The 140,423-nt window shown below is 37.9% G+C and overlaps 13 protein-coding genes, 1 long non-coding RNA gene and 1 other non-coding gene across 35 annotated transcripts in view; 10 read left to right on the forward strand and 5 right to left on the reverse strand.

Moving 5' to 3' along the window:
* Positions 1 to 3,997: 3,997 nt before the first annotated feature.
* Positions 3,998 to 6,952, forward strand: LOC108269657 (B2 bradykinin receptor). The gene is made up of 2 exons (XM_017475620.3): positions 3,998 to 4,151; positions 4,781 to 6,952. The coding sequence occupies exons 1-2, from the start codon at positions 4,006 to 4,008 to the stop codon at positions 5,775 to 5,777; spliced, it is 1,143 nt and encodes a 380-aa protein (XP_017331109.2). The 5' UTR covers positions 3,998 to 4,005; the 3' UTR covers positions 5,778 to 6,952.
* Positions 6,953 to 7,248: 296 nt separating this feature from the next.
* On the forward strand, positions 7,249 to 9,021 carry LOC108269666 (B2 bradykinin receptor). Its single transcript, XM_017475629.3, has one exon. The coding sequence runs from the start codon at positions 7,598 to 7,600 to the stop codon at positions 8,642 to 8,644; it is 1,047 nt and encodes a 348-aa protein (XP_017331118.2). The 5' UTR covers positions 7,249 to 7,597; the 3' UTR covers positions 8,645 to 9,021.
* A 410-nt stretch (positions 9,022 to 9,431) lies between these two features.
* On the forward strand, positions 9,432 to 11,291 carry bdkrb1 (bradykinin receptor B1). The gene is made up of 2 exons (XM_017475549.3): positions 9,432 to 9,599; positions 9,689 to 11,291. The coding sequence occupies exon 2, from the start codon at positions 9,691 to 9,693 to the stop codon at positions 10,753 to 10,755; it is 1,065 nt and encodes a 354-aa protein (XP_017331038.1). The 5' UTR covers positions 9,432 to 9,599; positions 9,689 to 9,690; the 3' UTR covers positions 10,756 to 11,291.
* A 7,442-nt stretch (positions 11,292 to 18,733) lies between these two features.
* Positions 18,734 to 34,629, reverse strand: kcnk10b (potassium channel, subfamily K, member 10b). Its single transcript, XM_017475621.3, has 7 exons — positions 33,820 to 34,629; positions 31,392 to 31,801; positions 24,219 to 24,336; positions 22,545 to 22,705; positions 22,139 to 22,331; positions 20,790 to 20,932; positions 18,734 to 20,389 (listed from the first exon to the last, which is right to left on the reverse strand). Exons 1-7 carry the CDS (start codon positions 33,872 to 33,874, stop codon positions 19,757 to 19,759), a joined length of 1,713 nt encoding a protein of 570 aa, XP_017331110.1. The 5' UTR covers positions 33,875 to 34,629; the 3' UTR covers positions 18,734 to 19,756.
* A 1,302-nt stretch (positions 34,630 to 35,931) lies between these two features.
* Positions 35,932 to 40,839, forward strand: spata7 (spermatogenesis associated 7). Of its 2 annotated transcripts, XM_017475344.3 has the most exons (12): positions 35,932 to 36,009; positions 36,125 to 36,207; positions 36,732 to 36,824; positions 36,955 to 37,002; positions 37,109 to 37,230; positions 37,333 to 37,796; positions 38,366 to 38,402; positions 38,518 to 38,624; positions 38,728 to 38,778; positions 39,017 to 39,094; positions 39,168 to 39,225; positions 39,444 to 40,839. In XM_017475344.3, the coding sequence occupies exons 2-12, from the start codon at positions 36,165 to 36,167 to the stop codon at positions 39,966 to 39,968; spliced, it is 1,626 nt and encodes a 541-aa protein (XP_017330833.1). In that variant the 5' UTR covers positions 35,932 to 36,009; positions 36,125 to 36,164; the 3' UTR covers positions 39,969 to 40,839. The 2 variants fall into 2 exon arrangements, with proteins under 2 accessions (XP_017330833.1, XP_017330834.1); XM_017475345.3 differs by having other exon boundaries at positions 35,970 to 36,207; positions 37,333 to 37,403.
* Positions 40,840 to 44,651: 3,812 nt separating this feature from the next.
* On the forward strand, positions 44,652 to 59,666 carry ptpn21 (protein tyrosine phosphatase non-receptor type 21). Of its 3 annotated transcripts, XM_017475918.3 has the most exons (20): positions 44,652 to 44,847; positions 46,097 to 46,395; positions 47,331 to 47,500; positions 47,666 to 47,763; positions 48,698 to 48,765; positions 48,853 to 48,923; positions 49,398 to 49,485; positions 49,685 to 49,773; positions 50,464 to 50,551; positions 50,835 to 50,914; positions 51,007 to 51,114; positions 51,590 to 51,650; positions 51,826 to 51,907; positions 52,005 to 53,464; positions 54,435 to 54,575; positions 54,895 to 55,113; positions 55,310 to 55,438; positions 55,527 to 55,761; positions 56,069 to 56,229; positions 56,401 to 59,666. In XM_017475918.3, the coding sequence occupies exons 2-20, from the start codon at positions 46,216 to 46,218 to the stop codon at positions 56,527 to 56,529; spliced, it is 3,657 nt and encodes a 1,218-aa protein (XP_017331407.1). In that variant the 5' UTR covers positions 44,652 to 44,847; positions 46,097 to 46,215; the 3' UTR covers positions 56,530 to 59,666. The 3 variants fall into 3 exon arrangements, with proteins under 3 accessions (XP_017331407.1, XP_017331408.1, XP_053538886.1); XM_017475919.3 differs by lacking the exon at positions 51,007 to 51,114 and having other exon boundaries at positions 44,653 to 44,847; XM_053682911.1 differs by lacking the exons at positions 44,652 to 44,847; positions 46,097 to 46,395; positions 47,331 to 47,500 and having other exon boundaries at positions 48,642 to 48,765.
* A 2,047-nt stretch (positions 59,667 to 61,713) lies between these two features.
* LOC108269845 (akirin-2) lies at positions 61,714 to 66,866 on the forward strand. Its single transcript, XM_017475924.3, has 5 exons — positions 61,714 to 62,341; positions 62,581 to 62,724; positions 65,218 to 65,367; positions 65,881 to 65,952; positions 66,063 to 66,866. Exons 1-5 carry the CDS (start codon positions 62,173 to 62,175, stop codon positions 66,071 to 66,073), a joined length of 546 nt encoding a protein of 181 aa, XP_017331413.1. The 5' UTR covers positions 61,714 to 62,172; the 3' UTR covers positions 66,074 to 66,866.
* Positions 66,867 to 67,155: 289 nt separating this feature from the next.
* Positions 67,156 to 81,842, reverse strand: orc3 (origin recognition complex, subunit 3). 3 transcript variants are annotated; one of them, XM_017475921.3, is made up of 21 exons: positions 81,659 to 81,841; positions 81,354 to 81,473; positions 80,714 to 80,768; positions 80,466 to 80,563; positions 80,202 to 80,346; positions 79,998 to 80,102; positions 79,747 to 79,901; positions 79,467 to 79,603; positions 77,807 to 77,966; positions 77,614 to 77,727; positions 77,372 to 77,505; positions 75,209 to 75,272; positions 74,838 to 74,954; positions 74,643 to 74,722; positions 74,098 to 74,231; positions 72,486 to 72,574; positions 72,292 to 72,389; positions 70,393 to 70,534; positions 70,164 to 70,280; positions 69,987 to 70,066; positions 67,156 to 68,862 (listed from the first exon to the last, which is right to left on the reverse strand). In XM_017475921.3, the coding sequence occupies exons 2-21, from the start codon at positions 81,378 to 81,380 to the stop codon at positions 68,757 to 68,759; spliced, it is 2,157 nt and encodes a 718-aa protein (XP_017331410.1). In that variant the 5' UTR covers positions 81,381 to 81,473; positions 81,659 to 81,841; the 3' UTR covers positions 67,156 to 68,756. The 3 variants fall into 3 exon arrangements, with proteins under 3 accessions (XP_017331410.1, XP_047013717.1, XP_047013716.1); XM_047157761.2 differs by having other exon boundaries at positions 69,987 to 70,077; positions 81,354 to 81,842; XM_047157760.2 differs by having other exon boundaries at positions 81,354 to 81,841.
* Positions 74,238 to 77,907, forward strand: LOC124628508 (uncharacterized). Its single transcript, XR_006983071.2, has 2 exons — positions 74,238 to 74,915; positions 77,351 to 77,907. It is a non-coding gene; the product is annotated as an uncharacterized LOC124628508 (long non-coding RNA).
* A 4,142-nt stretch (positions 81,843 to 85,984) lies between the features above and the next one.
* znf292a (zinc finger protein 292a) lies at positions 85,985 to 98,348 on the reverse strand. Its single transcript, XM_017475925.3, has 8 exons — positions 98,154 to 98,348; positions 95,072 to 95,226; positions 94,901 to 94,979; positions 94,416 to 94,551; positions 94,070 to 94,272; positions 93,599 to 93,735; positions 93,011 to 93,149; positions 85,985 to 92,895 (listed from the first exon to the last, which is right to left on the reverse strand). The coding sequence occupies exons 1-8, from the start codon at positions 98,301 to 98,303 to the stop codon at positions 86,416 to 86,418; spliced, it is 7,479 nt and encodes a 2,492-aa protein (XP_017331414.2). The 5' UTR covers positions 98,304 to 98,348; the 3' UTR covers positions 85,985 to 86,415.
* A 727-nt stretch (positions 98,349 to 99,075) lies between these two features.
* On the reverse strand, positions 99,076 to 100,058 carry cga (glycoprotein hormones, alpha polypeptide). Its single transcript, NM_001200078.1, is given in 4 exon segments — positions 99,076 to 99,415; positions 99,512 to 99,699; positions 99,835 to 99,938; positions 100,047 to 100,058. Coding segments are annotated over 3 exon segments (351 nt in total). The 5' UTR covers positions 99,923 to 99,938; positions 100,047 to 100,058; the 3' UTR covers positions 99,076 to 99,340.
* Positions 100,059 to 102,085: 2,027 nt separating this feature from the next.
* Positions 102,086 to 110,767, forward strand: syncripl (synaptotagmin binding, cytoplasmic RNA interacting protein, like). 7 transcript variants are annotated; one of them, XM_053682482.1, is made up of 13 exons: positions 102,095 to 102,183; positions 104,664 to 104,822; positions 105,064 to 105,238; positions 105,464 to 105,582; positions 106,375 to 106,482; positions 106,564 to 106,677; positions 106,945 to 107,121; positions 107,440 to 107,575; positions 107,723 to 107,928; positions 108,023 to 108,172; positions 108,260 to 108,381; positions 108,490 to 108,871; positions 109,368 to 110,767. In XM_053682482.1, exons 3-13 carry the CDS (start codon positions 105,211 to 105,213, stop codon positions 109,401 to 109,403), a joined length of 1,578 nt encoding a protein of 525 aa, XP_053538457.1. In that variant the 5' UTR covers positions 102,095 to 102,183; positions 104,664 to 104,822; positions 105,064 to 105,210; the 3' UTR covers positions 109,404 to 110,767. The 7 variants fall into 7 exon arrangements, with proteins under 7 accessions (XP_017331820.2, XP_017331819.2, XP_017331818.2 ...); XM_017476331.3 differs by lacking the exon at positions 105,064 to 105,238 and having other exon boundaries at positions 102,086 to 102,183; positions 108,508 to 108,871; positions 109,371 to 110,767; XM_017476330.3 differs by lacking the exon at positions 105,064 to 105,238 and having other exon boundaries at positions 102,088 to 102,183; positions 108,508 to 108,871.
* Positions 110,768 to 111,005: 238 nt separating this feature from the next.
* LOC108270053 (sorting nexin-14) lies at positions 111,006 to 127,603 on the forward strand. Of its 10 annotated transcripts, none has more exons than XM_017476321.3 (31): positions 111,009 to 111,152; positions 111,418 to 111,557; positions 112,240 to 112,360; positions 114,489 to 114,562; positions 114,650 to 114,728; positions 114,813 to 114,856; positions 114,928 to 115,015; positions 115,150 to 115,234; positions 115,745 to 115,901; positions 115,987 to 116,062; positions 116,144 to 116,188; positions 117,394 to 117,474; positions 117,666 to 117,780; positions 118,132 to 118,287; positions 118,454 to 118,578; positions 119,523 to 119,581; positions 120,358 to 120,384; positions 120,942 to 121,067; positions 121,724 to 121,856; positions 122,461 to 122,647; positions 122,794 to 122,877; positions 124,300 to 124,400; positions 124,491 to 124,602; positions 124,682 to 124,722; positions 124,817 to 124,936; positions 125,069 to 125,192; positions 125,379 to 125,543; positions 125,744 to 125,839; positions 126,660 to 126,751; positions 126,835 to 126,891; positions 126,979 to 127,603. In XM_017476321.3, exons 2-31 carry the CDS (start codon positions 111,427 to 111,429, stop codon positions 127,015 to 127,017), a joined length of 2,940 nt encoding a protein of 979 aa, XP_017331810.1. In that variant the 5' UTR covers positions 111,009 to 111,152; positions 111,418 to 111,426; the 3' UTR covers positions 127,018 to 127,603. The 10 variants fall into 10 exon arrangements, 9 of the variants coding, with proteins under 9 accessions (XP_017331810.1, XP_017331809.1, XP_017331811.1 ...); XM_017476320.3 differs by having other exon boundaries at positions 111,011 to 111,284; XM_017476322.3 differs by having other exon boundaries at positions 111,011 to 111,146.
* A 1,706-nt stretch (positions 127,604 to 129,309) lies between these two features.
* On the forward strand, positions 129,310 to 129,398 carry trnay-gua (transfer RNA tyrosine (anticodon GUA)). The gene is given in 2 exon segments: positions 129,310 to 129,346; positions 129,363 to 129,398. It is a non-coding gene; the product is annotated as a tRNA-Tyr (tRNA).
* A 3,549-nt stretch (positions 129,399 to 132,947) lies between these two features.
* LOC108269528 (otoferlin) overlaps positions 132,948 to 140,423 on the reverse strand; it is a 15,881-nt gene continuing 8,405 nt past the window's right edge. The window contains exons 29-41 of the mRNA XM_017475472.3: positions 140,100 to 140,224; positions 139,782 to 139,919; positions 139,529 to 139,660; positions 139,312 to 139,439; positions 138,988 to 139,158; positions 138,666 to 138,826; positions 136,636 to 136,778; positions 136,357 to 136,445; positions 136,144 to 136,242; positions 135,806 to 136,047; positions 135,524 to 135,702; positions 135,335 to 135,435; positions 132,948 to 134,170 (exon numbers count right to left, since the gene is read on the reverse strand). Coding sequence (XP_017330961.1) covers positions 133,990 to 134,170; positions 135,335 to 135,435; positions 135,524 to 135,702; positions 135,806 to 136,047; positions 136,144 to 136,242; positions 136,357 to 136,445; positions 136,636 to 136,778; positions 138,666 to 138,826; positions 138,988 to 139,158; positions 139,312 to 139,439; positions 139,529 to 139,660; positions 139,782 to 139,919; positions 140,100 to 140,224 — 1,889 coding nt within the window. The 3' untranslated portion in view covers positions 132,948 to 133,989. The remainder of the gene's footprint in view (positions 134,171 to 135,334; positions 135,436 to 135,523; positions 135,703 to 135,805; positions 136,048 to 136,143; positions 136,243 to 136,356; positions 136,446 to 136,635; positions 136,779 to 138,665; positions 138,827 to 138,987; positions 139,159 to 139,311; positions 139,440 to 139,528; positions 139,661 to 139,781; positions 139,920 to 140,099; positions 140,225 to 140,423) is intronic.

Below are 140,423 nucleotides of genomic sequence, written 5' to 3' on the forward strand. Positions count from 1 at the left end.
TCAACACTGTGTTCAAATACATGGAAGGATATACTGTACTGTACATACCAAATATTCTTAGTCACACTTTCTATTTATCTAAAATTAAAATATTCATGTAATCATGATTTTTCATATGTAGATAACATGCTGGTGCTATTACACTACCTCATATCAAAAACATATTTATATTATTGGCCAGTAGCTCATATAGTACTAGGATACTTTGTTCTACAGAGCTGGTCTGCTTCTGTATGTTGCTAAATCCATTTTGTTGATTTTTGTTCTGTCTACACTTGTGGCAGCAGTCAGCAGAGCCCCATAACTCACCCCAGTGGTGGCACCTAGAAAGCTGAGAGACATAATAGTCCGGTTCAGTGGCAACAAAATTTGTGTTAGGAAACACAATAACACAGAACATCAGTAACAACCATCTAACTACAGACAGAAATAAAGCCTTTCTGTCATACCTTTTACAAGAAACATTTGAATTAATTGGAACATTGAATAGATATCCATGGAAAGTTGTAGTTATCTACCATTTGGGCTTTAAATGCAGATTTATGCAGATTCAGTGCAGAATTATAATTGATTTTCACCTTACATTTTTTCTAGTTTGTTTTTTCAGGGTTGTGTTATGTAGCCATACTTAGGTGCCATGCGTCACCATGTTTGGAAAGTGCACCCATCTGAGGTTTCCTGTGTAAACATGGGGACAGTTCACTGTTTGGAATGGAAAGTTATGGTGTCCCTCAAGTCTTGCCAGAGCTAACTACCCATTATTTGCTAGACCTAGATTTTAAAAATATATACTTACAGCATGTAAGTATATATACAGACAGCATGTCTGCTGAGTAGATTCAGAATGGGCTAATTTCTGTCTTTTGAGTGGTATGGAAACCTTCTGAGTTCCACAGCAAATATCCAGATGTATCAGAAAACACACACGCTGTGTGCATTTCCTTCATTTAAAAAAGGGAAAAAGTGCTTTCATTGTTTGAATAGTATTGTTGTTTTATATTTGTCTTCCTATGACTAAGAGTCACTGTGTCAAGTGTTTACTTCCCACCTGACACTAAAATAAAAGCATATGTCACCATATGCAAACAAAACTCATTAACCTGTTAATGGTTGCTACATCACTAGTCTAAAAAGGTTTATATTCTCTTCTGTACTACACATAAACACCATATGGCAATTGGCAAAACATAAAATGCACACAAAATAAATTAATACATGCAAAGCTAATAACCAGTGAGTGCATACCATTTCCTTGGTAAGAGAGAATTCTAATTATCATTACTACTGTTTATGCTTTCACAAAGTAACTGTATAGTATAACTGTTATGATAATGGGCATCACAGTGGTGCAGTGGGTAGCCTCACAGCTCCAGGGTTGGGGAATCGATCCTGAGCTGTAGTTACTAGTTTTGTGGAGTTTTGCATTCTCTCTTTTTCGGTGTGGGTTTTCTCTTTGTATACTGGTTCCCTCCAACATGTGTTTTATGCCCTGGATTGGACTGGTATCCCATTCATGGTTGATTCCTACCTTGTACCAAGTGTTTCCAAGACAGTTCTCACTGTGCTGCCACACTGATCAGTGTAAGGTGGCTACTGAATGTGAATGAATGAATTTTCATTCACTAATTCAATTAAGCTCATTTTAGCAAATAAAGCAATCATCCAATGATATATCACTCACAACTTCCAAAAGAAAAGCCACATAATACCCTTAGGAGCTTCAGTGGTGCCACTGAAGGGCATGTGCTTAAGCAGTAATGTTTGCATGAATATGTACATAGCAAAGTAACATTTGTCTATTATGTTATCTAGTCAGTTTCAAAGTAAAAGTTGATGCAAGAGCTAAAACCATAAGCTAGTCAAAGAAATGTGCCAAAGAAAGTTCTGTGCGAGCCCATTCTTCTGGACATTCTACATGGCTTCTGCCATTTGACAATTAGACTGGGGGTGGTATTCTGAGATCAAATGAAAACCTCCAACATGTCCATAAACATCATTCAGACCTAAGATGTGAACTATGTCCTCAAGTATGCCAAAATATCTAAATACTTGTAATAATAACTCCGTAGTGCTGGAAGAGGGATTAGTTGCAGGGATTTGGAGAACTAATCTAAACAGATAGACTATTATTATTATTGGTGGAACAGGGTGTCAACTTTGATGTTCTTAGAATCCAGGGAGTAGGCCATGGCAAAATTTAAGCAGGAGAAAAACTCATCTGGCTTTTCTGAGCATAATTAAGTTATAAGTAACGTTAAAGAATAAGTAACTGTAATCATTATAGATGATGAAAAGTTAGTTGGCTTCCTCGAACCAGCGACGACACTGTGGTCACTGACAATGACCACTTACACTATGGATTCATACCTGAGAACCCCTTCTTGGCATAAGAGAAAGGTATTCGGGGAAATGAAAAAAGTGGGCACACATTTTCATTTTTACATTTATTTTTTTAGAATTCTCTGGAGACTTTTTTTAACATACTGAATTCATCAAAGGAATTTGAATAGCCTAGAATGCTGTCAATGTAGGAAATCACAAATTCCATGCATGTCTCTGTGTACATCATTTACAAATTCTTGGAAAATGTAGGGAGTATTGAACAATCTATATGGCATAATCAAATATTCAAACAATATAGAACAATGGGCAAGGTTTCAGGTTTTGAGCAAATAGACCTAGCTAGACTAATCCAAAGAGAAGAAAACAAGATCAAACCAAAATAATAGTCAGACCAACACTCAGACACCTAGGTTTTGCAACATTGCATACAGTAAATGCTGTTTGTACTGAGACTTAGGGCAGAGTGTTTGAGCATTGAAGAATTTATAGAGGTACTCTGTTGGTGAGACACATTCATTGTGGATCATAGGATATGGATATATGGTTATTCAATTGCTGAGTGCTCAAGAAAACAACTGTAAACATATTTAAATTAGAAGTTAATTGCCTTTTTCTAAGTAGAAACTCTAGAGAGAAGCCTAATGAGGGAAAATCTGAGAGAATGCTTTTATCCAAATATACAGACCATGAGTACTAAGATATAATAACTGTTCGACAATGGCAATTAGCTGGATACACAAAACATGAGTACATCTCAAAGACAGTTAAGTGGTCACACAAGGACTTTGTGGTCAATAATGACACTAATGAGCATTCTGTGGAAGTGGAAATCCAGGCGAGTCAATTCACAAAATAAATAAATAATCAATTCTTTATTAAAATAAAAAAAATATATATATTATAATAATAATTTTTTAAAAACTGTTCACAATGATGAGTAGTACATGCTGCCATTAAACTACATTGTAACAAAATTGTATATTTAAAAATATATACAATATATACAATATAAAATTGTATATATAAGTAGCAATGCAGGTTGGTCATGTAATATATTGCATTAGTCATCCTTTCAGAATTAAATATTTGTTTTATTCAACCTGTATGGGGGACACTTATTTTTGTACATGCCAGAATCTGTAGAAAAACATCATAAATCAATAAAATCTAGTTTAAATGTGAGATGTGAGAATTCTTCAGGCTTACTACCTGTTCCTAACAGATCCTTACAGATCCAAGCAGATACATTTTTAATCTTTTTTATCTGTCTCCACACTTTTCCCATTCAGTTTTGGTCAAGGTTTCTCATTCTAATGCCATAGCAAAGTCAGTGGTGCTCATTGTGTATACAGGTGATTTCCTTCACTATATTGTCATTGATTTGTACAAAGCAGTTAATCTCAACAACTTCTTTTTCATCTCACAAATATTTATGATTGCAAGAGTTGGAGCGTTGGTGGATATCTAAACATTTAATTCATCCATGAATTAAAATACAGTCCTAAGCCATTATACAATTAATCTTACAAGGGAAGCAGAAAGAGTAAAAAAACACAGACATTGAATAAAAAATGCTGACTATATTTGTCTTCGGGGGGGGTTCTTTTTCTACTTTGGTCCAGGAAACTGTGAAAAAAGGGAAGAGGAGGGAAATGATTCGGAATGACGACTTTAAGATCCAGCTCACTGTATTTTAAAGCAGTCAGACATGTGGTATGCATAGTAGAGCAGGAGGGAAAGTGGCAGCAAATTGGCAGAGGAAAACAGCACATCTGGATTGATTTTCGGAGCGATCCCACTCGGACGAGGTGCGTACAGATTTTGTGTGTCCCATAGCCAACTACAAATGTTGAAGAAGTAGCCTACTAAATAGGGAATGTTTCTGATCTCTGGACTTTAATAGCTTTTTGTTTAGATCTTCAACACTGATGCTGATATTATGTTAAACAAGTATTAAATAATTCTATACTGCAATTTTTTCATGATGCTGACACTGTTGCATTGGTAACAATAACACAAAATTCTATTTTTAAAAAAAATAGTAAACCAAAAATTGACCATCAAGCTCTGGCCATTCCAGGACATAAAAATTACATTTAGCAGAGCAGGTGATGTCTACTGCTTATATAGGGCTAAAACTATTATTACACTATTGTGTGTGCATGTAGTTTGGCAATTCTCATTTTGCTTCCTTTGCATATTCCTTTTTTTTTAATCATTTCCTCTCCAGAGACTGTTAATTTGTTTACTTCAACTTGAAACAGAATTGTGGTTGTGATGTTTCTGAACACGATATGATAGAATTGGTGTTTATACTGTAAGTGCAGAACCACAATTAAGAACAATGCCTGAGTTAAACAGTTATATTAATGTGTTCTAAGAGGCTAGCTAAATTTAACCAAAAAAAGTTCACAAAAGAAACAATCTCTCTTGACAGCTACCAAATGGAGCCAGAAATCCCAGGAACAACACCCTCAGCTTTTCCCACCAGTCTCGCAAATCATAGCCTGTGTCCTGAATCAGAGGCATGGGATTGGTTGTACACCATGCAGCCAGTATACATGTTTGTCATCTGTGTGCTAGGAATCCTGGGAAATGTCTTTGTCCTGCTAGTATTTTGCCTGCACAAGAAAGCCTGCTCTGTGGCAGAGATATACCTGGGTAACCTGGCTGCAGCTGACCTTCTTCTATCATCTTGCCTACCTTTCTGGGCCATCAATGTGGCCAGTGGTTTCAACTGGCAGTTTGGCTCACTGATGTGTGGTTTGGTAAACACTGGCATCAAAATGAGCATGTACTGCAGCGTCTACTTCCTGGTAATGGTGAGCATTGACCGCTATCTGGCTCTGGTGTTTGCCCTGACTTATGGCAGAATGCGGCGGCCCTGGTATGCTAAGCTGAGCTGCTTGGCTGTGTGGATTCTGGGAATCATCCTGAGTGTCCCGACACTTACCTTCAGGAAGGTAAAGTTAATCTCAGAGTACTCGGTAACTGCTTGCATTCTGAGCTACCCCAGCTACACGGTGGAACTGGCCTGTGACATTCTGCTTGTCCTGCTGGGCTTCATCATACCTGTCACTGTCATTTCCTACTGCACATGCAAGATCATACAAGCATTACACTGGCAAGTAATGGAAAGGTTCAATTCAGTAAATAAAGAGAGGAAAGCTACAGTGTTAGTGCTGGCTGTTCTTCTGGCATTTCTGCTGTGTTGGGTTCCTTTTCACCTGGTAACCATTTTAGATATCCTGATGAGAACTGAGGTATTAAGTGGGTGTGCACTAGAAAATGCTCTGGATATCTGTAACCAAATATTCACATATTTGGCACTGAGCAACAGCGTACTCAATCCAATCCTCTATGTGATAGTTGGCAAAAACTTCAGAAAGAAAGTAAAGGAGCTCCATTCATCAACACGGAAAACATTTGCATGATAAAAAAGCAAACAATTTAAGTCACTGAACAGATGAAATAAGCTTTTGTTATAAAATATATAACCAAAGCCTGTGACCAATGTCATTTATATTTCTCAAAGAAATATCCTGATGTTCAACAGCTTTTGTATTTGTATGTGTTATCAAAAATGTGTATTATTATGTATCAAATGCAGTAGCAGCAATACTACATAATATATAAGGATCCATACTAATATACTTACTATCACGCTAGTTAAAACATGACAGTAATTAACACTGAGTGTTAGGGCAATATTCAGATATATTTCAGTTTCATATGAGGATTTCTTTAATAGTTAAAAATAATTGTGTCAGTTCTATAATGTTTTCTGAAACAATACATATACACTGAATAAATGTTTTGTTAATTGATTAATATAGTAGTTATTGATAGCTTGCTTATGGATTTAACTGTATAATAATAATAATAATAATAATGAAGAAATTGTTTATATCTTATTTATCTTTACTCTGTAAATGAGGAGTGTCATAAATAAATTATATATTATGTGATGTCTAGTGTGCTTAAATATGTATTATATGTGGCAGGATGTAATCATACACAACAAAGAGGTGACAAATTGCAGTCCCTTGTTACTGTCACTGTTACCAAGGGATGGGGGGGATAATAACTGTAATATATTAACAATAAATAATTACAGATTACAACTGTTTTCAGAATATTATATTTTCAAAATATTTCGGTAATGGTGTCCTATGTAACCTACAGTGGCAAAATCACACTGGTGTCTGAAACAGTTCCTAAGTGCCCTGGAGTGAAAAGTCTTCAAAGTGATTTTCCAGAAAATAAAGGGTGGGATAAACTGAATAATGTGTCACAGTCTCGCCACTTCTGGAAAGAGTGGTGTGGCTTATGTTTTTCCTAAGGCTGTTGCTGGTGAGACATGCTGTCAAAGCAGATGCCGGTGAGTAGATCACCCACACATAACCACAAGGACCATGCTTAGCAATAAACAAAGACTTTATCATCAGTTTGTGTGGGTGTGTACTGGTAGTCTAGAAGCAGCCTGGAATATGTTTCTTTGGTTTCAGTAAAGTGTATGATTTCTAAACACTGATCTCAGTCTTGTAATTATAATTTGAAATAATATGCTACAGTTTTATGCCTAGAAATGCCAGTAGCAATTTAAAAAAAAAAAAAAAAAGGCTATGAAGAATTAGACATATTCCAGCACTGGAATAGCTTAAGCTGCATAGTTTAAGGCCATGGTAGTTAATAGTAGACCTCAAGGATCAGAAATACTTTGGACAAACAGCTACCAAATTATACAAATTTGCACAAATACTGTAGTATTCACAGTTTTACTTGATTCATAACAGTGGCTGGCTGAGTGCTAAATTCCCAGGTAGTCATCGCATTTAGAAAAATGGCCAGAACACTGATATGTTACAAATGAGACATACAAGACAAAGTAAGACAGATCACATGATCCTTGATATATCATTTAATGCTCTTTTGTCATGCCACAAGTAAAAGGTGCATGGCACTCTGAGCAGGGCAGTTATCCCAGTGTGAAATCAAGCAGATAAGATCAGCCATCTGTTGCCTCCATTTGATGTTCATCACAGCATCATTTATTTAAAGAGTTCATTAGCTCCATTAGCAACCAAGCATAGTCTTTGTCCTCTCTCTAATAAAGGGGAGTGCTTCACTCTGCTCCAAAGACTTTTTGGCTTCAATTCTCACTACACCATCATTTATTACTATCTACACCTGAATAGCATTCATAACACAACACTTTTTCTCGGTCTATCCATTCCCTGGAGCAGCCATTTTGATGACTTTTAACATGACGACAGTTCCGTCGCTGACACTTTCAGACTGGGAGCTGTTGGAATGTAACCGCACAGAGGCTTGGGATTGGGTCTATTCCATACAACCGGCCTACATGTCTATCATCTGTGTGCTGGGTGCATTTGGCAACGCCTTTGTCCTTGCTGTGTTCTGCATTCAGAAAGGCCACGGCTCTGTGGCGGACATCTATCTGGGAAACCTTGCTGCTGCTGATCTCCTCATGGTGTGCTGCCTTCCCTTCTGGGTCATCACTATAATTCACAAGTTTAACTGGTACTTTGGACAGCCCATGTGCCAAGTGGTCAGCCTCATAATTGGTATGAACTACTACTGCAGCGTGCTGTTTCTCACACTCGTCAGTCTGGACCGGTACCTAGTTCTGACAAGACCCATGTCTGTGGGGAGAAGGAAAGGCACCAGCCATGCCAAGGCTATCTGTGTGGCTATTTGGCTTGCAGGCTTTTTGCTCAGTCTACCAGCCTTGTTGTTTCGCTCAGTGCAGTTTTTCCCTGACCTTGAGACAGAGGCATGCTACATGGCTTACCCTCATGACGGGTGGAGGCTGCGTTACAACTTGACAGTCAATGTGTTGGGTTTCCTGGTTCCTGTACCCCTTATTTCTTACTGCAGTTACCATATCATTACAATTCTGAGTTACAAAGAGGTGAGGAGGTGTTCGGCTGTAAAAACAGAGAGGAAGGCTACAGTCTTGGTGCTTGTTGTCCTGTCAGTTTTTATTCTCTGCTGGCTGCCTTTTCAAATTTTCATGTTCCTGGACACACTTTATTATTTTAATGTTATCTCTGGTTGTCTGTGGATACATGGTCTGGACATAGGTATACAGCTCTCTACTTACCTTGGTTATAGCAACAGCTCGCTCAACCCTTTTCTCTATGTGATAGTAGGAAAACACTTCAGGCAAAAGGTTAAAGGAGTATTTGTACAGATTCTGAACTGGGGGGGCTGGAGAGTCTCTCCAGCTCACAAAATCAACTCCAGTGTAAGATATACAGAGTGCACAAGAGTGTAATCTGAAGTTCATACATGAGATGCATCTACAGTGACCCCTACTGTTATGTGAATGTTAGATAGTTGACAGACTAACTGAGCTGCTCTTTGATTAATGTTTGTGCATCTACCACTGTTAGGTTAATTACGCTTTGTAAATACAGGCACAATTTGTTTGATTTATGTCTGTTCTGTGTCGCAATCTTTATCCAAAATATAGTTTTCTTTTTTCAAATTTGGCACCACTGTATTATTATCTTGCATTACCATTACAGCTGTCAAGCTTATGCTCTTTTTAGATTTTTTCTCCCAGGAAAAGATATGCTGTTATAAATGACTGTAATGTATATTCAGTTAACCTTCTTATTGCTGAGATGTCAATAAAACTTTTCAAAAATGTTTTCATGTGTGACATACTTCATATATTTTATTTTAAATAGTATAGTATAGTGTGTATATATATATATATATATATATATATATATATATATATATATATATATATATATATAGATAGATAGATAGATAGATAGATAGATAGATAGATAGATAGATAGATAGATAGTGTTTTAGTGAGGTGTTGGGCCACTACAAGCTGCCAGAATAGCTTCAATGCACTATGGCAAAGATTCTACAAGTATCTGAAACCGTATCTGTTTTGATGATGGTGGTGGAAAGTACAGTGTAACACACTGATCCAATCCACAATTTGTGTGTGTGGTTTTTGTTCAATTTGGATTGCATTTTCTGTGTGAAAATCCTGAAGTACAAACAAGATTATTCACTCAAGACTTGTGGGAGGTAAGGAATGCTGTTATGTATACCGTGACGCTTGCTCCCTGCTCAGTCATTCAGGAAGAGCACTGAGTGAAATCAAGAAAATCCTACCCACTACACTCCAACTCTGCAGTGTGGATTACAGTACATTAGTAGTTTGTTAAGTATTAGTTTAAAAAGGACAAAAACTGATTTGTAAGGTAGGTCTTTTTCACTTTATATGAATACTAGGTTCAATATAATGCTGCTTAATGGTGTTCTCTTTAAAATTTGCATTTTTGTATTTAAGGAATGGATCAAGAAATATCTTTAGCAACAATCCAGCTTCAAAATTCCACACTTTCCCCTCCTGCAATTTTCAACTCATCAGACTGGCATCTTGTTCATGCTATTGTACCTCCATACATATTTATTGTGTGTTTGGCCGGGATTCTGGCCAATGTTTTTGTACTGTTGGTGTTCTTCTTCCAGAGGGGAAAGTGGAGTGTGCCTGAGATCTACCTGGGCAACCTGGCACTAGCTGACCTGATCATGCTGGTCTGTTTACCATTTTGGGCCATGAACATCCTCAATTACTTCTACTGGCCATACGGAGAGTTTCTATGTAAGGTTGTCAACCTCTCCATTATTATCAACATGTACGCTAGCATTTATATGCTGGTGATGGTGAACATAGATCGCTACCTTGCACTAGTGCTGATTATGAAAGCAAGATGGCTGAGGAGGAGACGAAATGCAAAGGTCATTTGCTTTTGTGTCTGGCTCTTTGGAGTTTCCATGGGCATACCCACTGCAACTTTCAGGACAGTGCAGTACAGCCCATATTTACAGACAGCAGCCTGCATTATTCATTACCCTTCTGACTCCTGGAAACTTGCCCACCATCTTCAAATGGACCTGTTGGGCTTTGCCCTTCCTCTCCTGACAATTGTCTTCTGTAGTAGTAATATTTTGTGGGTCCTTCATAAAAGAAGGAATGGTGTTTTCCCACAAGACAGAAACGATAGGAAGGCCACAGTGCTGGTGTCTGCTGTGACCCTGTTTTTCTTCATTTGTTGGGCTCCATTTCATATTTTCACTTTCCTGGATGTACTTTGTGACCTTAACGTCCTGGATTTGGATAGCTGGGCTCATACCTTAGATATCGGAACCCAGTTCACCGCATACTTAGCATTTCTGAACAGCTGTCTTAATCCAGTGCTTTATATATGCAGTGGCCGCTACTTCAAGAGGAAAGTCCGGGATATCTATAAAAGAAGAGAGAGCTCCACTGGGTCTATGGCCACCACAATACAACGCTTAGTTATATCAAAATATGTCCAAAGGAGTGATCAAATAACACCAGTTGTATTGTAGGTCCCGAACTAACATATGTGCATGAGTGTGTGTGTGTGTGTGTGTGTGTGTGTGTGTGTGTGCGTGTTTACATCAGCCAATTAACAATTGTAGTGGTAGAAATGAGCACTGCAAATATATGTAACAGATTTTTTTTGTGAGTGTCCTGGATATACTCAAGCATTTACATGTATCCACAACAGCACTTGAAATACTTGTAAACTGTATCTAAACATTTACCCTACTCGGCAGTCCCTGAAGTTTGTTTCTAACAGAGTTGCTGTTTTGTGTCAACCTTGGGTTGACCCATGCACCCCCTATTTAACATGCTGTGCATTACTGTCTGTAGAAGGTTCCTTTTCAAGGAACATTAAGTCATACTGTTACATGTTCTCCTAAATATAATTTTTAGCCATTTGTAAATTTGTTTCTAAATTTGTTTCATTTGTTTACTAATTAAATCTCATTTATTTGTCTTATTATGGAGCACGTTGGGAAAAGAGCTGTACATGAATAACCTCTTTGTGTTTTGAAAATAATAAAAGTCACTTCCACAACGTCTGTAAGGAATTTATGTTTGTTACCAGTTTGCCTTAAAGAGTTTCATAGCAGAAAAATAAATCGATAAATTAATAAATTATAATAAGCAGACAAAGATAATAATGCAATATTTTAATCATTTAAAATATATATATATTTTTAAGTTTTAATAATAACTTTTGTTAGTCACTTTTAAAGCTGACATTCTTTTCCGAATGAATACAACCTTGTGATCTGATGCAATACAAGCAACATTATTTACTGTAAATTTGCAAACCACTATGATTTTTTTACTGTTTTGAACACAATTTTGCTTATTCTAGATATGTTGACTCTTGATATTGACAATCCAATGTTGAATATGGATCAAATAAAACTAATTGCCATACTACAGTAAGTTATCACCGCAATTAATAATTAATTGGTTTAAAGCCATAGCAATTTGTTTGATGCGATGACCACAAAGATGAATGGAAAATAGGTGTAGTTCTTTTGCTGTGTGCTAAACCACAAATGTTTTTATTATATCTCAAATTCTGCATTTCCACTGAAATTGTTTCACTGTATAAAGCAAATAAAATAGCTAACCAATTCCAAGTGTATAGCAAAAACGTACAAGCTGCAAGCAGAGTAGTTATTTCTGTTAAAATACAGATTCACAACACAAAATTCACACTGTAATATATATAATTCAATCATTATTCAAGTGCTAAAAAAAATAATAATAATCTAAATAAGATGCAATGAAAGATTGCAAACACATTGATATTGACCTCTACAAAACAGTGTATTAGCATTTATTAGCAAATGTGTAAAACATTTTGTATGATGCACTTACATTTACATTAGCTTTCCTTTACTAATGACTCTTTTGCAAACTGTGCTGTGTTTACTGAGTTTAGACACTTTGATAAAAAAAAAAGTTTTATCATTTGCATTTGTGTTTCAGTAGAGAAAAGAAAGAGAGAACCATCTGTACTTGGCTGTCATCTGCTTATCAACACAGAATCATTAATTAAATCAATTAATTAATTTGTATACTAAAAATCACATTCAGTTATGTTTTTATGGTCTGGCTAGTAAATGTTGGAAAACAACCAGTGTATAATACTCTAATTACTCATGAGGCACTAAAAACTGTGAAAGAACTATGAATAAACAAAGTATTTTCCATCCACAGTGGCGTCATTACTTGTGGCAACACTTCTACTCCCCCTTGAGTCTGTGGTCACTATAAGACCAGAAAAAAAGAAAGAAAAAAAAAAAGGTGGTTAAGCTTTAGTCATTTATTTTCACAGAAAGAAGGTTGACAGACATTTTGTTTATATACTGGAAGATGTTTTTAACCTCCTTTTTCACTAATGTTTTTCTATTTATTGTAAGATGTCTGTATTTTGAGGTTTTGATATCTATACATGCTATGGATCTTTCATTTGTAATTAATTTACTGTGGTCATATTTGCTCTAAGCCCATTAACATTCAAATTGATTGGAGTGTACTTTGCAAACAGTTCTGATAGTTATATCAAATTCTGGCTTTTGACAGTAGATATCTACAAATGAGTCTGTATATCTGAGTCTGTGTATATGCAAAGTTGTTTAAAGAGGTGGGGCTCTCACTGAGAGGAAAATTAAGGCCATTGTTTAGTAAAGTGGTTCTAAAACTTTTTCAACATGAGGCCCTCCTTGTGTTGGGTGCATCCCATTGTGCCCTCCCAAAGAAAATTCATGACTGTTTTGACAGTTGAAAAGAGTACTGTGTTGAAACTGATCCATCCATTTTCTATACCGCTTATCCTTCAGGGTTGTGGGGAATCTGAAGCCAATCCCAGGAAGTATGGGGAACAAGGTAGGGTACACCTTGGACAGGGTGACAATCCATCGCAAGGCACAATCACATACATATTCATACACTATGGACACTTTGGACATGCCAATCAGCCTACCATACATGTGTTTTGGTGATGTTTCAGCTTAGAGTGCTGTGTATAATTTATTTCATTTATTAATGTTTCTCATTTTTATGTACATCATAGTTCAAAGGTTGACAATCCCTACTTACATATAGGTAATAAATAAATAAATAAATAAATAAATAAATAAATAAATAATTTAAAAATATATATTTTTAAATAATAACGTTCTAGTATTTATATGCGGCCCCCTGGCGCCATCTGGCGGCCCCTAGTTTGAGAGCCACTGGTTTAGTAGACTAGACTTGCTCAATGGGCTGATTAATTGTGCTTTTTCACAATTTGAACTCTAGATGAAGACAAACAGAAATGTAGTCCCTGCTGGAAATTTTGGTTCCTAGTTTAAACTACGGGTGCTTTTAAAATGGTAGCCTTTTCTAAGAGAAAACACTTGTTAATATTAATTTAAATTAAGCAAATTAATTTAAATATCTATTGTTTCAGAGTAAGTCTTTAAGCAATGGCGTACACTAGCAGCCATTAGGTCATTTTCTTCAGGAGTCAGTGACAGATTATCTATAAACATTCATTCAAATATAAAATTAACTGAGATATATAAATAGGTTCATTAGAACCTGTAAATAAGCTGTTTTCATACATACTAGAGATACAGTTAGCACTTACAGTATAGATATATAGATTCTATAATAATATATTTGGGTTTCACCTCCTACAACCTCAGAAGCACTTTTGCTTGCACAGCTTTTATCAGAAAACTCTTGTTTCTCTGGAAACATTGTGTACTATGTGTGTGTACTCTATATGTGTTGTGTATTACAGACAACAAATTAAAGGAAAACCTGCTCTCTCTGTTATGCTGCTGGGGCATTTTGCTCTTCTGGTTTGGCTCCACTTGTCCCTTTAGAGGGAAAGCTCGCTGCAGATCAACACAAAGTTAATCTGTTTGATCAACTTTATCCTCCCTCTAGATAAACGTTTCTATCTAGATGGGAGTGGTCTGTTCCAGAATGAAAATGCCCGAATCTACAGGACACTGAATGAAACTTTTGTAAACTATATGCTATATGGTATTTACTGTAGGTTTTATATTCAGGAACCCCTTTGACAACACAGCACAATAGATAACTGTACCATACAGTGTAGTCTAAAATATCTTTAGCACTGACACTCCAGTTGAAAACCTGGCCAGGATAACTTGGAACAGCTTCTTTGGAATTTAAAGGCATAAATTGGATGAGTAATATAAGTGATAACTTTTTGTTTATTCAGTATTTGCTGAACACATACAGATTCCAAGATGTCTATTATTTTCCCTAATTTTCTTAATAGCCACTTAATTATATTTTGTTTATATTTCTAAACCTTTTATGCATGATTGTTATACAATATAATCCTCTCAAAAATTATTTGTATTATATTATGTGTCTCAACCCAGCAGAAATTCAAACTTGCAATGTTATATCTGTAAATGTGAAGCTATCCAGTTTATTTTCAGAGGGCCTCCTTAAAACATCTCCCAAAATGTTTTTTTTTATTTATTTCTTTCATACAAACCACACACAGGATGATTTGGATTTGGATCATTCTGCTGGAGATGTATGCTGGTTGTATATGGGCTTCAAAGTGATATAAATGTTCTGTGTATGTCTTCTATAAATGTTAAATGTCACTGCTTTTGCAATGTTCTTTGCATTTCATCTGGCATTCTAATATCCTCCACCCTGCCCTTGAAGTTATCGTGTTGCTGATCTCAATTTGTGGATTAGGCTACTTCATCTTTGTCCTTAATGTATGGGGACATTGCAGGGCTGCTCGCTGCCAGAGAAGCTTTTAGAAATTAGATGAGAAGTGTTGAAAGCTTTCTCTTTTATTGAAGCAGTAGACAGAACGTGATTTACTTCTCTTAATCTTTCTATTTTCACTCTGCTTGATTGCTTTCTCTAATGTAACAGAACCATTACTATTGTTGTAGTTGTTGTTAGCAGTAGTAGTAGTTGATTTAGTTAGGCGTTATTTATGCAGCTTAGGCCAACTAATTTGCCCTTGCCTGTATAGTCACAAAGAGCAAAAGGATGAAAAAAATAGTGAATGTTTTTCAGGCTACATACAAGAATTTCTGAGTAATGGATTTATTGCATCAGTACACGGTCAGTTACCTAGTTGTATTTCATAAAGATATTCATCAGCCATACCCAGTTATCTGTCCTCCTAAATCAACTCTAACCCTACCTTTCTTTTAGCACTAAACATCTGCCCTTTCCTTCTATGCTATTTGCTATTAGAATTGTTCAAAACAGATGAAGTACTGTTCCCATGGCCACATTTAGGAGCTGGTGTTTGTCACCAAAGCATTTAATTTGCATTTACATTTACATTATTCATTTAGCAGACACTTTTTTCCAAGGCGATTCACAAATGAGGAAATACATATATAGAAGGATACATCAATTTCCTTCTCTCTCTATTCCCCTCTCACTGTCATGGAGTATGTAGTGTAGGATGCTTGTAACAGGAAACTCACAATCCATGTGCCTCTGCTTTCTGCTGTACTGCACTACAGTTCTGTCCAGACTGACAGGGAAATGTAATAGTGCTGTTGTAATTTAATGCAGAACTGAACATGTAAAGCCATGTACCAATCTATTTTTCATCCATTTATTACAAGTGGAGCTAGGGGAAGGCCTCCCCAACCACATAAACTTCTGTTTTTCATGTTACATGATAGAATTTATATCTTTGGTCATGGTCACACTTGGCTGTGTCAGCTGAGCTCTGTATAAGAGAACTACCAGACTTTAAATCCTACAGTATAGTCACACATACACAGGCAGCACATGATCCAGGGATCATCATCTTATTTGTCAGCAAGTTGTACTCGTATTATGACCGTCGTTGTCTTAAGATAATCAAAAAGCATCTTTTTCAAAAGCAAATTTCCAAAAAGCAAAAAATTTCCTTGACACTTTCTTTGCGCTCTTAGCTCTATTCTTACCACTTTTGCCTTCATATTTGCAGAGTAGGACTACAGGTGTGTACTGTAGTGTGTAAACATGTATAATGTTAGAACACCAGTTCCCATAATGCACTGCAACTCTGGCAACTCTAATTAAATGAATAATGCACACAGTGAACCTTTGAGCTTCATTGTTTCTTTATTTTCTATAACTGAAAAAGACATTTGAATTAATTGTTTTACCATTCAACAATAATTGACAGAATAATAATACTCAGTAGGCAAATACTTTGTCCACCTTTAACCCGTGCTTCAGGAATTCACTTTCAAGCCTGGCCTTTTTTATGTTCACCTTTTCCCCCTCCAGTTGAAGTTGTAGAAGGTTAATTTCCAGGTCACTTGTTCTAATTTGCCTTTGAAGATGGACCTTATATAGCTCCTTTGCAGGGAGACAGCATGTTAATTCAATATAATTGATATTATAAATGTCTGTAATACATAAACAGATGGAATATTTAATCAGGACAACTGCAAACAATTTTTTACACTGCCAAGATTATGTGTGGAGGTAGATGGACCCTCCTCTGTACAGGGATTGCCTTACTCTTTAAGGGGACATGGACAAAGTTTTAATATTCACATATTTATGATAAAAAATAAATAAATATATGAATTTTAAAAAGGGAATGCATTATATGTCAAACTTCTGTGGGCCTTCCAGCATCTTCATTTTTTCCTCGGTCACAGCAGAGGTGGTCTCTTCATCTTCATCCTACAGTGCAAATTACTAATGATGTTTGGTCTAGCAAACAGAAACAATACCTAAAGACAATAATCACTTTCAACTGTGGCTGGATGTGCCCGTTGCAGGAGGGTCAGTTAATACAATGTGTCCATCAGTAACTGTAAGAAAATGAAATCATGTACATTCTCAAACAAATACAACTAATATACAAGAACATAAGGATCATCTAGTAGTGGCACTACAATTAAGATTACACTACACACCATATGCAGTAAAATAAAATAAACATGCATAACACACAAGTGAAACATTGCCAATAAAGTGTTATTTAAAAATTACTTTTTTAGACCGTGTCAGTGTTTATTGTCATCTTGATTGTTTAAGGCTAAATCACTTAAAGAACTGGAAACTTAAAAAAAAAAAAAAAAAAAAAAGGCCTAAGTACTAATATGTTATACATTTTACCAAGCCACTTATATCATGGGAGGTAGCCAACTCTGATGAACTGCCCCCAGGAACTGCCCCCTGACAGTGGCAGCTCCTCAGCTGGAGTGAGTGAAATGCTGGTGGTCCCCCATCCATTTTATGGGCCTCTGCCTTCTTTCTGTGGCTATATAGAATATAGAGAAAAGTTGTTATAGAAGGTTGGGCCAATTAGTTAGGTTACAATTTAGTAAGTTTACGAAATATTATCTTTTTTGTGTTTTTCATTTTGACTTGGCTCCAAGTTCTTCTGGGTCCAGAAGGATTACACCTCATAAAATATAAAGCCTATTATATTATTAGTACTATGTACAATGTTAAGAAATTTAAGGAGGGCTAAAAGTAAAGGCATATCTATTAAATGTTATGGTACAGGTCTAATAGGATCATTGTTGGATTTAGCATCCTAATGAAAGGAAACTTTTCAGATTTACTCTGATCCGTTTTCCAAGCCAACTCTCTGTCCACTGCAGCAGTTACTTATTTGGTGAATGGCTTATATTCCTCATAAGCATGCATTAAACCTCTAACCCTGTTTCCTTGAAGTATGCAGCTCGCTTTTTTTTTTTTTTTGCCATGGTTTTCCATGGTGACTCCTGAAATCAGCAATCCTTTGATAATGTCTTTATACTCACCGTGCATGTGCATTAATTCTGAGTTACCAGTTGAAGGTTGATTGAACTAACACCTAACCAGTGTCTGGAACTGCCATACTCAGAATAAGCAAGGTTTGGGTTAATCAACCGAGAATTCAGGGTTTATGTGATGGTAACTAACTGAGACCAGACCATTATTTCAAACCTCTAATAATATATGCTTCACTTCAGGACTGAAAGACATACACTGGAATGTACTATGATATTGAGTGATCCAATTTTGTACTCACCATGATAACTGAGTGGTTATACTGTCATTGATAAAATCTTGTGCCACTGAGCATATGCAGTATCATGTTTATTATCAAACTAATGCTTATTAGGCTTTTTTTTTAGCTGCTTGCCATTACATAGTTACTTGGTATTATATGTGCCAAAAATATTAAAACACACATTCACTAAAACATCTGTTACATATTTTTACTCTTTATCTCTTAATGCAATTGTTACAATATAGCTAACTATCCCTAGTGTTTCTGCTTTTTTGCTAATGTAGTAATGAATGTTGGATGAATGGTTTAACTACATTTATATTAAGTGGAGGTTCTAGCACTAAATCTGTTATTCAGTTTCAGGGATGCAATAGTCTATATTCATATAATGAGGCCCGTATCAGGTATAAGGATGGTTAAATGATTCAACAGCTAAGGACAGTGGAAAACCCACAGATGAATTTTAATATGTTGGGCTCCATACACACTGAAGTTGGCAACGCCGATTATATGCTGATTGTTCTGAAATAAACCTGAGTAAATGATGAATGTTCTGAAAATGACTGCAAAAAGATAAAAAATTTGTTTCACACATTTTGAGCTAGTCACATATGATAATGTTTCTAACACGGTAAAGCTAATTTTATAGGCTAATTAAAACAATGCTGATTCTGTCCTAAATGGACAGAATATTTGTGTAAACAGCTCTGGATAAGGGTACCCACCAAATGCTGTAGATCAAAATAGAAATGTAGAAGATTCTTTAGTCAAACAGGTCCTTGAGTCAAACAGGTGGGTGGATGTTTCATGCTAACTAGTTTTGCATTTAAATATAACACATCATGTTAGCACTTGAACATTCTGACAGACATGGATCATTCATTCACAGATATTAATTCTATATCTTCATCTGTAATCTTGTTTATTGTTGGCATATTGGCATATTTCAACAAGAAACATCAAATTGTTTATATCAAAGTTTCACTCTTCAGAATTTTAAGTCAAGGTGTTATTGAACCAGTTTGCAATTTTATATTTCTGAAATGGGCTTAAAGCCAAACGTGTATTAAAGTCTGTGACATGCTCTCTGTAAACTTACATCTCAGATACAACTGAACACAAAGCAACTGAGTGCTACAGCAGCAGTTTCTCTTCATGTAAATGGCTCCTGGAAAGCCATGGTCACAGCCCCTCTTTGAAACACAGATAAATGTTGCTATATCACAGTCTCTGGCACTGTAAATAGCAGTAAATAATTCTGAAATTGTAAAAACAAAAAACAAAACAAAAAACAGCATAATTCATAGTTGATAAGATTTCACTGACAATTGTATGACCCCTGATAACTCACGTTTTTGGCAACCAAGATGTAAAACTTGTTTGAGAATAAGAGACACTGACTAAGATTCATCTTCATGAGTTGAGCCATTGTTTATAAAACAGAAAGGCACATTCTGTGGCATTCATGAATCGCTTGTCGCCCATTTCAATTGGTTTGCCTATGGCTGATGCTCTCTCTCTACCAACATTTTCTCTGTCTCTCTCTCTTTGGCTTGTGCAGGCACAAAACCATTCAGCTGCTCATGCTGTTCAGTGTATTGTGACAGATCGGTGAGCATGGTGTTGTTCTCTTTCTCTGTCACCTCCTCCTCCTGCTCCTCGTCTTCATGAGCCTCCTGTCTCTCCTCAGCCAGCGTGTTGTTGCTGCTGTTGCTGCTGAGTCGCATTGCGTCCTCTGCAATATTTGGCGGCATGTCTTTGTTTCTGTTGCGCTTGGCCAGCTTGCTCAGAGAGCCAAAGCGGTTGAAGATGTTTTCCTCTGAGGCTGTATGCTTGTTGTATTGCTCTGCCTTCATTCGGAGATTGCTCAGCTTTATTTCAATGCTCTCTTGTGAGGATGTGGTGAAGCGACCCCTGTCAAAGCTAGAGAAAATGGCTCTTTTCTCTGGAGAGAGCATGTCAAGAGATTGTGCGCGCTGCTCCAAACCCAGGCGTCGGCGTTCCATACTGCGAATTGTGGCAGCACGTTGCAGCTTGTCATGGAGCTCTACGCTGAGGCGCCTCCGGGTTTCCCGCAGCTCAGCACGCACGTTTGCCTTCCATTCAGCCGCATGGGCCTTAAACTCCCCGACCTGACATACAAACAATCAGTCATTATGGTCATCCAAATATGCAGGACAAAAAACAATATCTTAATATTTCTCATCCTCTGGGATTCTACTGAATGGCAAAACATTTCCAAGGTTTATAACACAAGTCCAGTTGCTTCATCTTTCTACTAATAGACACACAATCATTACCCTGGTTATGAACATTTTATTCACTATCCATTAAAACAACTAAAAGTTACCAATCTACTACTGTATATCTTTATTCAGCAGAATGTTTTCTAATCATTATGTATTTTGGATTTAAATAATTAATGAAAAAACAATTGTTATTGCTAAATAACTAATCCATTATTCTCAGGAAAGACTGTATGATGATTCCATAAATGAGAAGGAAAATAATGCAGTGCTCCTCATATCATACCTCCTCTTTAGTCTTCTTGGAAAGGACTCTTAACCAGTCTCCTATCATGCTGAGAACTGCTGCAAAATACGCCAAACCCACTAAGATCCAGAACCAAACTAGTGGCTTATACCACCTCTTATATTCAATCACTCTGTCCCCACCTGAAAACAAACAGCCAAATTTTAATACCTAACACAACTAAGAATTAGCTATGTGCTTGCAATGTGAGTCTGTGTAGTTATTTAATAATTAATAAATAATTAGCACTTAAGTGTTTGGGCACTGAAGACACCGGTTGGTTAAGTTTAGCAAGCGGAATTTTCCCCATTCATGCATTCTTCAGCTGAGCAACTGTACGGGGCCATCATTGCCTTATTTTGAGCTTCATAATGCACCACACATTCTCAATCAGAGACAGGTCAGGACTGCAGGCAGGCCATGCTAGCACCAGCACTGTCTGCTTACGCAACCATGCAGTTGTAATCCGGGCAGAATGTGGTTTGGCATTGTCCTGCTCTGGATGGCAGCATATGTTGCTCCAAAAAGTGTACATATCTTTCTGTATTAATGATGCCCTCACAGATGTGCAAGTTACCCATGCCATGGGCACTGACACACCCCCATACCATGACATAGATGCTGGCTTTTGGACCTGACGCTGATAACAGCTTGGATGGTCCTTTTCCTCTTAGACCCAGAGAACACGACGGCTGTTTTTTCCAAAAACTATTTGAAATTTTGACTTGTCAGACCACAAAACATGATTCCACTGTGCTACTGTCCATCTCAGATGAGACCGAGCCTAGAGAAGTCTGCGGCACCCCGATTATATCTCTTTGCCTGCCAATTTTGATTGTTTGTGTGTTTCAACAATCTTCCTGTACATGGATCCTAACACTGTCTCCATGGTTAGTTTATCACATGTTCTCAAAGTGTTGGATTATTCACTGACACATCTGTTGGCAGATTGCCGAGCATCGATCCATCCTTGCTCTTGAAGGACTAGGTCTTTTTTGGCAGCTATTTATATACTATGGTTACATGATTGCCCCACCTGTTTCACATCACCCTCTTACTTGTCACATCGCTATGAGTCCTAAATTGCCACGTCCCAACTTTTTTGGAATGTGTTACATGCATCAATTTCAAAATAAACGTTTATCTTCAAAAAACTATGCAGTTGATTAGGTAAAACATCAAATACCCTGTCTTTATACATTTTTTTGTTTAAATTCAAAGTAAATTTACAAATCACTCCTCTTTGTTTTTATTAGCCTTTTCCATACTGTCCCAACTTTTTCAGAACTGGGGTTGTACACCCCTGATGTATAATACCGATAAAACTAGACAAAAAAAGTCAACTCTACCTGCTACATAATCCCCAATACCAACAGTTGTGAGAGTAATGATGACAAAGTAGATGGCCTCAAGTGTAGTCCAGCCTTCAATATGTTTGAAGATGACAGCTGGGATGGTGACAAAGACAATGCACCCGGCCAGGATGAAGAGAATGGTGGAGGTGACACGGATTTTAGTCTGACTAATCTGCCTATGTCTCTGCTGAAAACAGAAACAGGCCAAATATAGCTAAGAAAAAAATATATACAAAATCCATAGCATTATAGTATTACTGTATATTAAATTAGAAGAAAAGTCATATCACACTGAAGATACTGTGAATCCAACAACAGCAATACATAATATAATAATAATAATAATAATAATAATAATAATTATAATAATAATAATAATAATAATAATAATAAAGCTTACCCGGAAAATTCCTTCCACCTTTAAAATGCTCTTAACAAACATGGTCCCTAGTTGATCCCCAATGCCAGCCAGTAGGAACCCAAACAGAGGAATTCCAAATATGGCATACAGGATGCAAAAAATTTTGCCACCCTCAGTGCTGGGAGCAATGTTCCCATAGCCTGCATACATAAGTGTAGAAGCAAAACAAGTGGTTATTTTAATATTGTCTTCTGATAAGCAATGTCAGCTACAGATCTACTATTTTAAGATAATGACGTCACAAGAAGGAAAATTGTTAGGTTATACCATGGCAGTAATTACAGATTGCTGAAGAGAAAAGAATGCAAGACATGATCATGGAAGCACAGCTACACTACCAGTCAAAAGTTTGGAGACACTTGGCTGAAATATTTCTCATGATCTCAAAAATCTTTTGATCTGAATGTATATGATTAAATGTTTGAAATCTGTGTTGTAGACCAGGGGTTCCCAAACTTTTCCAGGGCAAGGCCCCCCAAATGACATTAACATTTGACCGAGGCCCCCCTTTTGCAAGATGTCTTTAAAACACATTAATAATACAGACTTCTGAATATATCTCCCTTTTTTTATATTAATAATTACATCTTACATCTTTAAATTACATTGTGTGTGTGTGTGTGTGTGTGTGTGTGTGTGGTTCTCTGAGAATGAGAAAGAGAAAACATAATAGTAGAAGGGATGGGCACACCAAATAGTTGAGGCCCGCCGGGCGCCCCCTGGCAGCCCCCAAGGGGGCCCCGGCCCCCACTTTGAAAACCACTGTTGTAGACAATTATATAATTGTGGCAACGCATTCATTTATTTCATTAGAAAAGTAACATTTTATTTACAAAAAAATATTGTATAAATGGATGACTTACAGCAAAATATTCTGAAAAGCAGCCAATAAGTGTCCAGCATAGGTGGGAGCGTTATGTAAATAATGGGAAAAGGTAAAAACTATGATTCCCATCAGCCACTGCACCTAGTCACATGTCTGGTTCACATGATTCACGTTTGTCTCATTACAAATATCTATAAATAGTCAAGTTCCGCACAGCACTATTTATCCTGCGTTGTTTTGGTTTTCCCATCTGTCTCACGTTATCCAAGTCCTGGTTCTTGTAAGTCTTATTTTATGTTTTGTTTGCACCTATATTAAAACGTTTGTACTTATATTCTGCACCTGCATCCCCATCCTTACCTCCGTGACATGACGGGGAATTCCTTTAATAATGTTTAAAAAGCATCTCAGGGGGGTTCCTCAAGAAATCGGTTGAGAAAATGCCAATAATAAATTTCTGGAAATTCTAGCCAAAAAGGGCGTGTACTTTGACGATGCTAAAATACTCAATTATTTTGATTTATTTTGGATTTTTTTATCACAACATAATTCCCATAGTTCCATTTTTGTTACTCCAGAGTTTTGATGACTTTATTATTATTCTAAAATGTCAAAAATAAAAAATAATGAATGAGTGTGTCTAAACTTTGGCAGAAGCAAACTGACATGCTCTCGGTTACATTTTCTTTTTCATTAATGACTCAGATAAATCAGACTAGGATAGACTCTTAAAATAGCAGAGTAAAAGAAGAGAAGGAGCAAATAGTGGTACAAATTGTGAGTTTTCCATTATAAGTAAACATTTAATGAAAGTAACAAAGTGTTACCTATGGTTGTGATGACGGTCCCAGCAAAGAAAAAGGCACTGCCGAGGTCCCAATGGCTGGAGTTATAGGACGTGTCTCCGATAGGACTAACCCCGGCACTGACTGCATCTATTGAATGCTTAAGATGACAAAATGCACAGATATTTTAAGACAACATTAATGGATGCAACTAACTAATGTAGAAAAGAAGAAACATCTAACTTGGTACATATATACCAAGTCTGTCATGTTTGGCCATTTTATATTTATTACATCAAACAATTACCCTAAGGGCACTCAGGTCTGTCATCATTCTACTGTGAAACAATAAAACCAACAGTAAACCAATCAAAACAGGTATGATTCTATAATGGAAATCACTGCATGGGCTCAGAAACACCTCCAGAACTCATTGTCTGTGAACACAGTTTGCTGTGCCAACCACAAATGCTGATTAATGCTCTATCATGCAAAGAAGAAGCCATATGTGAACGTGATCCAGAAACACTGCAGTCTTCTCTGGGCCAAAGCTCATTTAAAATGAACTGAGGCAAAGTGGAAAACTGTTCTCTGGTCAGACGAATCAAAATTTGAAATTCTTTTAGGAAACCATAGACACCGCATCCTCTAAACTAAAGAGGACTAAAGAGGAGAGGGACCATCCGGCTTTTTATCAGTTCAAATTAATGAAATCAAATGAATTCGTTTCCAAGAGACGACCTCCCCCGGAAGCCCCACATGTCGCCCCCAAGCTGTCCTCTAGATGGCGCCATTGTATCACAAATGGACGAACCGGGTGCATACGCATTTGAGTGATTCTTCGGCTCAGGTGCCAACACTTGCGAGTCACGTAACAGCTTGGAAGTGTGTGTCGGCCCCCGAGTGGGTGATTCGAATTGTAACCAAGGGGTACAGACTCCAGTTTGCGAAGAAACCCACACGTTTCAGTGGAGTTCTCTCTTCTCATACAGAGGACAGCTCTGCTCACTTTATCAAAGACGAAATCTCCTCCCTCCTCCAGAAGGGGGTGGTTCGAGTGGTTTCCCCACACCTACGTCATCAGGGATTTTACTCCCGCTATTTCCTGGTTCCAAAAATGGACGGCTCACTCTGCCCAATTCTGGATCTCAGTGTGTTGAACACTTGAGGAAATAAGCTTTCAGAATGCTGACACACAGCACTCTTTCTCGTTTAATAATGAATGGTTCATGTCAGTTTATGTGAAAGAGGCTTTTTTCCAGCATTTATCCCCTGCACAGGAAATTCCTTCGTTTTGCCTACCAAGGCATACATTACAAATTCACAGTTCTTCCTTTCGGTCTCTCATTGAGTCCGAGAGTGTTTTGTCTGTGTACGAATGCAGGTTTAGCCCAATGACGCGTCTCAGGATGCTAACTTATATATAGATGATTGGCTTACCACAGCCGATTCCAGAGAGAAAGTAGTGCAAGACACTTATCATGTGCACATGTGACACATCACATAACTCACTTTCAGAGTGAATGAGAGCAAAAGCAATTTCACTCCCACTGAAAATGTTATATTCCTGGGTTTGGAGCAGAATTCAATAACCATACGCGTGTGTCTATTGCGAAAGCACATTCTCTCCCTAATGAATTGCTTCTCACAGTTCAGGGAGTGTGCAAGGTTGCAATATCACATGTCTCAGACTACAGGGCCTTATGTCATCAGCCATTCGAGTTTTGCTTCTGGACTTACTGAGAATGAGGGCATTCATAAAATAGGTTTTATCACTCCACCTCAGCCCTTTACATGACCTCGGCCACTCCATCACAGTGACACACTCGTGCTCAGCAGCCCTGCGCAACTGGAGGAACACAGGGTTTTTACGCTCCTGTCACTCCCCTCGGGGCGGTCATTTTGCGAAAAGTAGTGACGACAGATGCACCCTTGACGGGGTGCGGAGCCACCCAGGAGGACAGAACAGTGAATGGCATGTGGGCAAACGAACTCCGCTCAACCCACTTAGACTATTTGGAGCTCATTACAGTATGGAAGGCTCTGAAACATTTTCTGCCCCACCTCCATCATGTGCTGGTATGCTACCATGGCTGTAGCACACATCAATTGACAAGGAGAGATGCGCTCCCCCAAGCTTCATGCTCTAGCTCACAGGCTTTTAGTGTGGTGCAGGCAGCACGTTCTGTCGTTATGTGTGACCCATGTCCCCACCATAGCCAGGGTGAGAGTTCAGAGCCTGACCCTCATTATGGTGGCACCCAGGTGGCCCAAGGCGCCATGGCTGGTGGAGATAATTCCCCTACTGTATGCCCAGCCGTGGCCCCTAACATTAAGCACAGATTTCCTGTCTCAGGTGAACGGAGAAATCTATCACCCCCAACCAAGACCAGGTGGCCCTCAGGGCTTGACCTGTGAGAAGGCAAACCTGAAAACAACGGTGCTCTCTCCATGTGTAGTCATTACCATGCAAAGTGCTAGGGGAGGAGTTCAAGAAGTGATGTGATGGGCGCCGCCTGATATCGTATCATTTTCGGTTTTGGACATTTTTTTTTTTTTTGCAAGACCTTATGGTTGGTCACAAATCCTTTTCCACTTCAAGGTTTACCTAGCAGTTAATGCTGCATGCCGTGTTAGGTTCAATGGTACAACAGTGGGTCAACACCCCCTCGTTCGCTGGCTCATGAAGGGCCCTCATCGCTAACTTCCAGTAACTAGAAGACCTGTTTGGGAGTGGGACCTCTCCATGGTGCTGGAGGCTCTGTCCCAACAGCCTTTTGAGCCCCTGGGGTACATTTCCCCTAAGCTTCTGTCCTTGAAGACAGCTTTACTCCTAGCCCTGGCTTGAGCCAAACATGTCAGTGATTTATATGCACGCTCTGTTCATTCCTCGTGCACTAAATTCTCTCTTAATGGAGATAAGTTGTTTCTTAGGCCCAACCTGACTTTTATGCCTAAATTCTTCCCAGCATTCACCTGTGAGGTGATTTAGCTTTCTGCATTTCATCCTACTCCCTTCTCCTCTGCAGAGGATCAGAGGTTGAATGCTCTGTGTCCTGTGCATGTCCTTCAGGCCTACATGGATAGGATTAGCTTTCTCAGGAGGAGTGACCAGCTCTTAATTTCTTGTCCCAAAAAACTTGTCCCCGTCCCGTGCACAAGGGTAACCCCATTTCTAAGCAACCGCTATCCCATTGGCTTGTGGAAGCTATCACTTTGGCATATGAATTGAAGGGAGTACAGCCTCCAGAGGGCCTCACAGCACACCCTACTAGGGGCATGGCCACCTCGTGGGCTCTGTTTTGGGGAGGCTCATTGCAAGACATGTGTTCTGCTGCAAACTGGGCCTCTCCCCATACATTTGCCAGATACTACCAGCTCGATGTCACTAGGACCCTGGTAGCTCACTCTGTCCTAGGAGTGGGATTGTCATAGCCTTCTTCCCTTGAGCCCTCTTCTCCATCTTAAAGCTTGGGCTGTCAGGCTTCACTTCTTCATGTCACCAGCATGTCCTCCATGTTCTGCCAGTGTACCACTATCACCCTTGTGCATGGTGTTACCAGGCATATCTTTATGGGATGTGTCAAGCACCACCTTTCAAGGTGAATATCCCTTGGCTTACAGGGCCTCACTGTGACTGTATTTTAGCAACCGGAGAGTTGTCCATTTCTCCCATAGGTGGATCTCGAACACGAGATGATGAAAGAGAACAATAGGTTACTGTCCGTAACCCCAGTTGTCTGAAACATCAAGTGCAGAGATCCACTAAGCTCGCCCCGCTTGCCACACGAGAAGCGAATTTACTCACTGAGGAAGAGGAGCATGTCCTTCCCTTAGGTGGATCTCTCCACTTGATGTTTCAGAGAACAGGGGTTATGGACAGTAACCTATGGTTTTCTGACACAGGAAAGTATGCAGGACATAGAACTTTGTGGTTTCTTGGTAACATGACAAGCTGCATTTTTTGTCTTATTACCTGGCTGCTGAGTGAACAAAGTTTTATACAGTGCCCTCCACTAATATTGGCACCCTTGATAAATATGAGTAAAGAAGGCTGTGAAAAATTGTCTTTATTGTTTAACCGTTTGATATTTTGTTTTTAAAAAATCATTTAAAAAAAAACTCTGCTCTCATGGATATCAAACAATTGCAAACACAACACAGGTTTATACAAAAAATATCTTTGTTAAATTTAGGTGTTCAACAATTACTGCCACCCCTATGAATTCATATGAGAAAAAATATTTGAAGTGTATTCCTATTGATATTTTACATTTTTTAGTACACTTGGGTGAATAGGAAAAGGAAATTTTTCAACCATAACTTCCTGTTTCACAGGGGTATAAATATGAGATAACACGTAGGCCAAATTCTCTTAGTCATTCATAACAATGGGTACGACCAAGGAATATAGCTGTGATGTGCAGCAAAATGTTGTTGAGCTTCACAAAATGGAAAGTGGCTATAAGAAAATAGCACAAGCATTGACAATGCCCATTTCCACCATCAGGGCAATAATTAAGAAGGTCCAGTCAACTGGAAATGTCATGAATCAACCTGGATTTGGACATGAGTCTACATTGTCTCAGTGTACAGTGAGGAGGATGGTTCAAGTGCCCAAAAAATCTCCAAGGATCACAGCTGGAAAATTGCAGAAGTTAATTGCATCTTGAGGTCAGAAAGTATCCAAAACTACAGTCTGATGTCACCTACATCACCACAAGTTGTTTGGAAGGGTTTCAAGAAAAAAGCCTCTCCTCTCATCCAAAAAAAAATTCAAGCGTCTTCAGTTTGCCAGACAATACTGGAACATCAAATGGGATCGGGTTCTATGGTCAGATGAAACCAAAATAGAGCTTTTTGACAATAAACACCATGTGGTTTTGGCACACACAGGGAGGTAGCCATGTGAAAAAGTACCTGGACATTTTATTAGGATACTTGGCATCATGGACTCCATCAAATATCAACAGATATTAAATGAAAGCCTGACTGCCTCTGCCAGAAAGCTTCAAATGGGCCATTGTTAGATCTTCAAGCAGGACAATGATACAAAACATACATCAAAATCAACACAAAAAATGGTTTACTGACCACCAAATCAAGGTCCTGGCATGGCCATCCCAGTAGCCCCTGACAGGAAACCCATAGAAAACCTGTGGGGTGAACTGAAGAGGAGAGTCCACCAGCGTTTGAAGGCTCTTGAGAGATTCTGTATGGAGGAATGGTCTCAGATCCCTTGCCATGTATTCTCCAACCTCACCAGGCATTATAGGAGAAGGTTAAACAATAAAGATAATTTTTCACAGCCTTCTTTGATCATATTTACCAAGAGTGCCAATATTAGTGGAGGGCACTGTATCTGTTATAACAAAAGTGATCATAGGAACTAACATCCATCCATCCATTTTTGATACCACTCACCGTGTCAAGAGGGACCCTGGAGCCTAACCCAGGGAACTCGAGGCACAAGGCAGAGGACAAACTGAACGGTGTGCCAACCCATCGCAGGGCACAAGCACACACACATTCACACACCACAAACAATTTGGAAATGTCATTCAGCCTACAATGCATGTCTTTGGACTGGGGGAGGAAACCGAAGTATCCGGAATAAACCCCTGATGCACGGGGAACTTGTTATGTATAACTATAAATGAATGAAAAGTATAATGTGTTGTTTTTAGGACACATTTTTGGAAAATAATCTTCATGTTGGGACACATCACACCATGTTATCATTGTTTAATTTTCTATAACAGCATTCCCCATTGTGTTTTATTCCTTACTTAATACAGTATGCTATTCTACACACTGATACTAACACTGCTTGTATTTTATGATTGTACTGTAATTAAGCCGAGTAAAATTGGCAAGAGCAATCAATCAAATAAAGGCTTCAGCCAATAATAAACAGCGAGGGGGATGTTAATTAATATGTTGTTACTTGTTACTACAGTAAGGCAAAGAGTTTAAAGTAGCCCAGAACTAGAGGCATCTAATACAGCATGTAATTAAGACTGCTTTGTCTTCTCTGAGTCATCTCTCTACCCAGGTTTTTTTTTTTTTAAACTACAAAAAAAAAACCAACATTCTGGCAAGATGACGTCATGACAGTGGATATACGGGGCATTCTGAGTCAGTACTGCTCAGCCCCTTTAAAAAGTTTTTTTTCCCTTTTTTTAACTGCATCCATTGAGCAGAATCACAGCACTGCTCCAGCTGGTCTGACACACCAGGATGGGAAGAACACACCATGACAAACGTGACAAGGCATCAAATTCAGGAGATTCAGCTTGCACATGCTGGAAAATCGTCAATCTTATTTTTCAGGCACCTCTGTGGGCTTCTTTCATTAACATTTAGATACTTAACATCCACTCTTGCTGTTGTTGACAAAAACATAAAGGCTTTTTTTTTTTAAACCAGGTCACAGGCTGTGTGTGACGTTGTGGAACAGTAATGGGGGATTTTAATATGATTTGAAATGATTAATGCTATTGAAATATCCTGTGATGAATCAGGTAAGTGCACTCTTGCTGTGTCTAAGGATGTTCAGAAGGAGAGTTATCTCAGCAGACCATAAATATAGACAATGGCCTGATCATATATGTGTGGGATTAGGGAACACACTTTCAGGAATGAAAGAGCATGGGATGACTGAAAGGGACAGAGAAAAAGGATTGTATGTTATTCTACTGAGACGTCTGCACACACCAATGTGAAAACTATGGGAGTTTCTATAGTGAGTGCATGAGTATGACTGACAAATGCTGACAAATTGGATCATTGAGGAAAATTATCTAATATTACATACAGTGGGGGAAATAAGTATTGGACACGTCAACATTTTGTTTCAGTAAATATATTTCCAATGAGGCTATTCACATGAAATCTTCACCAGACATCAGTATTAACTCAAGAAATCTGGAAATAAAGAATTCACAACATTAAAGCCCCCCCAAAAAAATTATGTGTAATAAAGTGGAATGACACAGGAAAAACGTATTGAACAAGCTAACTGAAATTTATTTAAAACTTATTGGAGAAGTCTTTGTTTGTAATGACATCTTCAAGACGCTTCCTGTATGAAGAAATTAATCGGCTGCAGTATTCAGGTGGGATTTTGGCCCATTCTTCTAAACATATTGTCTTTAAATGTGGTTCAGTTGGATTCAAGTCAGGTTATTCACTGGGTCATTAAAATGCTCTTACCTTGATTAAAGCTTCCAGCTCGGCAGCGGACACACACGGGTTCCCCTGGAGGAACAGAGCTTTCTCCTGTGTGATGGTATTTTTCTGGTCACTCTCAAAGGGCTGCTCTAGTGCCTGAAACACTAATCCACCTCCCACCAGGTAGAGCACTACCACCACGAACACAGCCAGCACCGTCTTCCACTTCATCACAGAATGCAGGGCCGAGCCATCGGCTACGGCATCCATGCTGGCCACTATGCTCGCTGAGCGTGAGGAGATGGATAGCCGTGGCAGGGGACAGTGTTCATTTGCCATTGCCTCACATACCATGGGGTTCTGCATGGCAGCTACACTGGCCTGGACCAGGGAGGACTGTACCACACCTGGCTGTGGCTTCTTTGGAATGGCCATGTTTGTCTGAACCACCACTAAAAAGAGGGAATGGCAGACAAAGAGCAGGAATTAGTCAGCTGATGATTCAGCTTAAGGAACAACTGGAAATACCAGGTATATAAAAATATATTTATTAAAGCCATTCATTTCAGATACATAAGCAAAATGGGGCAAAGTCTTTAAATGTCTTTCTACTATATTCTTAACTATTGTCTGAAACTATTGTCACGCTACACTTCATCAGAGCTTTGCAAAGAAACACACAGATATACACCACCTCTTGGAGATCTATAATTAAAGCTTTGAGTAACATGCCGCACAACTGATGTGTTGCTTTAATATATCTTCTGTGAAATTTTGCTTGTTTAAGCATCCATCAGTGCTCAGGAAACAGATTCATATTGATTAACAGGGTTGCCTTTTTTAGGATAGTGGAAATTAATGTTGATACAATGTGAGGTTAGACCATGTGTTTCGAGATATATTAAATCATTGTTATTTTCATTATACTGCAGGCTATTACAGAATTTATAAGAAGAGAGCAGGGTTGGGGACAAAGAAAAGGAGACATAGATTTTAAGATGCTTATTAGATGCATATCGACAAGCCCCCTTGCCCACCCTATGGGAAATGCTTCCCTCTGTGGTGCACAAGAGGGTGGAGTCTGAGCATACCACTGATGTAATGCTGAGCATATATTGTTAGCAAAGCATATTCCCACCATGCTTTGACCCAGTGACCAGCATGACACATTTTTATGACACAAATCTTAATACTGATAAATAATATATAATCTAATACTAATAGTGTATATAAACATTTTCTAATGTTTTTTAATAATTTAATAATTTCAACAAGGATAGCCCATACAATTTCCTAACAATCTGTATTTTGTTTTACATTCCATTTTACACTGTTTTAACTGTGTACTGAAATCTACTTAATAAACTTTAATAACCCTATAAATCTGTCAATCTGTCATGGCTTAAATATAAGAATATATATGTAAAAACATAGATTTTATTTATGCACTTCTTTACATGACTTTAACATGATGATCTAACATAATACTGATTCATTTTAACTAATGTTAATTAATGTTAATACTTTTTACTATGCAGATTATATTTGCATTATAGTATCATCTGATAATCAAAATATGATGTTGATCGACTCAAGAATGCTACAGGAAGTCCGGGTGAAGAAAGCTACACCTGCATTAAGTGCCATATTAATCCTTTTTATCAGAGGATTGGGAGGGACCCTTTATCCATGTCCTATAAAGACTATGTGTATAATGAACCCAATTAACAATTACTTACATGCTCAGATAACATTGTGAGCAGTCATGTACAACTATCATAAACAAAACACAAATTAGATGTCCCAGATATTTTCATGAACAGTTCATAATAATTACTTCATATATTATGTTAATAACTGAAATGTTCAGCTTTTGTAAAATTCACCAAAGAAGGAATACTACAATTCCTTCTATCGTGGACAGCAAAAGCACTTCCCTATTTTTCTATGCAGTTCACTGCTATGATATTTTGCTATTATGATATCTCGAGAGTAAATATGACACTTCTACACTTACAAAATCTTCATTCTATTATTTTAACATTTTATAATATATAATTTTATATTATATAATAAAGACACACTATAATAAACTATAAACTATAAAGTGGTTTTAGTAAGCTACCACTGACCACATGGGCATAACGTTTCTTCAGGGCATCCACCCATAGATGTATCAATACTCAAGCTCAAGAATAACAATTCAAATGTTTAAATGTTAAAACTCATACAATAGTTTTGCATTATAATCTATAAATTAGCAGTAAAATTAGTAATTGAATTTGCATGGACCAACTGTATAAGGGTAAATATTTTATAAAATAAAATGATAGAAAATGATCTACAGTAATAAATAACTAAACTACGTTTAATTTTAGTAGACCTTGACATACATGAGACAATAAAAAAAAAATACGAAAATCATAAAGTCAGGTTATTCATGGCTAAATAAATCTGGATAAACACCCACCTTGCTTGGGATTCCAGTTCACTTGTTTCCTTGGATTCTCAACTGGAAATTTCATCGTGATTTTTCGTCAGCCGACCAAAAGAGATTTTGAGTTATGGTGTTAACTAGCTGTTGGACTACATTGGAAGGAAAAAAAATCTTTGCACAAGGCGGAAATGTGTTAAGACCGGGTCAGCTGGCTCCTCGTGTGCTAGCCTTCTGATCGTTTTAATGTATTGTCTGAGGTTGTAGTAATTCTGGTGGCACGGGAGCGCGCATCGTGCCCGTGCACGCCTCTGTATAATGGTTCTGTAGTCATTTTATTTCATTTAATATCACACCCACGTAGCTTATTCTCATAATAAACTAAATCAAATAGATAAATCAGAGGGGCCAAGGCTGTGGTTATCTGTGGAGAGAAAGCCTTTGTGCTGCACCTTACTGCATCTCATCATTCAGCCACTGTTTCAAATCCCCACTGGTGAAACCCTTAATCGATAAAAGAGCTAATGAAATATAATGCACAATAGAGAATAGAGTTAAATAAAGAAAAACAGACACATTGTACGCTTCAGACACTTTTGACTTACTGGTTCCTGAGTGGATGAAATCGGCGTGGACAATTTCCCCGTCAGAAGGAGCGTCTATTCCCGTAGACACGTGGGGGGATGAGACATCAGCTGCGCCCAAAATCTCATACTACCATACTAAATAGGGTGTCAGAATAGTACACAGCAATCGTGCTAACTTACAGGCTAGACACTTCATTTATCTTGTCTAGACTACTGGCTCAGGCTACATTAAAATAGCCCAATCACTGAACTAAACAGAAGCCTATTTAAAATAGTACTCCACCAATTTGATATAACATATAGCCTACCAACTGGTACAGTAGCGTGCAGCATGCAGGACATTGCATATACGAAATTTTGATTACATTTCAATCAGAATACAAAATTATATTATCCCATAGTCTGTTTTCGAGATAGGATCATTTTGGACAAAATTAGGTTGTAGGCCTACTATTATTATGCTTCTTCACATTGCAAAAACATATGAATTAGATTTTCAATAGGCCTGTCTACTTTGGGTTAGTGCACTAAGCGATAATGCATGCAATAATTACAATTATCCCCTATTTGATATAGCATAGATCTGTATTGTAATATTAAAGTGGTCTTTCTTTCTTTCTTTCAGAATACAAAGGGTATGTAGGATTTATTTTTTTTTAAAGATTTGTGCTGCATGCTGGTAGGAACCACCTAGTGACCCCTACAATCCCACTTAATAATGCATGAAATTGCGCTTTGCCCTTCTTAAGGCGCAGCATCTATTAATAATGATAAAAACAGTAGCCTACAGAAAGATGTAATAACCATGTGCCATTCTGCACATAAAATATGCAGTTCAAGTGCACCCCTGTATAGACATAAACCCCTGTATAAAACTAAATGTGCTATTTACAATTTACACGATTTAAGTACTGGAATAAAGTTAGTTTGACGTTGGACGTTGGATACCATAATTTATATATATATATATATATATATATATATATATATATATATATATATATATATATATATATATATATATATATATGTGTGTGTGTGTGTGTGTGTGTGTGTGTGTGTGTGTGTGTGTGTGTGTGTGTGTGTGTGTGTGTAAGTCATTCCCTTCATATGCTATTGAGCTTTAAATTATGGTACATTTTGTGTATGACCCCATGCAGTAGTAAAATCCATGGCAATATTTATTTATGATTTAATAGTTTATTTTATTAAATATCACAAATCTAAAAGGTGTGTATTATAGCTGACACCTAGATTAACACTTTACAGTTGGTTATATGATTGTAAGTCATTCCCTTCAAATGCTATTGAAGTTAGAAATATGTATAACAATGTCGTATGTAACTTTAGAGGCAGTCCCTTAATTTCCGCATATCTGCGAATATCGACCGTCCAACGTCAAAACAACTTTATTCCAGTATGTATATTGCGAATAAGTGCAAAGCCCATATCTATCCAATTATTATGGGGGCGGGGCGGTTCTTTCTTTCAAGATTTTTAGGCGGTTTCTGCTAGGCTTTAACGCCTTGTTTGGGGATCCATCGTGGATTATTCATGAGCGCGAGTGCGCTGCGTGCTTCTGTAATACGTAATGACGTACTCTTAGCAACCATCATGGCGACCAAGAAGCTTTATAAATGTATGCTACTTAGCTAGCTAATTCGAAAGATGTACTGCTTTTAAGTCTACCGTTAGGTAGAGAAGATCATTTCTGGATGTTTCTGTTGATAACATTATAATGTATATGTTTGTAGAAGTAGCTGTTTACAGCGACAGTTCTGTTGTATTCTGAGCATGGGATACTTGGCTGTGTTTACAAGCATGGAAGGAAAGCGAGGTAATCTTCACTGCTGTACTAGCAAATGAGCTAGCTACCAAAATAGTACAGTATCTGCAGTCACAGAGACTGCACTTATCCTCTACTAATGAGATTGTGTTCTGCTGACCGTTTTGTGTATTGTTTATATTGCTTTATTAATGTTGAGGTTAGCTAGTATTGTCTCAGTTAAAACAATTAAACGATTAAATATTCATGCTGTTTTTTTTTATTATTATTATTATTATTATTATTATTATTATTATTACTTGTTTAGTCGCCTCTCCAATATCTGCATTAAAGGGGTTAATTATCTTTCCAGTATGACAGAAAAAATATACAATATCATTGATGTTGTTATAAGTTACAGCACTAAATCTGTTCCTGTTCTGGAAATTTCCTTTTCCTGATCTGGATATTTCTTCAAAACGGCGTATCAGCGGATATAATTGGCTTAAAATGATATGCCCTTTTCATCGTTTGAATGAATGAGTTAGATTAAGGTATATTTATGTGAGGTAACCCAAACTCTGGTGCTTTTGTAGCACTCTGCCCTGGTTCGACTGGCAAGCTGACTAATCGACGCATTATTGAAGATCACATGATCTCTCACTACAAAAAGCTGCACTCCGCAAAAGGTAAGTCATAGAGCATATATTATTATCAATATTCTAATTATTAATACTACTACTAATACTATTAACACAATGACAGCTGTAAACACGCTGCTTCTTTAATATTTTCTGTCTTTCTTTTCCCCATATTCAGCTGCAGTGGACTGTTCAGTACCCAAAAGTATGCGCTGTAATGTCAAATGTAAGTATAAGGTCTTACTTACCTCTACTAAGGCATTATGCACTAGTGTGTAGTGTATATATAAATACAATTCATGATCAACTTCACTCTTTCCTTATGCGTACAGATATTGAACAAAAGCGCAGTGAACAGATAAAAAAAGATGTCTCTGAGAGAACACAATCAGTAAGGTCTCTTTCACAGAGGAGCCTCAGGTTGGAAAATATTACCTCTCGCTCACCCACAAATGTAAGATGATTTCCACAGGTTTCCATTGTGTTTTCATTGTGAGTGAAAATATTCTATTTTATGCGAATGAATGAAAAAAACGACTTCCTCTTTCCTGTGCAGGCCGGACCCTCTGCTCGAGGTGCTGAGAGTGCCTGTTTTAACTCCGGTGGCTCTGTCATGTCCTCCCCAAGGTTCAGTACTTCATTCCATTCTAAGCAAATAGTGTATCCTTCCCAAATGGCCGCATGGTCTCAGAACTGCCGGCCATCTTCAGAATTAAGTTACAGAAGCCCAAAATCTCAGAGTCACCACTTTACTCTTTCATGTGCCACATCAAGTCAAGTCAAGAGAGAGAAGTTTAAAAGTTTTCAAGACCCTATACAGAAAACCTACAGTGGTGACATTCTTTTTAAACATGCCCACTGTTTCAAGGAAGAAAAGCCTTTCACCCCCAGAACTCTGAAAACAGATTGCCCACAGAAGTCCACTCTGTCTACCTATCGGTATTACACTCCTGCAAGTAGGAAAGGACCTGAAGAAAAGACACCCTCTAAATATAATCACCCAGACACTCATCAAAGAAGGTATAATTTTACAGTCGGTACATTAACCTACCTTGTAAATGTTAGTGCATTTCCCAGATGCCTTGATAATTTCTGGTTTGTTTGTGATTTTATGCTGTTGTTATTAAATTTCTTGAATCATGCTCCTAATATTTACAATCATCCATGTAGTGTAACTTGTACAGGTTTTTTTTTTTTTTCCTGAACTGCCTGGGTGGTTTCCTTCAGAGATAGTGGCGTCCCCGTTGGCTCTTTTCCTTGCTGAGTCCTAAAGTCATCACTTCCTGACCATGATGTAGATAGTCTTTAAAGGGTCTTAATTCCCATTCTCATCTTGTCAAGAAGTTGAGGAAGTGTGTTCAAAATTTGTTTTTTATTTTTGTTATTTATTTATCTGCACCATCAAATAGAGTATGTTCATGAGAGTGATGTAGCTGGGAACTTTTATAGGCTACCCACATGTGGTCATGGTCACAAGGTGGCGACTTTGCTACTTGTTGAACTTAAACAGTTTTCTAGTGTGATAATTCACAAAATAATGCAGAAATTTACCCTAATGCTTGATGTAGCCATGTTCTTTTTCTCTGCAGCAAGCGAAGATTTTCAACAGAACAGGACTCACCCCAGGTATGTTTGCTGAAGTGTTCTGATATACCATCCCAATATTGCTTCATATTTTTTTATTATATTATTTATAAGTCCTTATTATACATGGCTGAAATTGCTTTATTTTTCCCCACAGCCATGTAGTGTTGACCATGAATGGTCTGATGAAGAGTCAAATGTATTTGAACATTATGGCACCGAAAATAAATTCAGAGCCAGTGATTTTTTTCTTAGCTCCTTAAGGTGAGAAGTACGTACAGTTACATGCTTGGACCATACTGTTTTATAAAGCATTTTGAGGCTGTTATGTGTGCATGACATAAAAATACAGTGATTTGTTTTGTAGGGTATCACCAGACGGAATGAGGTCTCCAATTATGAGAAAAGTAACAGCAGAGTAAGCATAATCTCATTTATCTTTAGACATTTTAAGGTATTAATATAGGATTGTGCTGCCTCTGTGGAAAGTTTGTAGGTTAATTGTTTCATTCGAATGATACTAGCGTTGATCTTGAGTTTATAATAGATTGTATCTAACATGAAACATTTTGAACACAGAATGTAATCTGTTTTTCTATGATTATAGTAAGATTCAAAGTTAAAAAGTCAAAGTTTGCCCTTGTGCTTTTCTTTAGAGAGGAAGAATTAATGTACCTGGAGTTTATTGCTGATGTAACAAATGAGATTATACTACGGGGCATCTATTCTGACAGGTTGGTTACAGTTTTCTGATCTTTTGGTTGCAAGTAGCTTTTCCCTGTTATGAACAGTGGTATTTGCTTACAGAGTACTGGAGCGGGTGTTTGAGCGTCACATTGAGATGAATAAACATCGATTAGATGAAGTGAGTATTATTGAAACACCTAGTTACTTGAGCATAATTGACAGTACTTTACTTTTAACAGATATACAGTATGGCAAGTATAATTAGCTTTGTTCCTATTTTGCGCTTTTTTTTTTCAATAAAATAATATGCTAGTTATAATACACATTTCAACTAGTAGTTTGTACTGTAGTTCTAATAAATCTAACCCAAAACGTTCTCTCCATATTTATTATAAGAACAAAATGCGCCACCTTCTGGAAGCATTGCAGAATGATTTGCAAAAGCCCCCTTCTTCTGCTGTTACTGTTCTTGAGATCAAGGAAAGAGACAGTTCTTTATGGCACAGACACAAGGACTCAAGTCTTCAGCAAGACTTGGGAAATTTTATGACCGATGATACCAGCCTTCTCTCTTTTAAACCTTTAAGGGATAAGGACACGTGGGAACCTGACGTAGTCGCTCCTACATTAGACACCACACCAGTAAATGGCAGCATTTCAAAGAATGCCAAGTCTGTTACACAAGAAGATAAAAGGGACCTAATGGACCTGGAGCAAGATCATAAAAAAGGAGATGCAATACCTCCGGGTTTGGAAAACCATCAGCTCAACAAAGAAGACCGGCATCAGAGCTGTCCCGATAATGATGAACTTGATGAACTTGGTAGAAACATGGAGTTCTTAAATATGTCTGAGATTGACAGCTCACAAGAGTTCACTGAACAAGAGTCATTTGTGAAACTTAGTGATGATGATTTTTGACATACAGTATATCAATTGAGTTCAAGTATTCAGTTGCCTTTTGTAAGGCAAGTAACCTCAATAAATACACATTGCTGAGTGTTTAGGTTTTCTGGTCTCATGTGGAACTTTTGATTATTTTATAATAATCAAATCAGAATATAACCTCCCATTGCATTTTTGCAGTCCCTATACAAAGCAACCACCATGAAGAGAAGAGACTTATTTTGCTGCAGATAACATGACCTGTCTTATCCACAGCTGCTTAATAAATACAGTAAAATAGTTTACACTGAACAGTTCAGTGCAGTTTGTGCGGAAAGTGACATTTGACATGAGTGACATGGCAATGAACTGGTTATCATGAAAGGCTGATCAGTTGTTACTTGGTCTGTGTGTATTGTTGCTTCATTAGTTGACGAACAAGAAAGCTAACAGAAACTGTAGAGTTCATTCTAAATGCAGTATTTGGATTTGGTGTATTTTGCTTTTGTTGCATATGAACCAAATAAGTGTTAATAACAGTAAAGGTATTCACAAGGCTGAAATCTCACAATATAGTAGAGCTACTGCCAATCATTAAATGTGCATTAGAAGCTTACCATTTGTTAGACTGTTAGAAGCAAAATGAATTATTGAGCCTAGCAAGGGCCACTGTAGGTCATGGAGAACTAAAGAGTATTTTCATTACAGACAAACATTTTCAAACAGTTGAACAGATGAAGACCACATTTCCAAGATGAAGGCACAGATTTGTTAAACACTAGCTACCATAAAAAGAAGCCATGCTGCAGGGATTATTTTGATAGAAAGATTTTTCAATGCAAATGCTCAGTCAATTCAATGTTTATTTAAATACTTTTATTAATAAATATTAATGTATTTATGATTACTTTGTTTATTTTCTTGGATAACAAACTGGATAATTGCACTGTAGTTTCTTGAAACAAAAAGTCTCTCAGTGGAAGAAGTCCTGGTTGGTTCTTAAAACTTAACAAGATCACCCTAGATCAACATGGAAAATACAAACAAAAAGAGTTATTTGAAAATTCAGTTCACCCTGTGGTATATTGAAAACACATTAACACATTATTTGATGTTTTACTTTGTGAATTTAATTTATTTTTGAAAATACACACTTATTTCAAATCTGATTACTGCAGCACATTCCAAAAAGATGGGACAGTTAATTTTTAAAGTAAAAAAGTCGTTTAATAACACTTAAGCGTTTGGGCACTAAAGACACCAGTTGGTTAAGTTTAGCAAGTGGAATTTTTCCCCAATCGTCTAATATACATTTCTTCAGCTGCACAACTGTACAGGGCCTTCGTTGTCTTATTTTGCATTTCATAATGGCCACACATTCTCAATCGGAGACACGTCAGGACTGCAGACAGGCCATGCTAGCACCCGCACTGTCTGCTTACGCACTTACGCACTGTCTGCTTATGCGTTGTCCTGCTTTGGATGGCAGCATATGTTGCTCCAAAATGTGTACATATCTTTCTGCATTAATGGTGCCCTGTTGCACTGACTGTGCAAGTTACTCATGCCATGAGCACTGACACACCCCATAACATGACAGACGCTGGCTTTTGGATCTGAAGCTGATAACAGCTTGGATGCTCCTTTTCCTCTTTGGCCCAGAGAATAAAATGGCTGTTTTATCCAAAAACTATTTGAAATGTTGACTTGTTGGACCACAAAACACGATTCCACTGTGCTACTGTCCATCTCAGATGTGACCGAGCCCAGAGAAGTCTGCTGTGTTTCTGGACAGTGTTGATGTATGGCTTCTGCTTTGCATAGTAAAGCCTTAACTTGCATCTGTGAATGCAGCAGCGAATGGTGTTGACTTACAAAGGTTTACCAAAGTATTCCCGAGCCCATGTCAGGATATCCATTACAGACTCATGACAATTTTTAAAGGATCAGCAATCACGCGCATTCAGAAGTGGTTTTTGGCCTTGCCCTTTAACACACCAAGATTTGAACGGATTCCTTGAATCTTTTAATTATATTGTGCAATGTAGAAGGTGAAATGCCCAAAGTCCTACCGATTTGTCTTTGGGGAAAGTTGTTCTCAAAGTGCTGGATTATTCACTGACGCATCTGTTGTCAGATTGGCGAGCCTCAACCCATCCTTGCTCAGGAAGGACTAGGTGTTTTTTTGGAGGCTCCTTATATACTATGATTAGACGGTTGCCTCACCTGTTTCACATCACCTTCTTATTTCAACTTGTCACATCGCTATTTAGTCCTAAATTTCCCCTGTTCCAACTTTTTTTTTAACATGCTACATGCATCAATTTCAAAGTAAATGTTTATCTTCAAAAAACTATGCAGTTGATTAAGTAAAACATCAAATACCCTGTCTTTATTTGTTTAAATACGAGTGAAAGTATATTTGCAAATTTACATTCTACAGCATTTGGCAGATGCTCTTATCCAGAGCAACTTACATTTATTTCATTTATATATCTGAGCAGTTGTGGGCACAGATATCAGCACATTTGCCTCGCCCCTTCAGGGTTGGGGATTTGATTTCTGCCTCCGCCCTGTGTGTGTGGAGTTTAGATGTTCTCCCCGTGCTTCTGGAGTTTCCTCCGGGTACTCTGGTTTTCTCCCCCAGTCCAAAGACATGTTGATTGGCATCTCTAAATTGTCCATAGTGTGTGAATGGGTGTGTGCGATTGAAGGGGTTCAGGGGGCTCGAGCCACTACCCTTTTTCTAAATTATTTAAAAGTGCCCACTCAACATTAATTAATAAACAATTATATTATGTAAAAGGCATTTTAATTCTAATTAACCTGAGAGCGTGTACAGAACAGTAGCAAATTAATCACAAGAAAGTCTGAGAATTTTCCTATTTATTTGTCCGACTCGAGTCTGCAGTCAGATAGTCTTGTTGACATGATGCAATCTCGATGCGTCTCACATCAACAGGCACACAGGTATACTGAAACCACTAGCTCTTCTGCTAACCTTTTCATAATATTAGCAGCATTTTATATGCTTATCGCTGGTAGTTTTCAAATTGATTGAGAGGGAATGTGTTGGTAAGCTACTTACCAGCTACTACTAGCTACTCAAGATAGTTAACTTTCCAGACATGCAAGTAACCTTGCTATATTATATGTATGTTATAGTTAGTAAAGTCACGATGCCAAACAGACAGAGACGGCAGAAAATTTAAGAAAAACTGAAGGAGGCAGCGAAAGGGGCAGCTTCCTTATTGAGAGAGGTGATAAAAGGTGAGCTAATATGAGACAGATAGTTACAAAGATAGTTGCAAAAAAGACATATGTTTACAAGTACTAATAGTCGGTGTTACAGGTGTTCTGTTCGGCTACACAGCGATCACCCATGCCCCCCACAGCACCACCCCCACTGCCATTTTTCTTTTTTTATATAAATAAAAACTATTTAGTTCAGCTGAACATTCAATGCATGCTATAAACTGGAAAAAGTCTACTCTATTCAGCATGAGCTGCAGAGTCGAAGCACAGAATAATAATGAACCCACTTTTCAAGATCGCTATATATATATATATATATATATATATATATAGTGTGTGTGTGTGTGTGTGTGTGTGTGTGTGTGTGTGTGTGTTATACTATATACACATAGTAACTTCCCTCTTGTTAACTAATATGGTCAATTTAGTCCTGTAGCCTAAGTGATATGAAACAAATGTGATATAAGATCATTAAAATCTCACTTTTGTCTTTTTAAAAATGAAATTTTGAAGGCAAAAATGACAAGCTTTGAGAGGAAAAAGCCAGTTCTGCAAGCAGTGCTGCAATTTTATGGAAATCAGAGCTGCTGCCAAATGTCAGTTTAATTATGAAATTAATAGTTTTACTGACTTTTACGGTAAGTCACATTTATTTCATAATGTTTACATTTTCTTTGAAAGATTCTTTGTCATTCTCATATTCATTATTGTGACCACACACAGTCTGTTTATAATGTCTACCAGATTGATAAGAATATGTAGTTAAATTAAAGTTAGTAAAGTAGAAAAATTAGCTCTTTAGTGATATAAATTAGCCCTTTTTTTTTCTTCATTTGAGCCCCTGCCCAAGTTCACTGAGACAGGCTCAGATCCAAAACAAACGCCTTCAAACTCACACCTGCTTCTCCAACCTCGTTGATACGTTTCATTTAATTTCAAAAAATGTCACTCTAGATAAGCTTACACACCATAAAACAGCTGATATTGCAGACTCGTCAGAAGTATATTGACTTCAGAGCATCAACACAAGATACAAAGTGAAGACGTGTCCATAATGTTGCTGGATCTCACGCGAAGAGGATAATAAACAAGGTGTAAACACATTTTACATGTTGTTTATCTGTGCATTAATGTAACCGGTTTAGATACAGCGCTAAGTGGGAGGCAGCTGCCTCATTCCTCACATTCCACAGCAGGGCTTTCCAGCTGTCTGCTGTAACACACCTCATTCCTGTGTGTATCATAGCGCTGTGTTTTCCCCTTTTATGGTCGTCTGCCATTAAGTTGTGTAATGTCCAGCTTTTATATTAATGTGTACATGCATGTGAGTAATACACGTGTACGTTAGTTATGGGTTAAAGCAAGTTATGGCTGAAATGTCATCTTGAAACTAGTGAAAATAGTCCCGCGGATGGGTACATGGATTGTGTGTGTGTGTGTGTGTGTGTGTGTGTGTGTGTGTGTGTGTGTGTGTCAGTCAGTGTCAACCGGAAGTGAAGCATGGGAGCAGCTTCCAGTGTGACCCATGAGTTTAATGTGCGTGATTCACCACAAACTTCAGGAAAAATGTACTCAGTTTGCAAGTTTTAATGCCAAGCTTGCGCCATCTACAGAAACGACTCGTAAATTAAATGGTCCTCAGAGGCAGGTTATTCTCAAGGTAAGTAACGGAGCTACTTACTAGCAAGTGTTAGCTAACTTTAACACAAACACGCAGTAGTGTTACTTTAATTAACCAGCCGTTATGCTATGCTAGCTCGAAATGAGCTTGGACCGAAGTTAACCCTGTATCCAAGTTGTTGTTTTTGTTTTTTAAATGCGTTACTTTTTAGTTTCCGCACATTTATTATCGCAGACTGTTGTTAGCGATAATTAGCTAACAGCAGTCGGTGACTTCACTTCCCGAGTTTGTTTAGTCGGGAATTGTTTCTGCGCTGCTCTGTACACTGCAGCCATGCTGCCAGCTTTAGACAACAACCTGTTGATAAATGTACTCGGGTTTATTTTGTTGGGGAAAAATACTATGTCGCTAAGTATTCTACGAGCTGACCGTCGAGTATGTGTGTTAGGGTTCGTCAGGTATTTTACTGTTGATCTGTTTGATATTTGGGAGGCAGCCGTTTTAGATAAAGTACCTCATTCATCATATCTCATACCTCATTCTTTATCACACGCTCTCGGCCAGTCCCTGGTGTTGTTTCTAGATGTCTAATGTGGTTAACACGTAAACGACCACACCACACACAGGTATGATTGTATTGTGTTTCGGGTTTCGTCTAGATTTCAGTGTTATTTTTGTAGGGCCCGAGCTGTTGTCGCATCATAAAAATAAATAAATCACTGCAGCACACCAGACTTGGAGCTACTAACACTGTTCTTCAACATGGATTGTTGTTGTTGTTAAGATTGAACAGGTGCTACTATTTAAAATCAAGATTTTAGATTAAATCTAGATCCCTCTCTTTTCCTTTTCCTATCTGATGCTTTAATAGGTAAGAGTTCACTCATTCTTGCTTTTTAATTGTTTTTTCCTTTCTTGATGGTATATTTCTCGATAACAGTGAATTCTAAAATCAATGCTTTCTTGAGTAGTCCTTTCTGTAATGGTAAGGTTTTTTAGTATGGTTAGAATCGTAAAACACGTTTGAATAAATAAAATATGGTTGTGATTGTCATGTCATTTCAGTAATTTGCTGCCATCTCTCATCAGTAGCACATTGAAACAGTTTTAGTATTGTGTATGCTGTTTGCACAAAGGTGAAATAACTGCATAGTAAAAATCGAGCTGAAATGGGTTGGGAGTCATCTATATCCCATGGGTGTTAATGACAAGTAATGGATATTTATCTCTGATTCCTCGCATTATAAGAATGATTATTAATCTGTTGTCGTCTTATTCCACTTCCCAGGGATCCATGTAACTGCCTTCTGGAGCCAGACACTTTTTCTTGTTTACTCATGGCTTAATTTTAAAGTGAAGCTGTGGAAATTATTCTGGCCTCTGAAAGGTCTACGTTACTGGTGAAACATGCCCTTACCATTTGGATTAAAACTTAAGAGAACACGAAGATATACTGTCTCCAGCAAGAGTTGTCTGGTCACACGCATACAGCTGCTTAATGGCGAATTTGTGGAGTTTACACTTTCTGTGGAGAGCACAGGCCAGGAATGTTTGGAAGCAGTTGCTCAGAGACTCGAGTTGCGAGAGGTTTGTATTGTTTTAAGCTGATATAAGATTCTGTTGTTTTTGTTTGTTTGTTTTTGTTTGTTTTTAACCTAAAGCACAATCAGTAATGAAATGCATTTGTCCATTATTGTCTGCCCACACTACTGCCTCCTCTACCTTCATAATATAGTCTAAGCACTCCTGGTTATTTCTTTTGAAATTATTGCTTTTCCTCCAACGCACTTTATATGTAGATGGTATTTAGTTGATGTAACGTAAAGGCTTCAATATGTCAGTGTTAAAGACTGAAACTTAAGGTATTTTCCTTAGTTCTGTGAATTTGCACCTAATAAATGTCTAAGTTCTTCTAAGACTGTTCAGTTGTCATTCCCTGTGTATTACACCAGTGAGTCTCTTGGTCAAATTAAACAGGGATGGATATTTTGTTTGACCAAAATACACCCACGTGCAAAGTTTGTGTTTTTGAACTTCATGCATGTAGTTGCCTTGAAATGTCACTTCTGATAAACACTAAACTGCAGAGTGTACTTGAGAAAGCAGCTAGGTTTGTTTGAGCAAAGGATGTCAGAATCTGTAGCTAAACATAATGGCAATCACATAGTCATGGCTGGGATTCTTCAGTGACCATGTAGAGACATTCTGTACATTTTACGGCATTTGGCAGACGCCCTTATCCAGAGCAACTTGCATTTCTCCTATTCATACATTTGCATTTGAGGGTTAAGGGCCTTGCTCAAGGGCCCTGCGGTGGCAGCTTGGCAGTGCTGGGATTTGAACTCATGACCTTCCGATCAGTATTCCAACATCTTAACCACTGAGAGATGTAACTAAAGGGTGGCTGTGTGGAAGTTGGTCTTAGTTTTCAGTTTTTTTCTTTGCCCTGTCTTTTCAAAAAAAGAAAAAGCAGTATGCTTTTTTAACCTGTACAGTTCACTGACATTCTGTTCATTCTACAGATAATGTATTTCAGTCTCTGGTACTTTAACAAACAAAACCAGCAGCGATGGATTGATTTAGAAAAGCCTCTGAAGAAACAGCTTGACAAGTATGGACAGGAACCCACTGTTTACTTTGGAGTCATATTCTATGTGCCGACAGTTTCCCAGCTACAGCAAGAGATAACCAGGTGACTAAATTGCTTGATCTGTATTGATTTTATGTTAGACATGTTGTCAAAACTGTCATAGTTCATCATTAGGGCTGTTGAAATAAAGTGGTCGGGGGAGAAACAAGACTTAGATAACTTCTTTAATGATATTATTTGTTACAATGTTCAAATGATCTTCAACAGATACCAGTATTACCTCCAGCTGAAGAAAGATGTTCTGGAGGGCAGGGTTCCTTGCTCAATTGAACAAGCCATCCGGTTAGCTGGCTTGGCTGTACAAGGTATCCTAACTGTATGTTTTTCAGGATTATGCTTTCTCATGGACGATTAGATTTAATTCGAATTCCATACCTTAGTTATTCCATTTCAAAAACTGTATGTTAACTTTGCCCTTTTCTGTTTGGGGACTTGTAATTAAATTACTCAAACTACAATACCGAACTAAGCTAACTGAGCTTGTAGGCTTAAGATTTCTGGCCTCAGTTTTTGCCAAGGGGAAGAATCTAAAACTCTTCTGGCAAAGATATATCTGGCAGCACAAGTTACTCGCTTGGAGTTCACATAGCAGTGGAACTGACATCACTAATAGTTGCAGCCAGATCTAAACTGCTTCCCCGTGTGCATATCATGCAGAGAAAGAACGACGCTCTTACGCTCCCACACACTAGCTAATAATTGCGCAGTCGTAGTCTTTAGTTTGATTTGTGTTTAGTTGTATCAAATGTTTAACACTGGCTATTTCTGTGTATGAGCAATACAGTGCGTGGAACCTTGTACCAATGCTAATACTTTGGCTTGTCAGCATAGCTTGTGTACATTTCTAACAGGATGACTGGACTTGCTGTTAATGACTGACTACTACGGTTACAAAGGCTAAAATAGTTTCCCTGCATGTCAAATGGCTTTTTTTTCTAAAAGATGCCCAAAGAACTACAGAAGGTCTGCAGCAGAGCTAGTTGTATTTAATATGTAAAAATAAAAAACATTTATAATAATAATTACCAGGGTTGCTGGACATGATTAAGAAATGTTCACTAAGAAGGCTTTGCTACAAAACTTTGAGTGCTTGAGGTTATGTATCTGCACCACGTATGAGACCGTGGGTATATGTAGTTTGTGTAATAAATCAGTGTAATTTTGGCTTACCTCTTTTAAATAGAAGCTGAATGTTAAACTGAGTTCAAATGAAAAGGCTGGTATTATTTCTGGTTCTAGCCGACTTTGGAGACTTCAACCGCTATGATTCGCAGGAATTTCTTCAAAAATTTGTTCTTTTTCCCATGGTGAGTTTGTTTTATTTTACTTTGCATGTTGGTGTTATCTAGTGGTCAGATATACACTGAATCTCTCTTGCTTCTCTTTTTCTATAGGAATGGATTCAAGATGAGAGGGTTGTTGAAGAAGCCACTCAAAAAGTTGCCCTGCTTTATCAAAGCTACCGGTAAGAGCATCCTCATAACAGTCATAAATGTTTCTGGTTTGTTTTTCTTTTTTTTTCCCCACGTTTGTTTAAAAAAAGTACAGAACAGACACTGGACATTGAACATTCCTGAAAGCATCTGTAAAGCAGCTTTATGGTGCCTTTCTCTATCTTTGGTGAATGACTGCACAGAAACATCTGCTGCATTTTAAAACTTGTAAGATTTATAGACAAGCTGCTGAATTGTGAACCCACTGATATTTGTCAAGGACTTTAGTAAAAAACTGTGTTTGGATGTTTCAAAAATTCAATATTATCCTGTTGTGTAGCAGATAATCTGTAAAATTTTAATGTTTTTTTTAATGGCTTCCTTTCATTATGCATATGTGAGAATGGGTTGATTTTAAATATAATGTGGTTTTGTAAGCAGCAGTTTGTTGATTGTAGTGTGTGTCTGTATGTTTTTTCCCATTCCTACTGCAACTGCACCGATAGAGGTATGCCAGTACCAGAAGCAGAATTGTTGTACATGCAAGAAGTGGAGAGGATGGAGGGCTATGGTCAAGAAAGTTTTCAAGCAAAGGTAAACATTTGCTGAGCAAATTGCTAAGAAAGCCTAATGTTTCATTTACTGTGAAAATTGTGGAAAATAATTTCATATATGTGGCTCGTGCGGGTGCTTAAATGTCATAATGTTCTGACACCAGTATACATATTTAGTGCCTCATTACTTCACTTACTCAGAGCTATTTTCTAACATTTTTGCATTTACTACCACACAGGACAGCCAGGGTGCAGACATACTCATTGGATCCTGTCTGGAAGGGATTTTTGTTAAGCACAAAAATGGCCGAGCACCTCTTTTGTTCCGGTGTGTATTTGTGAGGTGGATTCCAACTGAATATTATTTATATTGTAAAATGGAAAGGAGTCCATGCTCCATGGACATACTCCATACATATGTGCATATACACTATATTGTCTAAAGTATGTGGACACTTGACCGTGCTGAACATCCCATAATAGATTTAGTCCCAATTTGCTGCTTAAACAGCCTCCACTATTCAGGGAATGCTTTCCTGTGGGCATTTGTGCCCATTCAGCCACAAAAGCATTAGTGAGGTTAGGTACTGATGTCAGACATGAAGGAATGGCTTGCAGTCAGCATTCCAATTCATCCCAAAGGTGTTTATTGGGGTTGAGATCAGGGCTTCATACAGGCCACTCGAGTTCTTCCACACAACCACTGGTAAACCATGACTTTATAGACCTCGCTTAGTGCACAGGGGCATTATCATGCTGGAACAGGTTAAGAGCCTGTTAGTTCCAGTGCAGGGAAATCTTAATACTACAGCTTGCAAAGACAATGTAGACAATGGTGTGCTTCCACATTTTGTGGTAGCAGATTGAGGAAGGCCCACTTATGGGTGTGATGGTTGGGTGGCTACATACTTTTAACCAAATAGTGTTTGTGTATGTTTCTATGGCTGGATTATGTTGCATTTATTTAAAGTGTATTGCTGTTTTTGTTGTTTTTTCTTTCTTTCTTTTCCCCATTTAGATGGAATGACATTAACAACATGACTCATAACAAGTCTTTTTTTGCCCTGGAGCTGGCCAACAAAGAAGACACCATTCAGTTTCAGACTGTAAGTTCTGTAAAGCCAATGGTGCTTCTAGTCATTATCCCAGGCATTACAGATGCTTTTCTTTACTCAGAATAGCCAACAGTTATGTGGTTGGAGCTATGTGCCCATGCCTATGTATATTAATAGATGGGTGTGCCTACAAGCATATAAAATCCTTGCATGCACATTAAATGCTAGGTGTAACTAAAACACAGAGGCCATTGTTTTCATCTGAGTAAAATAGGTCATAGTCATAGATACTTGTGATTCTTAGCTGTTTTTGTGAATGTTGTGTCTCTTTCAGGAGGACATGGAGACTTCCAAATATGTGTGCAGAATGTGCCTGGCACGGCACAGATTCTATAAGATCAACAAAAGTACTCTGTAAGTGTGTATTCCAAGCTATTCCTTTAGCCAGATGGTGTGTATGTGTCTTGCTCCTTCTTGCTTCATCCTTATCACTTTCCTGTCTCCAGAGAGGAATCTGATGTTCCACCTTCTGAAAGCTCCCAGAAGTCCATTCTCACTCTATCATTTCCACGCTTTCCAATGCTCTCTCGTCCCTCTCTGCCTTCTAACAAGGGGTGAGCAAGACTGTTTCAGCTGTCACCTACTCTTTCTGCTCAAAGACACCTCCCCCTTTCCCCAAAAATGTAGATATTGCATTCCCAGTGTTTGTCATGTATGATTCTGGAAATCCCTGCTGCATGTTTTAATACAGACAAACTGTTCCAGTATCAGCTGTTTGAGGAGTGAAGTATTTTTCCAATTGCTAACAAGAAAATCTGGACATTTTTTGCCTGATGGCTATTGCATTACGGAGTGTATGATTGTGTGCAATTGCATTTCTAGGATGAGACCCATTTTCCCTTTCCCTTTCATGCTTTGAAAGGAAGTTCTTTTGATATAACTTTAGTCTGTGCCAGGGTTTCATGTTACACAATATACACTGTACCCCGAAGATGATCCTGGAATATGCTGCCATTCCCTGAAATGCCAGAGAGCATTAGAGCTGATGGCCTGCAGGTTTGTTTCACTCTGTTTCATGTGTTTTGACAGCCAACCCGAACCAGCACCAGTGAACCCAGTAAGACGGCGCTCCTCCACAAGAATTTCAATGGTAGGCATAACTTAAGTAATTTTCTATTTGCCCAGCTTTTTGATGGTTGCCATGTCATTTGCCTTTCTGGATCTTTCTATGGAAATAGAATGGCTGAGTTATATCCACGTGATTTCTCTTGGAACATATGGTGAGCTCATAATCTGAACAGTGGTGCCTTTTTTTCTTGCTGAAGCCCAAGCCTCAGACATACATGATGCCTCCACCTCAGTTGCACTACAATAGCCATTACCGGGAGCCGTACAAATCCTCTCAAGGTAAAACAAAACCTTTCCATTTGTCTGTTATCATCCTTCTGTATATGATAAGTATTTTATGCCTGTGCACCTGACGGCCACTGTCTCTCTCTTGCAGACAATCTTTACATGAACAATCACAACGGTTACTACTACCACTCTCAGAGCAGCCTAGACCACTCACCACATGAGTACAATGGAAGAATCCGGAATGGCAGTGTGTACAGCGCCCACAGCACCAGTTCCCTCACCAACCCACAACACTACATGCAGCCATCACCAATGTCCTCAAATCCAAGCATCACAGGCAGTGACATCGCACGGCCTGACTATGTGCCTTCTCAACGCCACAGTGTCCTGATACCACCCTCGTACCGTGCCACACCTGACTACGAGAGCGTCATGCGCCAGAAAAACCACAGTGCCATGGCAGCCATGTCTGAGCGTCACAGCCACTCTATGAGGAACCTCAACATTGGTAACTCGTATGCCTACAGCCGACCTGATCCGCTTGTGTACAGCCAGCCTGAGATCCGTGAGCACAGAGGAACAGCAGCTCAGTATCACCTCCACTACAGCTTTCACAGCCCATCGCCATACCCATACCCAGGCGAGAGGAGGCCAGTGGTGGGCGCAGTCAGCGTGCCTGAACTCACTGATGTGCAGCTGGCGCAGGCCCATGCTTACCCTGTGCCCAACATCATGGGAACTCAGGTGTACCGACCACCTCCACCTTACCCCTACACCCGCCCAAGGCCAGCCAACAGCACACCTGACCTGTCACGTCACCTTCATGCAAGTAGCAGCAGCCCTGACCTGATCACACGCCGTGTACACCACTCAGTGCAGACTTTTCAGGAAGATAGCCTGCCAGTGGCACACTCACTACAAGAAATGAGCGAGCCGCTCATCCCCGCCACCACACGACGCCCTTACACACACAAGCGTAACTCTATTGAGCTTGCTGGCCTGACGTATGGTCTGGAAACCATGCGACTGAAGGAGAGGACTGTTTCCATTTCTGCCTCTGAGACTCCATCCAAGCTCGCGCCACCTGGTGCTCTCCCTGTCTCTGCCTCTACCTCTGAGGTAGACGTCTTCCAGGAGCAAAGTGAGGCTGAGGACATTGTTCTGAAAGAGGATGTGCACTACGGGCACAAAAAATCCTTATCTGATGCGACCATGCTGGTCCACAGTAGTGGAGAGGAAGAGGAATTTGAGGATGAAGGCGGCCGACACACCCCCCAGTCTCAGGATGCAGTAGCAGCTCCGAAGGAACACAGCAATGTTCTGGAAATCCCTCTAGTGGAGACACCTCTGCCTGCCTATCCTTTCAGCCCCAGTTTGGATCAGGTCATCCCCAACCCGCTGGGTTTTCAACCCCAGCCTCGTATTCGCGAGCAGGATGAGACAGGATCTCTGTACCCATTTAGTGAGACAGATGCCATCACGCCTTCAGTTTCCGAAGGAGATCTGAGCAACCAAAGTCGATGGAAGCCTAAAAGAGAGCTGTTAAAAAAAAGACCTGTCTCAGATGTGCCTTCTACACGAAGAAACATTGATGGCCTTCCACCACCTGTAAGTTCTTCTCTAGTTAACTTGTATTCCAAAGAACATGTTCTATACTGGACAGCTTAAAGTTTTGTAGAAGAATCAAAGTCCTGTAAGTCATATCACACTAGCTACATTTGAAATGCACCGTAATCTGATAATAGACCATAATAGAACAACAGAATAAGTATAGTAAATTGACTGAGGCCAGCCCGAATGAAATTTGAACTCAACCATGGCGTGTAATCAGTTTCCTAGAATTCACACTGAACATAACACGCACAGGTTTAATACTTTACCATCAGAATACTTTCTATACATGTGCATTTGCATCACAAATTAATCATTTGGCGGGGGGGGTGTCTTGTGCAGAAGCAAAATTTGTTACACAATGTAAAAGATTTTAATATAGGCATCCAAGTAATATTTCACAGCAGAATGTTGTAGTACACTTTTCAGTTGAAACTTAAGTACATTTCTGGTATGTATTCCTAAAACGTGTAATTTAAAACACATAGGAGGCAATTAAATACTTCACACTTTGACAGGACTTAAAAGCTTCTTTCTTATCATTATCACTAACTTCACCGTCTATACATGTAACCTGCTATTGTAGTTATGTTCTTAGATGATAACATGTAAACATAATGAAGTGATTTCTGTCTTATGAAATACAAAATGTTTCTTGTTTTAAGTGTCATTTTTATACTAACCTATAGAAAGTGATGATTTTGTCAGGCCACGAATAAAACACACCCAGTTCTCTTTTTAAGTGAAATATCACATGCAATTTTAATTTGTTTGAATGGAGAATATCAGGATATTTCTGGCTATAGGAGGGGATGGTTGGTAAATTCCTCACCTGTGAAGAATGTAGTGCAGCAGGTTAGCAAGCACGACTGACTGCATTCCTCAGACTCCTGAGAGTCTGTACGCGGTAGTACCTCACTGGTAGGCTCTTTGAATCTCACTCTTTCTACCACCACCATCACAACAGGGCATGAAGAAGGGCATTCGTTCAGAGATGAAGAAGACGAGTCCGCTGAAGCTGGCGACACTCAATGGCTTGACACTCGCCCGAATGCCCATACCTGATGAGGGCAAAGACGAGCACGGGAAAGCTTCTAATGACGACAGGGTAGGAATGCAGATCAGTATTAAATTGAAGCCACATCTGTGTTTGTCTGTAAAAGGAGTATATTACATGGTCTGTAATAGTAGCTGGTATTAATTGTTTCTGTATACAATTTAGATTTTTGACACTGTAAAACAAGTAAATAATGAGGTTTACTTTCCTTTTGTGAAAAATATTCTACCTGTTAGCACAGCCATGAGTTCAAAGTTATATATGAATGTGTGTGTTTCGGGTTTAATTTAATTTTGTTTATTTAATATATATATATATATATATATATATATATATATATATATATATATATATATATATACACACACAGTGTAAGCTACTGGAGCAACACATGGAGCAGGGCCTGGTGTTTACAGAATATGAGCAAATGCCAAAGAAATGGCCCAGCAGTGAGTGCAGCATCGCTCAGCTGCCTGAGAATGCAGAGCGAAACCGCTTTCAGGATGTGCTACCTTACGATGACACACGGGTAGAGCTTGTGCCCACTAAAGAGAACAACACAGGATATATCAACGCCTCGCATATCAAAGTAGGTGCTTTACACCTATACAGTGAGTTGTAATCTTAGGGTAGAATGTTACGAGCTGCCCTATGCTACCATAGATTCCTATAATTGAGCTTTTGGTTTTAGTTTATGTCACCTGCTTCATTAAAGTGTGGCAGCCCTCAGGTGCTCTTAATTGGTACTATGTATTCATAGTGTGTTATCTTCATGACTTTTCCAGCTTACAATAGGAGGAGAGGAGTGGAATTATATTGCAGCTCAGGGTCCCCTCCCTAACACATGTCAAGACTTCTGGCAGATGGTTTGGGAACAAGGGGTTGCAATTATTGCAATGGTTACTGCTGAAGAGGTGTGTATTTTTGACATGTATGCATAGTCAAGTTAAATACACATTTTTATTGAACAGGTTCTTCTGATTCCATATTTTCACTTTGTAGGAGGCAGGACGAGAAAAGAGCTTCCGTTACTGGCCCCGTCTAGGCTCCCGCCACAACACAGTTACATACGGACGCTTTAAGATCACCACACGTTTTCGCACAGATTCAGGTTGCTATGCTACCACCGGCCTGAAGATTAAACACCTACTGACAGGCCAGGAGCGAACTGTCTGGCACCTGCAATACACAGATTGGCCTGACCACAGCTGTCCTGAAGATTTTAAAGGTTTTCTGGGTATGTCAAACAAGTCTTACATGGCTTAGCCACAAATGTGTCACACAGTGATACTAGGTTAATAAAACATAATATGTAACTGAAACTTTTTTTTTTTGTAAAATATTCTGCATGTGCGTTAATTTATAGTATCAACATACTAGGAAAAAGATACTTTCATAGAGCTAGGTGCATTGATGTTCTGAGTGAATGATTTAACAGTATACTTTTTTTAAGGGTAGGTAGAGAACAGGATTAGTTTCTGACATTAATGAAATTTGACTGGGGTGTAACTGGCGCAGTAAACTGCTCTAAAACTCTGTCATAGCATATTTGGAGGAGATTCAGTCTGTGAGGCGGCACACCAACAGCACCAGCGATCCAAAGAACACAAACCCGCCCGTGCTTGTTCACTGCAGTGCAGGGGTGGGGCGCAGTGGCGTGGTCATTCTCAGTGAGATCATGGTCGCCTGTCTGGAACATAATGAGGTATATGCACACATTGCTTATTCTGGCAGGAGTGCAGGAAAGGCCATTATGTCTAGTTAAGGTTAACCTGTAGTTGACTTCTGATGCTTACTGTTGCCTTTAAAGGAAGGTGATGGTGATGTGAAGGAAGATGGAGCTAGAGATTTAACCTGTTAACCTCTGTTATTGTAGATGCTGGACGTCCCTACTGTTCTTGGCCTGCTGCGACAGCAACGCATGATGATGGTGCACACTGTTTCCCAATACACCTTCATTTACAAAGTTCTAATACAGTTTCTTAAAAACTCCAGACTTATATAAGCTCACATTGTTGGCTATGCTGCCACACGCCTGCACAATGTTGTTGTCATAACTGGAAAAGATCATTAGGCCTCACAGGATTTTGCAGAGTGTGAAAGGGCAGTGTGCTGAAGGGAGACTGAGATGGACTGCAATCGCCTTACTTCCACTTCATGAGCACTTTCTCTGAGTATTAGTGAAGGATCAGAAGAAGCTAGGGCAGGTATGAAGGATGCTGCAAACCAGCATATACATTATCATCAATCAGTATTATTCAGTTATTTCACTGTGGAGTTTTACACTATACGATTGCTACTAATGAATCTCAGCACTTTTATTTTACTATATTGAGCAAATGACACTAATGCTGCATCTTTATTGTTAAATGTATAACAATATTGATTGCTTTTTTTTTTTAAATGTTTTTTTCTTTCTTAAGCATATCATGGTTGATAGTTGAAGGTTTACTGAGTTGAAATGAAAATTTTGGTCCCAGTGTTTAAGGTGTGCAAGTGTAAGGTTGAAAATGAAGGATCTTTTGTGTATTTTATGATGACTACGTTTGTCATCTTAAAATGTTATGTGCTCAAAATGAAGGATAACTAAAGCTATATGGCTCTGCACTCTCTTGAGGTTTGCAATTATGTATGCAGTCCATAACAAGTAATGAAGTAATGTGTTATGCTTAAAAATTACACACACTGCACAGCAGTTTTGTGCATCATGGGTAAGGTTACAACCAAAAAGAAGTTGAGATGTTTATATGTATGTATATATATATATGTGTGTGTGCGCGCGTGTGTATGTATGTGTATATAATCTCATACGCAAGTATTATAAAATAATTTATAATGTTCTATATCCCATGTGTGTCTGAAAGGATTTATTATACCCAAGAAACAACTATTTTAGCAGGATTCTAATACTAACAACCAAAGAGGTGTCGGACATGATTTTGGAGATTTATAAACAATAGCGAAACTTTTGTTTTTATTTGCTGTTTATAGCTTAGTTCCTTAGCCAAATGACAAATGATAATCTACCAAAGAAGCTGCATTTTCCAGCTGAGATTGTTACCGAACTTTTTAAATAACATAAAGCATTCTAAACTCTGATAGAACAAAATAAGAGACAGAGTATAATGAAATTGAGGTAATGTTCCATGTTAGTTTAATCCATGTGTTGCACATATAATAGAAGCTTTTCAGTTATTGCCAAACCTGGAGATCAACTGTGATGCAAGCGATTGCAGTCTGTTCATCTCTTACCTACATTTCACCACAAAATCAGACACGAATCATAACTTTATTGTCTACAAATTGAGCTGAGGCAAGGACCTGCCTGAATCTGCTGTAGAATCAGGAATTACAAGCATTAACAACGCTTCACTGTAAAGAACATCACTATGTAGACTCCAATTCAATATCATCACCTTTTAAGTTTATGCTGTTTTTATGCATTGTTTAGAGTATGAATGCTACTGAATTGATCACTCCCGCACTGAACTGGATTGTCTTTGCACCCCCAGTGCATGTAAGTTAATCATAATAATTCGTCCAAAACATTTTAGTGTGTCCATTGGCTGCAGAATACATTTGTTTCGGCAATACATGACTCAGAGTTGTGCCAATGTATCTCTAGTGTTTTGTACAAATAATTATTGCAAAATGGAAACGTTTCATAACACAAATTACTGTTGTCAAGCCTGTATGAAGTTACAGGGAGACTTGGATTTTGAATAGGCTTAGCTTTAGAGTGAAGGCGATTTCTGTTGAAATTGGTAGTTTTCTACAAATTAGGTCTAGACACATTAAAAGTCTTTTCTTACTTAGAAATCAAATGTAATGGGAAGAAATTTTTTTATGTTGACTTAACAGTGATTGCAATCTTGTGAATATTACTCGAAGATTTTGATGTAGAAGCAAATAGAAATATTTTATTTCATCAGCACTGCAGAGATATTTTTGACTATTCAACATATTACCTCAATCAAATGGTTTGTTGTTTGTTTTTAAGAGGGCGTGTTGTATTCAATAGCATTCAGAGTTCCTGGAAATCTAGAAACGGTGCTAAGATCCAAAATCTTCAGGGTGAAATGCAGACAATGTCCAAGCAACTCTGACGGAACTAGTTTGCGTGCTTTTTTTTTTTTTTTAAATAATTAAACAGATGTATTCAAATACAAATAGGCTACTCTTTGAATGTGTCATGTGTTTGGAATCTCAGTTACTGTGCTTTGTTTCTAAAAGGGCAGATCATTTTTCAATTGTCAAAGAGAGCTAAGCTTCTCCTTTAAATAAATTCACCTTCATAAGTCATAAACCAGTTTTATCCCCCAAAATGCTGTATTTTTGTACCATTTGTTTTGCATGTATATTAAGCATAAGGGTGGGCTATGTCCCTTTATATAGACTCAAATTAACTTGGAGTTTATATGAAAGCATGGATGTAGAATGAATCGAGTTCACGTTTGATTGCATCATCCCTAACATAGATCAAGGTTTACAAAGTCACTGGGAGATATGCCATATCTACACCATTAGCATTTATACCATACGTTTACTTATGGCTTGCTCATTTGCGCATAGATACCCAAAATGCCCAGTTTTGCCAAGACTCTTAAGATAAACACTCCGTTACAAAACTATCCTATTATAATTGTCTGTAGTTCATTTCTACTTGGGCAACAGCATCTTTTTTCCAGACTGTCTCACTGACATCTATAAATATTAAAGAATATTTGAATTTAAATGGAAGTGCAGGTTGCATACAAATTTGTGCTTTGTTTACAAATGTCAAATCTTCCAAGCTGGATTCATGAGTTAGTATTTACAGTGCCTACTTCTCCCACTTATGTTACTATAAATACAGTATTATGGAAATTAAATAAATATTATGAACAAAAGATAACACTGACAGCTATAGTTAGTGTTGTTTTGTTTTTTAATATATGTAAAGAAATATCATACTGTTTATATTGTTAATTTGTAGTCATATTGAGCATTAATGGCCATTTATTTGCATTAGCAATACTGGTGTCTGTCTGTTTTGTCTTATGGGTTGAGGATGTATACTATAAATCATCAGAATTGATACCCCAATGTAAATTACTTGTCCAGAAAAAAGCTTTCATTCAGCAAATAAATATTTTAAATAAATTTGCCTTTTGTTTTCCCATTCATATTTACTGAGTTACTAACTGACTGACACCTATTCCAGTTTTAATGTCCCTAGCTGACTTCATACTTAACCAGCTGTTTCTTTCACTACGATGTAGTACACAGGCATGAGGCAGAACGTCAGAAGGGTCTTGATTGTACATTACCTCAATTAGATGACTATTTATAGTACCCATTAGCATCCTAGATGTAGAAGATATGAATTTGAAATCTATTTACTCCTGATTTATTACCTTATTAGAAGGTATTGCTTTAGGTTGAATCACTTAATAGCTTGAAACATTTTACTTGGTTTCGATGGTGTGATTGGCTTGCCATTATTGATATTTTAATACCCTGTTCCAGGTGTATCTGCAGACATTATAACAGTTAAAAATTAAAGAACCTGGGTTTTGCAGTAGCCTGTGATACAACGTTATGAAGCCCACTAAGCACAGTGGGCTTCATCATTGTGAAATGCAAGAGGTGTGGACCCAACATTCCTAAAGGAGGACTTGGCAGGAGCAACAGAAGTAACAAAGATATGCCCAAATTTCTATTGAATATGAATTCAAAATTATAAATCTGTGATTTAAGAATAAATGGGTGGTTGAAGCATGGGGTTGAAGATAATTTATAATGTCCATTTTAAATTTGCCCAAAAAAGTTTGGGAACCCCAGAATTAGTGTCAGGGTGGAGTTTAAACATTGTACTGTAGTCAGCCACTAGAGGTCATATGAGATATTTTCCTTCATTTTTAAATTACTGTTATGTTCATGATACATTTAATACCTATTTATTATTTGTTAAGATGGTGCAAGGGCATATTGATTTTTCAAGGACAAAATCCGTAACACCTACAAAACCAAGGAACTGATTATAGACTTCCATAAACCCCTAAATTACAAAGAACCTGATCATATATGCAACCAACTAATAAATAACACTGACTCATTCAAATTCCTGGGTACTCATATCAACAGCTTGTTTAAGTGACCTGAACACCACCACCACTACTATCAACAACATCATCATCAAGAAAGCCCAAACAGGAGGCTACAAATCTCCCAAAAACTGAAGAGACGGCTGCTGATAGTTTTACTCCACAATCATCCAAAGCATCCTGACATCCTCCATGGGGTGATATCACTCTCTGGTATGACAATATTCACCTACCAAGCAGAAACTTGAACACACCCTCTGAACCGCCCACCGAGCACACCTCATATTTCATTCCCTTTCATCTGGCAAAAGTAAGCACTTCAGAAAGGGTTTATTTCTTTCTGCCATCAGAGAACTCATAACTTCCCATCACAGGCTAAGGCAAAACCTGGGTTCTTTCAGTTTGAACTGCTATAATGTTTGCACAGACTGTACTGTATCACTGTTAAATCTGCACTAATAATTCGAATGCATTAATACTGAGTCATCTACTTCACTCACTACTGCAGATACTGCATCTGTATGATTTCAACATACTCTTCTGATAAATTTACACTAACTCAGTAACAATGCAGGCAATTTATTGAATGTGTGGTTTTGTACTGCACTTTATTATTTAGTATACTGTTTATTGATGGTTGAGCTGTACAGAACTCGGTTATCACTAACCAGGGGCAGGTTTAGCTCAAGCTGGGCCAGATTATCCAATGGGCATTATGGGCACAGGCCCAGGGGCCCGTGCGCATTTGGGGCCCAAGCAAGGGGAAGAAAAAATATTTTCTTTACATTGCCGAAAATGGAGGGCAATGTCTAGTTGGGCCACAGAAGATTAAAAAAGACTCGCGCCACTTAACGTCTACAGTGGCATATGCTGTAGGGAGTGTGGCCACACCACACAGTGTGATGTGGCCTACAAGACATTGTGCCCAGGGCCTCTGAATTCTTAATTCTGAATTCTTAATCCTATATTTTGCGTAGGGCCTTAACCGGCAATATGCTTACATTGACCACAAGGCGGCAGTAAACGCATTTTTATTTAGATTTCTTGCTGGCAACAAATAGCGGCGAAGAAGAAAAAGAACCAATAACTAACGTCATATTAGTAAAAAATGGTGGTGAAAGATAAACAAGCAGTGAAGTACAATTTGCTCAACTGTGTATGTGCTTGAAAATCGCTGTCAGCGTATTAAAAAAAAAAAAAAAAAAAAAAAAAAAAAAAAAAAAAAATACCACCCAACGCAGTTCCCTTGTAACGGAAGCTGATGACCTCAAGAAAGATCGAAGCAAGAAGAAATACAACAAGGATTTCCAGACATTTGCTTGATATTTACCGAAAACTGTTTATATAACTTCAGAAATCCAACTAGGAAAAGCAATTGTACGGCCTTTCGAATAGCTAGCATCGCTAGCGGTAAATTAGCTAGCTAGCTACAGATTTGCTAAGCAGAAACTCGAGCGGCTTTTCAATAGCTAAACGGCCGAGAGACGTTTTATTTTTTACCTTCTGTTAAGTTTTTGGTCGTGTTTATTTTTAAGGTGTAAACGTATCTAAGACTAGCAGCAATGGCTTGTGGAGCTACATTGAAGAGAACGATGGATTTCGACCCTTTGCTGAGTCCCGGCTCGTCGAAAAGGAGGAGATGCGCCCCGGTATCGCAGTCATCAGCCCCGAGAAATTACCTGCGTCATGAGCCGAGTCCTTTCAGCCAGCTCTCAGTCACACTCACAACAGGTCTGCTTTCTACTTTAAGCTTTAATGCTTTTCAGTTTATGGCTTTATAACGGTGGAAGTGATTTTTTTTTCCCTGGTAATAATGACCCACTCTGTTAAAAACCAGGGACAACATGGTGCGTAACGTTGTAGTCAGTGAATAAAATGGCCTCTTGTCCAAAGCAGTGCGCTCGTTAAACGTTTAATTTAGTGTTACATACATATGCGTTTTATTAACCCACTCTTTCTTTCTTAAACAGAGCAAATCCTTAATAACATAAAGCAAGAATACAAGCGCATGCAGAAGCGGAAGCATTTGGATGGAAGCCTTCACCAGCCTGAGGTTTGCTCATCCTTTATGTCCCAGTCCCAGACCTCCCTTCTGAGTGGATCCAGTTATCAAGGTGAGCTGAACTTCAGTCGCTGTGTGAATTGTCTCACACCGAGAAAGGTAAACAGGTTATTGGGTATGCCCATTATCAATGTATTTTATGATATATATATATATATATATATATATATATATATATATATGTATATATGTATGTATGTATGTATGTATATATGTATATATATATATGTATATATATATATATATATATATATATATATATGTATATGTATGTATATATGTATATGTGTGTGTGTGTGTGTGTGTGTGTGTGTGTATATGACGCTTTTCAGTTCAGTTCCATTTTATTTGTATAGCACTTTTAACAGTGGACATTGTCCCAAAGCAGCTTCACAGAAATATATCAATTCAGGATATAGATTTTAAATGTATGAATTTATCCCTAATGAGAACCAGAGGCAACGGTGGAAAGGAAAAACTCCCTGAGACGATGTGAGGGAGAAACCTTGAGAGGAACCAGACTCAAAAGGGAACTGTCCTCACCTGGGTGACACTGGATAGTGTGATTATGAATAAGTAAATCCCTTCTATAAATGTGCTAATACTACATGGTCAAATAGTGCAATTGAGTAACCAGGAAAATTCATTACAGTTTTTACATGAACTCTGTTTTGTTGAACTTCTCCACTGTTCGCTGATGGAGACTTGAGTGCAAAACTGTTTGTGGCAATTGCAGTCCTACGCCATCATAGCATATCTGTTCATATGTATTGAGGTCCAAAGCTATCTTATGGTTTTTAAGTGATACCATCCTTAGTAATCTCAGTGATATTTAGACTGCACCATGAGGATGCATCCGCAGCAACAGCATGTAACGTCCAGTTCATGAGAACTCCAACCAGAAGTCGGGCATCAGGATGGATCAGGCAGGTCCGGAGAGCAGAAGTGGTTAGGATCACTGGTCTCTGAGGCATATCATGTGTAGCTCAACAGAAAGAGAGAGGGAGAGATTATTAGGTATGCTTATTGTCCCATAATGGTTAAGGACAATGTACTTTGCGTGTGTGTCAGCAGGGACTCTGGTAAGACTAGCTATGACAGCATAACTAAAAGGAAGAGCCAGAAGGTAACATAGACATGAGGGTGCAAAGCCACTCCACCATCAAAAAACCTGGGTGAAAGTGGGGGGGTGACAGCCTCCAAACATCCCAGTTCACCACAACACTCCATGCCTGTGAGCCCTCTAGATCTGCTTCTTTACCTAAGGGGGAAAAAAAATATTCACAAAAAGCTTGACTAAACAAATGTCTTCAGCCTGGACTTAAACACTGAGACTGTGTCTGAGTCCCAAACATTAAGTGGAAGGCTGTTCCATAAGTGTGGGGCTTTGTAAGAGAAAGCGCTTCCCCCTATGTAGACTTCACTATTCGAGGTGGTGACAAATAGTCTACACCTTTTGATCAAAGTAGGCGTGGCAGATCATACAAGACCAAAAGTTCACTCAGGTACTGTAGCCTGAAACAATTCAGTGCTTTATAGGTCAGTAGTAGTATTTTATAATCAATGCGAAATTTTACTGGGCACCAATGCAGTGTGGATAACATCGGGGTGATGTGGACATATTTTCTGGTTCTAGTAAGGACTCTTGCAGCTGCATTCTGGACTAACTGGCGTTTGTTTATGCACCTTACTGGAGCATCTAGACAGTAAGACATTACAGTAATCCAACCTATTGGTGACAAAATCATGAACTAATTTTTCTGCATCATGTAGTGACATTTATATTTCTTAACTTAGGAATATTTCTGATGTGAAAGAAGCCTATCCTAGTAATATTATCTACATGAGCTTCAAATGAAAGACTGGAGAAAATAATCACACCAAGGTCTTTTACTCTTGCACATGATGAAACAAAGTCCATCCAGAGTTACTATGTGATCAGAGAGTTTACTTCTAGCTGCATGTGGTCCTACTTTTGTCTTGTCAGAATTAAGAGGAAGTTAATAAGCATCCAGTGTCTAATGTCCTTTACAGATTCGTCAACTTTATTAAGCTGGTGTCTTATCTGGCTTTTCATTGTTTGTAAATATAAAGAGGAGACGGTTGAGTTTAAAATTAAGAACAAAGTGTGTTGGTGGGACAATAATGGGGGTGAGTGATTGGTCGTGGGGAAACCATGGTCATCAGTTATTGGTCATGGGAAACAGCAGTGATCAGTGATTGGTAATGGGGAAACAATGGTGATCAGTGATTGGTCACGGGGAAACAATGGTGATTGGTGACCAAACAGTAAAAGTCACAATTTGCAAAACTGAAGATCACTCAAGACATGTTACACAGCCCCCTAGGTTGCAACCAACTGTAACCTGAAGAGTTGCAGTCAAGTTGGGCTGGATAATATAACAATGTAATATTACTGTAGACTTAAGGCATATTAGCCACATGGCCTGTGAGATTAACTCTGGTTAAACACTACGTTGAGGCATAATGAGAACAGATTTACTGATCAGCCACCGTGCTCACCACAAAACACCTTATTTTACAGAGACATCCTCTGGAGCTGTTTCACCCACAAGGAGAGAACAGCCGTTGTTCACTTTAAAACAGGTCGGCATGCTATGTGAACGCCTTTTGAAGGAACGTGAAGATAAGGTCAGAGAAGAATATGAGGAGATCATGACATCCAAGTTGGCAGGTTTGTGTTGAATAGTTTGTGTAAGGATCAATAAATCAATAAGTACTGAAAACACTTTTCAGAGCCTGATAGTGTTACAAAGTTTGTGCTACATGTTCTAATAACTGTGTTTTTAAGACTACAAAATATAGTATCTGGCAGCATCTATATTAAACACCTAGAGTCTAGACACTCTTCTACTGAACTCATATTGATCAAATATTTCATTGGTCATGCACCATTGTCAGACAATATTTGATACTGTATTTTTAATAAAAATATGCTAATAATATTTATAACAGAATTGTTAAATGGCATCCAGTGAAATGTAACTAGACCTACACTAACTATGAAAAATAGTGGTGTTTATTATTATTATTATTATTATTATTATTATTAATAGCATTTAGTTGTAATCTAATAAAGGACTGTCCTTTAACATATTTTAATCCCGGTCACTTATCTGTTGTATTTAATGAAATCTGACCTTTATATTGTAGTATATAGTAATATTGTTGATTGCTTTATTTGCAGAACAATACGACACCTTTGTGAAGTTCACACATGATCAGTTAATGCGGCGATTTGAGGAACAGCCTGCTAGCTGTAAGTGACTTGCCTAAATAATCCCCAGAGCAGCACGCACATATTTTCACATAAATCTCTGTTGACATTACTAGAGACTGATATGTTTTTTCTTTCTTCTTGAATTAAAGATGTATCTTGAGATCACCAGTGCAATGCCAAGATCCTGTTTGCTGCAGTTTACTGAGCTGAATGTCCACTGATTCCACCACAGACCTGGTTTGAAATGAAACTGCTCCAGTGTCACTCATGCTGACAGATGCTGTCTTTAGAATTTGTCAGTGCATATTATTGTTCCTTGTGAACCTGGGTGCTTCCTCTTGTAAATGTATACGGACCTTTTATGTCTGTTTATTCTACCAGTGGCCTACTTATAATCTGTATCATGAGCCTTTTCTTGCATTCCACGATGTATCCATACAGATGCTGCGATGCTTTATTTTCTGGTCATTTGACACGTGCATAGACGTTAGTATGGATGGAAATCCAAGATGTTGAATACCTCTTTGCGAGTATTCCCAGAGTGCTGCACAGCTTACAGTTTATCCTTCTTTAAAAAGCTTGATAGAAAATGTTTTCTCTAGCCAAACCAAGTGCAGCCAGAAATTATACATCACATTGTGGGTTTTGACTGGGACTCGATAAAGCTGTTCTGTACTATACATTGAGCTCATGAAATGTTACATGAATAAGTTAGAGCTTTTTTGTTTTGTTTCGTTTTGCTTTCCTTTGTATTTGTATAGACCTGAGGTGTCATGCTCCAGTAGTGGAGGGTCGCAGAGTTCGGTGTTTAGAGTTTACCTCAGTTAACACACAATTCAACTCATTAGCTCATTACCAGAGCCTTCATGGGCTGAATCTGGTGTGAAGGACTTGATATTGACACCCTGGTGTACATGAAAGCATTTTATTAATAAAGATTTGTGTGTACATCAGGTTTTGAGTTGTGCATTTTAAAATAGCGCATGGAACATGCATGTTGATTCTCAGAAAACTACCATCTGTCAGTGCACAAAAGTGCATGATGATCTAAATTTATTCTGAGTGCAGAAATTAAACAAAACCAGAACAGCTTCTAGAGGTGAAACACACTGAATTTGGTCAATTCTGTATGACCAACCAAACAGGGTTAGGTGTTCAAATCTAATAATTTCTTCTAATCACTTCCTTGTAGGAACAGTGACCTGGATTTTATTTACAATGATGAAAGGAGCCAACAGGAAATACAGAGTGATAAGTATTTTTTATTCACAATTTTTGGGAGAACAGAGCTGCATCTAAACATCAGGGTTGAGTAAGTACTAGTACTTAGAAGTGCTACAAACTCACACAGAGATATGACTAAACAGCAGAGTTTGTGTATTTGTACATACCTAGTAAAACATATGCACCTCAGCAGGACAGAGCTATGAGAGTTGGGTATTTATATGTTGGCAGTGCTCTCAAGATAGCTCATTTGAGAGCTAATTTATCTGGTTTCAGACTTATCACAAGGTGAGATTAGATTGGGTCATCTAGTCTCATATTCATTCATATGCTCTATCTTGGTCAGGGACAAAATGGATTTAGAGCCTATGTTGGGAATACTACACGAGGCAGGAATACACCTTGGAGGGGATGCCAGTCCATGCATACACACGTTCAGAGCTAGGGCCAATTTAGCATAGCCATCTTATCTGCTGGTGGGTGTGAAACATGAAACTCTGCACAGAGTAACTTGAACTAAATCAAAGCAGGGACCCTAAAGCTGTGAGCCAGCAATGCTAACCACTGCATCACTGAGCCATTGATCAGGTTTAATAATATTAAAGATCAAATGCCACAATTATTCAATCTCCAAACTGGTTCATTCAAGTCATGACTAAGCCGTGAGGAGGACTTTTGACAGGAGGTCCTGTACAGAACAGGGGTTTTTTTAATCCTCAAAAATTACAAGTCCATGTCCATAACAAGTCTTGTGTTTTCAGCCTCACAAAGTCAGACTCTTGTATTCTTGGATTAAAACTTTCCAAGTTCAATATTCTACTACTGCAGTCTAACACCACATTTAGTAAGGAAGGTTGTTAATGATATTAAAGCAGTTTTAACAAGCACATGCTGCAAAGTCTTATTTGTTCCTTATCACACAAAGTTAAAGAAACCAAAAATATGCATATTAAGTAGACAACTGATTCATTTTTCATCTTTTACAGGTTTTGTGTGAATTAGTAGTTTAGCCGTCGTTGTGTGTGTATATGTGTGTGTGTGTATATATATATATATATATATAATGTATGTGTGTGTTTTCCATATCAAGCTATGCTATGTGGATTTAGATAATGTATTGTAAAGTTATCCGGCCAACCATGTAATGGAGATGCAATTTTAGAAGCCCACATTGATAACCACACCATCTCTGCAAATCAGTTCTGCTACACCAATGAACTAGTGCATAGTATATAAAACTTATAAAATGACCATTAATCAAACATGTAGTCAATGCACTGAGACCATAAGTGTTAAAGATTATCCACGATAGTGGCTCCTCCACCCATTTTATTTATTTATTTTCTTTTTTTAAATTTCACTTCACAAACTGGCATCATATCTGTGTATTCCCTCCTTGTGCCCAATGTTTCCAGATAGACTTTGACCCTACTATGACCCTGACCAGGATAAAATGGTTACTAAAGTTGATTGAATGAATCAAGACACAAATACATTTCAGTTAAGTTCACTTAATATAATTGTCTTTCTACAAAACATCATTTGTTAGAGATGAAAGACAATAGACATATCAAAAATATTTTATTCAAATACATATTTATCACCAACATGAATCACCGTTAACAACCTCCCCAGGTCAGTCGTGCCACATGGTCAGTTTTCTGCTTTGTTGATTTCACAAATCCCAGGAACTCCAGCTCAGACACAGCTTGGATGAAACGAGCACTGTTTAGTTAAAGGCAATACACAAAGTACTAAATACAAAGTAAACAATCACAAACAGTGCACAATAGCAGTACTAGCTGTGTACATCACCAGCACAGTACCATTAAGTTTATGGTCAATCTAAAATGTACAAAAATTCTTATCTTTATGTCATGGATTTGATTCCACCCCATGTTCTATACACAGCCATTTAGGACTGTGTTATTGACTTGATATGCAGTGTATGTGTGAGTGATGTGTGTAATGAAGTCAAACTGCACTGTGGATATGAGCTACTGCACTATATATTTTTGTTTAATCTTTTAACGAAATTAGTCCATAAGTTAATTTTAATTTACACAACGCTCGACTCCGGTTCATTAATTTCATTGGACGAGCTCATTCCAAGACTGTTTGTATTTACTATAACCGCACTTGGATGTTTCACTTTTTTTTTTTTTTTTTAATCACTCTGCTTGTCTCTATTCACGATGTAAAATTCCAGTCCTAGCAACAGTCCCGACATCATCAACAGGCATGGCCAATGAAAATTTTTAGGAATATAACTTCTGATTTAAAATAGACAGGGAATTCAGTATAATTGCACTCTTGCTTGTGCGATACTGCTTTTATGCAGCAGTTTTATACATAAGAAATTAATATCAATGACCATTGTAGCAGAACTCTTTATGCCAAACATACCCTGTGATCCCAGCCCACAGACCATATGTTTGACCGAAGAGTTCTGTTAGAATGATGTGGGGAAAACACACAACTGTTCAAAGTTGTATCAGAACAAGTATAGATTTGTTAGTGTCCAAGATTACTGCAGAGTGAGCAGCCTCTGTCCAAACAAGCTTGATTGTACAGATTTTTTTTTTTTAAATAAAAAGCTCATGTCATCCTCGTTTGATTATATGAAATTCTGAATAATAATAATAATGCTGCCTATTGTGTAGTGCACAGCCAACCTAATCTGGTTTGCCTAATTGAGTTGTAATTTTTACTTCACTCAAAGCTTCGGAGTATCAATAATATATTAAAACTCCAAATTATCCAATCACATTAAACGAAAAGGTATGACCAAAGCTCATTAGCTGGTAACCAAACAATCTTTAAGTAGCTCATTTGTAAATAAAGGATACTGCTTGAGTTGGTCAACTTTGCCGTACTCTTCAGAGTCAGGATCCTTACCCTCTGCAGCAGAGGCCACTGTTGCGTATGCCTGAAACACAGCTTTCAATGTTTTCTACCATGGAAAAACCTCAATATCCAAATATTTAATACAGTCATTATTCTATCCACAAAATAGATGGTCTCACCTCCAACCAGTCATATAAGTTGATGAGCCTCCCACACTCCAGATGAAGCTTGTAGGCAATGCAGATATCTGGAGCAGCATTGGAAACTGTGCCTGCATCTGTTTTCAGGTTTACATTCTGCAAAATTGACAGCAAGCACGCACACACACACACACACACACATCACTGAAGTCTATGGAGCATTTCAGCAAAAAATGCAGAAAAAAAAATGCAGAAAAAGGCCAATTACCTGCAGGTAGTAGAATGGGTGGCTAAGTGCAGTCTGGATGGAGGTACGTGGAGTTGCATTGAGGTGGCGTCGCAGAACGCCTGAGGAGCTGTAGTAGCATACTTCATATAATGGCTGCATCTCTGGTGGTGTCAGGTGGCTCCTGAACAAAAAAAAGAAAATGTATTCTATCCACTGTGCTTTTCCATTCAATAGGAAAACACTGAATGTTGCTTTAATTTTAATATTATTATTAGCTAATAATAATCATATAATGTGGTTGATATGTAGTTAAACCTCTTTTTACGTAATGCTTATAGTCCCTCGAAAACAACTCTATATGCTCTTATAGCTATAGTGTACTTTAATGTTCCTTCATTTATAACAGCTGAGATTCAGTAATGTGAGCTTTCCTAAAGTAAAGCCACTGCACTTTTGCCATCATCCATAATCCCTCGGTCATGCCAGTAACATACTGTACCTGTCTATGAGCACATTAGCATGATTGGAAGAAAATGCCTGTCTTTTTAGTACATTAGCACAATTATAAGATCACAATGCTTTATGTACTTTCTGTTTATCCAATCACTTCTGACACGGTAATGCTTGATTTACTGGTAACACTGTTTGGGGATTTTCAAATGATATATTAACAGCAAGCAAATAACAACAGTGAAATAATGCTTGGAAAATGCTTTGTGGTCAGATATGAAATATAGGAATAAGTTATTAAACCAGTGGAAGAAAATAATCCTCCACGTGTGGGATATGTACAATGGGCTTTACACTCATTATAATATTATGTCAAGTGCATCTGACTCAGAATAATCCGACAAATCAAGCATCCACAGTGTTTGCAGATGTGGTGTCATGCAAAGATTCATAAAAGCATCATTTAGTGTGCAAATGAAAAGAACCCATTTGTGACTGTCTTCAATATGACATGTTTCCCCTGACTTGTGCAGGAATGCAATATATACATTACATGGCCCAAAGTATGTGGACACCCATATGTTCCATGAACTGCTGCCACAATGTTGACCATTTTAGACAACTGTCAAAAATGTCTTTGTATGCTGTAGCATTAAGATTTCCCTTCATTGCATATAAGGGGCACAAACCTGTTTCATCATGGGAATGTTCCTGTGCACAGAGCATAGTTCATAAAACACATGGTTTGCTAAGGTTGATGTGGAAGAACTGGAGTGGCCTGAGCCCAGACATCGACCCCAGTGTTAAAGCCAATTGCACACCAGGTCTTCTCACTTGACATCAGTGCCCAACCTTACTAATGGTCCTTTGGCAGAATGAGTACAAAAACCCACAGCATTGCTCTAAAATCTAGTGGAAAACATCCCAGAAAATTGGATGAGGTTATAACACCTGTTGGGGAGCGGGGGTGGGTGGGGGGGGACGTGTTAATGCCCATGGTTTTGGAATGGACACATATGGGAGTGATGGTCAACTGTCCACATACCTTTGGCCACATAGTCTACATGCAGGAGAGATTTTTTTTTGTGAAGATCAATATTAATCTTTAAATAAGAAAGTTGCCCAACATTCTAATGTACTGTGAATTTCCAAAGTAGCAGACCTATAATTCCATGTGTTGCAGGAATATTATTATACGTATCCAAGAACACTACCCACCATCACAGTCCTGTCATTTTAGGGCCAGACACTTCTTGCTGTTTGACCCTTGCTGCTCATTATTTAATTCCAATATTACAAACCAAATGTACATCATCACATAGCCTTTTGTGTTATTACCAAGAATTACCATTATCTAATCTAAAACTCTTTTTATTAATTATTTTTTATTATTTACAAAAGATGCATTCATTCCATAATAGACCCATGTTCTTACAAAAGCTCTTTTTTTGAATGAGAACTTGTATAAAAAGAAAAACCATTACTAACCTCACAAGGCCATCAATAACACCTAGTGCCTCATTTCTCAGCACCTCAAACGGACTCATTTTCTTCGATCTTCTAGTGCTTTTCATCTCCAATAGAGTCTAGAAAGAAAACAGACATCATTATCAAAAATCCACAAAGGATAAGAAGTGTAATGCTGTTCCAGGAAATCCCAAGCGAGCCAGAGAAACATTTACTTTCTGAAGTTGGAAGAGATCCGTTTTCTTTTGGAGATCCTTTCCTGGTGACATAACTTCCTCTTCATTAAGATCCTCTACAGACATACCTAACAGAGAGTACAATGGGGCTTTATTCAAAACCAAATCCCAGTGGTATATTATGAAGTAATTGACCACTGATAATGGGTTTATGGAACACAAATTGACAGTGTCTAACATCTATAAGGTCCACAAACAAAGGTGTGGCCAGTTAGAGTACACAGTTCCCTACAACACTGTGCCCGATACACTCATACCACACTACAAGGTCTCACAGATGCACTGAGAATATCTTGTTAGTAGTGGTCCCTTTCGACTAATGGATGAGGTAAAGGGGGCGAACAAATTATGTGTAGCAACATAAGCTCAGTTCATACCGCACAGACAGATGTAGACCAACACTGACAATCACCAACTTTAAAAATTTGGCCGTTGGATTTAGAATGTTGGGAAACACGACTGTCATGTTCACACTGCCCCAACAGACACCAACAAACTTTTTTATGGACAGTCAGACTGGTTTAAAAATGGATGATCCTTTTACCGCAATCAAAACTTTACTATTACTAGTGTCTTTACGTGTCATTCTTCACCTGAAAAGATGAAGAGTGAAACGAAAGAGGTTGTAGGTGAAGCCTTGGTTGTTGTGAAGTGAGAGACACAACAATTTCTTACATTTCTACACAGAACTGCAGACAGTGGTTGTGGGCAGAGGTGTAAACTGGCCTAGGCATTGGGGGCTGTAGCCCAGAAGTTTTTTTCCTTTACCCCTGAATAATTCTCCACTTGGAGCGGTTTGTCACTATGTAACTGAACGTCAGTAAAACATGATGCCAGTGCTGTAATTTTGTATCTTCAGTGAACAGAGGGTTGTATTTTACCTTCAGTGAATGGAGGCAAGTAAAATGGAGATATATATATATATATATATATATATATATATATATATATATATATATATATATATAAAAAATTATTTTTTTTTTAACCAGTAAAGGGGTTGAAACAAACACTAACATACTCTGATGCTGAACAGGAAAACCAGGTGTGTAAATGTCTATACGAGTTCCAAGTTACATGAACATGATGTGAGCAGAGCATTAGGACAGCTAATGTACTTTGCATGGCATTGTAGTAGCTAAACCCATACAATGATAGCTTAATTGTGGCTCTCCTTGGCTAGAGACACCTAACTAGCCTAGTCTTGTGTTAGACAGCCAAAACGTTTCATATTTTAGTGGTCTGGTAGTCCTGCAAACACCTGAGGCATGTTTTACGTTAAATCACGATAAATTGTCAAATTTTCTAAGCAATTAGCCCTCACATGTAAGGGGAAAAAAAAAACACGCATGGAAACAGTGTGTGCCTAGCACAGAGCGCACAAGCTTTTGTTTCTGAGTTTTCAGGGACACTTGCCTCATCGTCATGGCAACGGTTTGTGCTCAGGTCAGTTTACTTCGGAGTTTGTTGGGAAATAATACCACACTGCACAGACATTAAATGACCCGACAAATGCCGACTGAACATGATCATTCGGTGAAAACATAAATTATAGTAGAAATAAAAATTTATACAATATGTAAAAACATACTGTCCAACTGCTCAAATTTGACAAGGTAGTCATCCAGCTGCTGCAATGCACTTGTCATTTTCTTTGTCTTCCCAGATTTAAGAATGTCCACACATTTTCTCAGTGTTGTTACAAGCTCGTCTTTTGCAAGCAACCTATAATGGTGTGAAAATGCAAGAATGCATTTAAAATTAGATTTCTGTGATTTAAAACAACAAACACACCAAATGTGTTCTGTAATGTTATATGTTATGTTGCGTCTTTGGCTACATGCTCAAACCACTATTTTAATTCTTATTTTAGCACTGACAGAAAAACATTAATTGATTGCATTGATAGTAACACTGTCACATTTGGGAGGGGCACAAAGGGAGGACATCTGTACTTCTCTACTCACAAAAACTTAATCTATTTTCTGCCGTTTTATGATATTTGTCGACGAATTTCATAAATATACGTATTTTTGTTATGATTACAAAAATTGCTCGACTGCTTATCTTATGATACATTCATAACTATGTTCTTGTCCTAAATAAATTGCTCAAACACAGATTATACCATGTTACCTCAGAAGCTGAATAGCAGATTCATATTCATTTGTCTCCCATACATTCTTCTCAAGGCAGGATATATACAGCTCTCGTATCTAAAAACAAACATACATTAAATGTTCAGTAAATATACAGTATGACAAGTAAAATTTAAGAGCAGTTCTTAAAACAAATTTAGGAGTTTGTATTTAATACTTATCAAGATCTTACTTGTTTCCCCAGAGGATACTTTGGCAGAGACGATGTCAGTGTGTGTAGACAGCGGACGATGGGATAATAACTCTTATGGTATTTTCTAAGATCCTTCAGTAACTTCTGACACACCACCTAATAAAAAGACCCAAATCAGACTTACTTAATATTTCACTTTAACTGAATTCATAAAACAAGCATTTAAAAAAAAAGCTGAAATAAATTATTTAAAAATTAACATGTTAATGGATAAATTTACCACAGAAATGATTGAGATCTAAAGACAACAGAAATCTAAATTAACTGGACAGACTGTTGACACTGCAATGAGTAATAAGAAAAACACTGCAAGGAAACAAACAATATTTGTATAACCATCAAGAGCTTACCTTAACATGTTCATCACTGGTGAGAAGCTGGACCTGTTCCTGTGTGTCTTGTGCCTCTACATATCTGAAATGAAGGTTTAAAGGGTTAGATAAAGCCCTGTCCCTCAAAAACCTCAATAGTAGAGCTGGTATCTTTTCTTCTAGCTAACAAGCTACTAGGATGTATGCACTTTACCATACAGCACATTTACAGGCTTTCACCAAGGTGGCTAAAATAAAGGAATGACATGTATACTGCTTCAGTAAGGTAGATGATGTGTGGTGACATCAGCTATATACCCAATCACCACCAATGCCTCCGTCAAGTTGCTAGTTAGTCCACTTGAAATTCCACTTTCTATTGAGTATCTGGCTATCACCAGGCAAACTAGGAAAGCGTAGTGGTGATCTCGCTCATGTAGAGAAAAACTACATCCCAGAGGAAAAGGACAGATGTCTGACTTCTTTGAAGCCAAGGTAAGGCTGGATTATGGGCTCATCTAGACAACCATTAACAAGCTAAACAAGTAGTAGTTCGGAGACTTGCTGCTACAGGTTTGAAAACGTTAGCAAAACATCCTAAAACAAACAGTGCTCCTTAGAAAGCTGCCTCATAAACTGACAATATCACTGTAACCAGTAGAGCTTCCTTCTTCAATTTGGCAGTATAGTGAGAATTTAAGCAGACTAGCTAGCAACTAAATCAGCCACACATAAGACATTGTATGCCATACCGTCAGTTATAGTCAGTCCCTCCAGGATTTTGCAATCACAGGAATTAAAGCAAAAATCGAGCAAACTCCGCAATATTCGGAGGAGCCTGCAATTACCACAGATTTTCTTCTGTTTTTGTATATATCTCATATTAAATTGTTTCAGAAATTAAAACAAATTCAACCAGAGTAAACACAAAATACAGTTTTTAAATGATAAATGTAGGCCAATAACAACTGGGCCTGTGTGAAAATGTATTTACCCTGAAGTTACTAATTCACCAAATCTATTAATCTACATTCACAATGGGGTTCAGCTGGAGTAGACACAACCAGGCCTAATTACTGCAAACACTGGTCAGTCAAATCAACAATTAAATAGTAACACACTATGCCAAAATTGAAAGAAATTCCAGAAATAATGTGGAAGAAGGTGATTAAAACATCAATCTGGGAAGTGTTACAATGCTATTTCAAAGTCTCTGGGACTCCAAAGAACCACAGAGAGAGGCATTATCTCCAAATGGAAAAACTCGGCACAATAGTGAACCTTCCCAGAAGTGGCCAAACTTCCAAAATTCCTCCAAGAGCACAGCATCTACTCATCCAGGAAGTCACAAAAGAGCCAAGGACAACATCAAAGGAACTACAGGCCTCTCTTGCATCAATAAAGGTCTCTGTTCATGACTCCACTGAAAGACACTGGGCAAAAATTCCATCCATGGAAGAGTGGCAAAGCGAAGAACATTAAGGCTTGTCTAAATTTGACAAAACACACCTTGAAGATCCTCAAACCTTTTGGGAAAATGTTCTATGGACTGAGGCGTCGAAAGGGAAACTGTTTGGAAGACAGGGGTCCCGTTACATGTGGTGTAAACCAGACACAGAATTCCACAGAAAGAACATCATACCTACAGTCAAGCATGGTGATGCCTGCGTGATGGTGTGGGGATGCGTTGCTGCTTCAGGGTCTGGGCAATTTGCAATAATTGAGGGAAACATGAATTCTGCTCTCTACCAGAGAATCCTAAAGGAGAATGTCCATTGTCTTCAATATACAAGTTGAAACTGAAGCGCAACTGGATTATGCAGCAAGACAATGATCCAAAGCATAGGAGTAAGTCCTAGAAGTAAGTGAAAGTGATCTCCAGTTACTGGAAGCATTCAGTTGCAGTTATTGCTGCTAAAGGTGGCACAACCAGATTTTCAGTTAAAGGTGGACAATTAGTTTTTCACATTGGTGATAGGTGTTTGATAAATAAATAAAAACTGTATTTTGTGTTTACTAAGCTTGCCTTTGTTCTATTTCTTTTGAAGATCTAAGACTATTTAGTACGAGATATACACAAAAACAGAAGAAATCAGGACAGGGAAAATACTTTTTCATAACACTGTATTGTTTTGTTGCAACATTATCTGAAAACCCATTTTGATCACCCTTGCTTTCTAGGGACTATGGGAAATGTGTCACCTCATGAAAGAGGGCAGCTGGCGGACCATCTCCACATCTTGGTGGCTCAACTTCTGTGCACGGACCAGAAACTCCTTTTTCTCACAGCAGAGCACACTGAGAGGCTGTGAGTAGAAGTGCTCCAACAGGGCCAACTGTACAAAAATAAGCATATTTTCTCAACACAACATGACTATTCAACATATACACAGAACCAAGTGGGAAATCAGAAAGAAATATACAGTTATGTTGCATCTGCTCACCTGAAGGCCTTTAACAAAGTTGCGGACTGAGAAATCATGGTACAAGAAGATGCTCACCAGCACCTGTAGAACTTTACCACTGAGCTTGAAAGGAAACTGTGAAGTCAAAATCAGCTGCAAAACAAAAATAATAATAAATCATCATCATCATCATCATCAGACAACAAACAAACTAATTGTCAGTAATTAATACCTTGTCAATAACAGTTGCAAGATGCTGGGTACAGGAGAGTGACTGAAAAAGCTCAATGCACAGCAGAGATGACACAGAGTGTGGTAACATGTGCTGAATGGTGCTGGGAGATGTGGCGATGCCAAAGACGAAGATCAGTGGAAGCTCCTGGATGTACCGACTGTTCAAAAATATTCATTCTTCAATATCAATTACTGGATAAAATGCATTACATATATTACAGAAAGCAACAAGATCAGGAAAGCCTAGTTTTGCCGGACTACCAGAGACTGAACAGCAATTATCGTGTAAATGTCACTGGCATGGGATCTGACAGGATGTTAGAAATGGATTCATCTGCTGAATCTTACTATGAAGAGAAATGCCACAGTGGCATTTCAAAGTTCTGATAGAGTGCAAAGTTGTTTTACTCAGTGCTGAAAATAGGAGTCACTTTGTGCTTGTAAACTGCCTTGTCTCTTGTCTACACACATTTCAACACTGGGGAGGCATTCCGATCTTACTGAAAGTCATGGTGACATTTTCAGACCTCTGGGTAACTCCTGTTTTCTGAGAGAGGGACTATGGCATATAATGTGGCATACAATTTAAATTTCACTGTTAATAGACACAAAACTATTCATCAGAGACTGGAAATTGTTCTATCTACAGTTAAATTGGGCAGTACCATGAAAAATATACTGGAATTTAAATGTCAAACATTTTAAATAATTCTCTAGAGCATACCTGATATTTATACCATTGTGTTAAATCAGTTCCTCCAGGATTTCACGATTTTGCAATCATAGAAATTAACGCAAAATCAAACAAACTTCGAGCAATATTCAGAGGAGCTTGCGATTCTTCAAAATTACCAGAAATTTGGGCCAAGACATGTCACGTGACATCATCACAATGCGCATTCAGCCAAAGCCCTGTTCGACTCACATGTATCGCACAGGAGTACAGCTAAAAGGTCTCATTTACCAACAAACATCACAATTTCGTTCATTTGCAATTTTGCCAATTCAAGTAGTTTTCCACAAAAAAAGCACAAAATAACACCACGTTGCATCACAAATTTTGAAAAAAGCCACAGTACAAATCAAACACTTTCACCCGCAACAATTACAATAAACCATAGAAAACACACAAAAGCACCTTAGAGAGACATCTTCTAGACGTTTTCCTTAGACACATTCAACTACGGTACAGCAAGTCAGAAGAAACATATGGCTAGCAACCTCTATATAATACCAGCTTCTTGGTACAAACTCAGTCATTCATGCAACATACAAGACCACGTCAAACAAATATGCACTCCTAAGCCTACATAAACAACAACTTCAGGTATATATATATATATATATATATATATATATATATATATATATATATATATATAAAATATAAATAAATATATATAAATATATATATATATAAATATATATATATATATATATATATATATATATATATATATATATATATATATATATATATATAGTAGTAATATGTGAAATATATTGAAATGTGGATGCCTGGTGCTATTTATGAACATTTTCATAAATGTTTACCAACATTTTATATAGTGCATCACCTACTGCTTGGATGCAAAAATAGACAAATTACAAGCAACAAGTAGAACAAAACTTAATAAAAGTAACAAGAATACATCTACCTGCAGATAAGTATAAAGTCCTGAAGGACACGTGGATTAAAAGCTTCAAAATCTTTGAAAATCACCAAAATTGGTGGACTCTCTGAGAAGTCATTTACAGAACTGCATTTCTTCCCTGGTAACTTCACAGTCTGTTTCTGCAAGAAACAGCCACAAACACAGTGCGCTCAATATGGCCGGAAGCAAAATTATGTATTGCTTTATTTATAGAAATGTTAGAATTGGTGGACACAGCAACCTCCAGAAATAATGAGACTAACTGCTTGAAAAGTTTTCTTACCTTTGTAACTGTTTTATACCACTGACAAAGTGCACTCATCGAGCAGGATACCCTCTTCTGTGGTAAAGACGAACTAGGGTCGTCTTCATCATCTTCCACTGACACGCCAGCACCTATTAATCTTTCTAATACTCTCTGCATCAGATTCTTCAGAGCTGAATGAACACAAGATCGCTTCTTTATTAAATTTCATGTAAAAAGCCACAAAAATAACTTTACTGACAAAGTTCATAACAGGGATAACAGCACACCTGCACATTCTTTGGCCTGTACAGAAACAGCAAAGGGGGTTACAGATTCCTGTAAGAGGTCAGATAGGCTTTGAAATGTCATGTCATGATCTGGTACGTTCACACCTAGTGGAAACAAATGTTAGGAGAAAAATGATTGTCTTCAATAGACTGTACATTCATATTTGAAATAATGAATTAAAAATAAATAAATTATGAATGTACCAAGCACCAGGGCAGCTGTAGGTATTTCGCTGGCTCTCATGAGAGATGCCCAATCATTGGCTCTGGACTGGAAGCTTAAACTACATTTTTTGATGAATTCCAAAAGGCTGTCCAATATTTTCTTATTCAGGTCATCCTGCAATATCTGTTTAAGAGAGAACAAATCACTGACTTGGAATGAAAAGATCAAATACCAAAAATGGAAGCAGATGTTTTTCCCCACTATATTTTCATCAAGATCTTTTTTTAAAAAATGCCTCAAACCTCTGTGTCCAGTTTAATCTTCTCCCAAAGTCTTTGACAAGTATTAAAGCGTTCTTTGCCGTACGCACAGTCACCATTTCCATCAACAAAGTAGTCTTCTAATCACCATCATTAAAATGAGAAAAACAGTAAAACTTCTGCCAGTAAAACAGTAAAAAGTCTTGCAGTAAAAGCTTTGGGGACAAAATGTCAACAGACGGTCGATATACTAAAATAAAAACTAATATAATAACTTGCCCGTTGTTTACCTGCATCTGCAATTCGCTTTCTCTTCTTAGAACCTGGCTTGAAGACAAAGCATCCCTAAACACATAAGAAATAAAAGATCAAGATTAAGTTATGTCTATGTGACTCCAGGACCATCTGATTAAAAATGAATAACTAAAATACACAACATAGGGTAACGTGTATTTAAGTACAATAATATAAAACCTTTCCCTGGACACAAACACTAAAAGCATTAGATATAAATGACTGCAAAAGTCTGTTTAAGCGTTGTACGTCATTCTTTAGTTTAAGCTTGCTCTTAGAATAAATTAAACAGTTCGAATTAGCCGTTCCACCTTAAATCGTTTTAAACAACACATTATGATCATTTTAAAAGGTGAAAATTGTTCACAACACAAATATTATTACCCAGTTAGTACAACTAAGAAGCAGAAAAGCACCTAAAATAGTGTTGTATTTGGATAGTGCAGTTTCATAACACTCCATGTGTTTAAAAAGATAAAAGATGAACATGTTCCCTTACAGACGCTATACCGCATCAGCAGTCATTTAAGGAGGAAAGGCGAATTCGTCTTTATTTTAAACTTCACTACTTTGGAGCCAACTATCTTTTTTTTTTTCTTTTCAAAACAATCGAGAGGCACAGGAATAAAACTATACCTTTGATACTGACGAAGTAGTATCCATGGTTTTTCAGCCTGATGAACTCGACACCACTTCCGGTTGTTTTTCCCGCGCTTCTGACGTACGCGCTATGACGTAGGAAGAAAAGAGGACGTCCTGGGTGATAAAAGGCCGGAGATCTGATAAGCTTTTTGCTAATTTATGATAATGTATCTATCACTCTGGTGAACTACCCCGTCTGTAATTCGGGTTTTTGCTCTGTAGACATGTAGTTGGTTTGGAAAACAGAGCAATGGATGTCTGATCTTTGGAGGCAGTGTGCGGTCTTATGATTATAATACCTTCTTTACAGGCGGCATGAAATCATCAGGAGAGTATGGTGTCTCTGCAAAACAAAAAAAAAGGTGTTTTCAAACCGGGATAGGCATTTTTCAACCTCTTTACCTGATTTGTTAAAATCCGAGTATAGGTTTCTGTGGAACATAGCCTAAATAGGCGTTTCCCAATCAGTGGGCGTCTTCAGACCGGATAGGCGTTCTTCTATTATATAATTGAGTCAACCAACTAGTAGAAAGTATGCTTCACTGTGTGACGCAAATTTCGTCATCAGCAGAGTACGCACGTATTGTACGCACCGCTTGATTTTTCTAACATCGCAGGTCGAACATGCGCATTTAATTATTTTGCACTATTTAGTTGTTCCACAAGGTGGCACCAGTGACCCAGGGCCGTTAATTGTCAAGGTAGTTGAAGAAAAACGGAAGAGACGGAAACGAGTGCAGGTTAGAAAGTACCCGTGTTTGCATAATTCTAGTCTTAAAGAGTACAAGGATTTGTATATGGGTGCTAATCTGGCGAGAGATTGCCCGAGCATTGTTGTTCGTGTTGTTGTGATTCTTCTTTTCATAATGAAAGACCTGCTTTACTGCCCTGTATTGACTCTTGTAGGCCAGGAGAGGTAGTGCAAGTTGTCGTAATGTGCATGCATCGACCGCCTGTGTACGCATACATGTCAAATGGAGTATACATTGAAAGGCTATGTGTACGACTGTGCGCACACACTAGCGCAGGGGTTCCCAAACTTTTCCATGGCAAGGCCCCCCAAATGGCATTAACATTTGACCGAGGCCCCCCTTTTGCAAGATGTCTTTAAAACACATAAAAAAATACAGACCTCTGAATATATCCCCCTTTTTTTTTATTAATAATTACATCCTACATCTTTACATTACATTACATTAGGAATTGATTGTGTGTGTGGTTGTCTGAGAGTGAGAAAGAGAAAACATACTACTGTTAGGGATGGGCACACCAAATTGTTGAGGCTCCCCGGGCACCCAATGGTGGCCCCCAAGGGGCTGCGGCCCACTTTGAAAACCACTGACCTATCTGATCTGAAGATGCCCACTGATTGGGAAATGCCCACTTATGTTCTGCAGTGACCTATACTTTAGTGATGGGAAGTTCGGACCATTTTACTGACTCGGATATTTAAATCTCGTTCAGCAAAATGGGTGAATCTTTTTTCTAGTCATTTCAATCATTTCAGCAGATTATAATTAAAATGTTTACATGTTAAATTCCTCAACAAATCTAGTACTTACACAAACACTGATCACATTTGGAGTATAAACTATAGGCTAATGCAACCAAGGCCGAATTATGAGAAACAGAAATGATTCATGAATAGCTTAGCTTAGTCTTCAGGCTATGTAGTCTATTAGTTCACCTCACTTCCCGATCCGAGTCCTTCTTTCTTTTGTCATGTCACATTTGTCAAGTCTGTTCCTCAGAAACACAACTGATTAGTTCACCTCTCGCGTCTTCGGTTTCGAGTCAATCGTTCATCATGTAATGGGGATGTTGCTGCGCATGCGCGGTCAACACAAAAATGAGACAACTCGTTGTTCCCGAGTCATATTAAAGATCCGTTCAAAATGAATGACACATCACTACAATACTTGCGCGAGGGTGGCATATAGCCTTATGATTGGCTGTGCGCTTTGGTGATATTCAGCTGCTTCAATGGCTGTTTGTTTTAAAGTTTATATTGTTTGGCTGTATGCTTTAAAGGGGAGATTCAGCCTCTTAGGGAGGATATGCAGCATATTTCTCCTTTGTGTAATTTTCAAGATTATATCAACATTGTTTCTGAGATATACCATTCATTTGCTTATCCTACACAGTATGGAGGGGTCGCAGGGGAGCCCAGGGATTAAAGCAAAAATAAATAAATCTTCTGTCTGAAAACATTTTTTCAGGCTAAGTCATGTTCCTTTAACGCAGTGGTTTTCAAAGTGGGGGCTGCAGTCCCCTTGGGGGCCGCCAGGGGGCGCCCGGGGGCCTCAACAATTTGGTGTGAAAAATACTTTGTCACTCTCAGACAACCACACACACACACAATCAATTCCTAATGTACTGTAACGATGTAAGATGTAATTATTAATTTTTTATTTTTTTAAAAAGCGGGATATATTCAGAAGTCTGTATTTTTAATGTGTTTTAAAGACATCTTGCAAAAGGGGGGCCTCGGTCAAATGTTAATGCCATTTGGGAAGTTTGGGAACCTCTGCTTTAACCGACACTTTATTTAAATACACGAGACCAACAGCTTTTCTATTACAGTTGGCAAAATTTCGAAGCTGTTTTCAATCTATGAAATAAAACTGAGTTTTTGCAGTGCTTAACACACTTTTTAGTCATGGAAATAATAAACCATCTAAATAACTTGTCAGTGCATATGTTTTTATTTACCTTATAACACCAAAGAATGTTTTGTTTTAAGTTATTTAAGTATTCTCCCCAGGGATAACATGTTTTGCAAGAACAATTTTTATGCACTAGATCTAGTTTATTAATAAACAAAAAGTAACACAAAGTAATTCTATGTAACTTTATCATAATTATATATGTTCATATTCATATATATTCATATTTATAAGCCATATTCATTTACTCTCAAGGACTAGATGAGAAGGTAAAGTTGCAATACAAGGACAGTGGCACAGTACTGAGACAAAGAATATTAAAAATTTAATATGGGGTGTTGACGAGGAATTACACACCTCTTTTGCCTATCTCTCAATTCTTCTTACCTGATTCAGTCCCATCTTGTTTCTGACCCCTCCTCTATCATATATCACAGACAGGTCCTTTTAATGGTGATTTTATTCATGATTTAAATTGTCGACATTTATTCATATTTTTCTTTTCTATCTATCTATATTAACAATAATCTTGCTCATTGTAATCGCAGTTTGGATACAGTTGGATAAGTACTAAGTTTACAACACCAACATTTACTTAATTCCTATCACATTTCCACTAAACTTCCAAGCAGTTTCAGGCAAAAAAAAAAAAAAAACATTCAGGGCTAGACTAAAATCATTTGGGGCTCGAGTCGAATGATTAGCCCTAGCGACACACCTGACAAACAGCAGCCTTGTGACTAGCTTCTGATTGGTGGCAAGCTAGCACTTTTTTGACATTACTCCTTTGGATCTGCACTAATCTGATACATGGCTTCTCTGCAATCCAATTGATGCAGATCTGTCATAACCACAGATAACTTTAATCCCTGAGAGCCTAATAAGGGACATCCTGGACGGGGTGCCAAGCGATCACAGGGCACAATGACGTTCACACCCATTCACATTCTACCAACAATTTGGAAATGCCAATCAACCTACAACGTTTGTCTTTGAACTGGGGGAGGAAACCAGAGAACCCAGAGGAAACCCCCAAAGCACAGGGAGAACATGAAATCTCTAAGCAATCAGGCAGGTTGCAGGATTCAAACGCCCAAACCCAGAGGTTCAAGGCAAATATGCAAATCACGAAGTCACATTGACATTATGAATCTTTGTTTTCTTGAAATAAACAAATGGAATGTGCAAGATTTATGTGCTCTTACGATGTATGTGCTAATCCCACGAAACGTGCCGTGTAAGAACTGTTTCTTTTATGGTAGTTTTGTGGTACTAAGAGTATGCACATACCACACCCATATCCTAAATTAACATTTCATTTTAATCATGAATGACTTTCAGGCTTAGGTTATTTTTATGAACTCAAAATAATTAGGTTGTTTTCTCAGAATCTGGTGCAGCAGGTAGTATGGACAACTCACAGCTCCAGGGTCACCAGTTAGAGCCTGCGTTTGGGTTACTGTCTGTGATTCACATGTTCTTCCCCATGTCCACAAGTTTCCTCCTGGTTCTCCAGATTCTTCCCACCTCCCAAAAACATGCATTGTAGATGGATTGACTAAAATAAATTATGGATGTGTGTGTAATGGTGCCATGCGATGGTGCAGTGCCCCTGTGTTAAGTGTAGCTGAATGTTTGCCTATTTGATTATTCTTAAGTGAAGAGTGGGTAATATGGTCACTAACATATAGAACGAAGAGCTGCATGTGCTTATACAGAAGAGTGAAATACTTCAAATATTTGCTTAAATTATCATCATGGACACGTTAGTTCAAAGAAACAAAAATGGGGGAAATTAAACTTGAGTACATGCAACTACAGCCACCAAAGAAATATAAAAGCCTAAACTTATAATACTTTAAGTGGGCTTGTAGCAAAATAATACCAATAAGTAACTGCAATAAAAGTTAGCTGTGGTCATGCATCTTTTAAAAATAAATAACAACTGTTGTGTACAGAAAGCATTCAGGTTACTTTTATTGAATATTGTGTGGAAGACATATACATTACTATACACTACAGTGAAGTAAAAAATAAATATATACTTAAAAAAGAAACAAGTCCCATAGGGATATATCAAAACATTTTTTCAGCATGTGTGTAAAATATTACATTTAGCAAATGCTAAGCTTTAAAAGAGAAAGGACTTCATAAATACAAATATGTTTCTACATAACATTTAAACCCTAATGTACATAATGGTATCTCAAAATGTAAAATCAATATTTTGTATAAGAATCTGTCTTTTTCAGTCTTCCCAAATCAAATGAAATGCTTGAAAAACCTCAGACAACTGTTAGCTGATGTACCTGTCTGCAGCATGTAACATTATCTAATCCTGAGTGCAAAGCTCTGAAAAGAGACAGAGACATCAGTCTCAAAGACAGTCATCAACTGCACAGCCACTTTTTCAGGATGACCGTAGGCCGCATGTCCTGAAGTTGTTTCAGCAAAAGATCAGCACCATTGGAAAAACTTCCATCCATAACAATCTTAACATTATTGACCGACTCTAGCTTGAGAGGATTTCTGAAATGAACCATATTTTGGTCCTCACTTTTCTTCAGAAACATTGAGTGTTTATAGATACTATTAGCATTTAGATTTTTTTGTTTTCGTTTTATTGGCTTGTCTGTCCAATCACTTTCAGTTGATTTCCTCTTGAAGGTATTTGTAGATGGAGGCTCTTCAAATAACTTAAGTATTGATGCCTTCAACCCTAAAGGACTGAAAAGCTTTTGTGCAACTCCACTCTCTGTCTGCTCCTGGTGATGGGCAGCAGAATTTGATGTAGATCCTGAAACTTTTGGGACATGGTTGCTATCTGTAGTGCTGAATCTAAGACCTCGTCTCCGTTCTGGATTGACTTTTAGTGTCTGTTCGGACTTTCGCGGCCGCCCTCTTTTGCGTTTAACTGGTACTGGTTCGGATGTAGAGTTCACAAAAGCCAGTTGTTCAGTTTTAGGAGGAGCTCCTTTTTTAGGCTCTAGATCCTGGGATTTAACCATGGAGTTCACAGGATCAGCCTTTTGCTGAGGATCAGTCATTTGTGTTGGTTCTGTATTTTGCTGAGGATCTGCCTTTTGTGACGGATCAGCCGTTTGTGTTGGTTCAGTATTTTGCTGAGGATCTGCCTTTTGTGAGGGTTCAGTCGTTTGGGTGGGATCAACTGTTTCTGCAAGATCCAGCTTTTGCTGAGGATCCACCTTTTGGGCAGGATCAGTATTTGCTTCAGAATCAGCCTTTCCAACTTCAGTCGCGTCTGATGAAATTTCATCTGATTTACTCCCTTCTTTGTTCCTTAATCGGGAGTTCTTCTTACAGAATATGAAATGGCTCCTCTGATTCTCAATGTAGCGTTCTGTGAGACCATGAGTGGTGTAATGCTTAACTATATTCCGCTCTGTACTTGAGACCGAGTCACAGCCCTTAATCATACATGGGTACTGTAGAGGAAACTGCCCAGTGCACATGGCAGACGCCTCATCCATGGACTTCAAAGAGGGTTTTCCAAAGCTTGTCCAGTGGTTACGGGCTTTTTCCTCCTTTTTCTTTGAATTTTTCTTTTTCAGTTTGATCTTGTTACTTGAAATATTCTCCTTCCCGTCATTAGGCTTTGCACCAAGTGTTTTTGCTGATTCAGTTTCTGCCTCAGACTTTTTTTGTTTCTGTTTAATGGTTTCAAACGTTGTTTGATGTTTTTTCATGAAATGTCGTAGAAGATTTGACTTTGTGGTATAGACCCTGTCACAACCCTCATATTCACACTTGAATGTGAGGTCAACACTTTCAAAATCTCCATCAGGAGAAACTCTTATTGCTTTGTGGTCATTCTTAATGTGATCAATGTATTTCAGATGGCATGTGAAATATGCAGAGCATTTTGACTGATCACACTGAAATTTCCCTACCTCAATACCTGATAGCAAAGCACTAGCTTTTTCTAATGTGCATCTGTGAAGCAAAAGATAATGCTTGAGTAAACTTGTAACTTTGGAGACAACCTTTGAACATTCCTTCACTTGACATTTGAATTCATGGACACGAGCAGAGCCATCACCATGTTCACCACTGACGTTTTCATTTGCTTCGTCTAAGATCTCTGATTGATGCATCGCCTTGTAATGCAAGATAAGATTTTGCTGTATAGAAAAAGCTGCTACACATCCCTCGTGGACACATCGGTATGGCCTGTACAAACTAACCTCATCATTTGCATCAACAGACTCAAGTTTTGCCACAAGCTTTTTGTGTGGTTTCTCTTTTTTAAGGTGTTCAGACCTCTCCTTAGGTTTTGCCTTTTTTGACTTGTCAATTTGTTCAGTCATGCTTTCTCCAACATGTGTGGATGAGACATTGGCAGCTTGCTCCAAAACACAGTGTTGGTCAAGAGGAAGAGAGTTTCCAGCTACTGGTTCCTGATTAACAGCTATTGTTGAACTCTGCATACTCGGGTTATCTGCAGTATGACAAGGACCTTGCAGCGGTTTTAAATCCTTTTCTGATATTAAAATAGGATTTTTCTGTACCATATCTGCAGCTGGACTAATCACACTATTTATTAGGGCAACTTGATTAATACATTGCTTTTTTCCTGCAAAGTCTGCTGGTTCACTCTTTATATTAGTACCGGACATGCCGAAAGTTACATTTGACTGCACAGATGGAATGTGTTTTGTCTGAGGACTGCTCAGGTTCTTAGTTGCATCTTTTGATGCAGAGTTAGATGCTTTTGTCTTTCTGCCTTGCCTGCCAATTTTTAATTTAGATATATCCTCCCTTGACAAACGATGTACATTTTTATAGTGGATTTTAAGGCCTGTGGTTCTGGTAAATGTCTTTGAGCACAAGTGACAAATGTACGGTGATAATCTGTCTGGGTTTCTCTTTAGTTCATTTACCTTTTCTTCAGTGAATTCATGTACGCGGACTAGGTGTTTAAATAAAGCTTCCTTTGTCATTGCACCATAGACACAGCCATCTTCAGTACACCTGAACGGTTTGAGAACGTTCTTCAGATCATGACTTTCTATCTGACTTTTCGGTTTATTACAGCTCTTAGTTGTTGTTGTTGTTGTTGTTGTTGTTGTTTTAGGGACAGCCATGACATTTTGCAAGGCAGGTGTTCCAACTTTTAAGGTGTCTTGGGTGAGTCCATCTACTAAATCTAGGCGTTGTAATGCCCGTTCAATTTCTAAAATGTTGCCATCTTCTACAGGAGGTGTAGAAGTTATTTCAGCTTTACAGTTACTTTCAGTTTCAGGCAAATCAAGAATTTTCAAAGATGGCACACTAGATGAACTTCCACTCTGATTTTGAGGGGCTATGAAAGGACTTTCAGATGTGTCTCCAGATGACAGATGGCCATTTTGAAGACTGTAATTTGGGCTATGGATGTCTGTAAAGCTGCTACTGTTAAGGACATTTGATTCTGACTGCTGATGTAGGACTGACTGGGGATCTTGGCCGTGCAAGTCATTTCTTTGAAGAGATATTGGGAGCGTTGAAATATCTGGATCGTTCAGAAAATCCAGAAAGGATGTAGGCAAATCAGCAGTTAGATCAACTTCATCTAATGGTTTGCACTGAGAGCGCTTAGATAAGTGTCCTCCAAGAGACTTGGTGCTGGTAAACTCCCTGTAGCACCTGCAGCAAATTACTTTTCCATCCTTTATTATTGCAGGCCACTTAGTCCTCTTTGATGATCTAATTTTCTTCATTTTCATGATTTCACCAGGGCTTGTCACACTCTTATCACCACAAGAAACATCTTCACTCGTCACTGGTGACATTTCTTGTGTGAGTAAATCATTATTCTGTTCATTTTCCATCGCTGTAATACTGGCATTTGAAACAGAAAAACATTCAGGTTCTTCTTTGCAAATACGCGATACAAAATGGGGTTGACTTTTACCTTCTGATGTGAACAGTGGATTAGCATCACTAACTGTGTATTCTTTTTCTGGCTTTAACAGAGGTTCTACTGACGTGGAACATGTCTCTGCTGGATAAGACGAAAAATATGGATTGAAATTTTGTTCTGACACAGATTGCAAATCACTGTCATCAGACGGAACACCACTGTTATGGTTTTGTCTGACTGGCATGTATCCAAGTTCTTCACTTGATGCCATTTGTGATATCTCACATGTCTGATCACCGTTAAGAGCATGCAACACCCTTAAAGAGCTTGAGACATATTTAGAAGCTTCATTCATTACACTTGAGTGTGAATCCATGTTTCCTGTTGATAGTGTGTTGCCATCATCAGATATGGAAGGAGCATAATCCAGGTCTCTGTCTGACAATAGATCAGTGTGGGATAGGTATAATGGATAAGACTGCTGTAAGCCATCAGGCATGATCATTGGAGGGAAGTGATTCTGCAGAGAGTAATCAGAATTGTATCCATCAAATGAAGCGGACGTCCAGGACTGAGCCATCTGTGATTGCAGTAAGGGAGTTTCGTTTAGTGGAGTTTCATTTGGCGCACCTTCAAATTGAGGGCAAAATTTGGCACCAAATGTTTGTGCGTTTATAGGAGCAGAGAGATGTGGAATAGGGTCTGCAGTTGTACAGTCTGGCTGAAGCTTCACCTGCTGGTTTTCTGGATACTGGTGGGGTATAGGTCTTGTAGAAGATTTTATTCTTTTTTTGGAAGTCTGAACATTTGAGAGTTTATTGTCAGAGCAAGATTTTCTTGCAGCAATTTCTGCAATCCTCTTGTACTTCCTTGACAGTTTCCACTCCTCAAAAGCTTCGATATGCACATTTTTAACATGTCTTGACAAACTTTTTGAAGTGCTATATTTCCTCGTGCATGTCTCAAACGGACAGATGTGAGTGAGATTATCTTCTCCATTTTCCAGATTGTCCTGTGTCCATGGCTGTGCATATGCATTTGTTGATGTTCCATTTTGTAAATCAGGCGTCTTCGGAGCAGTTGCGAGCTGTTTACAAGTAATGCAAAATAGCTTCTTATCTTTCAAAATTGACTGAGTCATAGCGTCAGAGCTCTTAAGAGCATTCAAGAAAACAGAATTATCATACTTGATTGGAATAGGCATCAGTTTCACATAACATGATCGAAGATTAATCTGCTTTGGAGAGTCAACGCCAGGCTGTGTCACACAAGCTGTGTTTAGAGTCTTAGTTGCCTCATTAGTCTGTGCAACAGAAGGGTCCCTAGCTGGTGACTGGTCATGTGTGACTGATGATTCACTTGCGTAAGATAAAGAGCAATCAGGCTCCTCTACAGAGCCGTGAGTAGAGTTTAGCATGTTCTCAACAGTTTGTTTCATGTTCTGTGGACTAGAATCTTGTGGAACATCAGCAACTTGGTTTGACGCCTGTATTACGTTCAAAGGACTCTGGGTCTCTGTCTCACTTTCAAGACTTGGGCCCTCAACTTCAGCAAACTCTGACTTCGTGTGCTCTTTCTGATGTAAATTCAGCTGAGACAGAGAGTAAAATATCTTGCCACAATTATCACTTTTGCAAGTGAATGTGATGTAGTGCTGTGCTTCATGATCATAGAGTAAGTAAGCTTCACTGAACACTCTCCCACAGTTTGGAAACATACACTGTGCCTGGAATTCTGAATGCACCTTTCTGTGCATGAGAAGTTCAGCATGCGAGTTAAAGCTGCATTTGCATCCCAGCTGAATGCAGAAATACGGTTTTTCGCCACAATGCATCTGCAAGTGATCATTTAAATGAGTCATATTAACGAACTGACGACGGCAATACTGGCAAATTGCTTTCTGGCTTTGTACTTCAAGAAAATGTGTAGCCTCCTCTTCATTTTTGTGAGCTTTAACATGTGCGACCAAATTTCTGAAGTACTTGAATACCTTCTGACAGCTTGTAACAGGACAAGAACAATCTTCAGTGTTTTCAACATCACGTACGGGGTTCCCTCGCTTTGGAGAGGATAGTTTAGGTTTAACATTTCCAGCAGTGCTAGAATTAGTGTTTGAAGTTCCTACAACAGTAGGGCACACATTCTGGCCAAGCTTTACAGCCGACTGGCTGTAGTCTTGTTTACCATCAGTCAACAAGGGTTCGGCAGAACTCAATTTTTTGTCTTTAGCGTTCATAGCAGCAAGCCGTTCTTTGCAAGACTCTTTCACGTGTGATGCTACATGAGGCTCAAGAACTGCTCTTGTCTCAAATGTCTTCGTACATATTGGACAACGGAAAATACCATCTTGGACATGCTTCAGTGCATGCTTCACTATCCTGTGGCCAAGGAACTCCTTATCGCACAATACACAATACTGCATATAAGCTTGCCAGTTGCGGAATCTTGCAGACACGAATCCCTTTTCTCTCAATTTTTTCATTTCCCTTTTTTTCTTTCTCTCAGCTTCAACACAACTAGCCTCACTTGTTGGACTAAGGGTAAAGTCCAGATGTTTGAAATCATTATCATCAGCATCCAGTAGCCCTTCGTTTTCCTCACTGTCATTCAATTTGTCAATGGAGGACACAATAGATGCTTCCTCCCCCATCAGACCAAGGCAATGGCGCTTCAGAGTTTTCCAGTCCCAGAACTCGGGGTCAAAAGGCCACTGTGTCTTCAAGGCCAATAACAAATCACAGCGTAGTGAATTTGGAATCGGGAGACTCTCCTCCTCAAGTTTCTGGTCAGGTTCATTGAAGAGGGTTTCAACCGCATAGTAGGAATCCACAGTGGGCTTAACAAGAAACTCTGTTAACTGGCAGGCCCGCTTCACTTCCAAGTCTAAGGGTAACAAGCAGGAGATAGTTTTGCAGATAGTTGTGTTGCAGTCTTCACTGTCACTCACTCCTATTTTTAGAGCTTGAATGCACATTTCAATGCATACTGGAAGTCCTTCGTTCTGAACCTATATAAAAAATAAATAAAAATAAAAAAAGACATATATAATATTACTTTGATGTGTGATATTACATCCAAGTGAATATTCTTGATTTAGTTTATTAGCACAAATGAAGGCTTACCTCTGCTTGGATAACTTTGATGAGGAGAAGAATATGGTAAACACTGCCAGAGAGTTGTGCTAACAGTCTACATTGATCCATAAAGGCCTGTGCTGATTCAAGACGTATCAGAAGCTTACTCCAAAACAGTGTTAGTTCCCTGCAAATTAAATTAAAACAACTGAACTCAACTTGTCTTCTTGAAATACAGTCAAAGTCAATTATCAAAGAAACACAAAAATGAATGCATGTTAGTCACAATATATCATTAAGTAGTGTTCAGTCAGGTACTTGTGAAGAGCCACATGCAAAATATCCACAGTCAATGCAATTTTCTTTTCTCTTATTTTACAAATAAGAGACAATAAATATACCTTTCAATGATTTAGTAACACAGAAACCCTCTCAAACCTGACTTCAAATATTATATGTAAAATATAAGTAATTTTAAATAATTCAGCTAATGAATCACTGAAAAGTTCTTCACACTATTAATAATAGGGTGTTGGAATAGGAAGACCCATAAATATCCTTCACACACAGAATGGTTGCATACAACATGCTATCCACAGGCAGAAAACATTTATTAAAACTTAAAAAGGGCCATACCAGGCACAATAAACATCCCCTTGGAGAAGCTGGCGCTTGAAAAAAGCGGTGCAAAGGCTCAGGGCACCTTTTTCATTTTCCTCAGACTCTAAGTTACAAATCATATCCAAAGCATCTTTGCAATCAATCTCCTTTATCTGAAACAGAAAATTGGAAAACATTACATGACTTAAAAACAACTGCATTTTTTGGAAATGCTTAATGTGTGATACCTACAAAAACTTTTCAATTCTACATTTACATTTGAATTAATTCATATTTGACTGTGTGCGCATATCTACATTTACTTCACATATACGAATTCTATGTAAAGAACAAAAAGCTTTCCAATGTTCTACATGTATGTGAGAATTCATTACTTTTCAAAGTAATTTGGAATTAAGCAAACAATTACTAAATTTGTTCCCCAGCTTAAAAAAAAATCCATATTAGGCATTTAATTTATTTATTTATTTATTTTTTAATACTCACCTCTTGCATGAGTTCTTGTTGGGACACTGTCTCACACAGACATACAAGGTAATTCTGCTTGAAATTCTTCTTTCCACCAAATTCGGGAAACTCTGCACATGTTTTTGCAAGCACTGCAGCTTTTTCCACACACTTCTGTTTGATAAGGTGCTTTATACGCATATCAAGCAATGTAGGTCCTTCCCGAGCTAGGAGCTCATGAACTGTTAACAAACAAATTACAAAGTACATAAATATAAGATGAACATGTAATAAATAAATAAATAAGCCCCTAACTGCTAACAGAACCACTCATTCTTCCACAAAGTCAATATAACAATACAAAGTACACCAGAATGCATTTTACCTTTTTCAACATCAGGCATGTTGTTTGATAGAATGTGACACAGAGTGGTGTTGGTCCAAATCCCAGTTTCATTAGCTAGAGCCAGCAGTGTACTAAGCTGCAGATTCCCATTGCCCTGAAGAATACCATGAGCCACCTGTGAGAATGATGATAGAGAGGTGAGAAAATTTGCATCCTTTAAAATTCTTGCCATGTAATAAGAATTTGCAAGTGTAACTAATGAAAATTATGTTTCGTATCACTACCGCAAAAAAAAAATCTACAAATCTCGAGTAAAGCACAGCTGCATTTATTTAATTATTAACTCCATGTTTTTCATAGTTACTTTAAAATTTCTTTACAATTCAAAAAGTTATAAAGTGAATAAAAAAAATCATCTAGTGCTTTGCCCCATTTAGCATCTTTTTCTACAGAGCAATGATGTGGATTACCTCGGCTATAAAATAATAATAAATGTCAAGTGAAGCAAATAAATATTTTCTAACCTTGACAGAAGACTGAAATTCCTCCCACAGGGCACTCGGTACATTCTCAGAGAGTGAGAGCAGAAAATCCAGACAACTCCTAAAATACATTCATTTTTCAATTGAAACGACTGTATTTACTAATGTCATCTACAGTAACACACCCATCATATTTAGGTTACTTCTACTCACAAAGCTAACTTCTCAAGGACAACCGTGACATGTTCACATTCTGGAAAAAGAAAGGGGGTGGCCTCGGCAAAGCACAGTATAGCCACTGTGTACATCTCCAGCAAAGGCAATGGATCTTCCTCTGACTTCCATTGGCCTCCATGTTCCACAAGTATCTGTTAACACAGGGGAGGAAATGTACTCTATTGTAGCATCCCATAAATAACAATCTTCAGTTTGTCAGAATCTGGTACAGGATCAGTCAAGTTGCTGGAAAGTCTGTAATTTGCGTATTTCTTCCGTTTTATTTCATATGCACTTTACACACAAACCAATATCGCAGATTTCTAAAATGGTTAATGAAAAGGGTTTCGAGGTAGACGGTCCATGGAAATATTTTCATGGGAATTTTTTTGCTTTAGTTTGTTTTTAAAGGGGAATAGACTACCACACTTTACTGTCCAGGTACTGAATTAATCAATTTATTTGGAAGTATCTGTTCTGTTGAGTTTGCTTGGCATCATCACAAAAACAGATCAACAGAGAAAAAGGCAGATGTGCCATGTGATTTCTTAATGATGTAATAACTACATATAATCCTAATGAATTTAGCAATGAGAACATGTGCAGGTCAAATAATTGATTCCTTGCACACATACACAGTCATCTGATAACACGGAAATGTGTCTTATATAAAGCATGTTGAAAAAAGCTATAATTTGCACACAAAAAAACAAAAAAAACAAAAACAAAACAGACACTACTGCCTTTAGGTCCATGTATAAAAAAAAACAACAGTGTGTTCCCAATAGTTTCACTCGACAAATTACAAATGATATTTTAAATGTTACCCTTGGTCACTATATTAGCTCAAAGCCATTGTGCTGGAGTACAGAGCCAAAAAAAAATAAAAATTGGGTCACTGACCAACCGCTTACAGACCACACTGTATAAATGCTTACAATAATACTTTTTGATGAGAAAACCTGAAATCACCATAAACTGTTACTTTGTGATACACTGATAAGGTTACATTATAAAAAGTTTTTTTTTTAAATTGTGCATGTCCTTTAAATGTTAAGTATTTTTTACAGAAATGTAACCTCCTTTTTACCCCTCAGAAAAAACTGTATTTTTGCATTGCAGTAATGAAGCTTGATCGTTCCCTTAACTGAATGGTTTTGCCATTCAATTGTCATTACAGTGATATATGCCTTTTTATGCTGTCCTGTTTGAAAATGTGATGTAAGCAAAATGCAACACTTGTAACTCCGGCAAAATGTTACAAGCAAACTACACGCAGAGATTTATTTTAAAGATTCATTCATAGACTTTACTTTCATTTTTTTAAATAGAATTTTGTGGGTATTCGACTTAATATCTGAAACCTGTGGCACTTAATGTCACCGACCTTCCACAAAATTAAATTAACCCAAACATATGGTCTCGTGTAGTAGTTAAAGCGATCAGTTAAATAGTTTAGCCAGACTGTTAAACTAGAAAAACCATTAACTAACAGCCATCTTTCAAAATTATTGGCTATGATGCAAATGAAATCATAAATCATTTTTCCAATCTTACTGTTAAAAAAAATGTCTACCATGTTACCTTCTCTGCTAGCTTGTGTCTTAATCACTCGGAAGATGATAGTATTTGCAAACAAATTTCATGGGAATTGAAGAAGGAAACCGATCAGAGATTTCACACTGGGCAAAACTGGAGCTCAGATTTATTTTCAAACAAGAAACGTCTTAACATCTTAACACAGTAGGTTTACCAGTATCCCACTACGTTTATTAACTAGACAGTCAGCTGAAAGTTAAACGTTTACCCTGAAATAAAGCCAGGTAAATGTTCGAGAAAATCCGAACATTTTAAATTTGAGAGTACCTCCAAAAGTTTGCTACTTAATGCATTCCACAGCTATCATCATGGATTTTGTTTAAAACAAACAAACAAAAAAAAACTGGATATGAACCTCAGAGAGAAGGGGGAGGTCGACACTCGGGGGACTACTGAGCTGCAGAGTTTATTCAATAATTTATTTATTTAATTACTTCTTTTTTTTTTAAAACAGGGCTGGGGTGGGGCTCTAGGAGTTGTCAAATGATCAAATTATCATACCATGGATTTTTCAGTGTCCCAGTCTGTACGTGTATATAAAATAAATTCCTGTAATATCCTTTAAGCTTCCTCACTCAGACGTATGTATGTGTTTGCTTGCTTGTAACACTAGGTCTTTGCCTCCATATTGCCCAGCCCCAATTCTCTGACCAGCTCGACCCAATTCCAATAAAAATCTGTTTTCACCACTGCAAGTCAGCATTGATCAGCTAGTTAGCTACTGCCATCTTAATTTTAACCATATGCTCATTGCATCCATTAACAATCACACAGCATTTCTATCTATTTATTTCTATCTAGTTACGTCTAGGTGGGAAAAAACACACGTCAAATCGAAGGAATAAAATGGAGAGGAAGAAAAACATGCAACTACAACGTTTGCCATTAATTTCATGCACGGGCTCTGTGGCAGCTCTTGAAACTGCAGAAGTAGCATTTATGAACTGATTTCATTTCATTTCATTGCAAATTGTGTTTACTGATCTCACAAATAACATCGAAACGTTTAGCATTAGCGTCGTAGTACAGATGCTTGTGTGGATGACCGCATTTTAGGTCGAGACCCTCCCTTATTATCAATGCAATTAAGCGTTAAGGTGCCACAAAAAGCTAGCCAGCTAGCCACTTAGCCGAGTAGCTATCAGAGGGGGGGAGACGGAGAGGGAGGGGGGGCTTGGCAGACTACAACATACCTGCTACTTTTGCAACAAAAATACAACAATGTGAAACCCTATACCTCTATTAAAACAACCGCTTTGTATAAATGCGATCTTTTCGAGATTTAACTAAAAAAGCACGCTGTGGAGTGTTCAACTGCTGTGTATTTTCACCTAGCCGGTCAACGAACCGACAGTCTGCAGGACAGCGCTAACGGAATTAGCCATCCAAGCTAACCCGTTCTCTGCGATGATGGAGACGTGCAACTCCACCACCAATCTGCCTCAAAACCGAGCTGGCAAAATCACAGGAAAGCTCAAACCTGGCAAAATTCGTGGCAGAAGTTAGCGGAGGCGTCTAACGCCGAGTCTGCGCTGTCTCGTAACACCGTAGTTAATTCCTGGAATCGTTTTCTCAGGGCCACGGTTTCTTCTCTTCTGTTGTATTCTTTCTCAGCCTCCTCCTCCGCCATCTTCACAACAATCACGGCTGCGCGCGCCCGCTAGGGCCTGCTCTCGCGATCTGCGCCGCGCGCTCCCGCCCGCTAGGGCCTGCTCTCGCGATCCGCGTCGCGCGCGCGCACTGCGTGCTCGACGCCTTTTTTTTTTTTTTTTTTTTTTTACGTGAGCGCTTGTACTCTTTTAGGTGTGACAGACCTTATGACTTAATGGACTTAAGGAAAATAGATTTTTAAAATATGCTTTTTTTCTGTCAGTTGTTGTATAAAGTGTCAATAAGACCATGCAGCATGTAAACGTTGTTTTAGTGTAACATAAGAAGAATAAGTGAGCCTTAGACTTTATCATGTACAGTATAGTGACATCCTTTAATTCGCATGTCCCTGTTTTGTTAGGAAGCTGTGGTCAGTGTGCAAGGTCTGTCATGATACAGCATCTCTTGATCAGAGAGGATTAAGGGCCTTGTGCAAGGGTCCATCAGGGGCAGTTTGGCATTGCCAGGGATTAACTCAGGGTCTTCTGATCTGTATCCCGAAGCCTTAATCACTGACACACTACTGCCCCAAAACTGGAACCAATTTGCCTGTTTTTATCTCTTTAACTAGTGTGTGATTTACTGGCTAATGAGTGCCTTAAAATTCTGCTTCTCTACAATAGTTTAATTTTCTTTTTAGTATGTGTTTGTTAGGTACTTTGTATAATACTATATATAATCATTTTAAAAGATAAAATACTAGTCACATTATAATATGGATGACTAGAATAAATAATAAAGAGATAGATAGATAGATTGATTGATTTATTGATTGATTGATTGATACATAGTTGCAGCATATGCTTTATTTTAAAGGCACATTTGACAAATTACACTTAGTTTGTTTTAGTTATCTAAAAAACAAGATGAGCATTACAGTTTAGTAACAAACGTTAAGCACAGAAAATTTAGCATACATATGAGCAAAGGTGTAATTTTTTTTCTTGCTGTGTAACTTGAGTTCAAGGGATTTCTTTAACACACTAATCAAACATGTTTGTTTTGAAGTCATGATATCTAAAATTTATGATAGTAACAAGTGCTGCAATGGCAGTCTGTGTGATTCATTAGCTTTACATCATTAACAATAACCTGTGGGAACAGAAAAAGGAGAATATCAGTGAAACCTGTAACATTTTATAACAAATGTTTTTATCAAGTGTAATGTTCTGATTTTAATTATCTTACCCTTTTAACCTCTTTGGCAACACAACACGTGGCTTCAGATGTGATATTCTTTGGGACCAGCATAGTTTTCTTGGACCGCAAAGGAGTCGGGTAAGCTCTGGAAAAGCAGCATCCCATGCACTGATACACAGGAGCTCCGGGTTTTGAGAAAATATTGTTCTCCTTGAGTTTGCACTCTTCACAGCCAACTTTTCAAACAATAAGCAGAAACAATAGTAGTTATCAAGATAAATGCATAGTAGTTGATCAGTTACTGAACCTCTGTTTGCTCTGATATTGTTTTAGATTCATTATTGTGCTGCAAAATAAAGGAATTAACTTACAGTCATTGTTTGGAAAAAGTTGTCCAATTTCAATTAGGACAGACAGTAAAATGATTGTCGCTCCAGTGTATTTAAGAATCAGAATCATCCTAACTACAGACAGTCTGCAAAACAAAATATATGCATTACAAATGACTTCTATTTAATGCAGTCACAATTAGCTATTCATCATTATAAAATTCCAATGAGAGTTAATCATTTAGAAATACTACCTTCTCTTCTTCACACCAAAAACTCACCAGTTCATCGGTCATCAGTGCAGCTCATGGGTTTTATAGTCTCGTTTAACCACACCTACTGATTAAAACTCCAGAAGTTCTCGCCTCAGTTAATTCTTGGTATGACTCACCAGCCTTTATCTGACCTTATAGTCCATTAAATGAATGAAAGGAAAAATTTAATATGCACTGTTGTAAACAATACCTGGGTTTGATAATACAGGTATGGATTACACTAAACATTATTAAAGACCACATAATCTAGTAGAATACAGCAGTGTATCCAAGCCACTGTTCTTGGTCACACTATAGTACTGAGTGCTCCTTTCTTCTGCGACATCATATGTGGTAATTCTTTAACTGTACAGGCTAATAAAATTGGTACCATGAGCGCTGTATACATTTTTACTAGGCCTCATTACACACAATGGTAGAACACTGGAAATGTTTGATCTGAGATTTGAATGATCATTTTTCTGCTGCTGTATAAGAACACTTTAACTGGTTTTCAACAAGACTGTTGCAGAAGTTACAGTTGCTGTGATTTATTTTTCAAGTTTCTTTTCCCTTGTAATTTCTACAGTTAACAGTAGCATCCACCTCTATTCAATTATTTATCTCACAGTATTACAAATCAAAAATGAATATTTGCTTGCACTACTATCTTTTGATCTTTCTGTTGTTGCTAATCCATATATCCTTGGTTGTGTTGGAAACCAGAGTCTGGCCTCAGATGGATGTAACCTAATACATTGTGTGGAGCAGATGGAACACCGTGTCTATGATTAAAAGATTTATTTAACTTCCCATTCATGCAAATGCTATCTCAGTTCCTTTTGTTTTTTATTAATGCGACCAAGTTGAAAATAAGTCAATTCACTCTTTCCATTAGAAATCGTTAAAATTCATGGGTGAACCTTTTCGGTTCAACACAAATACAAAAAGTTAAGTGATTTTTTATTAATAGTCAAACCATATACACATGCACTCACTGTCCACTTTAATAGGAACACCTGTACAACTGTATCAGCCACTCTTTTGGCAGCAGCTTTATGTAACGTTCACATCAAACATCAGAATGTGGAAAAACTGTGATTTTAGTGACTCTGACCGCAACATGGTTGTTGGTGTCAGACAGGCTCGTTTGAGTATTTCAGAAATTACTGATCTCTGAACAAAAACTACGGCAGATGGGCTACAACAGCAGCAGACCACATCTGATTCCACTCCTGTCAGCCAAGAACAGGAATCTGGGGCTACAATGGGCACAGACTCACCAAAAATGGACAGTTGAAGATAGGAAAAACATCACCTGGCCTTTTTCCAGTCTTCAGCTCTCCAGATTTAGTGTGTCTGTTTTCACTGGTATGAATTAAAAGACATACATGTTTCCAATTAAAGTGGCTGCCAAGTGTATATTGTAGACGGGATGAAATATCAAGGAATATTAGGAAAACACAACATAGAGGACAATACAAAGACTAAGTACACTTTACTATATATTCACTATACATGGCTTCTTATAAAATACAGTATATACATGAAGTTGACCACCATAGCTAGATGTATATGAATATTGTGACATATAGAGGATATTAGTAGGTAAACAGAACATCTGGTATGGATCTTGGTATTGAATCCATATTAAGATGAAAGTTTCCAGAACAATTTGTAAGGTCTATTTCTGCTGAAAAAGAAGAGAAGAGCCTGTGAAAACCATCATCATGTTCCGTAAGGTATGATAGTGATGAACAATTTTGTCCACATGATGGCTGTATTGAGTAAATGTTTCAGGGCAGAATGTACTCTTTATCAATGCATCTGTCTGTCCCTTCTTCTATTACATACTTTTATTATATAGTAAGACTTTCAATTTAAAAAAAAAGTATATAAATATATAGGCATGCGGAGAGGGACACCTTGGACGGGGTGCCAATCGATTGCAGGGTACAATTGCACACGCCCATTCACACACTATACGGACAATTTGGAAATGCCAATCAGCTACAATGCATGTGTTGGGAGGGTGGGGGTGCGCGGAGTACCTGGAGGAAGCCCCCGAGGTACGGGGAGAGCATGCAGAGTCCACGCACACGGTGTGGAGGCGGAAATCGAACCATCAACTCTGGAGGTGTGAGATAAGTGTGCTAACCACTAAACCACTATGTCCCCCAAACATGTGTTTGTTTGTTAGATGCTGGGTTACTTAGAAAAGTTGCAGTCCAACTAGATGAAATTTACATAACAGGTAAGGCCCCCTAAACTTTCAGCATACTTGTACCCATTTCAGGTTTCAATCCAGCTGGATGTGCTTTTAAAATAGTTTGTGATTGTGGGAATTTGAAAACCAAAGCATCTTTGTGTGGTTTCCTTCCAAAATAGGTACTGCAATCATGAGGTACTTAATTTTTTTTTTTTTTTTTTTTTTTTTTTTTTAATGCATGAAAGAATTTTGAATTGGACAGTCTTTTTTTCCTCTGTGCCTCCCTGCATTTGGAAGGAAACAGAGTATCTGGGGTGGCAGTTTCAGAAAAATTATGTCTATGTATATATTTAAACTAGTTGCTCAAATGCCTTAGTGATTGTGACACAGGAATATCCAGGGTTTTCGACTTGGGGTGGTAATTGGGAAGGTCACTTAAACGGTGGTAGCCATGTGGTGGATTTTCATAAATGGCCACTATGTACTAAAGACAACTTTGATTGTTTCCCCCATCTACTTAATTTTTTGCCCTTCACAGTTCGAGGTTTTCTCTCATCAAAACACCCCCTCTTCCAACGGATTAATATATGAAATAGTTATTAAATAATCAGACAGCTGGGTTAGGCGTGCTTGGAGTAAGGTGTCACGTGGCAGGAGTTTATGGGCAGACAGTAGCTGAGAACCCTTGTGTGGGAGTAATGAGAACACTAAACTGTGCTGTGCATATGAATAACACGACTGAAACCGGAAAAACTTCCTCCTTAAATCCTGAGACACAATCCTGCTCTCTACTGGTTAAGGTTTTGTTTTGCTATAGCCAGAGAATGCTTATTTTGCGTTTATGGGCAGCCGTGGCCTTACAAACGCGCCATGAGCGCTCCCTTGAATGGGTGAGTGAGAAACCCCGTGCTTTAGAAAAAAAATCTCGCGGCGTGATACTGGCCGCCATTTTGCATCGTCCTAGCTAAGTGCAAGAGCGGAGCCGGACTAACGGCAGGGGTTTTTGGTCACATTTTTTCATTTTCTCCCGTTTTCCCTCCGGAGTCATCCACACACAACAAATATTAATCGACAGGTACGATAAACGTCTTAAGCTTGGCAGAGAATTGTATGGCATAAAAATGTGATCTGATCTTTTGTTTTCAAACAAAAGTAGCTAGAAACTGGTCGGGACGTCTCAGACCGGCTTTTTGAAAATGGACTCCCATGTGTGGCGGCACGTTGACTTGTATATGGCTAATACAGCTAGCTTAACTCATATAGGCCTCAGTTCGACGTATAATCATTAGTATAGTTAGTCTTGTTATATGTGACTCATTTTGTTGTTTGTGGGGAAATTAATGGCGTTTCATAAGAGCTTGCTAACAAACAAAACGAATAAACGTTATTTCCCGGCCAAGTTATCACGCTAGCTAACTAACCACTTAGCCACATAGCAAGCTGGCTAACAACAAGCACGCAAAGTTGTGAAAGAGTTTTTCTTTATCGCTGTGAACAATGCACGTTATTGTGGCTGCTAGTTATAAACCGCTTCTGTGTCAGTTAAGATACGAGTGGCTTGACAGCGTGGTTCACAGTAGCTGTCAAATAACGCATGGTAGCTGTTGGGAGTTGTAGGTGTCCACGTTGCTCTTGTGTTCTGGCCTAAAGCTAGCTAGCTAGCCTCCTGCTTAGCTAAATCTGCTCCCGTCATTAGCGCGCCACATTGCAGTTTGACCGCCTCATTTGAAGCTGCAGAAACTCCTCGGTTAAAATGAAACAAAGCGATCTTCATTCAGACCATGAGGTGTTCCCAGGTAACTTTTGCTGTAAATCAGATAATCGATGTTAACTTTCAATCCAGTGATCTATTGTTAAGTCAAAAAAAAAATGTTAACCGAAACGACATGGTTACCAATGCATACTATTACTGGGCGTTGAGATGTCAAGTCTTTATCGGATTTGAATATAAACTGGTGAGCTCATGCTTCACGCAAGAAATGGACTCGATAACTTGTGATCTGCGTGGTCACATGCTTGCTAGGACGCATTAGATGATCGCAAATTAGCCCCCAAAAGAACACGTGGAAAAGCACACCTAGACTGGAAGTTCAAGTTCAGAGCTACTTGTTAAATTTGTGGTTGTGCTCATACATTTGCATGCGGTTTCTGTTAATTGACAAATGATGAGATTATTCTTGCAAACCTCAAACGTGGGCGTAGGAAGTATGCATTAAAATTGGTTTGATGATGTGCCCGCTGATGTGTTTAAGCAGTAAAAAAAAAAAAATTGTGGCCCAGATGTATTGTCCCTCAATTAGTGCTGTGCACTTTGTGTTGGGGATGCGACAACATGAACACAGGGTCAGGCAACAGGTTCCTTGACCTCTGCCTAGTTTGAATTAATTTGGCTCATTGCATCTGCGCAGATTTCGGAGACATGGCCACTGAGCATATAAATGGAAACGGTACTGAAGAACCAATGGAGACTTCGGCTGCAGTTACCCATTCAGAACACTTCCAGACATTATTAGACGCTGGGTTACCTAGAAAAGTTGCTGTCAAACTAGATGAAATTTACATAGCAGGTAAGGCCCCTTGAACTTTCAGCATATTTGCACCCATTTCAGGTTTCAATCCAGTTGCATGTGCTTTTAAAATATGATTGTGGGAATTGGAAAACCAAAGCAACTTTTTGTGGTTTCCTTCCAAAATGGGTACTGCAGTCATAAGGTGCTTGTAAAAAATAAATAAATAAATAAACTTTTTTTTTTTTGCTTAAAAGAAAATTGGCCAGTGATTTTTTTTTTTTCTCTGTGCCTCCCTTAGCAGTTTGAAGGAAACAGAGTATCCTGGGTGGCAGTTTCAGAAAATTTCATGTGTAGACCCTTAAAGCTGAGTATTAAGCACTCCTGAGGAGGTCTCCTCATACAGTGTCAGGGCAAGTGTGTTGCCAGATGGACATATGCAGGAACAATGGAGCAGCTGGCAGTGGTTAAGACAGGTGACCGGTCCTCATAAATCACTGTGAGCAAGCTTGATATGCAGAGGGTTTCTGGATGGCGGTCTCAAATTACACCATGACATCTGTTGTGATTAGTCCTGTATATTTGCACTGTGACACCAGCGACATTTGAATAGCACTGTGCGGAGTGGGATAAAAGACTGAACCGGCAGTTGATCTTTATTGCATTATTTTTTGTTTGTTTTGTTTTCGTCTCTTGCTCAGGTCTGGTTTCTCACAGTGATCTTGATGATCGTGCAATTGAAGCTCTAAAGGAATTTAACGAAGAAGGTGCTCTGCAAGTCCTCCTCCAATTTAAAGACAGTGACCTCTCACATGTTCAGGTAGGTTTGTATTGAAGAGCCCAGACATTAAGGTGATAAAAATAACTGTCAAATTGAGGTCCTGACTCTGTGGTCATTAAAAATCAAAAATTTCCCCATTGGCCTTTATCTATCATGACCCCCTAATAATCTCCTTCTCTGAATTGGCTACATCACACTCCTCTCCACCAATAGTGAGCGTTCTGGCACACTATGGCTGCCGTTGCATCATCCTGGTGGATGCTACACACTGGTTCAGGAGCTTTCCCCCATACGATGTAAAAGCACTTTGAGTGTCTAGAACAGTGCTATATAAATGTAAGGTTTTATTATTAATTATTATTTTTGTACCTGTCATTCTGTTTCACAGCTATGTGACTCTCAAAACAAACCAAAAGGCTGTTAAACAAGTAATATTTCTCCATTGTTTACTATATCAGAACAGTGGTTGGTGCTAAAGCTAGCTATGGGAATGCTGAATTATGCAGTGGTTAAGCTGTAGAGCATAGATTTATAATGCACAAAGTTGTTTGACTGCAGGATGACTGTAGTCAGCCCTGGAAAGCCACTGTAGTCAGGGTGCTCATTATACAGTTTATGAAGCTGGGTCAGTCAGCCACTATGGGGATAGGTCAGTTTGTGTTCAAGTTAACACTTTGATTACACACACCGTGAAAGTGCTGGGCTTTTATTTGTACACTATGATTGAAAAGAGTGATAAATCTCAAACTTGTCATTGCCACTCCCATGTAAGTATATAAAATGTATGTACACCGTTGTAGATGTTTTTTTTTTTCTCCTCTTTGTCCATAGAACAAAAGTGCCTTTCTCTGTGGAGTTATGAAGACATACAGGCAAAGGGAGAAGCAGGGGACCAAAGTGTCAGATTCTAATAAAGGACCAGATGAGGCAAAAATCAAAGTAAGTATTATTTTACTTGATCATTTTATAAAAACCCCTTTTGTATGGCAGAGATGTATGTTCATCTTTCTAATTTGCCAGGCTTTGCTTGAGAGGACTGGTTACACACTTGATGTGACAACAGGTCAGAGGAAATATGGCGGGCCTCCTCCTGAGTCAACCCACTCGGGTGCACAACCCACAGTTGGGACAGAGGTAAGATCAGATCAGTGACACCCAAACAAGTCTTGTAAGGTTTTCTGCACGTTTACCCAGCAGTAAACTGCAACAAATTGCCTGCAGTTTTCATTGTCAGAGGTATATTATTTCCTACTGGAGTGAACAAATGATCAAATAATAGAGATGCAACTGTTTCAGGTTTATTTCTAAAAGGGGAAACTTTCATTGAATGAATAATAAAATTAATACAGCATATTCCAGGTTTTACACTTGTATAAGTAAGGGTCTCATTCTTGTCTTTAGATTTTTGTAGGAAAAATTCCAAGGGATCTCTTTGAAGATGAGCTGGTCCCCCTGTTTGAAAAAGCTGGGCCCATATGGGACCTGCGTCTGATGATGGATCCCCTCAGTGGCCTGAACAGAGGCTATGCCTTTGTCACTTTTTGCACTAAAGAGGCTGCTCAGGATGCTGTTAAACTGGTAAGTGAATCAGTATAACTGGTAACAATATGCAACATTTTGATATACAATAGGACTGGCCAGTAACATTTGTTCCAAAATGAAGACATTGCTTTAAAAACAGACTTTATTGGTATTTTTTTTTTGTTTGTTTGTTTTGGTTTTTTGAGATTAAGAAATTGGTAAGTAGACAGCATGCTATCATTATAGATTATAAATACTCCCACCCCAGGTGGCACACTTTCAGAAGGCTGAGTTTGTATTCCCAACAGTGCAATGTTTCAAGGAAGTTATCCGTCAGCCCTAAAAGAATGACCTGAAAGTTTTCACTTTTTTCAGTGTAACAACAGCGAGATCCGCCCTGGCAAACACATTGGTGTTTGTATCTCTGTGGCCAATAATAGACTGTTTGTTGGCTCCATCCCCAAGAGCAAAACCAAGGAGCAGATTGTGGAGGAATTTGCTAAAGTTACAGGTAGGTAAATAACTGCAAGGCTGTTAACGTTCTAGTTTGTGGTTATTTCTGTAGCTCAAGGGCAAATTGTCAGTATGAGCTGTATCAATATATGTAGACTGAATGAAAGCTGGATCCATACTTGATAAATTTCTTTTTTTCTTTCAGAGGGGCTGAATGATGTAATTTTATACCATCAGCCTGATGACAAGAAAAAAAATAGAGGTTTCTGCTTTTTGGAGTATGAGGATCACAAAACAGCAGCACAAGCACGGCGTAGGTTGATGAGTGGCAAGGTGAAAGTGTGGGGAAATGTGGTGACTGTGGAATGGGCCGATCCCATTGAGGACCCTGACCCAGAGGTTATGGCGAAGGTAAACAAACAGAATATGTCCTGAGGGCAACTTTTCTTACCCTTGTGAAATTTATTCTGGTGGGGAAAAATAATTTTATCCTGTCCCTTTTTAGGTTAAAGTACTGTTTGTAAGAAACCTTGCAAGCACTGTATCAGAAGAGCTCTTAGAAAAGACATTCAGCCAGTTTGGCAAACTGGAGAGGGTGAAGAAGCTTAAAGATTATGCCTTTATTCACTTTGAGGACAGAGATGGTGCTGTTAAGGTACCATATTGGTTTCCTTTCGTTATCTCACTTGTCATGTTTGAAGGAAATATTAGCTGATTTGTTTAACTGTCCGTTTTTCAACAGGCTTTAGCTGAAATGAATGGGAAAGATTTGGAAGGTGAACAAATTGAAATCGTCTTTGCAAAACCACCCGATCAGAAGAGGAAAGAGCGGAAGGCTCAGAGACAAGCAGCTAAAACTCAAATGTAAGTTCACTTATTCATACTGTGATGTAAGTAACATTATGCAGATTGCTCGTTTGTAAGTTGTATTGTGCGTGTTGCTCCAATTCCATTACTTGTGTTTTCAACAAGGCATTGCTGGGCCTCCAGGTATGATGATTATTATTATTATGGCCCACCACATATGCCACCGCCCACAAGAGGAAGAGGACGAGGAGGCAGGGGAGGTTTCTCTTATCCCCATGACTACTATGGCTATGATGACTATTATGAATACTATGGCTATGACTATCACAATTATCGAGGTGGCTATGAAGATCCGTTCTATGGCTACGAAGACTTTCAAGTTCAAGGTAGAGGACGAGGGGGTCGAGGAGCCCGTGGATCCACCCTGTCCCGGATTCGAGGTGCAACTTCAACTCGAGGAAGAGGAGGTTTCTCTCAGCGTGGAGGCCCAGGATCCAGCAGAGTGGTGCGTGGCTCCAGAGGAGGAACTCAACAAAGAGGCCGTGTGGTACGTATGTGTGAGTGAGACAGTCAGGACAAGAAAGGCCATTCTATAACTAATTGCCCCTCATTAATACCGGTCATTTATTGTTTACTATTTTCTTCTTTCAAATTGCTAACACATAAAAGGCACCTTGTGGAAGAAATGGACCAAAGGTTTGCATGCTTCTCTCTTTCTGGAAAATCTGCTTTGAATATACAGAGCTAAGCAACAGTAATGCTTTGTAATGACTAGGTGGTTTTGCACAGGCAATTTTATTTGCTTTGCTTAAATGATGTACAATGGCACATTACTGTAATGTTTCAGTACTTTATTTCTAAATGTTCTGCACAAAATTGGCTTGAAAAATTCCACTGATATGTGAAAGATATTTAAATGCAGAAGTGCCTCACACATGCTATGCATTTATAGGTTTATCAGGTGTCTCTTTTTTTATTTTGATTTTATTTTTTTTCTTGGTCACATTTTTGATATTTCTAGTTAAAGCTGTTATTTTTCTCAGCAGGGAAAAGGGGTCGAGGCTGGTCCTGACCAGTGACGGTGAAGACTGACTTGCTACATTTGGGGTTACACCATAAGCTGCCAGTGAAGATGATGGTAAGGTCGAAGCAATGCCCCAATGATGTTACAGCCTTACAGAAGCAGATCTCCCATACTGCCACCTTTGAAAACCAGTGGAAATTCTGTTCACTTGTACTCTTGGACTTGTTGTATTCATATAAGTCATGCATTTAAATTTTGTCACATCCTACCCCCCTGTAACATGCTCCAAATATTACAAAGTATGCCAGTTTAAAAAAAAAAAATTGAGGTTCAGACTTCCTAAAGGATACTAAACATTGTTCTTTTTTTGTTTTTGCACTTTTAAAGTCTCTGAGTTTGAAGTGGCTCAGTGGAGCTTGATGTATATTTTTGTGCTAATTGCAATTTTATTGTCGGAATATCCATGTTTATCTAAATTAATTATTTGGATGAAAAGGACATGACATCTGCAGGTTTTTGGTGTAACCACCTTGCATGGATAAGTCAGGCATTCCAGGAAAGTGGTTCTTTTCAGAACTTGTCTTTAAAGGGTTGGTTAACTACCTCAGTACAGAGGATTGAACTACCCTGCCTGTACTGTAAATAGGGAAACTTATATTGATGAAAGCAGGGCTTGTTTTCTATGAAATATGCATTAGAGCAGCTGCTCAAAAGATGTACTTAATGTAATATAATCATTTTGCTGCTGCTCTGACACTGCAAACAGTCAAACTGGGCATGCAAAATAATCTCATATGATGAGCCTGAACAAGCCCTGCTTTTATCGTATTTTGAACTGAATTAGCTTCCTTGCTTCTTCAGATTATGTAGTTACTGGTTGTATGATTGTATGATAGTTTTGGAATAAAATGTTACTTTTGTAAAGGCTTGAACATCACAAAGGCGTCAACTGCTTTTGGTAAGCCCTGCAGTGTCCCTTTTTCTAAGAATTGAAATACGTTTTTAGAAAACAGTCCTCTTAAGATTATGTATCATGCCTTTTTGTTTTACTGAATCATGCATCATTTTGCAAGAATGATCACATTTCCACCTAAGACCAGACAAGAAAACTAGGCCCTGTTCACTTTCTTTGTGGCTGGCTGTGTTCAATGGGAAGGTTTGGGATCATTCGGTGGAAAAAGGGATGCTGCAGCTTTGGTTTATATTCCATTATATAGCAAACAGTTGACTGAACCATTCAACCGGTTTTGTACACAGTTAACTCCCTCTTGATGAAGCTGTATCAACCTTTTGACATGTTAGCAGTTTTAAACTATTGTTGGTGGCCAACAACGTTTTTGCATTCCCGCAAATAAATTGTTTTATACTGTAAAATGAGGTGAGTGTAACTTATTTTTGTAATAAAGTTTTTGATTTCTATCTGTGTCTTAAAACTTTACTGTAATGGCCTTAAGTGTTTAAATCTTAGCAATGTGGATGTTTGTTTTGTATTTTACGCTGGATGGTCATGCTGCTCCTGATAGAATATATGCAGACACCATCAATATTTATATTTAATTTCATATGCTTTCCGAAGTTACTTCGGCGTTCCTTAAAACGATGGAGTCGTGCCATGTGCTTCATTTCCGAACTGCTCCAGTGCCGAGGAAGAACACGTGTTCACAGGCGCGCCTCCACCCGGATATGACGCAACTCTGGGACCAAACCCTAAACGAACAGCGCGTGGGACCGTTACAAAGCATATCAGGAGCGAGCACAACTGGAACAATTGATATGGAAGAAATGATGCAGTGTAAAGGTTAATGTATGTCTACGCTTGACGAGCTCGTTATTTCCGCTGGTCTGTTTCGTGAAGAGTAATGTAGCGGCGCTGTCCGTCTGTCAAAACAAACAACTAGCTCAGACTGTAGATAGTGTTAGAATAGCCTTCCTTGTGGTAAGTATATTGATAGTCGCGTAGTTGAGTTTCTTGAACGCCGCTGTCAATAGGCTTCGCCTTCATCCCATTATTACTGTGAGAAACTTGAGAAATGAACGCACGGCTCCTTTACCTTATTTTCACTTCGCAGCTCTGTCTCATGTCTTTACTCCGAGTGTATTTACGGAAGATGAGGCGGAGGCTGGAGCTGTGGAGAGAGGTGGGCCGCCAATATCCTGTCTTCTGCTTTCTTCTTGTACTCCTGCTTCTGTCTACTGTCTTGCTGAATAGGTAATAGTTGGATTTAGGTTTAATAAATGCGTTATACGCCATTCACATCACCCTGCTGAAGAAAATACAATATATACCCTCACAGGAATTCTAATGGTTTCCATTACAAATACCATTACAAATAATCAGCTAACCATTTAAAAAAAAGTTACCCGTTTGGTCCTTAATGGTATCCATTAGACATAACATGCCACCGATAGAAGACACACGTTTTCCAGTAGAAATTCACAGAGACCATTACATTTTTCATTATAACCATTACAAATTATGTGAGGGTTTCTGTAGTTCTTATTTTCAGCAGGGCAGTACTGTCAACACATTTGGACATGACGCTACATAACTATACATGTCACTTGAGTTTTATCATTCATGGGTGCATCTTTTGTACTTAGGAAGCATTTATTTTCACATGGAAATGTAGATATTTTTATGTTATTAATGTTATTTTAAAAAAAATGAAGGCATTTCACTTGGACCTTAAGGGCCACTCATGTACCTTTTTAAAGCTTTATTCTACAATCTGATTCAAGGTATGTCATGTGCATATCAGGTAAAATATGCATACTAAAGGGACCAAAGATGTACCCTTGATACCAGTCCAGCGACAAGGAAAAGTATAGCTTGGTACCTATATTGAGTGTATGGCACATAGGCATTAACACGTGTTCTGTCTGTGTTTCAGGTATCTTCACATTATTGTAATTTTTTGGTCATTCTTAGCGGGAGTGGTTACCTTTTATTGCTCCTTGGGGCCTGAGACGCTGCTTCCCAATATCCTCATAACAATTAAACCTAAGAAAAAGGTACACTTAAAAAAAGTATTTTGTCCACTATACAGTGAGGAAGTAAGTATTCAGACACTTTTTATTTATGTATTTTTTATTTATTTAATGTATGCCTTCATTTGCACTACTCCAGTGCCAATAATCTTCTTCAAATTTACACACACAATGTCTTTTGACTTTGTATTTATAAATATGAACAAAAAGTATGTATTTATAATCATTAAAATATAAGGGTTTTTTTTTAAAAACAAAATTGATACATTTTCAACATTAGTACTTTTGTTAATATTGATGCTTAAGGTCTTTGGTATGGCATTGTAGTTTTTTCCCTACTCAAGTGTTGTTTAGTAATTTCCCTAAGAACCTTAGGAAGCTCCTTCACCACCATCATGATTGGTAACTAATGGCAACATAATTTATAATGCTATCGGGTACAATTTGCATAGGAACATTTGTATATTTTTTCATATTCAGATTTAAACCGCCGTGTCGGTGGTCTGTTCCAAAAGGTTTTTTTGTAACGTTAACTCTACCACTATTTGTTGGAATAAAAACACTTTAAAAAAAAAAAAAAAAAAACCCCAACTAAAACCCCTCCAAAGGACTGCTTGAAAAATAAGCCATTTTTAATTCACAAATTATAATAACAAAGAGCTATTTACAGATTATGTGACTGAGTAAGCAAACTAAGTTTCAAAGATACAGTCTTTCTCAAGTCAAGAAACTGTTATTTAAAATTGACAACAATTTCCGTCAAATAATATCTGGTCTCCTTTACTTCCGTTTTTGATCCATTCCAGAAAGTTCACTCGACATGCTCTCAGACTCTATTATAAAGCTGGGATGCATTTGTAATGCTGCTGAAAGTCAATTTATTTCTAATGCCTTTTGATTTTAATAATGTTGGAGAACAGTCATTTAAGATGAATGAAAAATGTGATTAAATGTACAAGTTAATATTTTTTTAAATTTCAACATTATCTTAGAAATTATCATTTTTTGCAGATCCCAGCAGAGATATGCTGCCCTATGCACAGTGTGCGGTCTGTTTGAGCTATTTGGAGCAGGGGCTCAATATATGAAAGCATATTTATTTTGTGTGTATAGAAATATGGGAGAAATATGGATTTATTTTGGGGATTAGTACGGCAGTGTTTCAGTCAGGTTACTGGAGCAAACCACTGGCAAAGAAAAAAAGAATAGCACATCTGAACATGCCCATGTTATTCAACTGGGTCATGTGAGCAGGGTTGCCAGGTTTGGTATATAATGGTTGTGTATTCGTACCACTGTTAACTTGTTTCCCAAGAGATAAAGAAGACATATGTCTGCATTTTCCTATTCCTGAACAATTTGGGATAGTTTAAAGTCTCTTTTTGTTGTGGTTTTTAAGTTGTAGTTGAGGTGGAAATGTTACTGAAACCTTGCCACCCTTTTTACAAGGATTCCTTGAAATTTTCTTTAAAGCTAAACATACAAATAAAAACCCTGTATGACTTTTTTTCATTTTGTCCTGTGGGATCCCATTGAACACCTAGTCTGGAGAAGAAGAAAAAAGAAACCCTCTTTTGTTTGTATCTGTAACCGTATTAATTTAGGATGCATTATTTGTGCAATCCAAATAATTTGTGCATCCTTATATTACATTCCTAATATTTAGAAATACAAAGTCAAAAGTGGCTTAGTGGTTAGCATGTTCCCTTCACACTGCCAGAGTTGGGAGTTCGATTCTCGTCACTGCCCTGTATGTGTGGAGTTTGCATGTTTTCCCCGTGCTGCAGGGTACTCCAGTTTCCTCCCCCAGTCCAAAAACATGCATGATAAGCTGATTGGCATGTCCAAAGTGTCCATAGTGTGTGTATGCGTATGTGATCGTGCCCTGCGATGGATTGGCACCCCGTCCAGGGTGTACCCCACCTTGTGCCTGATGTTCCTTGGGATAGGCTTCAGGTTCCCCACGACCCTGAAGGATAAGCAATATAGAAAACGGATGGATGGAAGTCAAAAGAAATTATGTTTCTGAATTAGAAGTAGTTATATGCAGTGGAAGTCTATTAAATAACGAAATCTCTGAATACTTATTTCCCCTCACATTACTTTAATACACATCTTTCAGAATTTCAGTCGACTTTTTTTGTGTTAACAGCCTGAGCAGCAAGAGCTGTTTCCTTTCGCCCACAGCTGTGCCGTCTGTGGGAAAATTAAATGCACAAGACATAGGTAATTTTAACTGCTAGAGTTTCATCCTCATCTAAGATTAACCCATATTAAGTTACTAAAATTATTGATTTTTGTTGTTTATATTAGACCAACATTGCTTCTAGAAAACTATCGGCCATGGTTGGATCTAAAAGTTCACTCCAAGGTGGATGCGTCTCTTTCAGAGGTTTGAGAACTTCATATCACCTCAGTTTAAGACAAATTTCCTTAGAGCTTTGAATGGTTAGTGCAGAATGTTATCTGTCCTCAGATTCTTGAGCTCGTCCTTGAAAACTTTGTGTACCCATGGTACAGGTATGTTGATTGCATCCATTCAGGTCTTTGTATATTAAGACATGGCAATTAAAATGAATCCTTGTTGGTAGGGATATTACAGATGATGAGGCATTTGTGGATGATCTCAGAGTGACCTTGCGCTTTGTAGCTGCGGTGCTGGTTCGCCGAGCACAGAGAGTAATGTGCTATTTCATAATTTTTATTTTTTAGTTAGCGTCTGATTTTTGCTGTTTGATAGTTAGCCCATCATTATCACATCAAAGGTGTCTTTTCTTTGCATTGCTAATTTCAACTTCTCTTTTGCTTCACAGGTTGATATTCCATCTCTCATAACACTCAAACTACTTAAAGTTGCCATGAAACACATTGAAATAATTGCCAAAGCAAGACAAAAAGGTATTTAATCATGCATGATTATGTGTTAGGGCTCCACAAGGGGGCAATAGATGGCAAGATGGAGTCATCAGGATATTTTAGCCAAAAACTTTCTTCTAACTGGAAAATAAGACTTGGCCATAGATCAACCTTACAGCGACACTTACACCAACATCAATCCAGAAACATTTATGGGAAATACAAAATCAGTGCTTTGCAGTGACCATGGCTCCAGATTGTCTCTTGATTTCAACCATATTAAAACATTATGGGTTTTCTGAGTTGATGAAGGTAGACCGTATGAACAAACCTAAGAACATACTGTAAGTGGGTGTGAAATTTTCTGCATGGACGAGTGGTCCAAGATCCCTTTGTCTTCAACTTTGCTAGACATTACAGAAAAAGGTTTTGAAACCAGTGTTTTGCAGAAAATAAAAGTTTTTTTTAAAGCATTAAAAAACTTTCTCATGTTTGAAAGATATTGTAGTTAACTCTGGAGTTAACTTTGTCTCTGTTCTGTGTGTGCTTTAGTGAAGAACTCGGAGCATCTGCAGCAGGCTGCGTTAGAGGAGTATGGCCCTGATCTGCATGTGGCCTTGCGCAGCAGGAGGGATGAGCTGCTCTACCTACGCAAGCTTACTGAGATACTTTTCCTATATATTTTGCCTCCAAAAGCTACTGATTGCAGGTAAGGAAGCTCTGTCATTGAGTGTTAGCAACATTTCTCTGCTTTTTCTTTTTCTTCTTCTGTTGCATGCCTGTGTATTTTCCAGATCTCTTACTCTTCTGATAAGAGAGGTTCTTGCTGGCTCTGTATTCCTTCCTTCCATGGATTACTTGGCTGATCCTGTGAGTGTCCGTGTGAAAGAAACCTGTTTCTAAGATGGTTGTTTTTTGTGCATATATAATTAATATATTTTTCTCTTTTAGGATACTGTGAACCAGTTGCTGCATATTTTCATTGACAACTCTCCAGTAAGTCTTAAATATTTATGTTGTTGCTGTCTGTGATCTTGAATAATGATGCTTTTTACGGACCAAATGTCAGAAAAGAAAGCACCTTAAAGCAGTGAAACAGTGTAGCAAATATTTAGAAATTAATTTAATACAAGATTCACATGCACAACAATATTTAAAAGCAAATTTGCTATCTGTTTTACACAACAGTTACACAGCTTAATTGACAAAGATAAAGCAAACTGAGATTAATAGAATATAAGTTGCGTCCCAAATCGCATTTTGTAGTATAATGCCATATGAATAGGGCATATTGCAGCTTTGCTTACGTAGTAGAAAAGGGTAGGGGCTACCATGCACTGACGCTGGTTCAGATTTGCTCAGAATTTAAAAAAAAAAAAAAAGTAATATTGGGCATAAATGGAAACATTGAATAAACAGAAAAGTGAATAAATGTATTCACATTGATTCTGGGTATTCTGCTAAAGCTGGCAGTGTCACATTGCGTGTGTTTGCCATAATTTTCCATTAACTAGGAAAAAGCGTATACTTCCAGTTTGTAAAAAAACCCCAAAAAAAACCACTTTCCATTTGAGTAGATTCTACTCTTCTAAACTTCATTCACTAGATGGTAGAGCACATAGTGTATAATATGTTACTTGAGACACAACTATAGTTTTATTTTTGTAGCAGCAACCTCCTGACCATTTTTTTAAACAATGCCATAATTCTCAATAAGGAGGCCAAGTGACAAAGAAAAACTGTAGCATGGTGCTAAGGATGAAGTAATCTTGAGTGTAACCACACCGCCATTCTAGTTTATATAAAATGCAAGTTAATATCTAGTGGTAAGTATACCAGTCACTCATTATTATTGTATTGGCGGTAATAGTGATGGATTTATCATAGTCAGTAGTCAGTCTGTGTAGAGATAGCAGGGACTTGTAGCCTTCAGGACAACGGGATTTGAAGGTGATAGGTCACAGAACAGACAGATTTGAAGGTTGAGACCCTAAAAGCTGGAGTAGAAGCTTGTAGACTCAGGAAGGAAGGAGTGGTTTGTAGACCTTGGGTACGGCAGGAGTAGAAGTTTGTAAGTGTCAGGATGGGTACCAAGTGATTAAGATAATGAATATAGTGAAATTTCCAATTAAAATTAAATGCAATATTAAAGAAATATGTTTATAGTCTGCTGAATAAATGTTTGCTGTATCTCATTGCAGCCTGAAGCTGCCACTGAACCGGCCTCTACATTTGTCCCATTTCTGCAGAAGTATGCAGACATACGCAATAATAAGTCTTCAGTGAGTCTTAACTGTTCTCACCTGATTCTGTGATGCATTTATTTATCTCTGCATCATTGACTTAAAACATTCCTCAGAATTCATGCATAATATAACCTATGATGTGTAAGAACAAGATTAAGATTCCTAACTGGAAAAAATGTCATCTGTTTGTTGTTGTTTGGTATTAATGGTATTAATCTTCAAATCAGGTGTTAAAGCTAGAACTTAAGGAGATTCGGGAGCAGCAGGACCTGCTGTTTCGCTTCATGAACTTCCTCAAGCAAGAAGGGGCTGTTCATGTGCTGCAGTTTTGCCTCACTGTTGGTAAGGTTTACAACCTCAGCCATTGGCACAAGTAAAAAGTGTACTGTGTACATCTTTTCATTTTGGGGTCTAGTCGTTCCCTAGGGCAGCTAAACAGTGAGCTTGGAGGAGAGTGTGGACTTATTCTGTACATTGGAATAACACATGCCTATGATTGTCAACTGTTATTCAGACTGACATGGAAGAAAGGAATGGCATCATTCCCACTCAGAGAGCAGGGCCAGTTGCAGACTCAGCCAGGATTTGCAATCTCTCAGCAATACTGGGAGTACTTGATTGCTTCACCCAAGAGTTTGTTTCAAGTCATTAAAAATGCCTCTAAGCTCAGTGATTTTTCTCTCCATATTTCAGAAGAGTTTAATGATAAGATCCTTCGTCCAGAACTTTCTGATGCTGAAAAACTGATGCTACACGAGGAGGTGAAAAAGATATATGAAACATACTGCCTTGATGAGAGCATTGACAAAATTCGCTTTGACCCATTCATTGTTGAGGAGATCAGGAACAGTAAGTTGCTGGGTTGTTGTTTTAGGGTAATTGTTAAAAGCAGGCATTCCACAGATCTTATACTTTCAATTCAGTCATGTTTAACTGATAAAAGATAAGTGTGCATGAATGGCAATACGTTGGCTTTGATTTCATCATATGCTTTATTGTTTCTCTACCCCTACAGTTGCAGAGGGCGCATATGCTGATGTCGTAAAACTGCAGACTATGCGCTGTCTGTTTGAAGCCTATGAACACGTTCTTTCCTTGTTGGAGAATGTTTTTACTCCAATGTTCTGCCATAGTGATGAGGTAATGCTACTTCTATGCACACTACACCCTTGTGGGATCATTTTCTAACACATGACTGCTCTAGTCCAGGTTTGGAGTACAGTTCTCCAACTGATCACCAGGTTTAGTGTTTTCAATTAGGGGAATCACCAAACTATGGGACTGGAGGTGGGCTACTATAAATTCAAACAAATTTATTTATTTTAATTTGTCACACCCATAACCATACACAGTACGACATGCAGTGAAATGAGTCCATACAGGATTTAGCAGATTTTTTTTGTGATTGTTGCAACCAAAACTCTTGGTTTTGCTGCTGCTTTTTAAAAACAATTTTTGTGCTTTTTTTGTGGAAAACTACTCGAATTGGCAAAATTGCACAAAATTGTTATGCATAATCTTTTGCAGTGATGTTTGTTTGTAAATGAAACCTTTTAGCTGTACTCATGTTCAACACACATGAATCGAAGAGGGCTTTGGCTGAATGAGAGCCGTGATAATGTCACATAACGCGTCTTGGCCCAAATCTGTGGAAAATCTTTTTTAATTTCGAAAAATTGAAAGCTCCTCCAAATATTGTGGTGTTTGCTTGATTTTTGCATTAATTCCTGCGATCGCAAAATTGCGAAATCCCGGGGGGACTGTGTAATGCTTATTACTACATAAAATACAATTTACCTAAAGATTTACTATTATACAGGTAGAAAAAAATATATAATATAAGGGATGTAAAAGTAACATTATGACTATATTTGGAATAAAGTGCAGATATTTGCAGTTGTATGTGCAAAGCAATGAACTGTGCAGGCAGTATGAAAACGATTTGAAAGATTTGAAAACGATTCGAAAAGTATGAAAGACTTGATAGAGAGCATATAAAACACACACACACAGTTTCCACTATACTAAGATTTGCTTACCAAATCTTGATAAAATGGAGAACTTACACAAATACTATGTTTCAGTATTTTAGGCAGCTGTTGAGGGGGGCAGAATCCCCAACTAGGAGCTCCAGACTTGGCAGGTGGGTGGTCTCCAAATTGTAGAACAGATATTAATTGAAAGTAGGACCAAAAGCACATTTGGTTTTTGACCAAATAAACAATGATGCAGAATACTTTATCAAGCAAGTAGTATAGTGTATACAAGTGCTTGCATGCTCAAAGTGGTAATCTGTTACAAATCTACCAATGTTCATGTCAAAATAGAAACAACACTAGCCACAACACAGCATGTTGCCTGATGAACAGTTTAGATAAAGGAATGTTTTAGGGCCCAGTGTATATTGATTTCATGTTGTGAAAGATTTCACTCAATGTCAAAGAATTTGTGTTTAATTTTTCATTTTTTTCACTGAAAGTATTTGCAATGGTAATTCAGCCTTGGCCTTGGCCATGAACTTTCATTTGTGTGCATCACTAAAAATTCAGGATTGCTTTGCCTGATAAGTCTCACACAGATATGTAGGCTTGCTTTTCAAGACAGGGTTTGCTATTTATTTCTATTGAACACTACCTTCCAAGCTTCTTAGCATCCACCGGATTGTACAGGCTGACTATTAAATACTTGTTGTTCAGGAAAATGGAACTTCTCTTCTTATATTTACCCACTCACTTTATTTTAGTCAGTTTTATCATATTCTATTGTTTGTTAAATGTTTTGCTCATTTATTCAGCATATAACATGTTCCTTAAATGTTATTTTCTTTCCTTTATATCCATATGTGTTATTTGGTGCTTTGTATTATGAGGTTTAGTGTTTGCAGAGGACAGTTGTAATTCCTTTTGCCCATTATTTCAGAAATAGCGTGAGTTTGGATGACATCCGGTGAGTACGCTGTCGGCTTCATGCTCAAACTAGCTCTACGTTCTCCACATAATGCTGCATGTGATATACATGCTGGAATGCAGGGAAAAACTGCTTACTTTGTCAGCTGCAGATGTCTCTGTGAAAGCTACAACACTGTTGTGGCTTTGTATAACGTGCCTATAGAAGCTCAGAATTCTTTAATTTAGTCTAGGTCTAGCATGATGACTTCTTCTAAATTGAGATACTTTTTTAAGCCGACACTAAATTGCTTATGTATATTAAGTGTGCCTGATGTCTGCTCTGTACACCAGTCACACAGAATCTGGTAACTTTGGCCTTCACATGTCTTGAGATAAGAAAATATAGGAGGCAGTCTGTGGAGCTATGAACTGCTATATGCTGCTGTTGTGAAAAAGTCTTAAAACCTACTGCAACAACTTACACAACTACTGCAACAACTTACATAACTACCTTGATCCCCTTAGCTAATTTTGTTTGTCTCTCTCTCTCATACCACGGTCTACACTTTGTATCTGTGTCCATCCTTTGACCCTCCATTCATCCATGGGCTCTAGCTTTTCTGAATGGGACTATACCATGAACCTAGAGTCTCCGTCCATCTCATCTGCATCTGTCTCCCCTAATTTTTCATCCATTACCCACCCATCGTGCTCTAATGCCTGGCGCACCGTTGCGCTTAAGTAAGTCAGGATCCATTGCAAGTCCTGTAGCCTTGTATGCATGGATTCTTTTGATAACCCTCTGGCCCATGTGTTTGTTTGTGTGGAATCTCAGTATGTTGACCATACTGAGAGCAACAATATATTTTATTGTAACTGTTGTTTTATCTAGATGTAGATATAACACAGTGTAATATATTGTTTCTAACAGAAATCTAAACTGGTTTTGGAAAAAAAAAAAGTGCTGATCCTTTCCCCTCCATGTTGTTTATTCTAAGTGAGGGACTTGTCCTTCACTACACAAGACTCCTAATATTTTATATTCAAAACACAAATGAGCATGTGTGTGTGTTTGCGTGCGCGTCTGTGTGCGGTTTTTTTTTTTGGGGGGGGTGGATGAGCGCTCTTGTCAATGTTAAATACATTTGGAAACCAGATGGTATATTGCTATCCATGTGTTGTTGCCAACTGATGGATGATTTGAGCTGAATGAAACGACTTGAATTGAGTCTGTTTTTGTTAGAAATGTCTGCTTTAAGCAATTCATTGTTTATTTGAAAATGTTTCCTTCCCCTTACAAATGCATGACAATTGCATGTGCTGTGCCAATCTTAAACATCTTTACCAAGGACTCCAGGTAGGTTTTTTTTGATTATGTGGTTATGTATTATTTTCAGGAACACATCAAAACGAGGAGAATCATTTGGCATCAGCCGCATCGGCAGTAAGATTAAGGGGGTTTTCAAGAGTACCACCATGGAAGGGGCCATGCTGCCCTCTTATGGATTAGCAGAGGGAGAGGATGATATGGTATGTGAGCTCTGCCTTAAGACCATGTTTTTAAGTAACAGTTACTGTTTGATTATTTACCTGTGTTTCCCTTCAGCACCACCTCTGACATTTGAACCTCAAAATTGGCTTGGCTCTCTTTCTCATTCTGTGAACTCAGAGTGTTTGTCAAATGTAGTTACACTAGCCAAGCTCTAGCTCATCCTTGGCTCATGTAATGGACAAGTTTAAAAATAGGATGTTTCTCACCAGTTTGGCCCTGCATAAATGTAGACTATGCTGTACATCTAGTAAGAATAAAAAACATTTCGGGGTGCTATATAGCAACATGTTATCCTAAAACATCATACATGGATCTCCTATTGGAAATTAATTTTCCTGTGTATATATTAATAGTGTTGAATAGTTAAATTCTAGTTTTGTTGTGACTTTTATCCCAGCTGTATATGCTAATCTATCCATTATAAACAGTGTGATTAATGTTTATGTTGATATCATTCAAGATCTTAACTGCTTGTGTAATTGATGTTATCCGTGTTATATATGAGTCAGAGTAAATATTATCTAAGACATATTAAAATGGTTTCTACTGATTACCCTCCATCCCCACCATTTGACATCTTAGGTTGAGGAGGCCATCATGGTTATGGAGGATGACTTGCCCGTGGAGGCTATCAGTACTCCAAGTACACCTCGTAACCTGACAGCCTGGAGCATCACTATCCCCTATGTGGACTTATTTGATGATGAGGTGAAGAAGGAGAGGATTCCTGTGTATTGCATAGATGTGGAGAGAAATGACAGGAGAGCAGGTAGAGCTTGGAATGCTTCAGTCACAACAATCTTTAAGTTTTTTTCAACTATTTAAGTTGTTTAACTGTTATCTAATTAAAGATAAATTGATTGTTCTGTGTAACAGTGAAAATAGAAAGTATAATTTCTTTCACTTGCTTTTTAGTGGGTCATGAGACAGAACATTGGTCTGTTTACCGAAGATACCTGGAATTTTATGTTCTTGAGTCAAAACTTACAGAATTTCATGGTATGTACAATCTGATTTATAAGCAGTAGTTGAAATTTATTTTAATGCTTGCAGTTATATACAGTGCTGTGAAAAAGTATTTGCCCCATCCTGATTTCTTCTTTTTTTGTGTGTATCTCATACTAAATTGTTTCAGAAATTAAAACAAAATCTAAGACAAAACAGAGGCAACCTGAATAAACACAAAATACAGTTTTTAAATGATAATGTTATTTATTGAAGTAAAAAAAGTTATCTAAAATGTATTTGCCCCCGTAGTTACTAATACACCAAATCTATGAAACTGCATTCATAATGGGGTTCAGCTGAACTAGATGCAACTACACCTGATTACTGCAAACCCTGTTCAATCAAATCAGCATTTAATAGAACTTTTTCAACAGCATCAAGTTGGATAAAAGGTCATACCCAGTAATAGACTATGCCAAAGTTGAAAGAAATTCCAGAAATGATGAGGAAGAAGGTGATTGAAGTACATCTTCCGTCTGGGAAGTGTTACAAAGCTATTTCAAAGGCTCTGGGACTTGAAAGGACCATAGTGAGAACCATTATCTCCAAATGGAAAAATTCGGCACGGTTGTGAACCTTCCCAGAAGTGGCCGACCTTCCAAAATTCCTCTAAGAGCACAGTAACAACTCCTCCAGCGAGTCACAAAAGAGCCAAGGAAAATATCAAAGGACATACAGACCTCTCTTGCATAAATAAAGGTCACTGTTCATGACTCCACTATCAGGAAGACACTGGGTAAAAAATGGCACCCATGGAACAGCGGCGAGGTGAAAACCGCTGCTAACCCAGAAGAACATTAAGGCTCGTCTGAATTTTGCCAAAACACACTTTGATGATTCTCAAACCTCTGGGAGAATGTTCTGTGGATTTATGAGTCGAAAGTGGAACTGTTTGCAAGACAGGGGTCCCGTTACATCTGGCTCAAACAAGACACAGCATTCCACAAAAAGAACATCATACCTACAGTCAAGCATGGTGGCGGAAGTGTGATGGTGTGGGATGCTTTGCTGCTTCAGGGCCTGGGCAACTTGCAGTAATTGAGGGAAGAGGCAAGATAATGATCCAAAGCATAGGAGTAAGTCTTAGTCCTAGACCTAAGTGAAAGACTGATCTCTATTTATTTTTAAGCGTTCAGTTGCAGGCATTGCTGCTAAAGGTGGCACAACCAGATTTTAAGGTGAAGGGGGCAATTAGTTTTTCACATAGGTGATAGGTGTTGGATAACTTTTTTTTTGCTTCATGAAAAAAATTAAAACTGTATTATATGTTTACTCAGGTTGCCTTCGATTTTTTTTTGTTGTATTACTTTGAAGATCTAAAACTATTTACTATGAGATGTACAGAAAAATCAGGATGGGGCAAATACCTTTTCACAGCACTGTATGTATGTATATATTTTTTCCTTGAAACAGGCTCATTCCCTGATGCACAACTTCCATCCAAGCGGATAATTGGACCTAAAAACTATGAGTTTTTAACATCCAAGCGTGAGGAATTTCAGGAATACCTACAGGTATTAATAATAGAAAAACTGTTGTTTCAGTTAGAGCAACATGACCTGTATGCAATCACTGACATATGCATGCTGGGTGTGTTCATTTAGAAACTCCTGCAACACCCTGAGTTGAGCAATAGCCAGCTGCTGGCAGACTTTCTCTCCCCTCACAGCGTGGAGTCGCAGTTTCATGACAAGATGTTACCTGATGTCAATCTTGGTACTTAGTGTGCATAATTATAGTTATGAGTAGAACACAGACTCTTTATTAACACTTTATTAATATTTTCCTCTTACAGGGAAGATAATTAAATCTGTACCTAGCAAACTAATCAAAGAGGTTAGTTGTTTTTTCTTAGATGCAACTAATGCACTAGATGATACTGCTTTGATATAATTCCAAGGATTTATTTAGTATATTTACTTTTCTACAGAAAGGCCAGCACCTAGAACCATTTATCCAGGCTTTCTTCAACTCATGTGAATCACCGAAACCCAAACCCAACCGGCCTGAACTCACAATCCTCAGCCCCACGTCGGAAAACAACAAAAAGGCAAGCTTTTTCAGTTTTACTGGAATTAATAAATATCAAATATCAAACTCTAGTTTGATATTTGCTTTGTTTCTGTTAGAATAGTGTTTGAATCTGTATCTTTGACTTTGAATACACTTTGGTATCCTTTAGCTTTTTAATGAACTATACAAAAATAATGCAAATCGCTCAGAGGTCACAGAGAAGAGGCACAACCAGAATTACTTTATGGAGATGATCACCGTAGAAGGAGTTTATGATTACTTAATGTTTCTAGGTAAGTCTCCACGTCCTGAGTCACATCCTGAGTCCTATTCAAACTATATGTCATTATTTTATCATCCATAGTAGTTATAATAACTCTATACATTGAGCATTGAGTGATAAATAATTGAATTTAGAATTATGAGGCATTTTTATGTTACTACAACTAAAGTTATTTTTGGTCCCAAAATTTTGGCAGGACGAGTGGTATTTCATATACCTGATTGGTTACATCATCTCTTAATGGGTGGGCGCATCCTGTTTAAAAACACACTGGAGGCATATACTGACTACTATCTGCAGAACAAACTAGACCAGGTGTTTCAAGAGCATCGTGTGGTTTCACTTATCACTCTGCTCAGAGGTAACGAGTACTACACCCAAAAAGTGGGTTTGTCATCTGTTATTAAATAACAAATGATCATCATAAACTTACTAGTATAATTAGAGTTTATAATGGGTTTAGTAGTTAATTTAACTTGACGTCGTTGTTGTTTTTTTAATTCCAGACACTTACAATGTATATTTTAATATTATCATTTGACAGTATGTACTCTTCCCTAGATGCTGTATTCTGTGAGAACAGTGAACCACGCTCTTTAGAAGACAAGCAAAAAAGAGCCAGAAAAACATTCGACGAAATGAGGAATTACATTCCAGGTTGAGCAGCTGTTGGTTTTAAAATTACTACACATATCCCCTTTCAATAACTATTTTTTTTTTCCCGTTGGAATGGTTTTATTTGACAGATTATGTTTATGTATGCAAATTTTATTCAGCTAATGAAGGACATGATTGTTAGTCCATCATGTGCTTTACTCCAGTATTATAGTAGATTAGTAATTAGTAACACCTTTATTGCTGACGTACATACAGCATGAGGCGCATTTCAATTTGTGATAGCTATGCATGTAAAACAAATGTACACAAATTCCTCTGACGGTTTGTTAATCATCAGTTTCATCTTTGGTATATCTGTCTGAACAAACTTACATCTGGTTGGAGTATGTAAATTTGTGTGTTTTTTTTTTTTACAACTATAAAAATGCTGAATTTTATAGTTCAAATTTAATGTTAATAATAATCATTAAAATTAGTTTTAGTAAATAATATAATAACAATAATAATTATTAGATAGTACATAGTATAAAAACAATAACGATAGAAATTAACATTGATAATCACTCCGAATGTAAGAAGGTAGATTGTTTGATTAGGAAATTACATGTGCTGTATATGAGTGTAAATCATGGTGTCATATGTGTCTGATATGTAAATAAGGGAGTAGAGGACAGGAGCTTGGCACTGAAGCAGATTCGTCAATTGCACTCAAATTGACACTCATTTGGATACCATCTGACAGTATAATAAATTAAGCTCAAATGTCTATACAGTTTACATGAAAAGGGTCCATTATTTCTCAGATTTGAGGTCTTAATAATATTTAAATAATGAAATGAAATTGGTGCTTTGGTGTTAGATTTGCTTGGAAAGTGTATTGGAGAGGAAGCAAAATATGAAGGGATAAAGCTCCTCTTTGATGGACTTCAGCAGCCAGTTCTTAACAAGCAGGTAAGTGCTAATAAATTATTGCCTTCATTGTGAAATCCACTGTACAAATGATAATTCAGGAATTTTGTCACATCTCCTTGCAGCTGACATACATCCTGCTTGATGTAGTAATTCTGGAGCTTTTCCCCGAATTAAACAAAGTAAGTTGTACTGTATGCATCTTAATGTTAATTAAGAACAATCATAACATTCATATTACTGTTTTTTATATTCATGCTGAATTTTAGGTACAGAGAGAAACTTCTGTTATGGCTCCATGGATGTAGAAAAATCCACCACAAGATTGTCGCAGTTTCTATATCTCTGCATGTGCAACATCTTACTTAAATGCCAAAAGAATCATATACACTAGTGTATTTTTGAGACAAATGTACAAAGCATGACTTGTCTATATGGATTGCCGTGCAGGGTAGGCTATATAGAATGGATGTACTGAACTGCCTTGAAATTCCCATGACTACATGAAGTAAAATTTATACCATGTTTTAAAATACTGGCCGTTAAAACAGGAAATGATGAATGGTACAGACTTTTTTTGTTGTTTTTTTTGACAACACAGCACTGACCTTTGTAAAACACTAAATTGGTTGCAGTGCACTGTATTACAAACTTTGTGAACAAGTTCTTAATTGTGAATTCCTTAAGACCCAATTAATAAATTTTATGTTGATTAATCAAACTGTCAGTAAATAAAAAATGCGGACTAGAGTGTGTTTTCAGAGAAGCATTTGTAGGTAGTGAGCACTACTATCCATCCTGACATTACCCACTACTCTGACTAAAACAATCTTATGATGTCTTATGATGCACGTGTGTGTTTACATGTGCCACAATAAAATATTTTATATAACACACCTGTCTGTGTGTGCTAAAATGTACATCCAAGGGTTAGTACTGATTTTATTAACAATTGGTTAAGGTTTGTATTGGATATTTGACCGTATGTGGGAGAGTCTTGCTAAGGATGCACTAGAGACCTGTTATCTCTGCTGTTTTATTTTTAATATTTGAGTGATTAAAGAAGGAGACATCACCACCCTGGTGAAAAACAATAGAAACCATCACAGAATTTGTAATTGCATCCACTACAAATACCATTACAAACCATCAGCTAACCATTAAAACCATTACCATTATTGGTCCTTAATGGTATCCACTAGACATAACATTTACATTTACATTTATTCATTTAGCAGACGCTTTTATCTAAAGCGATTTACAAATGAGAAAATTCAAGCAAAAATGCCACCAATAGAATACAACAGATTACCAGTAGAGACCCACAGGGGCCATTACAGTTTCCATTAAAACCAATACAATTCCTGTTATGACCATTAAAACCATTACAAATTCTTTGAGGGGTTCTGTTGTTTTTTGAGCAGGGTGTCCTTCTAAAAGACTGAATTTACTGAATTATGTAGTTTACTGCCGTGTGGAAAGAGCATACGTGTAGTGAGTTTGAGTTTTGTTACCTGTAACTTTTCTTCTTGGTTGTGATCTACGTCTGTCTAGTTAGCTATGCAAAAAGTTATATCCATATCCACAGGACAGACGGGCAGGGATTAAAACACTGAGAGTCCCTCTAACTACAATGAAATGTCTAAATGCGGGAACCCTGCAAAAACGTCACAACAACATTTCAGCAAGTAAAATGTTAGTAAAAGGTACTGTTTTATACGTTGGTGTAACCAGAGTTGGAGAAACATTGGGATTAATCTATCCCTTTCAGACTAGATCTGAAACATGATGCCAATTAAGATTAGGGCAGAAAAGTACCCTATAATTTCACCCCTGGTTGCCCCAGTCTTAATTGCCCTAGTTATATATGTTTGTGTGTAGCTGTTCTCATTTACATTTACATTTATTCATTTAGCAGAAGTTTTTATCCAAAGCGACTTACAAATGAGAAAATAGAAACATGCGATATATCAAGCAGAGAATAATACAAGTAGTGCTACTATACAAGACATATAAATTGAGTTCAAGTGTAAGTGCCAGAGTAAGGTTTTTTTCTGTTCTCACTCGTATTAGATAATTTATCAGTTTCTATACTTCCCGATAAGTCGTTTAGTGAACTGGAATGAGTGATTGAGTGTTTATGGGGCGTTTAAAACACATGGCAGATAGCACAGGCGAGGAGAGGTCGGGCTGGGAGTCGATTTCCCAAAAGAGCCGATTCTAGGTATTGAGAGTTTATACCAAAGCGTTGGACTCGATTCTACAAGGTAGGATTCAACTGTATTTCAGTCTAGATGGAGTTGATTGTGCGCTTAAAAATACCGATTTTTATATGTGGCCCTGTCAAGTTCTGTAGGCTGCAGCCAGGTCTACTTGTCGAGCCAGTTTAAACATTTCGTCCATAACTCGTGGAGGCCAGTAGATGTCGCTGCGTTCTCTATTTAGTGCTTCAGAGTTCCGGAGCATTTTGTTCCCGACACATTCAGAAAGAAATCTTATAAACTCAAAACTTCAACAGCGCGTCGTTAACATGTAGATGTAATATATGTAGCAATATGTGGTTATGTTTAAAAGGAATTGCTGTCAGTATGCTTTCGTGGCCTTCGATAGCTCAGTTGGTAGAGCGGAGGACTGTAGTGGATTACTCATAGAGATCCTTAGGTCGCTGGTTCGAATCCGGCTCGAAGGAATCATTTTTGGTCGGATACCAAACTCACACCATCCGAGTTTCTGAAACCATTGTCCCTTTGACTGTATATATATGCGTGGATCTCGTAGCACAGTTCAAAGGTGAAGCCAAAATGCCTCTGAGGGCATCTAGTGTCTGGCTGCGGTACAGTCATTAACCCCACCCATTCCTATTATATTCAGTGAGACAGGTGGCAAACTTCCATTTTAAGTTACATCTCACAAATCATTTTGAGGAAGTGGTCTGTGCTTAGTTGACCTTGAAATCTGCCCCAATATTTTTTTTCCTTACGATAAATATGTTTTATGGGAGTTATTTGGTGATACATAGAAGAGCATGTTTGATGAGGTGATTGACAGTTTTGTATACTACAATTTAGCCTTATGAACGCACATTCACTTAAAGCTCTTGACAGTTCAGTAGCAAAGCCATGACTTGGTCTGCTTTAAACTGTTGTAACACCCTCACTGGGGAGTTCTTTGCAGTATGTCTAGTATGTTGCTCGATTTGATGTCTAAGCCAGCTCGTAGTACTGATGATGTTATATCTTGCAAACTGACATGAGTTAACGAAGTGAGGGCATAAACCAAGGCAGTTAACACTAGCTAAATTTCATAATAATTTACTATTGCCTGTAAAGTTTAGCCAGTCACTCCTTTTTAAACAAATCCACTGTCCACTTGGCCATCTGTACACCAATTTTCACAAAATGATGACTCCCATTTAGACCCAAAAAAGGCTTCAGAACCGCACAATGGGAATGAATGGCCATGTTGTCTCCTCATTTAGACAGTCATTGGTTTGCATGTGCACTCTGCCAGAGGTCCTTCTGGAGAAAGAGACATGTTTGTCTTCAATGATGTTAACAAATGAGCATTTTAAAATCATGAACTTGTGGATTTCAAATATATATATATTGGTGTTATTTCTGTAAATAGATACATTTATCAATACTGTAAACAGGCATGTGCAATGAAAACATGATCAATACTGGGATTTATTGAAGTATGAAATCAGGACTACAGCCATGGATATGGACAAAGGTTAAGAAAGAACATGAGAGGAATATCATTAAGGCAAATTCAAAATTATATAGGAAAAGAATTGTTTATCAGCCTAATGAAGATGTACATCAGTAAAGTATACAGTAAATATTCATCTTATGAGTATAAAGCAAGGGGGTATGTGTGAGATACTGAAGTTGTTGTTTTTTTTGGCCTAAATTACCAACTTGTTAATAGATAAAGTCCCCAATGATAATGCATCAGGTATGCAGTATCCCTAACCCTAACCTTAACCAGGTATTTCACAATACATGAACAGGTTTTATCAAAATATTTATTCTTTTGTAATTATGCCTCAAATGATGGCTTTACATATAAAGAAAGCACATTTCACAGGAATTAATGCTCTTGAAAGTATGGCCACTATTTTTTGAAGAATAAATTTGACTGTTCAAAAACACTTATCTGAACAGGTGAATAAGTGAATTATTAATACAGTAGGTTAAGTGATTTGTAAAAATGAAAATCATAGGTACCAACTGAATTTTGATCCAGTTATGGAGCGCAAGTTATACACATTAGTTAAAAAGTGGAAGGAATATTGGATGGTGAATTAGCATTGAGTGTGCACATACCATAAGGCATATTTCAATATACATTACAACAACATAATGTAAAGAATTCTGCTAAATCCACTCAGCAGCCAACACCTAAAGAAAAAAAAAAAAATCAGCTCAAAATAGCATTAGACAGGCCAAAGTTTTATTGTCAAACTTAAAGAAAACACAACACTTACTGCAACATTTATATGTTTTATCCTTCCAAAATAATTATATTCAGCACAGCATTTCACTAGATGGGTTTTAGAGATAAAAAAAAATAAAGCTTGTTATTTTCCTTGCTTAGACTCCAAGAAGTTTCTTGGCCATGTAACCAGGCATACTGTAGAGGAACAGGGCAACGATGGCGAGCAGGAGCAGAGCTAGGACAATTTTGATCACAAGCCACTTGTACTGATTGCAGATGAAGTAGCGGATTGCTTTTAGTGGAGTAATGAACCACAAGAATGTAGTGTCTGGACGGCTGTTGAAACAAAAGAGCAACATGAGCGTTATGTTTGTAACAAATTTTGACTAAAATTATGAGTAATTATGAACCATTTTGAGAAGCTTAACCGTTTTATATAGTGTCTCTTATAGCACTTTTATTTTGCTAGTTCTTTAATAAGCAAGCTGTAATAATGTTAGCAAAAAATCTCTTGACCCACACCACATACTTGCTTTTCAAACTGATAGCAAACAAAAACTCAAATGGTCTATAATCATTCTCTTTTCTTAATTTACTGTATGTGGCCGGTTAATTTGTTTTGACAAGCCAACCTAACGTTTGTTCATAAACCTTTCTTTCTAATTTCTACTTAAATTGCAGCAGCGTGTATATGGTCCTTGGTGTGCAACACATATTCACCAACGCAGTCTTGGGTTCTGCCCTAATGATACACAATTATATTCATTCATTCAGCCAGATTTAGCAGAATTGCTGAACTGACCTTCTACAAAATCTGTTAAAACAGAAATACTGATATTTGGTGTCTCCCTGCAGTAAGATCACTCACTTTAGAGCTTGATGACTATTTTGTAAAACCAAAAACTACAGTTATGGACCTTTATATTACCCTTGATAGAAGTTTATCTAAAGATTGGATCTCTGGACTGTACCAGCATGTTACAATCCACACTGTTACCTGGAAAGTCAGAGAATGCTACCCCAGTCTTATTCAAGCTTAATTGGCTGCCTGTTATGTTCTGCATTGACTGCAAAGTCTTGCCTGTTTTAATGTTGTTTAAATTATGTTTAAAGTTCTAAATCTTTTAGGCATATCTTTCTGAACTCCTGAAGCAATATAGCCCATCCTGAGCCCACAGCTGAGGCAGGGCAACTATTGCAGTTTAGGTATAACCGGTAGATAATGTTTTCCTTTTGTCATGCCTAAGGTCTGGAATAGAGTATAATATAAAAGCAAGCTCTATAGGTTGGTTAAAATCCATGTGCTTGTTGGCCTATTCGTAGTGACTGGACGTTTTGAGGGACAAATATGCATGTCAATGCATTTGACGTCAATGGTGATTTCCAATAGCTACCAGACTCCATTCAGCACATGACTACGTGGGACTGTTGCATTTTCCTAAACATGGTTAAGTGCACTTGGATACTTTGAATACAATGTAAAGCTGCGTATAGTCTGCAAGTAAAGCTAATCATAAGGTGTTGTGAATTGTTATGAATTATGTATTGTTCAGAGTATTCCATGACCAATGTCTCTACTATCACTTTACTTTGTAGGGCATGCCCTTTGTAGCCCATGCAAAGCTTGACCTGGCCTGGTTAGATTCATATATCAGTTTATAATTACAGATAAGATTAACATATGTTAACTTGTGGCTCACTCTAATATTGCAGAATGGACTGCTGCAAAAATAAGTGCTTGTTTCTGTAAGACAAACATTTGGTCTTTGAAGAAAAGGTCCAGAAATCAGTACATGGGTAGAGTTTATTTATTTATGTTGGTCACACAAAGCACAGTATTACCTTACATTGAGGAAATACAAATTTATTTGAACTATAAACAATCAAGATGGGGTGCTAATGTGGAGTCATTACCCAAATGGTGCAAACAAGTAATAGCTAAGAAACTGTGTATTTATTATTATTCCACAAAGATAATATAATTTGCAGTCACACTGATGGCCTGCTGTTGTTTGTGTCTAACAATTTAACAAAACATCAATTCTTATCATTTTACATGTTTTCTGTAAAGCCTGGGCTATAATGCAAACCTGTGATTTCTTACAGCTGTTACAAGGAAAAAATGTGAAACTGATTACCCCTCACATTCCCTTCAAACCATGCACTATTCTAAGAATTATATGATAATTCAAGCTATATTTGTTTATATGTAAATTAAAGTCCTGTCCTGTATGCTGCACCCACTTTCCATACAGCCCTTGACCTAGACCTAGAATTTTGAGCATTAAAACACTTGAAAACTTTAAATATGGAAAGCGCAACTTAATTTGAGTTTAAGTAGTATGTCCCTTAACAGTTTATATGTATTATTTTTTAATATCAGCAAGTTTACTTTATGATGATAGAGTAGTCTTTTAAAGTGCTTCTTTGAGTTGCTTTTAAATCTTATTCGGTATCTGAAATCTTTTGAGATAGTCACTGCATACATTTGCTGAAAACACTTACTAAACATTGCACTAGAGATACGTGTCTTGGGGACACCAATTCTCAAATACACATACCATACATATAAAAGTATTTTACCATTTTCCTCATCTTATTAGCGAAACCTATGCCAAAGCAAAGAAAATCTCTTAAATGCAATCACATAAATGTAATAAATGTCAATTTTGTTACTATTACTGAAGCGTGGAAATATGGTTTTGATCAAACAGTATGCAAACATGCTTTTGTTATTTCAAAGAGAGTTTGTATATCACTGCTTCTTAAAAAGATGGAAGCTACTGCATCTAAGATGATGCCAGTGTAAAATTAGTTGTTATAAATAATAGAACGGCCATTTAGGCACCAAGTAGCTTTTTCACCATATACCCAGGCATGCTGTAAAGGAATAAGCCCAGCATTGCTAACAACAGCAAAGCCACCACTATTTTGATGATCAACCATTTGTAGTTGTTGCAGACGAGATATCGGATTGCTTTGAGTGGACTGATGAACCACAGGAACGTTGTGTCAGGGCGACTGTAAAACAAAAAGGTTAGTCAGCAAATGTTCAGGACTGTTAGGAAACATACTTAAGAAAAGAAACACAGTGAAAAAATCATCGTTTTAGTAAAATGTGGTAGTATAACGCAAGTGCTATTTAGCAATATAGGTCATATTTGGCATGGTCCTTTTCCTCTATTTGCATGAATGCTTGTTAACTTTTAATTTAGGTCATTTTTTTGATAGTACAGTTTTGGCATCAAACTCATCTACATGTATCTAGAGTATAATAAAACTGATTAATGCAATATGTTCACAGCAATAGTATACTATGTTGCATTAATGATAGCAGATATTTAAGAGAAAATATTCAAAGCATTTGTGACATATTTGATATGGGACATAAAATCAGCAAAATGTCAATTTTCATACAATGGTTATAGTTACACTATAACCATTATTCTTAGAGCACTACTTACCATACAAAGGAAGTTGGAACAAATCCGGACTTTGGATGCAGAAACGATCATTTCTTAAGTGTCTCTGAAGTAACTTGTATCCGTTTCCCGTGTTAAAAAGATTACATTTCTATTTTTATGTCTATTTAAAAGTAATATTTGTATAATTGTTTATCGTGATCTTTTACTTACACCATTTTTTTTGCTTATTGAGGGGAATTTCCTTTTGTGTCTGTGAATAGTATTTCCATGCATTTAGAGCACAAATTTAATCACAAATGTTTATTTTGGGAGTCCTCGCAGAAAGAGAAACACCTCCTACAGTTCAGGCCCTGTACTGGCCTGTACTCAGGCAGTGGATCTTAAATGTAGAAGACATATGTGTCTAGAGCATATGCTTTATGTTTTATAAGGCTTCATGTACTGTGCATAGATTAAGAAAATGTTGTCCCTGTGCAGTGGAGTTCTTGTAGTTAGAAAGGTTTAAAATGTTTATGCTAATCAGCTACAACATGTCTTTGTTCTGTGCTATTCTATTTCCCAGAAAAGTGACACAAAACCACTCTGAGATGCCATGTACTGGTTTCTGATTTCCTATAACAGTCAAAATACACATGAAATCCTCTATACAAGAAAACGTCATCCTCATCCTTTCTCTATAACATTACTTGCTGTATTGTTGTATTAATCAGAAAAAAAAGAGACAGAAGTCTGCATTTTTGATAGTTTTATCAGCTCTTACTTGGGTTTCTCTAGAGGCTCTGGCTCATTCCGTCCTTCACCAACAGGACTTTTTTCAGCTTCTTCACTTGTCAGGAGGTGGAGCTCTGCCTCTACTTTCCCCTAAAAGATGGATAAAGTCATCAAGTATGTGCTGTTTACATTTAATGAGTGATAGTTGTAGTTTATGAATTGTGTTGTCTTCATGTACCGTGATTTCCATCTCATCATTTTCATCCCTGGCTATAAATGGCCACCAGCCCTTGATTCTTTTCTGCTTGAAGATGTTGACCATTGGCATGTCTTGTTCATTAAGAATCATGTCGAGGGTGCACTGTTTTGCAGTTTTTGCACCACGAGGAAATCTGTTTAGGTCTAGTTCAATTGCACCTGAATGAGAACCAAAGTACTCATGTAAAGACATGACCTTGAGTCTTAAAAATGTGCATACATTAGTCAGAAAGTGAATTTAGAAAGCAATTGAATATCTTACCCAGGAAGTCATCTGCAGAGAAATGGTCTGCATCCCAAACTTGCAGGTTCAGACGGGCAGGGATCTTGTACTCGGTCTCGTCCCAGGAAAACATGGATTCCTTCTTTGAGATGACAATTTTCTCTTCAGCCATTAAATAGTCAAAGGGGTAAATGAAGCGCCAGTTGAAATTTCCTTCCCCCGTTAGGGAGTGGTAATGGACATCTGTGTCTTGTTTGTCTTCTTGTTGTCCTTTAAGCCATCTGAGAAGCACAAAAAAAGTTGAACTTGACATGGACATAACTAGCAAAAACGGTCATGTTATGTGGTGATCATAATTAACAACAAAGGCATTTTACCCTCTCACAAAAATATCACTGGACTTTTCCCCTGTGAATATATCATCATCTTCCAGGACAACCTCATCTGTATTCCAAATGATTACCCTGAGTTCAAACCTGTCATTAAGAAAATAACACTTAAATGTTTCAGTCATGTATCAGCTGACATTCATTTATAACTTTTACATATAGATTATATGAGCCAAAATAGTGTTTATGAAAGGACCCTACTTCTTTGCTTTGCGTGGTGAAATATCAAGAGGGGGTCCAGGTGCAGGCATGTCTTTTGGGAACATGTCCACCCACATTTCAATTCTCCCCTACACAAAAAATAGGTCAAATAGAATGGTTTGCTTAAGACTTAATGACACTTTACTTTGAGAGTTAGATTAAGTCAACCAAGTGTTAATATTCTGATGTGATTTATTTACAGAACCATTGTAGTTTTGTTACACAATTTCAGGCATTGTAATTATCACTGAGTTAGATTTTCAGAGATAGACCACTGACCTGCTCAATCCCGGGTTTATCAGGGTTTAGGAGAGGTCTTGTTTCTACATGCTCATGGATAAGTTTGCAGCCCATTCGTGGAATGTCCTCCCAGTGATTAAGAACTGCTAGAGCAAGGTGCTCATCTGTCTGTTTTTTGAGCCCTGTCAGAAATGATTCTCATTATGGAACAGTAAATAGTATTTTCACATGCTTGACTTAATTGGGACCTAAGAACCATGATTAACATGTAAGAAGACACTTTGACTCACTTGGTTTGAGATTTCATCATTTCACAGTTTGATGAATTTGATGAAGAGCAAATTTTCTAATTGACTGGTTTAGCGATTGTTCTTATCTTCTACGGCTGCGTCAGGTATTACTTCTGCTCAATTGAACCTGATTACATCTATGACTAGTCATATGGTTGATGTGTTGCCCACTTTTACATTTCTAGATGGCTAGATATAAGACCGCAAAGTCAATATCCTGAAATGATTTATTTCCTTTGTTTATGCTGTCACTGTTTTCACAGAATTGGATAAAACACCTGTTATGCACTGTTCTATGCACATTGGATAGCTGCCAACAAAGTCGCAAAGTGATGTCTTTCCCTGAAAACTCCTCACCAAGCCCCTGTTGGATCGGCACTGGTTCCTGAATGACAAAAAATCCCTGGAGGATACCTTGTTTTTATAGAACCACAGTTATGTATGTAACTAGCCTTCTATTTCATCTCCCTCCCTGCCTATGGCTGTGAATTTCACCTGGATAACATATGCCACAATGTAATGAAAAACCACCATAGGACTGATTGGAATTTAGAAATGTTGTACTATATTTATGTTTATGCACTGTAATGGCTACTATACACCTTTAGCATAGATGGAGACTTGGTGATATAGTAGAAGATGAAGCCAGTCATTCTTTCACAGGGAGAATCACAGTCAACAATGAGTAGATCTGGGATCAGGAGAGGTTTTTGCCAAACTGTTCCCATATCTGGAACACCACTTCTGAGTGCAGATCCCACTTTCCTGGGTGTATGCGCTGTCTTGAGTGCCTGTCATTCCGCTAACCATGGGAAGGAACATCTTAAGTTGAATCAACCATCAGCCCTTGTGCTTACCTGGTGAATGTATCTGTTTGACACAGTGTTGTTTATAAGGGACCAGTGCTTGGCAAAGACTGCCCTCAGTTCCAGCTGGTTGATATGATCTGATCTCAAACCAGGGCTCAACACACACTATGTGCCCCTGTACCACCACAATACTACCTAGCCAGTAAAAGGAGAGTCTGCAGGCCATTTTTTGGAGAAAGGCCTTGTGTCCCCAGGAAGCTAGAACTCAAGCCCCTCTTGCTGAGATGAGGGCAACCAGGGTTCCAGGGTGAATGTTAGTGGATTCCAGTTAACTTAATCTCACTAGTGAAGGAAGTGATATGACGAGGTTATACCTCTGAACCCACAGGTCACTAGATGGCAGGTGATGTGGAAAATCTAAGCCATACAAAACAATTTAAAGCCAACTTGCAGGCTACTTGGTTAGTGGTAAGGCTTGCAAGGTTATGAGGAAACCCAATTCAAGCTACCAGAGTTCTGAATGAACTCAAAAAGTATGCAAATTAGACTCACCCCAACTAAAGTATGCAAATGAAACAAAAGAGATTATAATGAGGTGATAGGAGATTGTAGGCACCTATTGTGAGAGTTGGAGAACAGGGTACTTGTACCTCTCACTGTAGTCACAATATGTTACACAGCTCTATAATGTATACATTAGGTTTGATGTCTATGAGGTAAGGAGAAGAAAGCAAAAGATGGCAGTACAAGAGTGGTATTTAGGCAAAAAACTATGTCATACATCACTTTCTCACAGCATGCATGTGCTGAAAGACTCCATGTGAAGGTCTCAGCACGCATGTGTGTATACTCAAAGTATCTAGGTGATATTCATCACCCCTAGCAGTTATTAAGGGTTAAAATAGAATCAAATATATGTATTTGAATATAGGAAATTTCGTGTTACATGAAGGCAGACAAAGGTGCATACCATTTTCATCCATAATTTCAGTTGGGCCTGTATAAACTCTGTTTGCCACCTTCACTCTTCCTCCAGGACCATACTGGGGTGGATCTAATTTGCCATCCTTGCAAAGCTTTGCTAGGATTTGTGTTGGTTTCATTGGGTCTCTCCAAACATTGTAACCATGGCTGTCAAACACAAATGGATAAAATGAGACAAGAAAAAAATACACAACCATAGAGTTTTGTTGGATGACTGACTAAATATTATCCCTGTAACATGTACAATGCTAGGCTAGACTGCAAATTAATTCATATATATATATATTTCCTGTCAGAAAAGCACATACATTGCATAGCTTGAAGCAATACCACATGTAGCCCTGTGCTTGCTGTAATAGCGGTTCTCCAAATCAATTTTTGTCTCCCCAATCAAGTCATCAGTGCCAACCAAATCCCAGTCATAGATGGACACAGTGAGGGTGGAATCCATAGGGAATGTAGCATCAATGTCAAATGATCTAGGAGAATTAGGGAAATGGATTTTAGTTAACAGCATATTTTCCAGCATATTTTTTTTTAATCTAGCCATATGTACAAACACTTATTAATGAATTTATTTTTTTTAAGAAGCTTGTTTCTTCTCTATCAACATTAACTTCCTATAAACATACTTTCCAAAGATAGGATTAAGTTGTTTAGAGATGTAGTTTTCTTTGTCTTTGACCTCTGACTTTCCCAGTTTAATTGAAATGTATGGATCTGCTTTCCCGTTTATATCTGCAGGGTGCAGATCAGTAGCCTGTGACAAATTTAGTATCAGTTAGGATTTCACACATACATTAAGACATCTTAACATACATATGTACTCTTATATCTGGCTGTACATACCCTTATGACATAGACTCGAACTAAAACATTGATTGGGTCATTGTGTGGAATGTTCTGGAAAGTGCCCATGTTGGGATCAATTCCCATTTCTCTATACAGCTCATCTGACACTTTGTACATACACAAGGAGCCCTGCAATAAGAAAACAAAACAAAAAAAACAAACTCCTGACAGTTAGATCGAAGAATCTAAGTAGAAATCTTAGTAGAAATGCAGCAAAGATTATTTCCTATTATTTGATTGAGGGGCTTACTTTGAATTTGCCAACAAGTCTGTCCTCATCCATTACATTTTCATCATCATCATCACCACTCTTTCCTCGATAAAGATTAAAAGTGTGGAGCCAGTCTTCAAAGTGATCAAATTCACTCTCTAGCTCTCTGTTGAATACCTGTTGGAAAAAACCCCCAAATATACTGTCCAAAACTATTTAATGATAAACATGAGAGCAAATTACTCATCACTGTCACCAAAATAATCTTTCTGTGGTCTCATTTTTTGTGTCTAGCAAAATAAAGTAAAACAAGACAGAACAAAAAACAAAACAACAAACACTTTTAGCAATATTTACCTTCAGTTCCTCAATTTTAGGCCTTTTCCTGTCAGCTAAGCCCTCTCCTGGTGCTGTTTTGTTCTTATCCTTGCCTTTTCCTTTTCTCTTCTTGTTTCCTTTCACATTAGAGTCAGGTTTGATATCTGTTCATAGGTGAGCAAGGGAAAGGAGTCCAGGGGTGCACACATGTAAGACATGAATTCTTAATGCAAGTTGCCATACTTTATATATTTTCCTCAATGAGACATAGACAATTTACTAGCATGCACATGCTCAAACAAATGACAAACTTCTGAAAATAAAAGGCTATAACTGGAGCATTGTACATAGCTATTTTTAAGT

The sequence above is a fragment of the Ictalurus punctatus genome, chromosome 9 (genome assembly GCF_001660625.3).
Source record: "Ictalurus punctatus breed USDA103 chromosome 9, Coco_2.0, whole genome shotgun sequence".
NCBI classification, from domain to species: Eukaryota; Metazoa; Chordata; class Actinopteri; order Siluriformes; family Ictaluridae; genus Ictalurus; species Ictalurus punctatus.

What these genes read in the sequence shown, in the direction of transcription:
- LOC108269657 (XM_017475620.3), top strand. Translation starts at nt 4,006, where the DNA reads ATGACGACTTTAAGATCCAGCTCACTGTATTTTAAAGCAGTCAGACAT. An exon ending in AGCGATCCCACTCGGACGAG is followed by an intron (nt 4,152 to 4,780) that starts GTGCGTACAGAT and finishes CTCTCTTGACAG; the next exon opens with CTACCAAATGGAGCCAGAAA.
- spata7 (XM_017475344.3), top strand. Translation starts at nt 36,165, where the DNA reads ATGGGATACTTGGCTGTGTTTACAAGCATGGAAGGAAAGCGAG. An exon ending in TATGCGCTGTAATGTCAAAT is followed by an intron (nt 37,003 to 37,108) that starts GTAAGTATAAGG and finishes TTATGCGTACAG; the next exon opens with ATATTGAACAAAAGCGCAGT. An exon ending in TTTTTTCTTAGCTCCTTAAG is followed by an intron (nt 38,625 to 38,727) that starts GTGAGAAGTACG and finishes TTTGTTTTGTAG; the next exon opens with GGTATCACCAGACGGAATGA.
- kcnk10b (XM_017475621.3), bottom strand. Translation starts at nt 33,874, where the DNA reads ATGAAATTTCCAGTTGAGAATCCAAGGAAACAAGTGAACTGGAATCCC. An exon ending in AGCTGGAAGCTTTAATCAAG is followed by an intron (nt 24,337 to 31,391) that starts GTAAGAGCATTT and finishes TGTCATCTTAAG; the next exon opens with CATTCAATAGATGCAGTCAG. An exon ending in TATTGGGGATTATGTAGCAG is followed by an intron (nt 20,933 to 22,138) that starts GTAGAGTTGACT and finishes GTTTGTTTTCAG; the next exon opens with GTGGGGACAGAGTGATTGAA.
- LOC108269666 (XM_017475629.3), top strand. Translation starts at nt 7,598, where the DNA reads ATGACTTTTAACATGACGACAGTTCCGTCGCTGACACTTTCAGACTGG.
- LOC108269845 (XM_017475924.3), top strand. Translation starts at nt 62,173, where the DNA reads ATGGCTTGTGGAGCTACATTGAAGAGAACGATGGATTTCGACCCTTTG. An exon ending in GAGTGGATCCAGTTATCAAG is followed by an intron (nt 62,725 to 65,217) that starts GTGAGCTGAACT and finishes CTTATTTTACAG; the next exon opens with AGACATCCTCTGGAGCTGTT. An exon ending in CATGACATCCAAGTTGGCAG is followed by an intron (nt 65,368 to 65,880) that starts GTTTGTGTTGAA and finishes CTTTATTTGCAG; the next exon opens with AACAATACGACACCTTTGTG.
- znf292a (XM_017475925.3), bottom strand. Translation starts at nt 98,303, where the DNA reads ATGGCGGAGGAGGAGGCTGAGAAAGAATACAACAGAAGAGAAGAAACC. An exon ending in TCTGCCACGAATTTTGCCAG is followed by an intron (nt 95,227 to 98,153) that starts GTTTGAGCTTTC and finishes CTGTGTTAACAG; the next exon opens with ATACTTGTGGAACATGGAGG. An exon ending in TCAAAGTTATCCAAGCAGAG is followed by an intron (nt 92,896 to 93,010) that starts GTAAGCCTTCAT and finishes TTTTTTATATAG; the next exon opens with GTTCAGAACGAAGGACTTCC.
- bdkrb1 (XM_017475549.3), top strand. Translation starts at nt 9,691, where the DNA reads ATGGATCAAGAAATATCTTTAGCAACAATCCAGCTTCAAAATTCCACA.
- syncripl (XM_017476328.3), top strand. Translation starts at nt 102,129, where the DNA reads ATGCAGAGTCCACGCACACGGTGTGGAGGCGGAAATCGAACCATCAAC. An exon ending in TCGAACCATCAACTCTGGAG is followed by an intron (nt 102,184 to 104,663) that starts GTGTGAGATAAG and finishes GCATCTGCGCAG; the next exon opens with ATTTCGGAGACATGGCCACT. An exon ending in AGATGAAATTTACATAGCAG is followed by an intron (nt 104,823 to 105,463) that starts GTAAGGCCCCTT and finishes TCTCTTGCTCAG; the next exon opens with GTCTGGTTTCTCACAGTGAT.
- orc3 (XM_017475921.3), bottom strand. Translation starts at nt 81,380, where the DNA reads ATGGATACTACTTCGTCAGTATCAAAG. An exon ending in ACTTTGTTAAAGGCCTTCAG is followed by an intron (nt 77,506 to 77,613) that starts GTGAGCAGATGC and finishes ATTTTTGTACAG; the next exon opens with TTGGCCCTGTTGGAGCACTT. An exon ending in ACTTATATGACTGGTTGGAG is followed by an intron (nt 70,067 to 70,163) that starts GTGAGACCATCT and finishes GCTGTGTTTCAG; the next exon opens with GCATACGCAACAGTGGCCTC.
- ptpn21 (XM_017475918.3), top strand. Translation starts at nt 46,216, where the DNA reads ATGCCCTTACCATTTGGATTAAAACTTAAGAGAACACGAAGATATACT. An exon ending in ACACCATTCAGTTTCAGACT is followed by an intron (nt 50,552 to 50,834) that starts GTAAGTTCTGTA and finishes TGTCTCTTTCAG; the next exon opens with GAGGACATGGAGACTTCCAA. An exon ending in CCTGTCTGGAACATAATGAG is followed by an intron (nt 56,230 to 56,400) that starts GTATATGCACAC and finishes CTGTTATTGTAG; the next exon opens with ATGCTGGACGTCCCTACTGT.
- LOC108270053 (XM_017476318.3), top strand. Translation starts at nt 111,379, where the DNA reads ATGAACGCACGGCTCCTTTACCTTATTTTCACTTCGCAGCTCTGTCTC. An exon ending in TGTTGAGGAGATCAGGAACA is followed by an intron (nt 118,288 to 118,453) that starts GTAAGTTGCTGG and finishes CTACCCCTACAG; the next exon opens with TTGCAGAGGGCGCATATGCT. An exon ending in AATGAGGAATTACATTCCAG is followed by an intron (nt 125,840 to 126,659) that starts GTTGAGCAGCTG and finishes CTTTGGTGTTAG; the next exon opens with ATTTGCTTGGAAAGTGTATT.